The 102951-nt window shown below is 36.2% G+C and overlaps 3 protein-coding genes across 3 annotated transcripts; 1 reads left to right on the top strand and 2 right to left on the bottom strand.

Moving 5' to 3' along the window:
• Nucleotides 1–5738: 5738 nt before the first annotated feature.
• LOC123550869 (nuclear pore complex protein Nup205-like) lies at nucleotides 5739–69131 on the top strand. Its single transcript, XM_045339324.2, has 39 exons — nucleotides 5739–5778; nucleotides 16562–16704; nucleotides 17040–17211; nucleotides 17485–17703; nucleotides 18250–18335; nucleotides 20927–21152; nucleotides 21595–21759; nucleotides 22487–22599; nucleotides 24926–24988; nucleotides 25433–25549; nucleotides 26559–26672; nucleotides 27067–27205; nucleotides 27879–28072; nucleotides 28525–28707; nucleotides 29700–29960; nucleotides 30241–30423; nucleotides 30736–30793; nucleotides 39477–39666; nucleotides 41079–41199; nucleotides 42318–42567; nucleotides 43552–43797; nucleotides 44095–44238; nucleotides 44930–45028; nucleotides 46089–46336; nucleotides 47241–47432; nucleotides 50685–50961; nucleotides 52153–52251; nucleotides 52704–52861; nucleotides 53517–53708; nucleotides 56184–56299; nucleotides 60012–60153; nucleotides 60717–60849; nucleotides 61561–61809; nucleotides 62694–62774; nucleotides 63279–63445; nucleotides 64103–64217; nucleotides 65356–65490; nucleotides 67653–67834; nucleotides 68262–69131. Exons 1-39 carry the CDS (start codon nucleotides 5748–5750, stop codon nucleotides 68349–68351), a joined length of 6093 nt encoding a protein of 2030 aa, XP_045195259.2. The 5' UTR covers nucleotides 5739–5747; the 3' UTR covers nucleotides 68352–69131.
• Nucleotides 69132–73290: 4159 nt separating this feature from the next.
• Nucleotides 73291–85388, bottom strand: LOC123553172 (uncharacterized). The gene is made up of 4 exons (XM_045342913.2): nucleotides 84910–85388; nucleotides 75229–75352; nucleotides 74189–74667; nucleotides 73291–73921 (listed from the first exon to the last, which is right to left on the bottom strand). Exons 1-4 carry the CDS (start codon nucleotides 85122–85124, stop codon nucleotides 73459–73461), a joined length of 1281 nt encoding a protein of 426 aa, XP_045198848.2. The 5' UTR covers nucleotides 85125–85388; the 3' UTR covers nucleotides 73291–73458.
• Nucleotides 85389–87328: 1940 nt separating this feature from the next.
• On the bottom strand, nucleotides 87329–91010 carry LOC123553170 (uncharacterized). The gene is made up of 3 exons (XM_045342912.2): nucleotides 90828–91010; nucleotides 88861–89557; nucleotides 87329–87808 (listed from the first exon to the last, which is right to left on the bottom strand). Exons 1-3 carry the CDS (start codon nucleotides 90955–90957, stop codon nucleotides 87451–87453), a joined length of 1185 nt encoding a protein of 394 aa, XP_045198847.2. The 5' UTR covers nucleotides 90958–91010; the 3' UTR covers nucleotides 87329–87450.
• Between the last annotated feature and the right edge of the window lie 11941 nt (nucleotides 91011–102951).

Here is a 102951-nt window from a genome sequence, read left to right as displayed (position 1 = left end):
ATTTTCATACAGTTTCTAGATTTTCACTTCGTCAGAGACCTATTTACCACAAGACATCTATACGTTTGCTTCAAGAACACAACAGAGGAGAAAAAACTTAAAACAACACACATCGAACACCTGATAGGCATTTCTCCCAGGTGTGGATCAGCCCTGAAAGGTTCTTACAGTTATAAACTCGTCTGATTTCATTTGGGAGACTGTTCCGCACTCGGACGGACAGTCTTATAACAGAAAGCTGCTTGTTCATACATATGTTATTTACACAGTTTTACTATACAGAATTCTCTCCCTAATTAAATGACTCTTGAGCGGTACACTTCTTTGAATTTTCCAAGCAAAGTCAACGTACTTTTCCATCCAAAGAACGGAAATTCCCTACAACGACAAACGACACAAAAAATGACGTACCGAGGTTCTCTTGAGCAATATCGGCAATGTCCGTTAGGTTACGGAACAGGAGGAGAATATCCGAAAAATAATGCATACATGTACTGTTGAATGTCGATGGTACCCAGCCTTAACGTAGGATGTAATGGATGATTTTTCGTAACACGGGGATCAGCGATGTAAAGGACAATCAACAAACAAAAGAAAAATATGGACGGCTATTATTTACAATTACAATAGTGTTCACACGTTCGTCGACACTACTTACGGGAAAAGTGATTTCTAAATTGAATCAGTTGTTTACGTTTTTGAGTCAAAATTTAAATGAGAAATCGAGCAACAATATTCATAATGAACACGTTGTTTATGTTCTTTATTTACTATTCAAACTATTACTAACTCAATTCAAGTGTAAAACCATCGTTTAAATACCCATCAGCCCCTTTCTAAAACTGTTTATTCTTCAAAATTATTGCAGTTCATCTGTGTCTGATATCATTTGCATTATGCGTATGAAGAAGACAAAAAACATGTGAAATTGATACTGACTAATGAATATAATATGTAAATGAGTTTTTTTGTTATTTGGCTATAATATCTTTATATATTTTTTTCAAAGGCATAAATCAATATACAAAAGTACCTTGGCGATCAAGTCCCTCTCTATAACAACTCCATCTCTACAACAAACAATATGCTTGTCTCCGTAAAATGTTGCTCAAGAGAGGGAACACTGTATCTGAAAGAGAATGTTAAGTTTTTAGACAATGCACTGTCATGTACTTATGGTATTGAAACTTTATTTAAACATTCCAAAAAATATTTGCTTTACTTCTTCTTTTACTTTCTACTAAGATGGACTCATCCTGTGAAGTTTCCACTTTTTCTATTTTATTCAACAAGACACTTTTATATTTCAAGTATATTGAATCATACAGTTATTTTGGCAATTAATTTGCTTAGTTTCCATATTTAAACTGTTTTACACAAAACCATCTTACCTAAAAAGTAAAAGGGGAGGGGATGCCAAAGAAAGGGAGCGAAAATGCAAGAGGAAAGGATGGGGGGGGGGCGAATAGGGGGAGTAAGGAGAAAGAGGAAACAAGTTGAAAATAGGGGCACCGCCTTGGAACGGTCAGTAACCTATATAAAGGAAACGGGTGGTTTAAGCGCGTTTAGGGGGATGCCAACCTCTCACTTACCCTATTTTCAACAAGTTACACAACACAATTTAAATAAAAACATTCTCCACAGAGAAAGGCTCTAACATTAGCGAAAAAATACCAGATCATAATAAGTAAAACATAAAATTATGGTAAATGTAAGGTATAATTACACCAATGTACTCAACAACTTGTCTGAAGTCAGAGCACCAATGGCTTAGCTTTTAAGGGCACGACTAAGAAAGCTGCAAGACAAAATTCCACTTCCTCCGTCCGTTTTATGTAGGATTTAGGAGAAAAGCATCAAGGGGTCAGTTACCAAACATGCACTGTGCTTCACGATTTTCGTATCGTGTCCTCTCTTGATAAACTTTTAAACATATTTTACAAATATCTGATTAAAATAAGGACTATGTTTAATTTTCCAATGTAGGATTTAGGAGAAAAGCATCAAGGAGTCTTACACTTTATTAGTCATCGCAACATCAAATAGGAAAGCATAGCGATTAACTGTAGAGGGGTCAATTACCAAACATGCACTGTGCTTCACGATTTTCGTATCGTGTCCTCTCTTGATAAACTTTTAAACATATTTTACAAATATCTGATTAAAATAAGGACTATGTTTAATTTTCCAGATTTTATAAACTACACCTTCATAGTATTCCAGGTGTGCAAGACCAAGTTTTAAAAGTGTTTTAAGGTTAGTATTATATTTCTTTAACAGTTCGGACGATCTGGTAAAACTGAAAGCTTTCCGTACCTTATGAAAACGGTAACCCTGTTGTAATAATTTTTTGGTGATATGAAGATTTCAATCATTAAAATCCTCTAACTTTGAGCAAGCTCTTGCAAAACGAATAAGTTGTGAAATATAGACACCGTATGATGTTGCTCGAGGGACATCTCCGTCAAGGTGGGGGAAGTTGACAATTTCAAAATTAAAATCGTCTCTTTTATCATATATTTTCGTTTCTAGATTTTTTTTCACAATTCTTAAATTTAAGTCCAAAATGTAGCTTCTAAATCTGAAGTATTAGCCTTATTAAGCTGTAACTCTTTTGGGTAAATGTGTTTCACCATTTCCGAAAAAAAAAATAGGATGTCCATATTTAAAATATCATCAAGATACCTCGAGGTTCCATTAAAAGCTTCAATAATTTCAAATTGTGTCTCAGTAGACCTAATTAGTATGAAATCTCGTTCATAAAAGTATAAGAATAAATCAGCAATGAGGGGGCGCAGTTAGTTTTGGGAATGCTCTACAAATATCTATTTCCATATGCATTTTCTTTCATGAACATCCGGGATAAACTTTAAATGAACAAATCAAGCACGTTTTAAACTGTGCTAAATGCCTTATGTGCATGACTGTTTTATTTTTCTATAGGTTTTATGCAGAAACTGCTAAAGAAGGTTTTGGTTCACGAAATAGTTGTATTACCTAACGGAATTTAAGATACTTTTTCATTCCTTCTACTCTGAAACTTAAAATTTATTTGTGTAGGAATATGCATCACTAACCATTACGCCTGTTTTCAGACGCGGCTGAGTTGGACATAATGTCAAACTGAAATGAAATGGAAGTGATCATTACGTTACGAGTTGGACCATTGTGCCACAAACTAGGAAAAGAGTGACAGATTCTTACGTCTGCGTGCTGTGGGTTTCGTTTTGCGGAGGCTTTATTTTTGGAACATGGCATTCCCTGTTTGATATATGTCCTTGTTTTTTTTCAGTTTTACCTCCTATAAGGCGTAAAAAAATTGTTTGTTTCCGGTATCCCAATCTACCCTAAATTTTTGGCCCGACCCTAAATTTTTTTATGGCCATGGAGAATATTTTTTTTCAACTTTTTAACAAAAAGTTGCAAAACTGCACTTTTTTGCTTAAACATGGCCAATGATGTTAGAAATCAACTTACTGATGCTCTAAAGGCATAATCCCCTTGTTTGTATTCATTTTTTGACACAAAAATAATTTCCGAAAAGTCTCCCTTAAAGGCCTAGATTTTGGCAGTTGGCCAAGGGATTTTTGTCTTCACTGGCACAGTTGGGGGCTAATGACCATCACAGTATGGCTCCAATAAACAAGGGCCATTGTTTATTGGAGAGTCAGTCTGCCTGACAAGTGTATCTATTAGTGAGAAGGGGAAACAAAGTAATTCTATAATAATTGATAACTTTTAAAGTTATTAAAAAAAAAATTGACATTTCTATGTAAAGAAAAATATTTGTTGATCAAACACAATAATAAAATAATCAGAAACTTGTTTTCACAATAATGAGATAATCAGAAACTTAAAGAAACATGCATGTTTTTATTTTTTCAAATTTTGTCTGGAGAATTGTGATATTTCTGAAAAATTTGACTTTCACTCATCTGAAGCTTGCAGAATACTGTAAATAACATTTGTCTAAATTGAAAACAGAATGTGAATTTCAAAGTTACAAAGCAAAGCATGAAAAAGGTCCCTTTCTGTAACCATACTGAAAATGAAAATTGAATATAGATGGAACACAATAACTTTATATTCAAATAATGTTGATAACATGAATACATGAAAATTAATTTCCAAATCGAAAAATATTGTTTGTCAGCACCAAGAACTTTTCACTATACTTGTGTTTTATTATCATTATTATTTTCAATATTATTACTGTTATCTTTTATCATCCTATATGTAATATAATAATAATAATGATGATAACAATATCCTAATGATAATATAATAATAATAATAATGTTAATAATAATAATAATTATTATTATGATTACTTTATTATTATTATTATTATTATCATTATTATAACATTAAAGTAATAGTTATTATCATCTACATAATATCAAAATAATAATAATTATTATTATCATTCCATATTTACTGAAGAAAAAATGATTTCTTCCAACTCCACTGCACACATCTTCATGGTCTAGTTGGGGGTCCCTGCTGTGCTAATTGCCCTCTAATCAGTTGCTATTACATAATCGCTGATATGCAGCTGATAAGATGGGAGTTGTATATTGGATTTGGGGGGGGGGGGGGGGGGTACACTTATATAGTAGTGAATCTAGGCCTTTAATTAAAAAAATCCCCAAAAAAATAAAAAAAATAATTATCTGACCTACCTACCCTAATTTTTTGGAGCATGTTACCGGAAACAAAGAATTTTTATTTTGGCCTTACAGATTTTTTAAATACAGGGTGGCTATTAAGTCAGCGAGCTATATACCAATACCACCTTTCATGTCTTTCGTATTACGCGGGTCTACAAGGGTTGAACCCCCTACCTCCTATCTGTCCTCAAAGTGGACACTCAACCAATGAGCTACTGGTGTGGTAGCATAATATCAACATTCTCGCATACCAGAGGTCTACCATTGTTCCCTAGTTGAACACTTAGACGAACCTCTGGTGGATTAGAATTTAGGGATAACGCATGTTTTTTCGTGTTATAACATTTGCAGAATCCCGATGGATTGGTTGGTACCCGAGTCCGTTAGGGCGAGGGTACCAACATATCCCGACGGATTCTGCAGATGTTATAACACAAAATCAACATGTGCTAATGCTATTCTAGTTTAAAACGAGTAAAAACTGATAAATGAATACATTGTCACTCAACGTCATTAAATTTCCACGAAATGCGCGGGAAAGTCTGTGTTGTTTTTTTACGTTGACGTCATTTCATTTTGAATTATCTGTTTTGGGGCCGAATGGCGTTTACGCTTTGCCACTGAATGGGCATATATAAAAAGGTGTTATAACAGCACGCGAGTGCGAGAATCTCCTTGTTAACACATGTTTTCTCTCCTGTTAAAACACCCCCGAAAAGTGACATTAACAACAGTTTTATGCTAGAATGAATATCAATAAAGTATCGACATACATTGTACAGTTTGATATTCTTCTTCTAATTACTACATTATGCTATGGTGTTTTACATTATACATATATGTGTGACAGCGGGCAACATATTCCTAGATATGTTAAGAAGATGCTTCTTATGGAAATGTAAAAATATAACATTGACACCAGCGTAATCAGATCACCTGGCTTAATTGTTAGACTCTTCCACGCGTTACTACATATTAACGACTCTGCATGTATTGCTAGACAGATCAGTTTGCTTAATTGTTCGATTAAGTATGAACAAGTGAAATACAAATTATAAAAATCAGGCACAGTCTAAAATGGCGGCCTCCGGAGTGGCGGTGAATGCCGGTATTTTTGATTTTTAAAAAACCTTGCTTTATCAAACTTTTACATTTAAATTTTTGATAAAATATATATATCTAATAATCAAAACCATTGTCCATATCAGCTGACTGTCTGTTACTAACTAAATTACCTGCAAGGATTTTTACAGGTGTTCAACAGAAAAAAATCTTTCAAAACGAAAGGAAAGAAACAATTTTTCCCGCATATCGTATCATTGATATAATTTAAATATACTTTAGGGAAAAATAATAATATGAAAAAGGCAAAGTCTTTGAGCGAGCGTATCTTAAACGACAAAGAAACTATTCACTGCTCAAAATAATTCGCGAGAACCTATGGCTATTCACTTGAAAAGAAAAAAAAATTAGTGTCATCTGACATACCTGTAACAGCGAATATCATACGTTGCAAAATTTATGGAAAGCCGGTGTCACGGTGACGTCATTACCTATTTGCCGCGTTCATGTGGCTTTATGCTTATTAATGACATTTTTTCCCATTTTCTGGCCAAATTATGCTTGATCTTTTACCATATCGACATTAAGGATAAATCCTGTTTTCCGGTATTTCTGTAAATAGGGTCAGGGGGGCTGGCAAGATTAACCGATATAAAGACCGTGTACAATATTAGCAATTATTTTTGCCAGAAGATAAGGATTTAGGAAAGTTCTTACTTTCTAACAATGGAAATACTATTCTACGACCTCGGCAACATCTTTTTTGCAAAAATAATCTGTTAACCTTGAAAAATGCAAATACTTCCACACCTTCGGTATCGAGCCACGGAAGCGGCAGTGTAGAATAAAAGATAAAATTTCAAAAATAAAGTAAACTTTGAGGATATTTTTTGCTACATCTTAATTACAATGTTTAATGATAATCTGCAATACTTTTTTATTCATTTTCTTTGTTTAAAACTTGAAAAAAGGATAATCTAAACACTACCGCGATGTAGCGTAATGGCTGATACCCCCCTCACCGTAAAACCGAGAACGGGCGTTTATTGGTGGTTAATAGGGGTGGGCGATATACCGCGGTAGACCGGTTATTGCGATGTTTTTTTTCGACGATACAATATTGCAATGATTTTCGAATACCGGTTATTTTATAACATTAAGTAACACTAACGTAAACCAAGAAGATTCACAAAAAAAATCCTTTTCTAGCAGCCAGCACGATTCAACTTTGTTTTCATTTTTCTCCTTTCATTTCCGGTGCAGGTAGCAGACTGGTTTACAGCTATTTTACGGACCCAATTCCACAAAATAAAACCAATAAGAAAATTTAGATAAATATAATTTCGTATTTGTCAGCGACTCATTAGTAATTTTTCTATCAACTAGAATTTATTATTCATACAACAGCTATACCACTTTCCTCGTTTATAATCACTGAATTGAGCAACCTGTGTAATATGATTGTATCCGTAAACCGAATGTAGTGCCGCACAATAATTCAAATAATATTTTGACGCAGTCTACTTTCGCTTTTGAATATTCGGTAATACTCCCCATAATCTAGTCAAAACTTTTTATTTTTTTGTTTACTGGTATTTTTATTTATTGAGAAGGTCGAGCAAACACTCGTGTTGTTGATACTAGTCATTTCACTCATTTTAATTGAATAAATTTGAAAAAAAAACAGTATGATTCGTCATGCTTTTGTTCATTAAATAACTGGTACAATATATCGCAGTATATTGCAATATCCACGTACAATATTGCAATATATCGCAATACCAATTTTCGTGGCAATACCCACCCCTGGTGGTTAATACCGGAAAATGGGATTTTATCCATAATGTCAATATCGAAAATGTAAACACCTTTGAGACCACCCCTCATGTAAATTTTCATTTTGGAAATCATACCTGACAGACCCGTAATATTCTTAACATATATACACAGAATTGTTGAGAAGGGTTAGAAAATACTTTCTGTAAACCTTGTTCGGTAACATGTATTTTGTCATACAACACATGTTCTTCGATTGTCCACTTTGTATTTTGTAGAAAATATCAAACTTCTTTATCAAACAAAATTTGTTTCTGTTGTGTGTAACATATTTACCTATGTACTCCGGGAAATGAGAACTGATCAACTAATATATTTTTGAAATATTGCAGTTTTGGGTCATTTTGACAGTTCTACTTTCACTTTCATTTTGCAACTTTAGTAATTTTTTAGCTCACATGTCACAAAGTGACAAGGTGAGCTTTTGTGATCGCGCAGCATCCGTCCGTGCGTGCGCGCGTCCCTAAACTTTTGCTTGTGACCACTCTAGAGGTCACATTTTTCATGGGATCTTTATGGAAGTTGGTCTGAATGTTCATCTTGATGATATCTAGGTCAAGTTCGAAACTGGGTCACGTGCGGTCCAAGACTAGGTCAGTAGGTCTAAAAATAGAAAAACCTTGTGACCTCTCTAGAGGCCATACTTTTCAATAGATCTTCATGAAAGTTAGTCAGAATGTTCACCTTGATGATATCTAGGTCAAGTTCGAAACTGGGTCACGTGCCATCAAAAACTAGGTCCGTAGGTCAAATAATAAAAAAACCTTGTGACCTCTCTAGAGGCCATATTTTTCATGGGATCTGTATGAAAGTTGGTCTGAATATTCATCTTGATGATATCTAGGTCAAGTTCGAAACTGGGTCAACTGCGATCAAAAACTAGGTCAGTAGGTCTAAAAATAGAAAAACCTTGTGACCTCTCTAGAGGCCATACTTTGGAATGGATCTTCATGAAAATTGGTCAGAATGTTCACCTTGATGATATCTAGGTCAAGTTTGAAACTGGGTCACGTGCCCTCAAAAACTAGGTCAGCAGGTCAAATAATAAGAAAACCTTGTGACCTCTCTAGAGGCGATATTTTTCATGTGATCTGTATGAAAGTTGGTCTGAATGTTCATCTTGATGATGTCTAGGTCAAGTTCGAAACTGGGTCAACTGCGGTCAAAAACTAGGTCAGTAGGTCTAAAAATAGAAAAACATTTTGACCTCTCTAGAGGCCATATTTTTAAATGGATCTTCATGAAAATTGGTCTGAATGTTCACCTTGATGATATCTAGTTAAAGTTCGAAACTGGGTCACTTGCAGTCAAAAACTAGGTCAGTAGGTATAAAAATAGAAAAACCTTGTGACCTCTCGAAAGGCCATATTTTTCATGAGATCTTCATGAAAATTGGTGAGAATGTTCACTTTGATGATATCTAGGTTAGTTCAAAACTGGGTCACGTGCCTTCAGAAGCTAGGTCATAGGTCAAATAATAGAAAAACCTTGTGACCTCTCTAGAGGCCATATTTTTCATGGAATCTGTATGAAAGTTGGTCTGAATGTTCGTCTTGATGATATCTAAGTCAAATTCGAAACTGGGTCAACTGCGGTCAAAAACTAGGTCAGTAGGTCTAAAAGTAGGAAAACCTTGTCACCTCTCTAGAGGCCATACTTATGAATGGATCTTCATGAAAATTGGTCAGAATGTTCACCTTGATGATATCTAGGTCAAGTTCAAAACTGGGTCACATGAGTTCAAAAACTAGGTCACTATGTCAAATAATAGAAAAAACGACGGCATACTCAGTTCAAAACTGGGTCATGTGGGGACAGGTGAGCGATTCAGGACCATCATGGGCCTCTTGTTTAAAATGCACATTGTTTGTAACACTTTAAGTCCTGGAGTACCTGGAGAAATATGTTAGACACACAATAATCATAAAAGTAATGACAAAATACTTTTGAAAAAGAAGCTTGATATCTTCTACAAAATAGAACATGAACAGTCAAAGTACATATGATATCGGACAAAAGGTGCTGTTCAATAAAATATAACCTGTCTTGAAAGTTTCTTCTACTTATTATGAATAGTTTGGTATATTTTATTTGATAAACCAAGGTATATGTGGCATAAAAAAACTAAAACAAAAAATCACCTTATGGGTGTGGTTTCAAAAGAGTTGACAAGAACCTTAAAAGAAAATAATATTTTTTTCTACCAACTGGAAATCTTTCTTGCATTATTTTTAAATGTGATGGATAATATTCAGCAATCAAATGAAGTTCTGTATTCACTGCAAATAAAGCATTGCCTGTGAGCACCTGTCCGCTAGGGTGCGCTTTTTGTAAAATAAAAGCAAAATTGAAATTATTTCAATAACATAACTTCTTAAAAATAAAGACACCTAAATGAATATAGAGATTGTAACTCAAATATGAAATTAAAAAAAAGCAATTTTTCCTGACTTCCATGGAAGTAGAAAAAAATGGTGACCCCTGACGTCGACGAAGGTTTTTCAGCTACATCACTTTGCCTCATTCGGCACACTTTGTTATAATCACCTACACATTGCTGTAAGGTGAGATACTCGCTATGCTTGCTATAAAATTAGGCTCTGCCTATCAAATGGGAAAAGCTGTTCTGAACTTCATACGGATTCTTTCTTCTTTCTGCATAAATTTTCATTTTGATATTTAAAATGTTTGGTTTAAATGAACGAGAGCTAATCATTCTTCAGTGTGTCAAGAGACGGACGATGGAGAATAGTGTTAATGAGTTAAAGATAATAGTGATATTCGGGTGCTCAGAATCTAGTCCCAAAATGCACCAGAGGTATTTACATACATACTAATATTTAAAACTGTCCAGTATACCCCCTTTGGTACATACCGACACTCGGCGTTATTCACATCAACAATCATGCGTTTGCTGTAAAATTGTTTCTCTTATACAAATTTCTGAATCTGGGAATGCAAAGTTTCTTTTCAGTTCATGTGTTACAGATAGGTGTTTTTTTTTTAAAGAAATACACATTAATCCTGCGTAACATCATCTCAACCGCATGGCATCAGCGCATTGGGATGATGTTGGTGCAACATCAACTCGGACATGACACTATTCATGCTTCATAGCAAACTTAGAATTTTCTTTTAAAACTTATCATTTTGAAGAGAAAATGGACATCATAATTGATAGGAAACCAATATGAAATTAGCCTGTTAGGTGCTGTTTGAACGACAGAGTTCTCTTGATAAATCAACATCATTGCCCTATAAAAAAATCTAAAGTTGTGTTATTGTAAATTTATGGAAATACATGGTATTACAGATTCTTTTTATGAAGTTTAATGTTCTGTTAAGTTATTAACACTATTGTTTGCATTAATGATAATCCATAATTCGTGAATGTAATATCAGTTTGTTATGATTCTTAGACTACATTAAAATTAAAACTCAGTTTGGCAAAATTTATATTCTAAATAAAAAGAAGTACGTCTACTACAGCACAAAGATTAGGAGAATTAATTAAAAATAAAATATTTCCGTTATATGGTTAATCATATTAATTATGTCATATGATAATAGAAACCAGTTAGATAGAAAATTTTCTCTTTTCGGATGAATGTTTGAAAATAGATATTTCATGTTCTTCTAAATTAATAAACTTTTGTAGTACAGATACTGGAACTTACATAATCATGTTATCCTAAACACAGACTATTGCAATTCTTTTAAATGTCATTATTGTCAAATGACACTCTTTAAGAACAATTTTTGTCCCACTAATTAGCTGTGGTAAACCTCTTGTATGGGAGAATGACAAACAACCATTTACATGTAAAAATCTTATTTCAAATTCATTCTAAGAAGTTCTTGACAAGAATTTTATCCAGAACACAAACACTGTTGGTCAAAATTCAAGAAATCCAATTTAGTTAGCAAACTCCTAACAGTCTAGGGCCTTTTGAATGTGATTAAAGGTAATTTCTTAGCTTTCAGTTTGGGCCTCTCAAGTTAATAGTCAACATTTTTTTCCAAGTGTAACTTTAGTTCTATAAATTAATCGATTTTTAGCTCGACTTTTCGAAGAAAAAGTAGAGCTATTGTACTCGCCCCCGCGTCAGCGTTTGCGTCGTCGTTGCTTAAAGTTTTTGATAAAGTCAAATATCTCTGTTACTATCAAAGCTATTGACTTGAAACTTAAAGTAGTTATTTACTATCAAAGTCTACACCAGGAGAAACAATTCCCATAACTCTGATTTGAATTTTGACAGAATTATGTCCCTTTTTAACTTAGAATTTTTGGTTAAAGTTTTTGATTAAGTCAAATGTCTCTGTTACTATCAAAGCTTTTTACTTGAAACTTAAAATAGTTATTTACTATCAAAGTCTACATCAGGAGAAACAATCCCCATAACTCTGATTTGAATTTTGACAGAATTATGTCCCTTTATAACTTAGAATGTTTGGTTAAAGTTTTTGATAAAGTCAAATATCTCTGTTACTATCAAAGCTATTGACTTGAAACTTAAAATAGTTATTTACTATCAAAGACTACACCAGGAGAAACAATCCCCATAACTCTGATTTGAATTTTGACAGAATTATGTCCCATGTTAACTTAGAATTTTTTGTTAAAATTTTTGATAAAGTCAGATATCTCTGTTACTATCAAAGCTTTTGATTTGAAACTTAAAATACTTATTTACCATCAAAGTCTACACTAGGAGAAACAATCCCCATAACTCTGATTTGAATTTTGACAGAATTATGCCCCTTTTTAACTTAGATTTTTTTTTGTTAAAATTTTTGATAAAGTCAGATATCTCTGTTACTATTAAGGCTTTTGACTTGAAACTCAAAATAGTTATTTACTATCAAAGTCTACACCAGGAGACACAATTCCTATAACTCTGATTTGAATTTTGACAGAGTTATGTCCCTTTTTAACTTGGAATTTTTTTTACTGGCAAAGCTCTAATTCAGGGTCAAGCACTGAGAAAAGTCGAGCGCGCTGTCTTACGGACAGCTCTTGTTTAAGAAAGTAGTTGCTATGTACGTGAAAAGACTGTGGAAGGGAAGGGAAGGGAGAAAAGCAACATAATTATGCTTTTCCTTGTCTTTGAATTTGAACCCCAAAACTTTTGTTCAAAAATGGTTAACTATACACATTAATGATTTCTGCTCAAGTATTTGCAAGATTTGTGATAAATATAAATAAACAGAGCCAAAATCAAAACAAAAAATGAAATGGAAACGAAAAAAAAATCCTCCAGCGGGGTTCGAACTCCCGACCTCAAGCACGTGAAGCGTGTACGCTAACCATTGGACCACAGGGAACTGTGTCTAGAAATGGTGATAAATGGCATATAAATAATTTCGTTACGGCAGCTTATCTGGATTCGTTTTACATGGATATTTTTGTAATTACTGATTTTTCTACATTAAAGAAAAATAAAATGGCGAGGTTTTGTCATTCAAACAGTACTACATTGCAATATTATTCAATATTGGAAACAGTAAGCACTGGACGCTTGAATCAACAATGAAAAAACCCGGATGACACTGATTCCATTAATACTGTGACTTTTCAACTCGTTAGAATACAATAGAATAAGAATAATTTGTTTTCTTTTCCACATATCTATAACAGTAATGCGGCACTGGTAGGTCTGCTTATGATTGTTCATTAGCAACTTTATTTTATCGAATGTCGTCCTGAAAATTATTCACTGCGGACACCGCGGCAGCAGTTCCTGGAATTATGGGTAGAAACAACAACAACAAAAACCGGTGAAGGTATAGAACATATTCCCAAGTCGAACGGTACATAGGTTTACTTTGACATATATACACGTACACGTTATCGGTTTTCCCGTAGGATACGCCGCCTGTTAGGAATGTTGTATTTTGGTGAGAAAATCATCTACCCAGTGTAGGACTCGAACCTACAACCTCCTGCTTGCAAGTCAGGTGCTCTACCAACTGAGCTAACCATGCTCCTGGTTGACCAGAAACCTCGAATCACTCTCAAGAATGCTTGGGCCTAGGATCATGAAAGTTGATAGGGAGGTTGGTCATGACCAGCAGATGACCTTATTGATTTTGAGGTCAGTAGGCCAAAAGTCAAGGGCACAGTGATCCGGAACAGTGAAACCATTTCCAGACTACCATATAACTTGAGAACGCTTGGGCCTAAGATCACAAAACTTATTAGTGATGTGGATCATGACTAGCAGATGGCCACTATTGATTTTGAGGTCAGTAGGTCAAAGGTCAATGTCACAATGACCAGGAACAGTTCAGCTGTGTCCGGACAATAACTTGAGAATGCTTGGGCCTAGGATCACGAAACTTAATAGGGAGGTTCATCATAAACAGCAGATAACTCCTATTGATTTTGAGGTCAAAGGTCAAGGTCACTTTGACCAACAACAGTAGAACCTTTGTGCACATTGACCAAATATTTTCTGTCATTTCATGTTCTACAAGCTCTTGTTTGTTTTATCGCTTGCACATAGGCTGTGTAGATGCAGTATACATTAATCAAACACTCACTGGTAGAGGTGCGCGGTATTACCGGTATACCGGTAACCGTGTTATCATCTTCCCGTGGTACGATACCGCGGTACCATCGGGGAATACCGGTATTTTATCAACATCCCTACTTCTGTTTAGTTTTAATTTACATTGTCTATGTAGCCTTCCGTAACAGCAATTGACACCATGCATGATTTTCCAATTTATATCTCTGGAATTCCCATGCTACTATTATTAGTTTCCAAAAATAACCACCCAGTGGTGCAACATTGAACATGTATGACCGACCGCGTGATCCCCAATCAAAACCTTCGAAAACCTCCAGATTATTCCATATAGATGAATGACGTCATGGGCGCACTTGCTTTTACTTTGAGTCTGGTAAATTCAGCGAGTCCCGGCTTCTTGTTTAAATGATGATAGTTTAAAATATCCCAGTATGTATTTGCACGTATTAAAAAAGAAATAAATAGTATGGAAAATGTTGAGTCTAAATTTATTATTTTTTGCTTGAAAACGATCTGATGAAGCTCTCATAAATGTTACTGGTTTATCAAACGGGTGCACAAATCGAACTTCAAACAAGCGCGACCTATATACATGTGACCCAGTGCTTCCCTAGAGACAATATGGCGTCTTCCGACGAATACACGCTAGTAAAAGTACTAAGGGTCATTAATCTAACTAGTCATTAGTCAAGTTAATATTCCAGATTATTTTTTTCTTTAATGTTAGTCAAGTAACTAGTCTTTGTTGTTGCTCATAATAAATAAAGTATTTCTGCGAGTTTTTCAATATTTTTATGACCACTACCATAGCTGTAAATCTTACGATAAATATGGTGGTATACCGTGGTATATACCGCGGTAATTAGGAAAAAACCGTGGTATACCGTGGTATTTTTTTCAAGGCGGTACCCAGCCCTACTCACTGGAACTGCTACAGTTCATGAAATAATTTCTACAAATGAATTTCAGTTGAATTAGCATAATGAAACCCAGAGACTCTGTATAGAACATTTAAATTGTGATAGAAGAAGGCAAAAATCTGAAGGCAAAGTGTAAAGATTGTAATTCTGAAGTTAGTGCTAGGTTGGTTGTAGGACATTTGCCCCCAAATAAAAAAATGGACTACTGGACATTTGCACCCCCCCCCCCCCAAGTTGAAATGGTTTTAGGACATTTGTGCCCCCCCCCCCCCCCCCCCCCCCACACCCCTCCCCCAAGTTGAAATGGTTGTAGGACATTTGCGCCCTCTTTACCACTACTTGTTGGAGTTTAAGATCTTCTTCAGAAGCTTCACTACTAAGACGAGGTATATGCCAGTCGACGAATTCCGCATTTTTGCTTTTAAAATGCAGTAATCATATTTTGGGGGAACATCCAACGGTTTTATTGATATTTTATTGTTTCTGGAATTATGGTTTATTTTTTACTTTGGAATATTGCAACTACATTGTGTACTAAAATCTCTTACAGTTTTTCTCCAACTGAAATGAAAAACAAAACCTGGTAATTATCAACAACATGAAGCAGACAGTCATGCACATTTTGTCTAGAGACTTACGAGTTCAGTGTCAATTTTTTTTTTAATTAATACCCCTCTTGTACGATACCTCATGTTTTTATTTCGATGTAAATGAGATGTGAAATCAAAATCTGTAGTCCTGTTTGGTGCCATAAAACCTATACTGTGTTGGTGCGCCGTAAAACCCAGATCAAATCAAATTTTTTGGATTTAATAAAACCATTCTATCAAGCATGTTCATAGGGCATGTGTCATACAATGTTGATGGTAATATCTGGTTATAGTCACCTTTCCTTTTCTATAGAAGGAACAAAAATAATAAAGGGAGATGAAAATATTAAAGTGGAATTATGCGCATTTTTCAAGTAAAAATTCAGCTGAAATAGATGTGTATGGAAAAAGGGTGGAGGAAATTATAGCTTTTAACCCAATATACCAAACTCTTCCTGTTACCAGTAAGAAATAATAAGTTTCCAATTATGACCTTTCTTATTTTGACTGGAGCAGTCTTTTTAAGAAAAGTCAAATTGTATGCAGGAGTTGCTTCCCTTCAACTTTAGAAATCTCTACCTGTAGGTAAGGGAGATCATTGGGTAGAAGATTGGAGAAAAAAATCTGTTATTTTATTAATCTGATTTCTTTATTTCTAAAGCATCAACTTCAGATACTTATGCTACATTATCATTAATTTAACACATTTAAATGCACAGCAACTGAAACTTGCTTTTATAAAACATTCACCAAAAACACACTATGTGCAGTAAGGTGCGCATAATGCTACTTTAAGTAACACTGTAGAATGTTATAAATATATAAAATTGATAAGACACTCTTACCTTGTTAGGAGTAACACACTTCATTCCATAGGGGATACTATTACTGGATATTGCTGTAGTGACATCATTCTTGTTATTTTTAAACATGTATTTAATATATTGCAGCGGCAAGAGTATGGAGTCCTTTCAAAGATCTTCAGAATGTTGTGGAAGCTGCAATCCACAAAAGACAGACAGATGCCATACACGACCTCGAAGTTATGTTGAAGAGGCACAAAAATGATTTCCTCACCTTACTCAAAAACATTGTAAGTTTTAAAAAGTAAATGGTGTGGCATTTAATTTTACATCGTATTTGCCTTTGCAGGAGTTTTTCTGAGAGTTTGTAACTTTGAACAAAACACAAGATATAGGTGTCTTTCTGATATTTTCAGTATCTACTGTGGTGAGAGCATGTCATGTACATTGTAAGAAAATGCATGTAGTTGGAAGATGTCAAAATGTTTTTTCTTCCTTCTGGCAGATGATTTATTACGTATGAACACTTTCAGATAACTGTCTGCTATAAAGTCATTTTCTACATTTAATTATTTAGCATTGACAGATTTCATTACAATTAATAGATGACGTTTTCTTTTTTCAGCCTAAGAATGCAACCCATCGTGAAGCAGTGAAAAAGTCAAACACAGTCGGCTTGCCTATTCATGGAGAACAGAGAACACAGACGTTTCCTGACTCCTTTATTGAAGAAGCCATAATCATAAGTGACCTCTTTGATTTGAACGAGTTTGCTGCACTGGAACTTTTAATTGCAGGTGACTGAATAATACAATAACTGAATTTTGCAACTTTTACTCTTTCTGACCATATTTAACAATTTTGTAAATTTGTATTATCAGTATAATTTTGTGTGAAATGAAATTAAATGATTGATGGCACTTTACAATACAATCTTTAGCTGATGTTTGGCAAAGTTTTGAGTCTAGTTCTAATTTTCAATATTTTCCCTATAGCAGAATCAGATAACTTGTACTTTATTATTATTAGTCTAATATCTGACTTATTCATCAAATATGTTCTTTTTCCAGGAGAAGATAACAGGCCAGACTTTCCAGGTTTGACACGAGGACTTGTAGCTGTTCTACTCTACTATGATGGCCGTAGAAGCCTGGTAAATGCACTTAGGACCCTGCTTTTGGCACTTTCTGGACGAACATGGACCCTTGGCCTGTCCCCTGATCTTACATACCTGACCAACAGTTATGTACAAAAATTGGTAGAAGAGAATCTTACAAACAAAATTCTTGGTAAGAATGTAAACATGCTCATTTCATGAGTGTATTGTTATTGCTTCTCAACAAAATGATACAGAGTATGTATTCATTCTAAGCAGATGAATTTTTCTGAACCACAGCTAAGATTATCTATGTGGCTGGCAGTAAGCTTTTTTCATTGAGATATCGAGGGTCAAAATATAGTATAAGGAAAACAGTTGGGGACCATACAAATTTTTCAGGCAAAGCCAGATGCTCAGACCAGTTTCATTGTAGTAGTATATATACAGTATATACAAGGCTCACCAAATAGATGAAAGAAATTGTTGAATAGGACTGCATTTGATCACCAATCAAGCTTTTCCTGCATTTTTGGATCAGAGACACAATCTGATTGCTAGTCACCATGATGATTTCTGGCATAACATTTAACTTTCAAATACACACAATTTGATTTACATGCTTTTAAACTGTCAAATTTATTGGTTAAATTAGGGTTACAATTTGCACAACTTCATGTGCACAGTTGTAAAGAAATTAAAATGATTTGAATTTTACACTGATTCTATTGATTTTCAGATGTGCTGAAGACTATGAACGTTACAACTGAACTGGACAAACTGCAGAATAACAGAGCAATTGGACCTCCCAAACATAAAAAACAGGTACAGGATATAGTGTTTTATTGAATATTGGTGCATGTGTCTATACATGCACTTGTGATAACTTTTGAAAAAATGGATGGATTGAGGTCATGCATTTATTGCTCTGTTTTATAATCAATAGATGCCGGTTGAGGATGAATATTTATCTCACCTGGGCACCAAGTTTTTAAGGTGAGCTATTGTGATCACCCTGTGTCTGTCATCTGTCTTTTTTTCGTCAGCAATTTGAGTGTTAACACTGTAGAGGTCACAATTTTGGCCAAGCCTTAATGAAACTTGGTCAGAATGCTACCCTAAAAAAATCTCGCTCTAGAAAAACTAGGTCACTGAGTCATTTGAAAGGAAAACCTTTTTAACACTCTAGAGGCCACTTTTTAGTTCGACTATTCGAAGAATAGGGGAGCTATCCTACTCGCCCCGGCATGAGCTTGAGCGTTAGCGTGAGCGTCACACAAATGTTAAAGTTTGCGTACCACCCCAAATATTTTCAAAGTCCATTGAGATATTGCTTTCATAATTTGCATACTTGTTTACCATCATGACCCCCGTCTGTAAAAAGGAGGAGGCAACTCTATCAAGCATTTTGACTGAATTATGGCCCCTTTTCGACTTAGAAGAAATGTTAAAGTTTGCGTACCACCCCAAATATTTTCAAAGTCCATTGAGATATTGCTTTCATATTTTGCATACTTGTTTACCATCATGACCACTGTCTGTAAAAAGGAGGAGGCAACTCTATCAAGCATTTTGACTGAATTATGGCCCCTTTTAGACTTAGAATAAATGTTAAAGTTTGCGTACCACCCCAAATATTTTCAAAGTCCATTGAGATATTGCTTTCATATTTTGCATACTTGTTTACCATCATGACCCTAGTCTGTAAAAAGGAGGAGGCAACTCTATCAAGCATTTTGACTGAATTATGGCCCCTTTTAGACTTAGAATAAATGTTAAAGTTTGCGTACCACCCCAAATATTTTCAAAGTCTATTGAGATATTGCTTTCATATTTTGCATACTTGTTTACCATCATGACCCTAGTCTGTAAAAAGGAGGAGGCAACTCTATCAAGCATTTGGACTGAATTATGGCCCCTTTTCGACTTAGAATAAATGTTAAAGTTTGCGTACCACCCCGAATATTTTCAAAGTCCATTGAGATATTGCTTTCATATTTTGCATACTTGTTTACCATCATGACCCTAGTCTGTAAAAAGGAGGAGGCAACTCTATCAAGCATTTTGACTGAATTATGGCCTCTTTTCGACTTGAATATGCTTATTGTAATGTTAAAGTTTTACTCATTGCTTATATTATACTATCATGCACTGAGAATAGTCGAGCGCGCTGTCCACTAACAGCTCTTGTTCTATTTCATCTTCATTTAAATTTGTCAGAATGTTTGTCGCTGGGTCAGTTGAGGCCTTAAACTAGGCCACTAGGTCAAATCGTAGAAAGACTTGTGTTAATACTCCAGAGTTGATTATCAAAGATAGTTGTCTGAATGCTTGTCTCCATTACATATTGGGTAAGTTGAAAATTGGATTACTTGAAGTTAAAAACTAGGTCACAGGGTCAAGTTGCAAGAATTTTTTTTAACATTTTAGAAGCTATATATTCTGTTTAATCTTCAGAAAACTTTGTTAGAAAGAATATCTATAAAATCTAGTTCAAATTGAAAACTGGTTTACTCTGTCACTAGGTCAAATCAGAGATTGTTAACACTCTAGAGGACACATTTTCCATTTGATTTTCATACAAAATTGTCACTTTGTCTCTATGAAATCTAGGTCAAGTTTAAAACTTGGTAACTGGAAGTCTAGATCACTAGGTGAAATAATAGGAAAACCTTAAAAGCACTACAGAGGCCATATTTTCTACTTGATCACCATAAATCTTCATCAGAATGTTTGTCTCTATGAAACTTAGGTCAAGCTTAAAACTAGATTTCTTAAGGTCTTAAACTAGGTCCCTAGGTCAAATCACAGAAAAGTTTAGTTGGTTTAAATATATTTTATTAATCTATATACAGCTACATGAGAAAATATTGTACACAACAAAAATGAAAGGATTAAGCTGAAAGCAAATTAATGATTATTGAAGTTTTTTCCAAATCTTCTAGTTAACACTGTAGAGACCACCTTTTCCACTTGAGCTTTATAAAGTTTTATAAAATCTGTGTCAAGTCGAAAAGAAATGTTCCAGAGGGTCTAGGTTAAATAGAAAAACCTTGTTAACAGTTTAAAGGCTACATTTTCTACTTGCTTTTCATGATACTTGGTCAGAATGTTTGCTTGTTTACACTTGATTACAGATGAATAGATTGAATATAAAAATGAATGTTTCGAAATAATAGCCGTGCCATGAGAAAACCAACATAGTGGGTGTGCGACCAGCATGGATCCAGACCAGCCTGTGCATCCACAGAGTCTGGTCAGGATCCATGCTGTTTGCTTTTAAAGCCTACTGCAATTTGAGAAACCATTAGCGAACAGCATGGATCCTGACCAGACTGTGTGGATGGTCTGGATGCATGCTGGTCGCAAACCCACTATGTTGATTTTCTCATGGCACGGCTCATATATATTTACAGATACAGGACATGTATGAGGAGATTCAGGTTACATGTGCCGAGTGTTTGTTCTGCCTTGCCTGCCAGAAGCCCCTCAGTAGAAACGACACGCTGCAGCTGATCTCTTACCTCAAGAACGACAACTCTTTACAAGCAGATGGTTCTCTTACCCCAGTAACACTATGTGTACTGATGGCGTTGTTGTACTGTTTTGATGTGTCTGTACTTGAGAGGGAGGATGCAGAAGGTCTGTAGTTGTGAGAAATAATTTATAAATTCTTTCTCAAGGAGATCTTCAGATTACATATTAACCTTGAGTCTGCTGGCGGCAAGTTATTCTGCCTTTGCGACCAGTGTAGACCAAGATGAGCCTGCACATCCTTGCACTGTTCACTATTCAGTCAGTAAATTTTCATTGAAAACCCAATAGAATAATTATAATAGTAAGTGGTATTGCCCAGATTGAATGATGGACCAATTTAAGAAATTTTGCAGGATAAAGGTTAAATGGTCTGTGTTCCGTCTTGAGTATACTGTCAGTGCCTTGTCACATAATGACTACACTGTTATATGCTTAGCAGGTCATCTTTAGTGGAAAATGTTAGCTCATTGTTTTCATGCTTTTCTGTATAAGACCACTTACATTCATTTATATACATGTGTTGTATTTTAGTATGTTGCTCTTTCAGAAATCACTGGTTCTATGCCTGTGTTTAGTGATCCTAACTACATCAGTGATGTACACAAGGAATTGAAGGATGGGGCAGAATGGCAGACACCAGAACTTAGAGCGGTTGTACGGTTTGCCTGGGGTGTCATGTTGAGGCAGTTGTCACAGTATCCACTAGCTGCTGGTAGGTTCACTCGCATGATGATAGTTGGTAACTCGGTTATATACATGAACAATTCAGATATTGGTCAACGTACATACAAGAACTTTAAAAGAAAGGTTTCTTATTCAACCTTCAGCCTGCTGGCGGCAAGTGATTCTGTCTTTGTGACCAGTGCAGACCAAGATCATCCTGCACATCTGTGCAATCTGATCATGGTCTGCACTGGTCGCCATTCAGTCAGTAAATTTTTAGTTAACACCACTTTGAATAATAAGTGGTACTGCCCAAATGTAATGATGGACTAGTCCATTGTAATAATTTAGCAGGGTAAAGGTTAACAAGTGAAGTAGACGAAAGTCTGCACCTGAGGTGAATGGAATAATTGCCATGACAGGTGACCTTCCAAACATACAGTGTAGACCTATTCAGCTAGAAACAGTACCAGTTTAAATTATTACTAAACACTGAACAATGTTAGGGATATTAGCCAGGACTGGGATTCAGACCTAGATTGCTAGCAGTGTAGTCCAACTTAGTAACCTCTGTGCTCCTATGAATAGATATTTCTATGTTTTAGATAATATTGCTTTAATATTTACTCTAAATATGTTAGTTGCTTGTACCAGTAATTAAAGCTAACGTACAGGGTCGCTCAAAAGCTCTACAGAGCTTTGTTTATGTTTCATAAAGCAATGGTAAATAAAATTTACCTTTACCTTTTACTTTTACCTTTATGAATGTATGTTAGGTGCTGGGGAGTACTATGAGGAAGACGAGATGTTTATGGATCTAGCTATTGAAGGTCAGGTGTTCAGTTTCCTGCACAAATCTGTGGTCTCTGTGGAAAAACTACACAAAGAGGTTAGTATGATCCATATTGCACTACATATAATTATATACATGCCTCTCTGATAAATGATAAGGTTACTTTATAGTATCTGCTTGAGCTTTTATGTCTGTGTTTATGTCCTGGTTGCTTTTCTCCATGGACAGAATAAATGAATTAGAACATGAATGTAAATTATAATTAGTGATGTGTTTGCCATTAGGTAGTCATGAGCAGACTAATTCAACATATACATATATGTATTAAAGGTTACTTTAGGTACCTACATCTTGTTGGGTCCACCTTGTCTGAATTGCAGTTGGTCAAGGTAACTGGCCAATTGCTATTGTTATTATGTCTCCCGCCCCACAGTGGTGTGGGAGACATGATTTACTCCTGTCTGTGTGTGTCTGTCACAAATCTAAGTCGAACATTTCTCATCCGATCTTCACCAAACTTGAACAAAATGTGTTTGACCATAAGTCCTCGACCAAGTTCGATAACTAGCCAAATTGGCCTAGGCACTTCTGAATTATGGCCTTTGAATTACTGAAAATTGGCTTTTTAGCTCACATGTCACAAAGTGACAAGGTGAGCTTTTGTGATCGCGCAGCATCCGTCGTGCGTCTGTCCGTCCGTGCATAAACTTTTGCTTGTGACCACTCTAGAGGTCACATTTTTCATGGGATCTTTATGAAAGTTGGTCAGAATGTTCATCTTGATGATATCTAGGTCAAATTCGAAACTGAGTCAACTGCAGTCAAAAACTAGGTCAGTAGGTCTAAAAATAGGAAAACTTTGTGACCTCAATAGAGGCCATACTTTACAATGGATCTTCATGAAAGTTAGTCAGAATGTTCACCTTGATGATATCTAGGTCAAGTTCGAAACCGGGTCACGTGCCTTCAAAAACTAGGTCAGTAGGTCAAATAATAAAAAAACCTTGTGACCACCCTAGAGGCCATATTTTTCATGGGATTTGTATGAAAGTTGGTCTGAATGTTCATCTTGATGATATCTAGGTCGAGTTCAAAACTGGGTCAACTTCGGTCAAAAACTAGGTCAGTAGGTCTAAAAATAGAAAAACCTTGTGACCTCTCTAGAGGCCATACTTTTCAACGGATCTTCATGAAAGCAAGTCAGAATGTTCACCTTGATGATATCTAGGTCAAGTTCAAAACTTGGTCACGTCTTTTCAATAACTAGGTCAGTAGGTCAAATAATAAAAAAAACCTTGTGACCTCTCTAGAGGCCATATTTTTCATTGGATCTGTATGAAAGTTGGTCTGAATGTTCATCTTGATGATATCTAGGTCAAGTTCGAAACTGGGTCAACTGCATCAAAAACTAGGTCAGTATGTCTAAAAATCTTGTGACCTCTCTAGAGGCCATACTTTTGAATGGTTCTTCATGAAAATTGGTCAGAATGTTCAACTTGATGATATCTAGGTCAAGTTCGAAACTGGGTCACATGCCATCAATAACTAGGTCAGTAGGTCAAATAATAAAAAACCTTGTGACCTCTCTAGAGGCCATATTTTTCAATGGATCTTCATGAAAATTGTTTAGAATTTTTATCTTGATGATATCTAGGTCAGGTTCAACACTGGGTCACATGAGCTCAAAAATTAGGTCACAATGTCAAATAATAGAAAAAATGACGTCATACTAGGTTTAAAACTGGGTCATTTGTGGACAGGTGAGCGATTCAGGACCATCATGGTCCTCTTGTTTACACTTGTCCGCATGCTAAATGGAACAGTTTTTATCCGATCTTTACCAAACTTGAACCAATTGTTTTTGACCATAACTCCTCGGCCAGGTTCATTAACTAGCCAAATCGTCCCAGGCACTTCAGAATTATGGCCCTTGAATTACCCAAAATCAGCCTTTTTACTCTTCAAAGGTATATTTGTAGTGAGTTAACAGTGTATAAAGACTGACTAGGTAGATGATTAGGCAGTTTTGGGAGACATGCGCTTTTCTCAAAAGCAGCTCTGGTTTTGAATGTTTGTGAAAGATTGGTTGTTATACCAAGCCTGTAGCTGGAAAAGCAATGTGCGAAGTATCAGATAAGATCTTTCTTCACCAGTTGCAGTCTTACCTTGTAATAACTTTTCGGCATAACAGAAATTAAAAAGCATGGCATTTTATAATGAAAAATCCAAACTGCCTGTGGTTAGATTCGAACCTGTGTCTCTAGGGTGATAGTCCAGTGCTCTTACCACTGAGCCGGAGAGTCGACTCCCTGACGGAGTTGTCAGAGATTGCCTTTAAACGTATAGGCTATGCGTAAGTGACCGTAATCACCTAAAGAAATAAACAGTATTTGTATTGTTTATAATACACATGTTATTTCAGGAGTTCCATGTGAGAAGACTTCATGGACTGTTGACAGACTTCATCTATTACATGCCTTTAAAGGTAATTTAACTTTTATAGGAACTCTTACATGGCAGATTTGATATAGTATATTGGGTCTCATTTCATTCATCCTGTACCAGTGTTACCTTAGTGTGATCTGACAATTATCATGAACTTGCTATGAGATAAATTGATTTCGCAGGCATGAAACTCCTTTTGCAAAATTTTGTGGGGATACAAATTTGTCGATTTTTGCTTTTGAAGATAAAACAAAAGTGCATTTTATTTATTCATACAGATTTAATTTTGTTGATTGACACAACAATGAAATCCTCCAAAGTTAGTCTCCTGCCTGTTTCAATACTTCACATTATTGGTCAGAAACTGATTTGCCCTTTTATAAACACATATCATTAGGGATAGTAACTTTCCTTTTATCACTGGTAATTATCTGCTGCATAGCTGTTCATGTCGAAAACAAATAATTATATTACAAAATTTTAGGTAAAAGAGATTCGTAACCGTGGTGACGAGACTGCTCGTATCATGATGGCTCATCTACAAGAAGGTCAGGACCCGCCAGCCAGTCTGAGGAGAGACTTTGAACATCTCTTGTATCTGGTAAAGTTCTACTGCATTTACAGTAAAGCAGAAAGTTGAACATAATAATCATGGTTGCAAATAATTCTTATCCGTATAAAACAGATACCGTAATATAGCTTAGCTCAATAGAGAGAGTGCAGGTGTATGGTCTCATGTTAATGAGTACGATTCCTTGGTGAGGCATATGTTCCCCATGACAACTTGATAAAAAGACATTGTGTCTCATGTCATTTTGTCCTTCACCTCAGATTCATGTGAACAAGTTAGCAGTTACTTGTGGAGAACAGATTACAACTGGTTCAGAATCAGGCTCACAGGTTAACTTTACTTCCCATAATAACAGTACTGAAATATTGTTGAAAAACAGTGCTAAACTCAAATCAGACAGTAATTGAGCAAAATTTGTAATCTTACTGTACATGATACTTATTCTCCTTATATATAGTATTCATTTACAGGGTGGTTTTGTCAGTTTATCCAGGCGAATCGATGATGGAGAACTATTCCACAAATTTGCGTATTGGATGCCCTAGAGTAGTAATATTCTCTGTGTAAATTTGATCAGAAGCATAAATTAAGTTACTGGGTGTTCTTCTGTAGCCCTTGTTACTGTTACAGAGATACTATAGGTAAAAAATGAATTAAGATTGTAGGCTTGACAGGCTGCTGTTCCCTAACTGGAATACTGTTACTATGTAATAAATTAAATGCCAGTACAAACTTAACAGGATATTGTTCCATAAATTATTTATAGTCTACCTCTTAGCTTAATGGGTAAAGAAAAGGAGTATGCATTGAGAAGTAGGAAGTTTGATTCCTGGGCAAGACTATTGTTTTCCGAAAGCTTTTTATGGAAGAGATGATTTATATTCCACTGCTGATTAATTGGGAACGTGTCAGTTACTTGCAGAAAACTGGTCAGTTCAGGTACAGAATCAGTGAGCACTAGTTAGGTTAAATAATGGCTGTTATATTACTGAAATAATGCTGTATAAGGGGATTAACTAAAATCAAAAAAACTTTTCAGATATATGAGTTGTATGAAAAAGACCCCCTCAACCTTGACCTTTCACTAGACTACTGGTGTCCTGAACCTACGAGCCAGCAGGAATCCTTCCATCATAGACCACCTCAAAGACAGGTAGTGTTTTTCACTTTTTTCATCACATTGAGGGGACATGTCAATATGGCTGTTTTACATCTTTCCTCTGTTCACCAGTCTAATTGTACAGTTTTATTGATGAACATGTTAAACTCCCTACACTGTAACTGAATATCACTGAAATGTACTCTTTATGAAATTTACACTCTAAATATGGAAAAGTAAAACATTATGTAAATTATTGAAGTTAACAAGAACAAATATAAGAGCCCTAACTATGCTTTAGAAAGGATATTTTGATTAACTGATGAAAACTATGAATAGATGTTGATTGCATTCATTTACCAGTAAACTTCAGAAATCAGAAAAAGTAATGTACTTAAGTCTTTAAAAATTATGCACAGTTCTTCAAGGTGTAGCTTTATAATTTCAGGTGGCATTATATAAGTTTGTACGAATGGCTGGGGATTTGCTGCCAGCATCACTGTATGTACCCTACATCAAAATGCTGATTGGGCTTGCTTCCACCACACAGTGTGCTCAACACTGCTACTACTTAATCAAAAATAATGGTATGTAGCTTCATTCAAATCTAGCTACAATCAATTTTCTGTAGATATATCTAAATATCTAACATTTCATATGTGTAAGTTATTTTGTGATGAATTTCTGTTTTATTTCCTTTTGCCTTTATTTCAACATTTGTGGGTGCTACCCTGGTTGACTGGTGTAAAATAGTTTGGAATAAGTGTTCATATAAGTAATGAATAACCTTTTCTGATTTTAAGCTGTTTATATTTCTTTGTATCACTTTATGAGTTAGGCCATCCACTTTGTGAGTTATTGTTGGTTTTACCTAAGTTTACACTTATATCAGAAATAATACTAGGCTTGGTATGTGGGATTTTTGTCCTTAACCTTTAGCCTGCTGGCGGCCAGTGTAGACCAAGATCAGCCTGCACATCCATGCAGTCTGATCATGGTCTGCACTCTTCGCTATTCTGTCAGTAAATTTTCAAGTAACATCCCTTCAAATGATAAATGGTACTGCCCAAATTGAATGATGGACCAGTCCATTATAGAAATTTAGCAGGGTAAGGGTTAAAGCATGGCCTGAAGACCAGTCTAAAAGCTCTAAAACCTGACTGGTCTGTCCTAAACAAATAGATCAGTTGCAGAGTCCCATTTTGAGACTATTCTCTGTAAAGTTATGTTTGTAACCTTATAGAACATATTTAATTACAGGTAGCACATCAAGTACAGTATCCTGGGATCACATCTTCACCTCACTGAATCAATACTACAACAGTCTGCGGCGTGAGTCGCCACACTCCAGTGATCCCTCTACCTCATACAGGCTGCACAGCCGAGTGATCACACCACAGGAACTAGAAGGCTTGGTAATGGTTTTACAGCTTGTCAGAAGAGTTTGTGAACAGGTAAGATTTGTAGGACTGGAAATGTTCTTACGGACTTAACCAGTCAGTGTTGCCTTGAAATGGAGGCATATGCTTGAGCTAGTTAAAATCCTTGACTGTCACAGTACAGAGCTTTTAGAACTACAATTGGGTAATCTCCAGCTACACTAAAATCCAGTGGTCATCTTATTCACTGTTTTCTTGAAACCAATCTTTAAAGAAAGATGTCACCAATTGAAAATAATGTATAAAATGAATCATTCAGAAAAAAGTATTGTTTCAAGGTCTACAAATGGACTTTTTATTGATAGTACATATTTGAATTTGAAGTTCTGTTCATCCAACAATTACATAATGATATACAAATGTATGTAACTGTGATAATAAAAAAATGTTAGTTTTTATGACATTGATTATGTACTGGAAAGAAATGTTAGACAGTAGTTGGTATGACCTTTCTTGTATGTTTCTAGAGTGAGAACTGTCGTATAGCAATCTACGAGAATCAGCAATGGTCAGTGGTCATGTTACTGTTTGGACTGGTCAGCTGTAGTGTACCACCACAGATGAAGGCAGAGCTATTAAAGGTGCTAGCATCTCTGGCTAGAACACCTGAGTATGCGGCTACCTTGTGGCAGACACTGGAGGGTTCACAGGTATATCATTGACTTACTTTGTATAAAGAATAATGATTCATTGTTAGAATACATGTTTGATTTTATCAGCAGTTTCTGTTCCCATAAAATGACTCTTCATACATGTAGTTCCGTATTTTGTGTACCCGTTTAGCTCAATAGTGAGAGCACAGTCATAGTGGGGTCATGAATTTGATCCCCTGGTGAGTCGTATGTTCTCCGTGACAATTTGATAAAAGACATTGTGTCCTCCAACCTCTGATTCATGTGGGGAAGTTGGCATTACTAGAGGAGAACAGGTTTGTATTGGTACAGAATCCAGAAACACTGGTTAGGTTGTCTGCCCACCATTACATAACTGAAATACTGTTGAAAAAATGGCTTTGAAACCAAAACAAACAAATTTTGTATAGAGAGGATATTACATTAGTGTCTTTTCATATTGAATTTATTGAAAGAACTGAGTATAATAATGAAATGTGAGGTTAATAGGTTCAGTGAGGAGACAAATGTAATTTTTTCAATTTTTTTTGTAAGCTTTTCCTGCTGAAACAATGTTTTCCTTTGCCTTGTGGCATCAAATTGTGATAAATACAGTGTTTGAGTTATTTAGGTCCTGGTTAATAACTTCTACTTTGCCAACTCCAACAGAATTCCAATCCCTACAGAATAGCAAGGATGTAGCTTTGGTGCAACATTAGACCATTAAATATACATGTGTGTACAATAAAACCAGCCAATGGTGTGATGCAATGTTGCTATTTAAGTCAGGTGGAAATTAAAACAAAATGTCCATTTGGGAAATTAGCTGACTTGTTGTGTTAGGCATACACTGGTTAATACAGATGGCTGTTAAGGCAGATTTAACTGAATGTAAAATGGTTAACGTTTTAGTAATTAAAATTGTGATTCGGACAAATTATAAAAGTGAAAGTGAAATTTAGGAAATGCTTTCAGCATTTTTCTGTTGTCAGAAGAAACTTTGAACTGAACATGAAGGATGATGTTTTCAGGTCCTTGTAACAGTGCAGCAAGGAAGTGGCAAACAGTCTGGTGGTATACAAGTTGAACTTGATGAAGTGGAGTCCAGAAATGAGGAATATCCTATAACCTGTGCCTTCCTTGAGTTTCTAGCAATGTTAACAGACACACCCATACCTGCAGCACTTGGGGCAGGCTCACGAGCACCAGGGTTTGATCCCTACCTACTGTATGTTAGAGATGATGTTTTTCTGAAGTTTGGTGCCAGAGCTTACAAAAATCCAGGAGAAAAGGTAAGTTGTTCTTTGGACTTTGTTTCCATGGCTACATAGAAGGTTTTGTAAAGGGAAAACCCACATACCTCTCAGTTTATTTCAAACAGTAGTTGAAATCTACGTAGAACAGCTAACCTTTAAAGAAATACATGGATCTTATTGAGACTTGAACTGACTGCAGCAAAAAGAATGTTTCAAGTCTGGAACATAAACCAACATTCTGAATAAAACCCCATTTTTTGGTAACAATATAGATCTTGGATTTGTTACAAAATGTTGTATTTTTTGTTTATTACAGTGGGAAGTAGCAGCCTTGTCACTGGGTATTCTCCGTAAGTTATTACAGGACTACGAGATCCAGGGGGAACATTTTACCGACCAAGTGGTGGAAACTGGCACAGGTCAAACAATCGTAGCCAATAAACCTGCAGGATTCACTCTCATGGTGAACATGCTTAGAGATAGTCGACTTTATCAAATGGTAAGTTTGCAATTTACTGATGGGCTCTTCATAATTTACCAAAAATATTATGAAAGATAAAAAGGACTTAATATTATGCATAATGAAATCAATAGTATATATAAAAGATATTTCGTCACCTCTATGATTATTACATTATGTCTGTTTGCTATTAACCCTTAGCCTGCTGGCGGCAAGTGGTTTTGCCTTTGCGACCAGTGCAGACCAAGATCAGCCTGCACATCCATGCATGCTGATCATGGTCTGCACTGTTCGCTATTCAGTTGTTTTTGCTGATATTTTTTACTATTTTATCTGTACCATATACTTTAGATTTTACGGATCCTGAATGATGCCATGAACCACTTTGAATCTTACACAACAACTCCAGGTAACTTTTTTCTCAGTGTATTTTCTTTTTATTTTCGTTCTTTTCTTTTAATGACATCCACATTTCATGATATTCATTTTTTAAAAAAGTCTTGAAGGCCTGCCTATAATGTTAATGTAGTAATAGCATTTGTACGATATCTAGGCCGTTTCTATTTATAGCTGGCACTCTTATCAGCAGTCTGTGACGTCAGGCGATTCGGACAAACATTTCGGAATCGCACTGAGTAAACTGTAATGTACATGTAAACAAAGCTCAAGATTAAATATTTCTGGAGATAAATTAATGGATAAATCATGGTAACAACTAAACACTGTTGTTATGGAGATTGTAAAAGTGACTCGAGGACTTTGAATAATGATGGAATTTTTTTCATTGGTTTTGGAAATGGATTTCCAAAGCCCAAAACAGATCGTGAAAAGTGCATGCGTTGGGTGCAAAACTGTGGACGGAAATATTTTACCATCGCCAATGTTAACAAGGATACTTATATATGTTCATTGCATTTCGTCGGCGAGAAAGGTCCGACGGAAGAAAATCCAGACCCGATCAAATGTGGAACAGAGGTAAAACCGTGTTTCATTTACAGACTATTACTGAGTATTGAGTCAGTATTATGTAAATGACCGTCTGCCGAACATATGAAAACGCGTTGATTTTAATAATGAAATAATACAATCTTATTTGATAATGTACTTAGAATGTGTATGCACCAATACTGAATCGAATACACAGTAATGAAACAATGAAATAATAATAATCAATAGGATGCCACTAAAAGTTTGAGAAGGTGGGTGGGTGGGGTGTTGTAGACTACCTTGTTAAAAATCAAGTTTTGAAATTCTTACTAGTATAACCAATCAAGACAAGACTCCTAGCCGTAGACCAGGGCGTACGCGGCATATTTCACCCCAGATTCTGTTGTGCATGATTTTAACTGAACTCCACTTTTATATGTACAGGTTACCAGAAAGAGAAAAAGACCTGCTGAACGCCTGCCATACAAGACACCAAAACAGCAGCGTACAGAAAGAAATGAAGCAGCCCAAGCAATGATGATGTTACCAATGACTGATACTATCAGTCCTGTCGTGAGTGAAAATGCACATGAGGGCTTTGAGACTGTTGCAAATAATGCTCCAAAAACGTTGTTCACAAGTACAGGAGTTAATTGTAAACCAGATGTACAGGAAAAGGAAAGTCAGACAGAAAAAACTGTGTCATCAGATATTGTACGGTTAAAAATACAGAACAGAATTTTAGAAAACAATCTCAAAGTCTCATCTCAAGATCAGTTCCAGATTCAGAAGCCAAAGAAACAAAATACAGTTGAAGAAAAGGCAAGAGTCACTGAGGCCTTCAGTGTGGACACCTATATGAACGATGACAAAGCGTTTAAGTTTTACACTGGTTTGACATGCATTCAGTTTTTGTGCCTGTGGGACTTCTTGGGAGACTGTACACAGAAAATAAATTTTTGGAATTCCAGTGTAAGCAATCCAGACAAGACTCCTAGCCGTAGACCAGGGCGTAAGCGGCTTATTTCACCACAGAATCAGTTGTTTATGTTTCTCATGCGAGTTCGGCTTGGATTGTTACACCAAGATTTGGCGTACAGGTTCGAAACAAACGAGACAAGTTTCCACAATAATAATAACCTGGGTTCAATTACTTTATAAACAGTTTTAGATGTTAAAGGAATTTATGTTTGCTTCCAGAAGGAAAGTCCGAAAACATTTGCCAAGATGTTTTAAGAAATATAAAAATATACGCTGTATAATAGATTGTACTGAAGTTCATGTGCAATCCCCAGGAAATTTTGAAGCCCAGGGAAATCAGTACTCTTCTTATAAGGGATACACTTCATATAAGTTTCTTGTTGCAGTTGCACCAAATGGCGCTATACTTTATGTAAGCGATGCGTTTGAAGGCAGTATAAGTGACAAGGAGATTGTAAAACAATCAGATTTTTTAGAATTTCTTGAACCAGGTGATGTTATAATGGCAGATCGTGGGTTTCTGATAGACGATATGTTAAATGAACGTCAAGTTAAGTTGATTAGACCACCATTTCTTGGTTCTAGGCATCAGTTTACGCCGCAGGAGGAAGCTTTGACAAAAGACATTGCTAAACATAGAATTCATGTCGAGCGTTCAATTGAAAGAATTAAAAAGTTTAAAATTCTTCAGCGAGTTATACCACAGGCTTTGCAGCCAGTTTTCTCACAACTAGTTTTTGTTATAGCTTGCTTAGTAAATTTTCAAGACCCACTAGTTAAATGAACAATTAGGCGTAAAAAAATTGTTTGTTTCTGGCATCACGACCTACCCTAAATTTTTGGCTCTACCCTAAATGTTTTTATATGGCCTTGGAGAATATTTTTTCCAACTTATTAACAAAAAGTTGCAAAACTTCACTTTTTATGCTTTAAACATGGTCAGTGATGTTAGAAACCAACTTACTTATTATATAAATGCTCTAAAGGCATAACCCCCTTACTTGTAAAAATTACTTTTTGGACATAAAAATAATTTCTGAAAAGTCTCTTAATAAAAAAAAATTCCCCCCAAAAGATTTCCAACCTACCTATCCTAATTTTTTTGAGCATGTTACCGGAAACAAAGAATTTTTTTAGGCCTTATGATCTGCAGTTTCAACTTTTGTCCCATAAAAACACAGGCAATTCGTTTGAAAAGAGAAAAGTCAATGATCACTCTTAAATTTGTATTTACTTTTCATGTATTTACATATGTTACAATAATGATTTCAGTTAATACTACAATACTAATAAAATCATGTGTAAAGTTAACAATAATAAATATTTGTTTTCACTATATTCATACATTGCTTATAATGTATAACAGATACTGGTTAAACCAGTGTATACAGATTCTGCACTAGTACTGACTTGTTCCCCACAAGTACTTAACAACTTCCACTCTAAAATAAAAATATGTGCATATACACCAAAGGATGGTAACAAGTTTTCCAGGCCCCATTTAATCAGTGTAAATGGATTCTGGACCAGTAGTGACTTGTTCTCCACAAGTGCTTAACAAGTTTCACTCTAAAATAAACATATATGCACATATACCGAAGAATGATAACAAGTTTTCAAAACCACACTTAACCAGTGTACACAGATTCTGCACCAGTACTGACTTGTTCTCCACAAGTACTTAACAACTTCAACTCTTAAAATAAACATATGTGCTTAACAACTTCCACTCTAAAATAAAATAAACATATATGCATATATACCGAAGGATGATAACAAGTGTTCCGAGCCGCACTTAACCAGTGTACATAGATTCTGCACCAGTACTGACTTGTTCTCCAGAAGTACTTAACAACTTCCACTCAAATAAAATATGTGCGTATACACCGAAGGATGATAACAAGTTTTCCAAACTGCACTAAACCAGTGTATACAGATTCTGTACCAGTACTGACTTGTTCTCCACAAGTACTTAACAACTTACACTCTAAAATAAAAATATGTGCATATACACCAAAGGACGGTAACAAGTTTTCCGGGCCCCACTTAATCAGTGTACACGGATTCTGCACCAGTACTGACTTGTTCTCCACAACTACTTAACAACTTCCACTCTTAAAATAAACATATGTGCTAAACAACTTCCACTGTAAAATAAAATAAACATATATGCATATATACCGAAGGATGATATCAAGTGTTCCGAGCCGCACTTAACCAGTGTACATAGATTCTGCACCAGTACTGACTTGTTCTCCACAAGTACTTAACAACTTCCACTCTAAAATAAAAATATGTGCATATACACCAAAGGACGGTAACAAGTTTTCCGGGCCCCACTTAATCAGTGTGCACGGATTCTGCACCAGTACTGACTTGTTCTCCACAAGTACTTAACAACTTCCACTCTTAAAATAAACATATGTGCTTAACAACTTCCACTGTAAAATAAAATAAACATATATGCATATATACCGAAGGATGATAACAAGTGTTCCGAGCCGCACTTAACCAGTGTACATAGATTCTGCACCAGTACTGACTTGTTCTCCACAAGTACTTAACAACTTCCTCACTTGAACAGAACATTCATTGTCAAGTTTATATAATTTTTAAGCTGCTAAGCTCACGTGGTGTCCTCATTTCGAATAATTCCGGACAAATGTAAGAGTGGTGAAAATTTATTAACTTTTCCTTTATTTCAACCCAGAAAGTTTCATCAAACCTAATCCTTTGAATAAAAGTCTCCTTGCTTGACCAAACAACAAAATCACAATACTTTAAGCCTGTTACCCCCATTTGCATCTGAACTTGATAGAAGTACGCATGTTTCTTTTTCAATGTTATTTCCCCGTTACAATCTTCTAAACAGAATGTTTTCACCTGTGCTGGCTTAAGCACAGTCTTGAAGTCAGAAATTTTATGATTTTCCAAAATTTTGGGGCATTTAACTTCTAAAATTCCATATTTGCACTGGGCTTCATCCAGATCTAGAATTAATCCATCTGGACTACATGCAAGTTCAGGATTTGTACCATTTACCCAAAGACCTGTGTTTATTGTTTTCAGACGTTCACTGTTTTTTAAGTCTTTGTAACATTTAATAGCCTCTGTCTCATTCTTGACACCATAGCTAAGAGCTGCTGATGTCACTTTTTCTGTACTCCAGAGTTTTCTGTACAGGAAGTTCCCTATGGCAATCCCTGACTGGAGGTGAACTACAGTGTGGCAAGTTGACGCAGTTAGCCTAACTCTTCTTTCGGTAAACCAACGATCGCTCCTTTGATCCTCAACCAAAAGAGTTGGATAACTGTTTTGCGAAGGCACTTTGAGATGTTCTAGAAATATTTCTCTCCACTCTTTGATTACATTTATCTGATCACTAGTCACTTCATAATCCTCATAACTGAATTCTAGAATAGAATTCCACATTGATGAACTAATTCTTCTATTTTGCAAGTTCCACAAAAAATTGTCCTTGACATTATCTTTGTCTTTGTTTACTGTTGATGGCCCCCTTGGATCAAAGTCAATTACAGAATTAATTTTACGTTTTTTTGAGCTATATGATAATTCTTGTACACGTTTTGGATTTTTTCTGTTTTGACGACCTCTATTCCATGTACAGGGTAATGAAGTGCAGCTGGTAAGGTCTTTACCCGATAATGACAAGAAATTTTCCAACGCATACAACAGTCCAGTCACATGACTACAACGTCCCATAGCGGATGCAATGCAAGTGCAAGATGCATCTTTAACAAAGCCAGAATGTACACTTAATGTCACTGTCACATCATATTCCACATTTGTCCGCATGGAAGCCATTACCTTGCTCTTTAAAAAATAGTGCTCAGATTTGACACAGTCCTGCATTTTCTTCACATGTCCGCTCTCAAAAAACTTTAACCCCTTTTGCATTGGCTTTGCAGTGTGAAGATCTTCAATATCATCATCACTTTCATCACTTACATCTTTGGCATTCACAAACTGAACTGATTCCACAATGTGGTGGTGAATGTGGCCCTTATTGAAAAGTTTTGGCATTTTCTCCTGACAAGATGGGAACTTTCCCCATCCACAGTATGGTAGCAGAGGAACACGAGAAGGCACTCCTGCAAGTTGTAGCTTACTTTCCTTTTTCAGTTCATACCATTTCCCACAATCTACCCCGACATCAATTTCCTTGTCTTTGCCAGCACTGATACAACTATGAACTCTGCAAATAGAAACAAAAATAGAAATAATTTTTCAAAAAAATACCTGGTAAAAATTTATGAGGCAAACTACCTAACGCTTGTCAAAAATCTCTGATTAATTTAATGTAGGCAGTGGCTAGGTAGTTGGCTCTATATATTCATCGTATATGAACATGTAAGTCAAGTTCAGGGTTCTCGGAAATGCCATATTTGGTCGAGGTAGCCGGCTTAATATATATACATACCATAATGAACATATAAGTTGAGTAAGTGTGTCAAAGTAGCCCATCCATACATACTAGTTAACAGGTACAATGAATATATGGATGGCACTTGTTTGAAATTAACTGAATAAATGATCTAGCATTTACCACAAATGACTACGCATTATTGCAGTTTCAAACAAATCTACAGTACTGTACCCTACTGCAGTACTGTAAATATGTTACTTTCGGTTCAGTTCGCACTACTGTTTCGGTAATATAATATTCCAGACAAATACACATGCATATACACGAGAGTTACGCTTTTTCATGTAATTTTTTAGTTAACGACCATTAATTTACACTTGCCTGTTCCTTACAATGAACAAGTTCACATTGCATCCACAATACACATCACATTAACAATGTACAGTCTACTAACAGATGTAGTACACGGCATAGAGTTAACACAAAGAAGTTGACTTACCGCTTCAAGATTTCACTCCTATTTCCAGTTTTACGTAGTCCTCGGCATTCCAGCCACCTACTTAATTGTGTATTTGAATGTTTTTCAATAGACTCATAAACAAACTTTGCCCCAGGCACTTCGTTTTCATTTAATTCTATGTATTGAAAAGGTTCACTCGCTGCCATTGTTGATAATTCTGAGATAATGTTTGTCCGAAATCTTGACCACGTGACCTTTTGTACTATAATTAGAATGACCGCATCGCTTTGTGACGTATGCATACCTGGATATCGTACAAGTGCTATTACAACTAACAATGGCCAACATGTTGACTATACTAGAATATCAGTAGTCTCGTGCTGTTTACTGAGAAAAATACAAGTTAAAGTTTCCTAGATTAGCTGATTGTATGTTGTGTTCCATGACAATTAGTTAAATGATGTGCCTTTGTGTAAATTGCATAATTGCAGTACAGTCATTATGTCTGCCACCACACAGTGGTGTTGGAGACATATTGATTTACTCTTGTCTGTGTGTCACAAATCTTGTCCGCACTCAAAGTCGAACATTTCTCATCCAATCTTCACCAGACTTGAACAAAATGTGTTTGTCAATAAGTCCTTGGCCAAATTCGATAACTAGCCAAATCGGCCCAGGCACTTCGGAATTATGGCCCTTGAATTACTGGTAGGACGCTTACTCCGACATACCAATAGGCCACTTACTCCAACACGCTTGCTCCAACACCATGGTTCACACAGGCCATGAAAAGTCCTTGAATTTGATGCCTACTCCTTGAAAACTACTTGAATTTGGTAACAATCAGAAACTACTTGAAAACTACTTGAATTTAGGAAAAAACGTACAAAAGATGGCAAATAGTCCTTAAATTCGTCGGGCGCGAAGTGAAAACAGACAAACATTATAAACGGACCAAAATAAACTAAAAAACGACAAAAAAAAACAACCGTTACCGCCATTAGGGCCTGCCACGGAGTCGGCGATAGTACGGTATGGTACTGTACTTTACGGGTTTTATGCTCTTTTAAGTAATTGTCACACTGTGTAATTTATCCGCGATGTGTTGATGGTCATTTTTCCAGGAAGAAAAACATGAGTTCTAAAAAGTACAATTGTGTCTTTTCGCAAAAGTGGCTTACTGATGACAATTATAAACATTGGCTACGGGAATTCAAAGGCGAAAAACGAAATGCCTTTGTGTTTTTTGTGACAAGATAATCAACATCGCTGCTATGGGGAGAAAGTGCATTAAAATCACATTCCAGAAGCAAAAAAACATAAAAATAGCTCTGCCATGAGAAGTTGACTGAAACAATTGATGCTTTTTTCGCTCCTAAGCATGTAAGAGAGTCAACACAGGATATAAATAATAACGACTTGACAATACCGCCCCCGCCACCACCTACTGTGAAAACTGGGCCAAAATCGTTTAATTTTGTCCTAAATTGGATTTAAATTGGTTATTTTATGTCTCGGCAACAGTGACATTGCGCCCATTTTAGTCCTTGAAAATGGAGGAAAACTACTTGAAAACTCCTTGAAAACTACTTGAATTTTTTTTGGGAAGGTCTGTATGAACCATGAACACTTATCCAATAGGCCGCTTACTCTAACACTTATTCCAAAACTATCAAAGGTATATTTTCTGTGAGTAAACAGTATATAAAAACAGACTTACTATTCAGATGATTAGGCAGTTGTGGGAGGCATGCGCTTTTCTCAAAAACAGCTCTAGTTTTAAGTCGGATCTTACATTAAAATCACTGGCTTTGGTTATGTTCAATCTATGAGCTAAGTGTATCATTGTAATATATAATGATTAAACACAAGAAATTTAATTGATTGAATTTTGTAAGCATGACGTATGTTTGCACAAGTTGTTACAACATGATAACGTAATTTATATGACTTCACCTACATGTATATTACATTGGGTTCTGGGTAACATAGATCCAATAAAATTAGGTCAAATTTAGGTTGTTTATTGATATTAAAATGAAAACATGTATAAAACATACATTAAAGAGATGAATATTTTGATATTGTCTGCCACTAAACAATAATTGGCAATGCCCATGAATGAACAATGATCTTGAGGCTTATTACTTTCAGGTGATTATTCACTCTTCAGGGGAATTGTTGCCTGGTGACAGCATCAAATTATTAAACACTGTTGTGTGTGTGTTTGATGTAGAAACTTCATTGAAGAATTTTCCATTTGTGATGTTTCATTAGAGAAAATTGGCAGTCTTGTTTTAAACATTACTGAGAAAATGGAATTTCTTTTCTTCACAGGTCAGAAGAATTTGGAGAAAGCAGCCTTGCTGTGTCTACAGATGATAGAAATCACCCTGGAGAAGGAGGAACTTTTTGTAGACATGGTGCGCGATACAGGGTCTCCCCTGCTAGTCACACCCATGGATAGGCTACTTCTCGGCATTAATCCAAGAACAGGCAAAGCTGATTATATTGTCACTGTTGCCAAGTATGTACTTTGTATTGAAAACAGCATGAGAAATTTTTTGTATTTTTATACATTTTTTCAGTAATACAAATTTAAAGCACAAAAATAGATTTACTGTTACATGTTGGTAAACCTTGATGAATTTGAATAAATTATGAGAGAATGTTTTTACAACTAGCATTAAAGGTAATTGACCTTCATCTTTACTGCTTGAGAACTATTTAGCATTTGCTAGAAAATTGGGGACCATTTTTTAGCTCATCTGATTTTTTGAAAAAAAAAATGAGTTATTGTCATCACTTGAGCGGTTGTCGGCGTCGGCGTCTGCGTCGGCGTTGCCTGGTTAAGTTTTATGTTTAGGTCAGCTTTTCTCCTAAACTATCAAAGCTATTGCTTTGAAACTTGGAATACTTGTTCACCATCATAAGCTGACCCTGTATAGCAAGAAACATAACTCCATCTTGCTTTTTGCAAGATTTATGGCCCCTTTTGTACTTAGAAAATATCAGATTTCTTGGTTAAGTTTTATGTTTAGGTCAACTTTTCTCCTAAACTATCAAAGCTATTGCTTTGAAACTTGGAAAACTTGTTCACCATCATAAGCAGACCCTGTACGTCAAGAAACATAACTCCATCTTGCTTTTTGCAAGATTTATTGCCCCTTTTTGACTTAGAAAATCAGTTTTCTTGGTTAAGTTTTATGTTTAGGTCAGCTTTTATCCTAAACTATCAAAGCTATTGCTTTAAAACTTGCAACACTTGTTCACCATCATAAGTTGACCCTGTATAGCAAGAAACATAACTCCGTCCTGCTTTTTGCAAGATTTATGGCCCCTTTTGGACTTAGAAAATATCAGATTTCTTGGTTAAGTTTTATGTTTAGGTCAACTTTTTCTCTTAAACTATCAAAGCTATTGCTTTGAAACTTGCAACACTTGTTGACCATCATAAGCTGACCCTGTACAGCAAGCAACATAACTCCATCCTGCTTTGTGCAACAATTATTGCCCCTTTTGGACTTAGAAAATCATTTTCTTGGTTGAGTATTATGTTTAAGTCAACTTTTCTCATGGTCCTTTAAAACTATCAAAGCTATTGCTTTAAAACTTGCAACAGTTTTTCACCATCATAAGTGGACACTGTACATCAAGAAACATAACTCTATCCTGCTTTTTGCAAGAATGATGGCCCTTTTTAGACTTAGAAAATCATGGGTAGGACAATATTTCTATTACACAAAAAAAATCAGATGAGCGTCAGCACCCGCAAGGCGGTGCTCTTGTTTTGTAAGACGGTTACACTGTCCATAATTGTATATGCATGAAACAAAGAAAATAAAGACATATGTACATGTATTTGTCATCAGTAAGGAGTAGGTATTGATAGCAAACATCTTGACAGTATATAGTTTACTGTTAAGCACATATTTTCAGGTACATGATGTTTAACAGCACAATGCCAGAACATACCCTAGCTGCTATGAGAATACTCTATATGGTTGGTAAATCTAGCACCATACAGTCCGATCTAGTCACACTCTTCACTGAAAACAAGGTAATTGTCGTTAATAGTTGTGGACTAATTATGTCTCCCACCACACAGTGGTGTGGGAGACATTGATTTACTCCAGTCTGTGTGTGTGTGTGTGTGTCTGTCTGTCTGTCACAAAGCTTGTCCGCACTCTAAGTCGAACATTTCTCATCTGATCTTCACCAAACTTGAACAAAATGTGTTTGACCATGAGACCTCGGCCAAGTTCGATAACTAGCCAAATCCGCCCAGGCACTTTTGAATTATGGCCCTTGAATTACTGATTGGATCCATTCATCACAGCCATCGAGAGAAACTAGACATTTTTCAATGGGGTCCATTCATCACACCCATCGAAAGAAACTAGACATTTTTCAATGGGGTCCATTCATCAAAGCCATCGAAAGAAACTAGACATTTTTCAATGTTGCAAACAACTAGAGAATGCTTGGTCTTACAATGGTCAAACTTCCAAGGATTTTGCCTGTGGTTAGTAGTTGACACCTATTGTTTTCAAAGGCCAAGTTCACAATGGCATTGAGACCAGAAGTGGGTTCCTCTTAGTAACTGATAAATAGTTTTGGCCTACAGTCATCACCCTTCATAGGACGATTGCCAGTGGTCAATATGTCATCCAGTAGCATGACATTGAGACTTATTAAATGATTTCACAGAATATTCTAGCATAAAACTGCTGTTATTGTCACTTTTTGGGGGTGTTTTAACAGGAGAGAAAACGTGTGTTAACAGACATTTTTCAATGTTGCAAACAACTAGAGAACCCTAACGGGCTCGGGTACCAACCAATCCCTTGGGCTTCTGCAGATGTTATAACATGAAAAACATGCATTATCTCTACATAATTAAAGTTGAGAATTGATGTTATTTGTAAAAATCCCTATGAATGCTAAAATGGAGTATATTGATTTGTTGGAAATACCACTGATTTAGATGTTAGACATGATCTGTGAACAAGGTAAATCCTAGCTTTTGTATATAGTTAAAGGAAATCCCAAATGTCTTTGTGTTTTTGTTTTTTTTTGTCAAAATGAAAAGAAGTTACTATTGTATCTACTTCTGCACTGACTGGACATATTTTGATTTCCATGGTAATGTAGAACTGTTCCAAAATTTTGAATTAGGAATCCAGCGAGCAGTTGTTGCATGGGTTTGTTGAATGTCTCGACACTGACGACCCAGAGGATGATACCCAGGAAGAACAGGTAGATGAGGATACAGAGGTGTCCAGTAGTAAAGTCCGCAACTCAACGAGACAGTATCTACTTAAACTGATGATCAACTCCCTGGAACAACCGGCACCAAATCTTGCTCACTTCCTTCTTGGTTTTGAGCTGAGAAAACCTGTCAGCAAGACCAACTTACAAGATCAGGGTAAGCAATCTTCCCAGTTGAGATTTCATCGTTTTATACTTCAATATTATTAAATGAATTAGTAAATAGGTTTAGTAGCCAAAGAAAAACTTTCAGACTATACCAGAGTGGATCTATGTTTATTGTCCAGATCATTTTTCAGTATTTACCTTTCTACAAGAAAAAAAAACTGAAAAAAAAGAAAGAAAAACTAGACTTTGTATCTTGCCTGACAAAAACCAACCTGTTTAATAACAAAATGTTCAGGTTCAAACTATTGTGTTACAAAACATCAAGAATCAATTCAGTAAAAGGTTAGAATTATGATTAAAAAAAACTACAATTATTGAGCTTTTCAGCATGGCCTTTTGTGACATCTTTCAAATGTTTTCTTTTAAACTTTGTAATTAATATGTTAAGTTCAACTATGGTATTCAACTCACCCAGTTTGCGTCAAAGTCGCACATTTCTTGAAATATTAGTGCAAGATCATATCTCAGTAACCACTGCATGTATTGGATTGAAATAAAGGTTTCCCAGTCATCAAACCAACTGATTAAACTAAGCTAGATAAGTTTGTTTTGGTTTAATTTTAAAGTAAATTATTGCCCTTTTTCTACTGAGAAAATTAATTGCAATTATAACTATCAAGCCATATCTCAATAACAACTATATGTATTGGATTGAAACTTCACAAAATATCTTCAGTCATCTTGTTGGCATATAACCAAGGTACATAACTCTTGGTTGAATTTAGTGTGAACTGGAACATTTTTTCATCTTAAAAATTTGGTGTACGTTTTGCCTGTCAATTACTATCAAGTTATACCTCAGTAATAACTAAATGTCATGGACTGAAACATTGCACAAAGCATTTTTCATTTCAGTTAAAGCATGTTTGATACTGATAAAATAAGATTCAAAGGAAAAATGTCCATGAAAGTACCAATACTGAATAGATATATTGTATTGAAAGAAGTACTGAGTATTTAGTTATGTTAACAGGTGTTCTCACATCACCGAAGACATGCCTTCATTCTGTTCTGACCATATTAACACGAGGTATTGGTGCCGGTACTGGGCCTCAGTGCCTTATAGAAACTCCAAAACTGGCTGAGCTGGGATACAGGCTGATCTACATGCTGGCGGCCAACAAAGATGCGTCTCTACCGACATTACGGTATCTCAGGACGTCCCATGATTTCCTGTATAGACAGTTACAACATCTTCCATATGAACATAAAAATTACAGTAAGAATTCTTATAGAGCAATTTCATCTTATAGGAAAATATTGTGTAAGTAAAGGGATATTAAAATGGTTTCCAAGTCAAGATTTTTAGTAGTGTATAGATTGTCTACCCTGGCATATCTGCAAGACTTTCATACCATATTCAAACTCACAACCTGTCCACTTGTATTCTGTACCCTTTCATATTACTATGCTTTACTTTTGTTATTTTACAAGATCTGTTGTAGTAAAACATCAATTTTAGTAATCTTTGAACCATCTTTGTATTCAAGATTGTTCATTACCTGTGTATTTGTAGAGCATTCGGTTATGAACCACCAGTCGTGGCTTTTAAAGACAGTAGCAGTAGAGTTGAGGGTCACTTCTATAAATAGACAGCGCTCACATACACAGAGATTGATGAAACTTATCCTTGATGACTATGATGAAGATCAGACTTCAGGTACATTGTATTTTTGTTTGAAAACAAGGAATATTTTGTGAATGTTAATTTTATCATCATGCAGTCTTATAGAGGTCTTACCTTAAATCAGAGAAAGTATGTTTGAAAATTTTCTAGTTAGCAGAGTGAATGATGTCTTTCATAGAAAGTGTTAGTGGGCCTCTTTGCTTGAGTAGGTGACTAAATGCTTGGAGAGGCCTCCACGGCTGACTGGTTAAGGTTGCTTACTTCTAATCACTTGCCCCTCACTGATGTGGGTGTGAGTCTCACTAGGGACTTTGAATTCTGCAAGTAATGAAGCTATCCAGCTGGCTTACAGAAGGTAGGTGGTTCTACCCACGTGCCTGCCCGTGATGAATTAATGCACAGAGGGGCCCCATGGGTCTTCCTCCACTATCAAAGCTGGAAGGACAGCATATGACCAATAATTGTGCCTGTGCAACGTAACACCTCCCCCCCCCCCAAAAAAAAAAAAAACAACAAAAACTATATGCTTTGAATGTAAATTCTATCTTTTTTGCCTAGTTTGAAATTCCTTTAGAACATTGGTATGGCAATAAAAGTAAACTCTTCATGACTTTAATTTACAATCAAGTAATAAATTTTGGTTTAAGATACATAGTTTCCATCTGTTTCCCCACTAGGAAAAAATGACATTGATGAGAAATCTTGAGTTTGTTTCTCTTTCCAGTGTTACAGCCAGTAGGTCAAGGCCCAGACGAGTCTGAATACTTCTCAGCATCAAGGTTGGGAGATCTAACAGCTTCACAATACACCAGGACAGTCAAAGGTACTCATTGTAAAAGTGGTTTTTGTCAGTCCTTTCTGAACTGTAGTAAAAGATTGCTTATGAACAGAGACCACTTGGTTCTGATTAGCAGTGTAGATTACCTGTGAAGACTACCAACTAATGAAGAGCTACTTTGCTGCCCAAAATTTGGATTTTATATAGAGGTTTGAGTGCAGTTCTTTTGGAAAATGTGCTTCTTCTACACTGTTATGCAACAACAAAATTTATTGTGTTCACAGGTACATACCACGCATGTTTAGACTTCAAGATTACTGTTAGATCCACCTTTTCTGTAAACGGGTTTTCCCCTGATTTCTCTTTAACAATGCCATTGGTATTAAACATCGTTTTAAAGAACTATAATGATGGTAACAGGATCCTTTTTAGTTTTCAAATATCTAGGTAAGTTTTGAATTTACCAACAAAAAACTGTTTTGGTGGGGTATTTTCTACTATAAATTTCAGCCAGTTTTGACACCATATTTCAAAATAAAACAGTTTTGACTTCATGAATAACTGGATTGTTGTATTTTTATATTACTTTGGCAGTTTCAAGATATCTTAGCAAAAAAGCAGTATTTTTCATGCAAAGAAATACTGGATTGAAGTTGTTTTCGAAGTTATGATTTTGCCCGAGTTTGATGCTAGGAAAATGCATTTTTGACCATAAGATTTGCATTAGCCTGAAAGTTTGAAAAAAATTCAAAAAGGTTGTATTGCCATCGTTGAAGATGTTCAGAATGACATATAGTTACTGCTTGATCTCACAGAATACAGCAGAAATTCACAAAAACCTTGTTGCAGGTGAATCAAACAATAAAACTGTGTTTTCAGTTTGGCAGTACATTTTCCCTTCATGTATATGGTCTTGGCCCTGTGTGTTCTGAAGGATCATAGTGAATTACTTAAAGCAAACATGTTACTAGAAATGCAGCTGGATGAACTCACTGGCAATGTTACTTTGCCATCTTGTAACTAGCTGTTAACACTAATACAGACTGATGACTAATGTAGTGTTAAGAATATTAAATAGCTCTGTTACGTTATTATTTGATGCCAGGTCGACAGTATAGACGAAGGATAATGAGTTTACTGGACACGGTTCAGTTCAGTCAGCAGTATCCAGACCAAATACACCTGGAGTTCTTTGACTACCGTCTGATACAGCAGGTTATAACGAGCGTAGAAAGGAAGGATGAGGGAGGTGTCACATTCTACGATGTTAAATCATTATACCGTATTCTAATGAATGAACTCAACAATTTACAGGGGACCACAATGGCAGGGCAAAGGCAGATGATTATTGAGGTATATCTTTATTTTTGTGTGACGTTCAGTGTACTGGATAAAGCATGGTTCTTCTAGGCCAAAATGTGAAAATTTATTCTTTGATAAGTGACTTCAGAGTGGTTTGGGGGGCCTCTGGGTCGAGTTACTAAGGCCGGTGACTTAGAATCACTTGCCCCTCACCAATGTGAGGAAGCCATCCAGCTACCTTATGGAAGGTGGGTGGTTCCACCTATGTGTCCGCCTGTGATGAAATAATGTTCAGAGGGACAACTGGGATTTCCTCTTCCATCAAAGCTGGAATATTGCCATATGATCTATAATTGTGTCGTCATGAAGTTTAGCCCAACAAAAAGAAAACAAATCAAAGTGGTTATTTTCAGGTGCTCACCCATGCCTATAATATTGCCTGGATGCCCATTTTTGGCTTTTCTCCTCCATCAAAAAGCTGAAAGGTCACCATATGACTTAAATGGTATTGGTGTTACTTAAAATCCCAACATAAACATTTTAAAATTATAGTGTGATAGAAACAAAAAAGTGAGATGACAAATTTTACCTCTGACCATCTTTATCTCTCTTGTCTACACATCATTGAGGTAAGATTTGTTCCCTTCAGTAACAATAGTGATCTTTTATAACTATTCAGTTTATTCCTGTAAATTTAATGTAATTATTTCTAATACTTAGAGAATAACTAGTACTATCATTTGTCCTTCACCTCTAATTCATGTGGAGAAGTTGGCAGTTTATTGTGGAGAACAGGTTTGTACTGGTACAGAATCCAGGAACTCTGGTTAGGTTAACTGCCCTCTGTTACATAACTTAAATACTGTTGAAAAACGGTGTTCAACCCAAAACAAACAAACAAGCAAACTTTTGTTTATGAGATGCATTGTTTACCGTTCATGTGTTTTCCCACCAGGAAATTGAAGGTATTCTGCGGATGGTGATAGAACGTAACAAGGTATGTCAGAGTCTACATTCAAAGCATCAGGCGTTTGACTCGTGGCGACAGGTGACTGAGATTATACTGACAGCATGTCCCGAGGATCTGCTGCAGGGAGAGACTAGACAAACTGTACTGTTTGAACTATTGCAAGATCTACTCATGAAGGTAAACCCGATCAAATATTTTATGGTTTGAGTCAAAGTGAATTTGATTGGTTAACACGTGCTTGCACATGAGAGACTTTTTCAGTGTAAATTGCACATATCACCAATCAGATTTTGGTTTTGTTATGCCCCCCTTCGGAGAAGGAGGGGTATATTGTTTTGCAGATGTCGGTCGGTCAGAATGTAGACCAATCCGTTTCCGGACAATAACTCAAGAACTCTTAGGCCTAGGATCATGAAAGTTGATAGGGAGGTTGGTCATCACCAGCAGATGACCCCTATTGATTCAAGTCTGTATGTCAAAGGTCAAGGTCACAGTGACCCTGAATAGTAGAACGGTTTCCGGATGATAACTCAAGAACCCTTGGGCCTAGGATCATGAAAGTTGATAGGGAGGTTGGTAATGACCAGCAGATGACCCCTATTGATTTTGAGGTCAGTATGAAAAAGGTCAAGGTCACAGTGACCAGGAACAGTAAAATGGTTTCCGGGCAATAACTGAAGAACGCTTGGGCCTAGTATCAGGAAAATTGATAGTTAGGTTGGCCATGACCAGCAGATGACCCCTATTGATTTTGAGGTTATTAGGTAAAAGGTCAAGGTCACATTGGCCAGGAACAGTTAAATGGTTTCTGATCTTCTTGTCCAAAACCATAGGGCCTAGGGCTTTGATATTTGGTATGTAGCACAATCTAGTGGTCCTCTACCAAGATTGTTCAGATTATTTCCCTGGGGTCAAATATGGCCCCACCCCGGGGGTCACATGGTTTATATAGACTTATATAGGAAAAAAACTTTGAAAAACCTCTTGTCCAAAAACCACAGGGCCTAGGGCTTTGATGTTTTGTATATGAAATCATCTAGTGGTCCTCTACTAAGATTTTTCAAATTATTTCCCTAGGGTCAAATATGGCTCTGCCCTGGGGGTCACATGGTTTACATAGACTTATATAGGGAAAAACTTTGAAAATCTTCTTGTTGAAACCACAAAGACTATGGCTTTGATATTTTGTAATGTAGCATCATCTAGTGGTTCTCTACCAAGTTTGTTCAAATTATTCTTCTAGGGTCAAATATGGCCCCGCCCCAGGGGTCACATGGTTCATATAGACTTATATATGGAAAAACTTAGAATCTTCATGTCCATAACTTACATCATTCAAATTTGGACCACATGTATAGTTTTGAGTGGCAAGATGAACCTTTACATGAGTTGACCTTGATCGTGACCCACTTACACATTTCTGTAGCTACAGCCTTCAAATTTGGACCACATGGATAGGTTTGTGTACCGAAAAAAACTTTGACCTTGTTATTGACCTAGCGACCTACTTTCACATTTCTGAAGATACAGGCTTCAAATTTGGACCCCTTGCATAGTTTTGTGTTCGGAAATAAAATTTGACTTTGATTTTGACCTAGTGACCTACTTCCACATTTCTCAAGCTACAGCCTTCAAATTTGAACCACATGCATAGTTTTGTGTACTGAAATGAACTTTGATCTTGAGATTGACCAAGTGACCTACTTCCACATTTCTGAAGCTACATGCTTCAAATTTGGACCCCATGCATATTTGTACCCCCCGACAACAAAGTTGTAAGGGGGGGTATACTGGTTTCAGGTTGTCTGTCTGTCTGTCCGTCTGGTCGTCTGTCCGTAGACGCAATCTTGTGCGCACCATCTCTCCTTATCCCCTTGACAGAATTTAATGAAACTTCACACAAGTGATCAGTACCAACAGTAGTTGTGCATGGGGCATGTTAGGTTCTTTCAGCGACAATAATTGCAGATTTATGGGACTTTGTTTTTTTGTTACTATACTATATACATAGACACAATCTTGTGCGCACCATCTCTCCTCATCCCCTTGACACAATTTAATGAAACTTCACACAAGTGATCAGTACCAACAGTAGTTGTGCATGGGGCATGTTAGATTCTTTTAGAAAAAAAATCTGCAGAGTTATGGGACTTTGTTTTTTTGTTACTATACTATATACATAGACACAATCTTGTGCGCACCATTTCTCCTCATCCCCTTGACACAATTTAATGAAACTTCACACAAGTGATCAGTACCAACAGCAGTTGTGCATGGGGCATGTTAGGTTCTTTTAGAAAAAAAATTGGCAGAGTTATGGGACTTTGTTTTTTTGTTACTATTCTATATACATAGACACAATCTTGTGCGCACCATCTCTCCTCATCCCCTTGACACAATTTAATGAAACTTCACACAAGTGATCAGTAACAACAGTAGTTGTGCATGGGGCATGTTAGGTTCTTTCAGCGACAAAAATTGCAGATTTATGGGACTTTGTTTCTTGTTAACATACTATGTACATACAGTCTGCATATGCATTCTTGTGCGTGCCTAAGCTACCAAACCCTTTCACACAATTTAATGAAACTTCACATAAGTTATCAGTACCAACCCTAGTTGTGCATGGTGCATGTTACATTCTTTTAGATAAATATTCTGCATAGTTATGGGACTTTGTTTTTTGTTACTATACTTATACATACAGTCTATATACATACAGTCCACATAATTATGCAGTCTTGTGTGTGTCAGATTGCAATGTACTGTGTCAGTGCATGCGGGGGGTACATTCATCACCTTTAGTGATAGCTCTAGTTATTTTTGTGTTCTGAATTAAAATTTGACATTGATTTTTACCTATTATCTACTTTCACATTTCTAAAGTTTGACCTTGAAATTGATCTTGTGACCTACTTTCACATTTCTCAAGCCACAGCTTTCAAATTTGGACCACATACACATTGTTTTGTACCAAAATGAAATTTGACATTGATTTTGACCTTGAGCTAGTCTTGAAATTTGGAACATTCAAAAATGGCTCAGTGGATCGTGCCAAGATCACTCTGTAGTCTCTTGTTAGGTCAATAGGTTAAAGGTCAAGGTCAGATTAAACCAGAATGGTAGAACTTTGGTTTACAGTGAGCATATAATTTCTGTTCCTTGTGCAATTACTGAATGCATCAAGTGGGGCATTTCGTGTTCGACGAGCTCTTGTTATTATTAAGAACTAGATGTCTTAATGTAGAATAAGAACTAGATATTCCAAAGTGAAATAAAACAGTGAAGTTTGTGTTCTGTTATCTTGTTAAAATATAACATGTTGATTATTTGTTCTTTCAAGTAATAGTTTACAAATAATGAAAGATTAAGTCTCTGTCCTGATGTTTTATGCGATTTTTTGGTCAAAATTTGTAAATTTGCTTCTAGGTTGCTGATGAAAATGCTTTACCAGAGTTAACTGCCCCTGTTGCTGGGGTTATCCTGACATTGATGGCCAACCTACGTCAGTGTTTTGTCTCAGAGGACCAGGACCCCTCTGAGAAAGAGCGGCGTGACTCCCAGTACATCACCCTGCTTGACAGGTCACAGACGGCTGCTAAGTCTGTATCCTGGGGTCAAGGGTCGGGGTCAGGTTCTAGAACCCTGTTTGCCACATCTCTTCAGATGGTATTGAAGGGCATGATAGAACACATTCTTAGATCTAGTGGGTATTAGTGTATCTTTTTGTCTATTTGCTTGTTCATAAAGCTTCTGCATAATTTTTATGGCACTGTTTCCATGATCTAAAAAGTTCCATGATCTAAAAAGCAAAGATACAATAATTTGTAAAATTTACAGATGTAGGTTTGAAAACTGAAAGGTAATAATCTGGAATTGTTTTTAATTCCTTCTGTGAGAAAAATGCTGCAGTGCTTAATTGCAGAGCTGTTACTTTTACTTAAAAAATGTTTTTGTAAAATACCCCTACCACTTTGCACTTAGTAAATCCTTTTAGAAATATTTTGATAGTTTGTCCAGTGGAATTTACCAGTTTAGATTGTTTAGCCATCCTGAGCTGATACATTAAAATTGTTTTAATGTGTTGGCATAAAGTTTTAATAGAAGGTTTTGCCAAAATGGCCATTTGATTGGGACATAAATTTATAGTTTTTGAAGATGAAATAAAAAGAAACTTGTTTGTTTGATGGGGTTTGAATAACCTAGACAGAGAGAGACATAGATTGAAACAGGATTGACATTTGTTGTCACTTTTAAAGCTTTACTCCTCCATATATAAAATGCTTACTTTAATAAGTAATTACAGTAGAAAGAAATTTTGAAGTGATTATTTGCATTTTGATAACTATTTATCTCTAGTGACACTGTTTGAGTCAATAAAATATGCAGAAAATTCAACAGCATTAGTCACATTGTTGAAATATATGAAAAGACACATTACAAATCTATTTGAAGTTCCATAAGGCTTTAAATTTTAAGTTAAAAACAGATGAAATAGCTTTCCAAATAACTGTTACACATAATTACATGGTTAGACAAAACATTTAATACTGCATATGAACTTTGACAGAACCATAAAGGGAGGTAATCAAAATGATTGGACTAAATAAAAATTTCTATTATGTTAATCAGTATTCAAACCTTGGTCAAATATTAGAGAAAACAATAATTGAAAATAGGATTTACCAAGAAATATATATATTTTACATTGATAATGAAAGATGTGGCAGCCACATTATAAGAAAAGGCATGATGAGCCTTTTAAGAAATGTTGGCTTATCTTTTTTGTTATCTAATATCAATTGCTGTTTTGATTTTTTGAAACTTTTATGCTAATCTTGAGGCATCTGCCTTTAATGTCTTTATATATGTAAGTGCTATATTTTGCTTACACCAGGTGGAGGTCAGCAAAGGGTGCGAGCCAAGTTGTATGGAGCCCTGTTGTATTACTTACAGATAGCTAACAAACCCAAGGTATCACAGACACATTTACTAGGTAATAAAATAGTTTTCAAGTTGTTTTTAATTGTATAATTATATAGGCTAGATTGTATTTTATTGACTTCTAAATTCTGTTAAAATGCTCTAAATTTCTTTTACTGATTCTTGAATGAAAATTAGAAGTTTACATTATGCCTTTTTTGGTGTGGTCCAGTCTTACTCATCCATAAAGTGACAATTTTCCGTTTATCTATATATTGTTTGCTTTTACTTCAAATCCTCAATTCCCAAATAGCAGTAGAACATGCTTGGCTAAAAAGCAGGTGAAAATTAACTTTTCCGTAATAAATGATAAATAATGGTAATTCAGCTGAACAAATTCATAGTTGTATTGTTTGTGTTAAAGTTATTACAGAAGGACTGCAAAGAAGTGTTTTACTGAACTTTAAAAGAGTTTGCCCATTTAGTTCTTAGATATGTGACATGAGAGAAAATTTATGATTGCAGATGAAGCTGCAGGAAGTGTGGAATCACGACTACTAGCTGCCAGTGACTCGGAGTACGATCAGTTACGTAAAGAAAATATCTCTTCTATTTTGTCTTATGGTGATACATTCATGGACTTGCTGTGTAGAGATGCTTGTGATGGTTTGGATGTGGGGAGGGTGAGTACTCTATAATGTTTAATTAGTCAGTGTTTATGAATTAAAGAAATCCTTCAGGGTTATTACAGATAACAAGATGTATTTTCAAAAGGGAAAGATTGAGATCTTGTAGATACCTTAAAATGGTACATATTTACTACCTCCAAACAATGAGAAATTATAATCTCATGGGAATAATGGACGTATTTGCAGAAGTTATATTAGAATGTGCTTGTGTCTTGTTAATGTCATGTATGTACCTCCTAAATGTTCACATGTCAAGAAAGGTGTACCACACCAATTTCACAAAATTGCACGTATTTTTCATTCAATACACATACATTCCTTGAAAATTCTCCATTATGTTCAATACAAAATATTGACCATGTGACTCACAAAACTGTTTATTTCATGTTTTCTGTGAAGTACTACAATATATCAGTGAAGTGAATTTGATATTTTCACAGAGAACAATATCAGACGTATTTTCTAATGTATAGAACTACATTTGAATGCAGATGAATGAAAATCATGAATAAAGGGGGATTTGTTGTCGTAAGTATACTTCAGTTAAGGTACACAACACTGTACAAATATAAAAATGTACTCTGTGCATACAGCACTTTAAAGATAATTTACATACTAGTGTACTTTATTTTGGTAATAATGTTTTCAGATGTTGGCATTGTCAGTTCTGGACTGTATTCTGATGATGGACAAGTTTAACCAGTGGCTTACATTTATATCATCGAAAGGATATCTTCAGCATTTGGTGGACAGTCTCTCGGCTGATGATGATAAATTAATGTCAGTACTGGCTGGCAGTGTGGACAACCTGAAAGTGCTATATTTATATGAATCTAAACTGGTAAGTTCTTCAATTTAAACTTGAAAATGTCACTTACAACAAAAAGCTGTATGGTCCTGAAAGGGGCAATATAAGTTGCTTTTTTTGAAAGTGAAAAGTAAGGCTCAACTGAATTAATAGGTAACTTTTTTGTAACAGTACTGGAAAGTCACTAAACTGAACATATAATCTGACTCCTAGTTATTTTTTTGCTGGAAAATTCTTCAAAAATCACCTTTAAGTGTTAGATTTTTAGCTCGACTATTCGAAGAATAGTCTAGCTATTCTACTCACTCTGGCGTCGGCGTCACACCTTGGTTAAGTTTTTGCATGCAAGTACATACAGCCATCAATTAAAGGCATATAGCTTTGAAACTTATTTTTTCTTTTTCTAGGTCAATTACCAACCTCTCTGGGTCAAGTCCCATAACTCTGACATGTATTTTGAGCAAATTATGCCCCCTTTTGGACTTAGAAAATTTTGGTTGAAGTTTTACATGCAAGTTACTATCTCCAAAACTAATGCAGATATTGATTTGAAACTTCACATGTGTCTTCGGGGTTATAAAACTAGTTGATAGCAGCAAGTCCCATAACTCTGACCTTCATTTTGGCCAAATTATGCCCCCTTTTGGACTTAGCAAATTCTGGTTAAAGTTTTGCGTGCAAGTACATACAGCTATTTTAAGAAGGCATATAGATTTGAAACTTATTTTTTATGCCCCCGAAGGGAGGCATATAGTTTTTGAACCGTCTGGCAGTCTGTCAATCTGTCAGTCCGTCAGTCTGTCAGTCTGTCCGCAATTTTCGTGTCCGGTCCATATCTTTGTCATCGATGGATGGATTTTCAAATAACTTGGCATGAATGTGTACCACAGTAAGACGACGTGTCGCGCGCAAGACCCAGGTCCGTAGCTCAAAGGTCAAGGTCACACTTAGACGTTAAAGGATAGTGCATTGATGGGCGTGTCCGGTCCATATCTTTGTCATCGATGGATATATTTTCAAATAACTTGGCATGAATGTGTACCACAGTAAGACGACGTGTCACGCGCAAGACCCAGGTCCGTAGCTCAAAGGTCAAGGTCACACTTAGACATTAAAGGATAGTGCATTGATGGGCGTGTCCGGCCCATATCTTTGTCATCGATGGATGGATTTTCAAATAACTTGGCATGAATGTGTACCACAGTAAGACGACATGTCGTGCGCAAGACCCAGGTTCGTAGCTCAAAGGTCAAGGTCACACTTAGACGTTAAAGGATAGTGCATTGATGGGCATGTCCGGTCCATATCTTTGTCATCGATGGATGGATTTTCAAATAACTTGGCATGAATGTGTACCACAGTAAGACGACGTGTCACACGTAAGACCCAGGTCTGTAGCTCAAAGGTCAAGGTCACACTTAGACGTTAAAGGTCATTTTTCATGCTCCGTAGGTCAAAGGTCCTTAACTCTAACATCGGCCATAACTATTCTTTCAAAGTGCCATCGGGGGCATGTGTCATCCTATGGAGACAGCTCTTGTTCTTTTTCTAGATCAATTACCAACCTCACTGGGTCAAGTCCCATAACTCTGGCATGTATTTTGGGCAAATTATGCCCCCTTTTGGACTTAGAAAATTTTGGTTAAAGTTTTACATGCGAGTGTCTATCTCCAAAACTAATGCAGATATTGAATTGAAACTTCACATGTGCCTTCGGGGTTATAAAACTAGTTGATAGCAGCAAGTCCCATAACTGATATGCATTTTGGTCAAATTATGCCCCCTTTTGAACTTAAAACTCTTTTGATATTTAACCTTTTTGGGTAATATTTTCCTGCTTCTAGGACAGTATTTCGAATAGTCGAGCTTGGCTGTCTTATGGACAGCTCTTGTTAATTTCTTTCTAAAATTAGTTCTAAAAAAACACCAGCACACCAGGGATAAAGAGAGATTTTTCCCATGAAAAAGACATTTTATCAGACAAAGTCTTTCAATATAAGCTGTAATATCATAAAAATTGATGGCAACCGATCCAACTGAAAACATAAAAATAGAATTATTATTAGTTAAATGATGAAAATACAGGAAATTCATGAAGGATAATTGCAAATTTTCATATAATATCTGAACCTGGCATGTCGGATCAAGATCAAGTCGGCAGTATTTTGGAAATCAAATGTGCATATGCTGTGGCAAAAGGAAGAAATGATGTATTAGTCTGTATTATGTCTTACAACAAAAGGTGAATACTGGTGTTTCTGTGATATTCAGAAGGATTTTCATTGTTCACTATTTGACCTTAATCAGACATTGAACCTTAGCCCCACCCAATTTCTTTTCTTGTTTAGAAACTGTTTACTTTCTGTATATACATGTATATCTATAGAAGTGCTTCAACATGAAAGTCACACTACTATTTACTTATCTAATGCTTAAACAAACTTAATTATAACAAGTCTAGATAAATTGTAAGATGCTAGTTTAAATTTTGATTGTTAATGATTTCAGAGTTTACTGACTCGTGCTGCAGAAACTGCAGTTGGTGCTTCAACATTGCTGCGCTGTGGAGTAATGGAGCAACTTGCTGCATGCTCATTCTTTGATATGAGGCCAGACATTGACAGGTATTTACTGTAATATTTTTAGCGCACATGTCACAAAGTGACAAGGTGAGCTTTCGTGATCATGCAGCATCCGTGCGTGCGTCCGTAAACTTTTGCTTGTGACCACTTTAGAGGTCACATTTTTCATCGGATCTTTATGAAAGTTGGTCAGAATGTTCATCTTGATGATATCTAGGTCAAGTTCGAAACTGGGTCACGTGCGGTCCAAAACTAGGTCAGTAGGTCTAAAAATAGAAAAACCTTGTGACCTCTCTAGAGGCCATATTTTTCAATGGATCTTCATGAAAGTTAGTCAGAATGTTCACCGTTATGATATCTAGGTCAAGTTCGAAACTGGGTCACATGCGGACAAAAACTTCTCAGTAGATCAAATAATAAAAAAACCTTGTGACCTCTCTAGAGGCGATATTTTCATGTGATCTGTATGAAAGTTGGTCTGAATGTTCATCTTGATGATATCTAGGTCAAGTTCAAAACTGAGTGAACTGCAATCAAAAACTAGGTCAGTAGGTCTAAAAATAGAAAAACCTTGTGACCCCTCTAGAGGCCATACTTTTGAATTGATCTTCATGAAAATTGGTCACATTGTTCACCTTGATGATATCTAGGTCAAGTTCGAAACTGGGTCACATGCCTTCAAAAACTAGGTCAGTAGGTCAAATAATAAAAAAAAACTTGTGACCTCTCTAGAGGCCATATTTTTCATGGGATCTGTATGAAAATTGGTCTGAATGTTCATCTTGATTGATATCTAGGTCAAATTCGAAACTGGGTCAATTGCGGTCAAAAATTAGGTCAGTAGGTCTAAAAATAGAAAAACCTTTTGACCTTTCTAGAGGCCATATTTTTCAATGGATCTTTATGAAAATTGGTCAGAATGTTCACCTTGATAATATCTAGATAAAGTTCGAAACTGGGTCATGGGCGGTCAAAAACTAGGTCAGTAAATATGAAAATAGAAAAACCTTGTGACCTCTCTTAGAGGCCATATTTTTCATGAGATCTTCATGAAAATTTGTGCGAATGTTCACCTTGATGATATCTAGGTAAAGTTTAAAACTGGGTCACGTGCCTTCAAAAACTAGGTCATTAGGTCAAATAACAGAAAAAACCTTGTGACCTCTCTAGAGGCCATATTTTTCAATGGATCTTCATGAAAATTGGTCAGAATTTTTATCTTGATGATATCTAGGTCAAGTTCAAAACTGGGTCACATGAGCTCAAAAACTAGGTCACTATGTCAAATAATAGAAAAAACGACGTCATACTCAGTTCAAAACTGGGTCATGTGGGGACAGGTGAGCGATTCAGGACCATTATGGTCCTCTTGTTAAATGACCATTTGAATGATACTCCTATACAATTTTATCTATTTCACCAACAAAGATGTTTAAACATTTACTTTTTTTAGCCCACCATCATCAGATGGTGGGCAATTCAAATCACTCTTGGTCTGTCGTCCATCCTTCAGTCCATCCGTTTGTTAACAATTTCTCGTTATCGCATCTCCTCAGAAACTACTGGGGGGATTTTAACCAAACTTTGTCAGAATGATGTATTGGTTCCCTAGTTGTGTCCCCCTGAAAATCAGACTGGTTCAACAATTTTTGACTGAGTTATGGCCCTTTGTTTATTTTTATAATTACATAAATTTATATAGGGAAAAACTTTGAAACACTTCTTGTCCAAAACCACAGGGCCTAGGCCTTTGATATTTTGTATGTGATATCATCTAGTGGTCCTCTAGTAAGATTGTTCAAATTATTCCCTTAGGGTCAAATATGACCCTGCCCTGGGGGTCACATGGTTTACATAGACTTATATAGGAAAAAACTTTGAAAATCTTCTTGTCCAAACCATAAAGCCTAGGGCTTTGATATTTGTAATGTAGCATCATTTAGTGGTTCTCTACCAACTTTGTTCAAATTATCCCCCTAGAGTCAAATATGGCCCCGCCCCGGGGATAACATAGTTCATATAGACTTACATAGGGAAATACTTCAAAAATCTTGTCCATAACCTACAACATTCAAATTTGGACCACATGTATAGTTTTGAGTGGCAAGATGAACATTGACATGAGTTGACCTTGATCTTGACCTGGTGACCTACTTTCACATTTCTGTAGCTACAGCCTTCAAATTTTGACCACATGCATAGGTATGTGTACTGAAACAAACTTTGACCTTGACATTGGCCTAGTGACCTACTTTCACATTTTTTAAAGTACAGGCTTCAGATTTGGACCACATTCATAGTTTTGTGTTCCGAAATGAAATATGACCTTGATTTTGACCTAGTGACCTACTTTTACATTTCTCAAGCTACAGCCTTCAAATTTGGACCACATGCATAGTATTGTGTACCAAAATGAACTTTGACCTTGAGATTGACCTAGTGACCTACTTTCACATTTCTGAAGCTACATGCTTCAAATTTGGACCACTTGCATAGTTTTGTGTTCTGAATTGAAATTTGACCTTGATTTTGACCTAGTGACCTTTCATATTTCTCAAGCTACAGCCTTCAAATTTGAAGCACATGCGTAGTTTTGTAAACCAAAATGAACATTGACATTGAAATTGATCTAGTGACCTACTTTCACATTTCTCAAGCTACAGCTTTCAAATTTGGACCACATGCATGGACCACATGCACAGTTTTGTGTTCTGAAATGAACTTTGACCTTGAGCTAGTCTTGAAATTTGGAACATTCAAAAATGGCTCAATGGTGGGCGCCAAGACCATTCTGTGATGTCTTGTTTCTGATAAATTAACTAAAATAAACTACTGATGCGAGAGGCATATAGTGATTGTCCTGTCTGTCCGTTCATTCGTCCGTCCGTACAAGGTTAACCAAATGGGACCGTTTTGTCTAGCATCAATACTAGCATCATAATGAATTGATACTAATGCAGATGTAACCTGTGACCATTCTTCATCTTCTGACATCACCTGACCTCAGTTTGACCTTGACCTTGAACTTGACCTCATTTTGGACTTAGGTTGCTTTATATCGACAAGGATGCCACTGGGGGCATCAAGCATTTATTGAACGCAGCTTCGTTATATTTTGAAAGGCAGCATATAGTAATTACAGTGTATGTTAGTTAGTTAGTTCATCGGTCTGAAGGAAGGTGCCCACTCATGCCTGAAGTGATGCCAGGAAGTGTACCTGTGGTCTTCCTCTGCCATCAAAAGCTGGAAAGTCCCTATATAACCTATGTGGTACTAAACCCAGCAGAGAAAAAAACAAATCTGTTCGAAACACAGTCTCTCATCTGTAGGTACTCAATGAATTCCACTGATATTCTACACAAGTGTTAAGCATGATTAGGTTTGCCACATGCAGAGTCTTAACCTGGGGGAATATTGCTCTAATCTTCTTGGGGACTAGAAACTTACTTAGGACACCTTGTTGGCTTTTAAGAAACACTTTTGCTGCTAATCAAGAGGTTCTGAGTTTAGTCTCGGGTAAAATGCAAATACACATGGTAATAATTTACCAAAGTTTTGGTCTTGTGTGTTCAAATCTCTGGTTATCAGTGTACAAAATAACTATATATAAAGAAAGTAGAATTATTATGTTATCAGACCTACATGTATTAATCTTTCTTAGATTTCTGTGTGAAAAATTACTTTTTAAAATATAGACAGTCATATCATTACTATTGCCTGTTGTATACTAAGTTTTGTATCTGTCTTACATTAGGGGTCAGACAGTATATGGAAGTAATGATGCATTTCTACCAGATCCAGTCTCGAGATACCGACATCTACTGTTTACATCATTACGCTTTTGTCTAGCTCTCCTTACTTCTCTTGGGGTAGAAAATAGAGAAGCAGGTATTCAGGTAAAAATGAAATTTTCTTATGTAAACAGAACATCTTTAAGTTTAATTGAAACTTATTTATAGCACATTACATAAAGAGAAAGTCCTCACAATTTATTGTTTTCTAATCTTGGTGACTGCTTTCTTGACACTGTCGAGACTTTGCATTGTAGAGATTGCAGTAAAAAAAAATTCACCTGTATAATTCAAACTAGAATCTGAGGATTTCATTCCTTCATCTGCTGCTACAGTATAACCTCTCAGTTATACCTATAGAGCAAACACCTGTCAAGAAAGGCACATCTTTCCCCATTGATAAAATATTTTAAATTGACTTCTCCAGAGCAGCAACCTCAGTACAACAAACTCATTTTAGCTTTCCCAGCAGAGTTTGCCCTAAAGAGACTGCAATGTATATAAGTCAGATAGTAATTTTAGGCTGTTAATAGTAGAAAGGACTGCAGATATAATAAGTTTTTTTTTATAAAATCTGTTTTGAATGTTGTTCTTTTATCACAATTTACTTGGCATGTGAAATAAGCTGGTGGATTAGACATTCCATTTTGTATGATTTTACTCTACAGGTGATGCAGTTTGTAGTTGCCCATGGTGATATATTTCATTCTATCCTGCTAGACAGACAACAGGCACTCAATCTGTATGCTCTACAAGAACTCGCTTTAACAACAGCTGTTATATCAAGGGCAAATTGCCAAGGTCAGTTAGTAGTAAGGCCTGAGATAAAAAGTGGTTTGTTAAGGGTAACTTGCCACTAAGACTTAGAGTATTTTAAAAGGATTGAAGATTTCAAGAAAATTTGCATAAGCTGGGTATATAGTAACAAAATTAATTGAAAACATATAGTAAAATTATGAAAAACCAAATGTTTTGACAAGAGTAAAAGAGTTAAGGTTATCTGTTATTTACTAAGGCTATGGATCTTAACCACACAGTCATTCATTTATTGTATTTGAAAATTTTAAAAAGAAAAGGAAAGATTAGAGCAGCTAAGGTGCCAAATGTGTTGGTTCAGTAGCTTACTTGGGGTGTAAAATTCTTTCATGTGTTAAAGCCATCCAGCAGGTTTTGGGAAAGTTAGTGGTTCTACCTAAATGCCCACCCATGCCTGAGATGCAGCCTGGTTTGGCACCTGACCTCCATCATCTAAAGCTGGAAGACACCATATGGCATGTAATTATGTCAGTGTCATGTTGAACCAAACAAAAAAACAGAGATCCTACAGGTGCAAACAGTGCTTCGCCTTTCTTAATAGGAAGTGAACTTTAAATTCGCTAAAAAAGGCTTTCAACTTTTCTTGTAGTTTAACCAGAGTCAGTGGGAATTTAGCAAAATCAAGGAATGAAAATGAAAACCAGTAATGGTTTTTATAAGGTTTTAACTGAACACTGTTCTTCCCTATTTTAATAGAGGAAGACCAATATGCAGAGGTTGATTCTGCCGAGATCGAGTTCAGAGGTCATAGGGTGCGTATCCAGCGTCACATGGTTGCCTTGCTGCCAAAGTACTGTGTCTCAGAGAAGCTTAACAAGCAGTTGAAAAACCTGGATATTCAACAAGAAGACGAAAAACGAGATTTAAAAGCCGAGGTGATGCAAGCCTACCTGGAGGTCGCCACTAATGTTACATCATATTGTAGAGCTCTTGTTTCTAATTCAGGTAATTTAAACAGTTGCATTTACATGTTATATCTTACGACTTTTTAGCCGTAACTAATCAAAGAGCATTGCATTGTGTGACGAAAAATCCCAACTGCCAGTGGCGGGATTCTTTTTGGTGTAACAAATTAAAGAGCATGGCATTTTATGATGAATAATCCTAACTGCCTGTGGCAGGATTGGAACCCAGGTCGCTTGCTTGCTAGTTCAATGCTCTAACCACTGAGCCCAAATAGTCTACTCCCTGATGCAGTTGTCAGAGATTGACTTTAAACGTACATGCTATATGTAAGCTACCATACATTATATCAATGTATTAAAAAGGGGAACTTTTAAAGATGTTGTCTACATTTCTTTCATGAAACTTATTGTAGTGTTTCAAAATTCATCATGTACAGTTGCTAACAAAATGGTTTTCAGTACTGAAAAAAAAATTTACCAGAGCTGGAAATATATTTTTTGGTTAAAAAAGACAAGATGAAAGTTATGTGTCCAGCCATTTGTGTGAAAAATACTCAATCCACATTTCTTTGGGAAGGTTGGGAAGTGATTGCAAAAAGATATTTAATGATTGTACATTATTCCACTATCATGAAATAACTTGAATAATGTTTTAAAATGAATCCAGATTGCAAATATTGATTAAAAAAATGACAAAAAATTAGGAATTGGCCTAGACATTTGGTTGTGTTTTGTTTGAAGTCAGCATATGCAGGAAATAGGAAAGACTGAACAAAAAGGAATGACACTGTGATATTCTGTCATAAGTATAAATATGATACCTAAGTTTAAAGTATTCAGATAAGTTACTAGATCATTTTATTTCTAATTTAAAAAAAAAAAACAGTTGTTTTGGATCTTGATCTGTAAATGTCTATATTTCAGGACCCAATGTACAGTATTGCCGTGTTCTGTTTTGGCCTAATCTTGAAGAAGCAATGGCAAGAGATATACATGCTAGTGGTGGTAAGTTAAAGTTTACCATAAAACTCCAGAGTATTTAAGTTACCACCGATGATTTGTATACTGTTGAGTTCATAAATCTCTGTACAGAATATACAAATGATTTGGAACTTAAATTTGATTTGGGCCCATGTTTAATCCAACTGCTCTTGCTTTGGGCTTACCCTCAATTCACAACAGCATCCTCTTCATGATTCTGCCAGAAAAAAAAAAGGCTGAATAAGTTGAAAATTGTAAAAACCCTGTTAAGATTAAATAGATTTGCTAGTTAAGAGGGGGAAGGCAGTATATAGCTATGAGCATAAGTTTAAAATATTACGCTGTTGGGAGGTAAAAAGATATGAAGATATTGAAAGAAAAAGAACAACTATAGAAGTCTTGTTGAACCTGTTTAAAGTTGATGTATGGTTTACCCTAAACTTCTCTTGTAAACATGATAAACATGGTATGAAAATCAGAAAATTTTCACAGTCACTGATAGCTCTGTAAGATATGAATGTGTTTCAGATTTTGCATTATCAACATTAAGTCCTGCACAAGTACCAAACCTTGGTATAGTGGTGTATCAACTGAAGCAGTGTACAAATCACTTTATGAGGGTATATGAGAACAGGAAACAGCACCTTAGTAAACTAGAAGGTCTCTCCGACCTTAGTGTAGAAGATTTAAAACAGGTAAGTTCCAGTCTTATAAAGTATATGTCATATAGCATTTGATAGTCACCGTAGATTGAAACCTGTCTGTAAAGACACCTTTTGGAAATGAGAAGAGTTGTTTTGTTGACAGGTGGTACCTTAACACAGGTAGATTAAAACTATTTATTGTTAAACTGCAAAAGAAAATGGTGACCTTTATAAACCAGTTTCACAGTAGTGGCCTTTACTTGGAGATATTCTTTAACACAGGTTTGACTGTACATGAAATGTTCAAGAAACACATTCTGTCAATTAAGCTAAATTAAAATCTGTTTGTATTGCATTTATTCTGTAATCTGAATTTGGAAATCGCTACCTAAACTTTGCCGCATATAGCATAATGAAAATTACTTATATGTTGATTATGATACTTAGTGATGGAATAAACTTAAGTTCTTTTGTATTTAAACAATTTAAAAATAAACTTAACCCAGCTCATTTGCATATATTTTATGCTTGGCTCAATAATTAGTGTACAAAACCATTTTTCAGGCAGTGACAATATAAGCGCACTAGATATCTGTATGATACACATAAAATCATATGCCTTGAAATTTAATTCTAGTATTTAGACCAACAGTTACTATAATATTAGAATTGTATATCTTGAAATTATATTCCTCTATATACCAACAGTTTTCCACAATAACTGGGGAAGAGAAGATGTCGTCGCAGGTACGGCAGGTTATAGCGAAGAAAAGGTTGTCTCAACTGATTGCATACAACTACAAGGAACTCCAGGCTTACTCGTGTATCCTTTTTGAAACATCAGTCACATTAAAGAATAAGGCATTCCTGACTGGTTATACAGTAAAATAGTGTTTGCTCTAGCATCATTTCCTTGGACACCCAGGCTCAGTAAAGCAGTTTATGTGTTCCCTCCGCTGATTTCTGTATATTTTCTATATTTGGATCACTTGAAAACCCTTGATAACTTAAGCATTAAGCTCATTGCTTTGCAGCCTTGAGTGATTTGTACTGATTTATGATTGGTTTATTGTGAGACATTCCAAACCCGACTAGTTCTAGCTGATACCATTTTATGCTTGCATGATTTTGAGGAAAGCTTGAAGTTCATGAGTCTGCCTGGAAAACATTGCATTGCTGACATAAATCAGGCATTTTTGATCCCAGCATGGTTTGAACCTGTGAAATGGTGGTTGAACTTAAAAGAGAAAGATATTTAGAATTCTTTTCATATTTTTCCTGTCTTTCGTTACAGAACGATAATTTAAGACATAAATTAATTATTTGATAGTGGGTATGTAATAAAAAGGTTATCAACTTTGTATGTGGATATATGCACTTGTTCTTTCAAGGATAATATTGCGCTCCTAAAGTCGCGCCTTGAAAGAACGAGTGCATATATCCACATACAAAGTTGATAACCTTTTTATTACATACCCACTATCAAATAATTAATTTATGTCTTAAATTATCGTTCTGTAACGAAAGACAGGAAAAATACGAAAAGAATTTCTCTGAATATGTAATAAATCAAACCGACACGCATTAATATTTTCCGCGAAAATGACGTCTGTTGTCGCAACATGCGCGTGGACGCCATAGACGTCACGCGATTCTTTCCATTACAACGTTAAGAAAACATTCCACATCCGATATGAAAACGTTCCACGTCAATATGGAAAAATATTGCACGATCGCGGTCCATTGAAACTCAATGGAAAATAATTTTAGGTATGTAATAAGGGATAATATTGAAGCAACTTTTGCTGTAAATTTAAAAGCCTATCATATGGCAACATAGATGTATCCTAAAACTAAATAGATTTCAATCACAATCACCTTCTGATAATCTGGAACACTTCAAGAAACTGAGAATTCTTATAGAAAAATATGATTTTGTCTAATGCCTTAACACAACTAAGATATAATTGAGAACAGTTTGTTCCTGTTGTGGCGCCACCTAGAGTACTACCTGTTACACTGTGTCCCTGCTGATAAAGGACAGTCTCAGTACCAATCACAAGCCCGGAAACAGCTACAAATGAGAAGACTACAAGGGTATATAGATAGATTGCAACCTACTACTGTTTTCTCTGGTGATAAAAGAATGTCTATATCAAACAAAAACCAAAAGTTTCTCCAAAATTAATTTCAGTAGGACCTGAAAGATCATGATTTCCTGCTTGAAATTTCCCTTGGAATTGTACTTTTTCAGTGTTCTGATACACTTTATCTTTATCTCTCTTATTACTTAATACTTTTGACACAGACCCGAGCTTTTGTCCAATATCTTCATCCACATTGGAGTCATTAAACACACCAGTGACAGCTCCAGCTTCTTCAGATGTGCCCAGTTTTACTATCCAGCATCGAAATAGTTGAGCACACTCTCTACTATGATAGCTCTTGTTTAATCCACCGCCACAAGTGGTGGGGGTTATAGGAATGGTCACCGTTCGTCCTTCCTTCCGTCTGTCAATCCATCCGTAACATTCGTGTCCGCTCTGTATCTCCTTAACCCCTTGAAGGATTTTCATGAAACTTGGGTCAGATGATCACCTCATCAAGACGATGTGCAGAACCTATGAGTCAACCATGTCAGCTCAAGGTCAAAGGTTTGAGCTTCCATTTCGTGTCTGCTCTGTATCTCCTAAACCCATGGAGGATAATCATTAAACCTTTGGTCAAATGATCACCTCTTCAAGACGATGTGCAGAACCCATGAGTCATCCATGTTGGTGCAAGGTCAAGGTCACAACTCTAGGTCAAATGTTTGAGCCTTCAATTTTGTGTCTGCTCTATTTCCTAAACCCCTTACAGGAATTTCATGAATTTTGGGTCAAATGATCACCTGTTCAAGACAATGTGCAGAACTTATGAGTTAGCCATGTCGGCTTAAGGTCAAGGTCACAACTCTGGGTCAAATGTTTGAACCTTCCATTTTGTGTCCGTTCTGTATCTCCTAAACCCCTTGAAGGAATTTTATGAAACTTGGGTCAAATAATCACTTCATCAGGACGATGTGCAGAACTCATGAGTCAGCCATGTCGTCTCAAGGTCAAGATCACAACTCTGGGTCAAATGTTTGATCCTTCCATTTTTTGTCTGCTCTGTATCTCCTAAACCCCTGGAAGGAATTTCAAGAAACTTGGGTGAAATGATCACCTTATCAAGACGATGTGCAGAACTTATGAGTTAGCCATGTCGGCTTAAGGTCAAGGTCACAACTCTGGGTCAAATGTTTTAGCCTTCTATATTGTGTCCGTTCTGTGTCTGCTAAACCCCTTGAAGGATTTTCATAAAGTTGGGTCAATGGAACACCTCATAATCGATGTGCAGAACTCATGAGTCAGCCTTGTTGGCTCAAGGTCAAGGTCACAACTCGGGGTCAAAGGTTCGAGCCTTCAATTTTATGTCTGCTCTGTATCTTCTAAACCCCTTGAAGGATTTTAATATGACTTGGCTGTAATATTCCCCTTATCAAGACAATGTGCTGAATTCAAAATTCACCTCTGCCAGCTTAAGGTCAAGGTCCCAACTCGAATATTTAATGGTTCCATCCAATACCGTCAACCCGTCCACTATCCATAACAGTGGCGGGGGATATAGCTGTTTTTCAGACTGCCTTGTTCCAATTTTTTCTGATTTTTAAAAAAACATGGCCACCAGAGGGTGTAGTCAAATTACGTTATATGTATACATAAAGAAAATTTTAAAAATCTTTTTGTCAGAAACTGCTTGCTAAGATTGATCAGAGCTAAATATAAAAAAAAATCCCAAACGACATCTTAAAGGGTTGGTCTGATTTTGAAATAATTTCACAGAAATGACCATCTACCAAAATTGTTCATATTATTCTGATTGGCGATCAACATGGCCGCAAGAGCTAAAATTAGAAAAATCTTTGAACGCCATCTTCTCCAAAACTACTTGTCCGATTTTAAAATAATTTCATACAAATGTTCTTTTGGTGACCATCTACTAAATCTTGATTTGTCAAGCTATGGTGGTCTATTTTGCCTGTATCGCATTATTTAAAACTTTTAAAGGTTTCTCCTCTTAATCAGCAGGCCAGTTTTCAAACTAAGTAGGCTGAAATATTTCTTGTAACACCTATCTGTGCTGTGATACTCTAGTGCCCGATATAGGTCCATCACGGCTCTTTGGTTTTGTGTAAATAGATTTTACCAAATTTAATAAAGATTTTTTTCTATGCCAGATATTGTAGGTATTTCGCAATCGCCTATGGAAAGATCAGGATCTGGCGAGAACATTACAGCTGGCTTTGACCTTGGAGACTCCAGACAACATGTTAGACAACAGGATATTGACACTCTAAAACAGGCTGCCATCACTGTGCTGAGTGATTCCCTCTTCAAAAAAATACAAGAAATCAATGTGGTATGCATTTGTAAACATTGTTTATTTTGAATATTTCTTTATCACAATTTCATAGAAAAATTAGAAGCATGTAAGCTGTCCTTTGAAATTATGATAAGAGGAAAAATTTTGAAATCATTCGGGAAAATTTTTCAAAAAGGCAGTAAGGCTAATGGAAATCTTGGAATTGTCAAGCTGTTTAATAAAGTCTGTAATACATAAAATTCAGTTATTCATATAAAATAATTGATGCAGATTATATATTGAGAAAATGTACAATGAACATAATGGCTGTGTTCTGGATTCCTCAGAATGAGGTTGTTGTCCAGATATATGCATATATCTGCGGACAGGGGAGAAAGAATCTGGTATATAGCTTCTGATAGTCTGATTAGCCAAGAAAATACTGAAAAATTAAGAAATTCACAATTTCTTCTTGTGTTTACAGACATTTTGCAAGAGTAGAAGTCATTATGGTTTTGTAGAAGCCGTGATAAGAAGAATAAAACGTCTTCTACGTCTACACACTGGCAGCTGATAGTGGTCAAGATAGTATCAGAATTACTATCATTGAATGAAATGTAACAGACAGTTAAAATCACCATAATAGTGAACAAACCTATCAACGACATGCAGACAAGATTAAACTACTAATGTATAGTGAAACCCGTACCACATACCACTTGCTCTAAACACTGCTAGTTTTATTTCTGACTTAAACATTTGCAGATAAACCAGTGAATAAAGACAAATGCAAATATTGCTCCAGAATATATGTTTTCTTTATATGCAAGTTTAACTTTGATTAAAGTGATGATTTGTGTAGACATTTTCTATATTCTGCACCAAACAGTTCTTACAATTTGTGTAAAACGGATGACATACAATGTATTAACTTTTTCAAAATCTGAAAACTGCTGTAAGAACTTCAATAAGAATGCTGAATACATGCAAAATGTTTGTTTTCAGTTTCAGTTTATGCTTATTGACTGTCGCATAAAATGTGCAGACCTTTAGGCCTGGATTAAAGAATTTTGAAGAAAAACTATTTTTCATTTCTTATAAATTTAAAGTTTTGTGTAAAAGTTATGAAAATGTTCAACATATTTGATATCAGACTGCACCTTTTATCTGTAAATTGTTTGATGCAGACAGCCAAACCAGAATGACGGCTTCTGTCAATATCAAAGGTCATTGAGGAGAACTGTATGAAATACTGTGGCTAAATGATAAAGCTATGTTTTCATTTTAATATGAAAGTTGTATATAAATTGTATAAGAAATGAATTTTTGAAATAAAAAATGATAAAAGGGAAAAGCCATTTCCAGAGAGTTTCTTGCCTGGGGCATGAGCTATGGGATAGCATTAAATGTCATGCATTCCTTGTTCTGTCACGTATCTAATGTAGGTTTCCAGAGCTCCGCCTTACAGGTGCCCGGGAACGCCCATTAGAGACCAATGAGTTGAGCTAAGTCCCACTACCTTCAGTGTAGTGGTCGGGTCATAAATATTGAATGGTCTTAACCAGCCTCCCTTGATATTGTTAAAACTTTGCACATTTATTTATCACAACAGTACCAGTCCTACTGTAAGGAGTGAAAACATAGAATACTAATTTTTAATGAAAACTTGGTTGATAGATTAGTGAACTGTTGGCGTCACACTCTTGTTCACTCCATAACTTTACTTTGTATCAAAATGTTCAAATGAAACTTTGCCTATAGGTTAAAGTAGTCTGTAGTTGCTATTGTATACAGAGTCAACTTGAAGGTCACTGATAATACCGAAAATGGAATAACAGCTCAAGATAATGTGAATCAAATGAGACCTTGCTGAGAGCAAGCTTTTGTCAGTACCAAGACTGGGATTGCATATGGTGTCACTGTTCCTTAAAACAAAAACTGCTTGGTAACTAGTTTGGATTAATTTATTAAAGTGAAATTTGACCCTTGCTGAGTATAAAATAAGATCCAATTAGGCCCAATGAGTTCAAGGTCGGTTACTAATACAGAAAAAACCCCATCCAGTTTAGTAAAATTAAGGCCGACATTGAATCTGGGGACAGTAGGGACGCGAGCACTGCTTTTAAATAGACTGGCATCAGTCGTTAAGAGTCCATGAAAATAAATATTTCTGCAGTAAATCCTCCCAAATGGCACTTTTTGAAAAAAACAAACGATATCTCTGACTAGACTAGCCTAGCCCAGAGAGAAAAGGGTTTTCTTAGAAATTGTCAGTGTCATTGTGAAGAAAGAAATAAACTTTATTACAGATTACTTGATCTTGACAGACTGTAAGCCTACGTCAGTTTAATTTGATACACAATATGAAACTTGCATGGGGTCATGGTCAAAGTCGCTGTTGTTAAAAATTAAGACATTCTCGATAACATGTTTGGACAAAGTGAATTAGATTAAACCACCAAAGCTAAAACGATTCGTGGGCTCAAAGTAGATGATCAGAAAAAACTATTATAGACACAATGAATTTCTTCAAAATTTAGTTGATCATGTATTTTTCATGGGCGTAGGAGCATTTTCATTTGGAATGTTGTGCAGAAAATATTTTGATATCCTGCATTACAGTTTTATTACAGAAAGCAATGTCTGTTTTTAGCTGACCTGAGCACGAAGTGCTCAAAGGTGAGCTTTTGTGATCACCCTGTGTCCGTCGTCGTCCGTCGTCAACAGTTTGACTGTTAACACTCTAGAGGTCACATTTTTGGCCCAATCTTAATGAAACTTGGTCAGAATGTTACACTCGATAAAATCTTGGACGAGTTCGATATTGGGTCATCTGGGGTTAAAAACTAGGTCACCAGGTCAAATCAAAGGAAAAGTTTGTTAACACTAGAGGTCACATTTTTGGCCCAATCTTAATGAAACTTAGTCAGATTGTTACCCGTAATAAAATCTTGGACGAGTTCGATATTGGGTCATCTGGGGTCAAAAACTAGGTCACCAGGTCAAATCAAAGAAAAAGCTTGTTAAAACTCTAGAGGTCACAATTTTGGCCCAATCTTAATGAAACTTGGTCAGTGTTATCCTCAATAAAGTCTTGGACGAGTTTGATATTGGGTCATCTGGGGTCAAAAACTAGGTCACCAGTTCAAATCAAAGGAAAAGCTTGTTAACACTGTAGAGACCGCATTTATGACTACCGGTATATATTCATGAAACTTGGTCAGAATGTTAATATTGATGATCTTAAGGTCCAGTTTGAATCTGGGTCTTGTAGGATCAAAAACTAGGTCACCAGGTCAAATCAAAGGAAAAGCTAGTTAACACTGTAGAGGCCACATTTATGACTGTATCTTCATGAAACTTAGTCAGAATGTTAAACTTGATGATCTTTAGGTCAAGTTCAAATCTGGGTCATGTTGGTTCAAAAACTAGGTCACGGGGTCAAATCAAAGGAAAAGCTAGTTAACACTTTAGAGGCCACATTTATGACCATATCTTAATGAAACTTGGTCAAAATGTTAATCTTGATGATTTTTAGCTTAATAGGTCAGGTGAGCGATACAGGGCCTTCATGGCCCTCTTGTGTTTTAGTTTTTAGCTCTACCACTCAAAGAATATGTAGAGCTATTAGACTCGACCATGCGTCGGCGTCGGCGTCCCGATTTGGTTAAGTTTTTGTATATAAGCTGGTGTCTCAGCAATCTGACTAAAGTACTTGATCTTCTAAACGAAGATCTGAGAACGACCCATTCACATTCGTCTTCTGTATATTTTGGGTTTCCAAGATTGCTATTTTTATTTTCGCAAATCTATTTTTGTTTGAACCAATCAGACAACTTGTTCGAATGTCAAAGAGTAAGAAAAATTTGCAGTTAATCCAGAGCTCGAACCCGGGACCTGTCGCTTACAGAGCAAGTGCGCTACCGATTGAGCTAACCGGCTATCTGACATCTTACGACATAAAAATTGTTGATATCAAATACCAAGGCTTTTTAAAGCTTGCAGAATGTTGTAAGTTAACTTTTGATTGGCTAGCGGAAGGGTTGTCAGAACGAGGCCATCAATAGCTCGTTGTCAGATCCTACGCGTAGCGCAATAGGAGATGTACTTTAGTCAGATTGGTGTCTCAGTAACCACCTATGGGAATGAATTGAAACTCACTGTGATAAACTGACTTACATTGCACAGGTTTCATAACTCTATTTTGCTTTTTACCAAATTATGGCCCTTTTTCGACATAGAAATTTTTGGTTAAGGTTTTATATGTAAGCTGGTATCTCAGTACCCACTTAAGGGAATGGAATGAAACTTCACACACTTGTTTACTGTGATGATCTGCCATGTATTGTACAGGTTCCATAACTCTACATTGCATTTTTACAAAATGATGCCCCTTTTTGGACTTAGCAGTTTTTGGTTAAGTTTTTGTATGTAAGCTGGTATCTCAGTACCCACTAACGGGAATGAATTGAAACTTCACACAATTGTCCATTGTCATGAGCTGATATGCATTGTACAGGTTCCATAACCCTGTGTTTCAATTTTGCAAAAGTATGCCCCGTTTCGGACTTTAAAATTCGTTCAATTGACAAGGCTGTCGAATAGTCGAGCTTTGCTGTCCTGCGACAGCTCTTGTTTTTTATGCCGTTTTTTACCCAAAAGAAAAGTTCATTCTTAACTTGAAAGCTTCTCTCCTACGCCTTTGAACTACGTATGTGTGTCTTCTAAGTAGGAAATTGGACTCTAATTGACTATCATATCAAAATTATTTCTGACCGCCCCACCTCCTCCTCGCAACTCCATCCCACCCCTTGAAAAAAAAAACATTTCCATTGTTGACACGTAATTTTGTCATGACATGTCACAAGAAAGGAATATTGGAGCTCAATATCGTAGTGAGGTCAGATCTCGTCAGAGCTGTACTGTAACGGAGATTTTTTTTTTCAATTGGCGGAAATAAGATACTAAATTCCCTAACAAAGCAAGACCCAGGTCCGTATCTCATAGGCCATACACTATGGATATGAATCTCTGGGCCGTAAACATTCACATGCATGTAGCATTTTAGTTCACGTAGGACTCCGGGCCCTATCTCGAAGGTCAAATTGTCACAAGAAGGGCTCATCATATCGGATTTCTTTCCAGCTATAACTTAATTTTAAGAATTTTTTTTTGTTTTAATTTGCAGAAATATTTGCCTCAATAATACAACCCTGGACACTTTACAAAGGTCACATTTAGGGCTGGGAATCAAAAGACCTACCAGAGCATGTTTGGACTGTAACTTTGACATGCATAGAGCAATCTGTGTTTAACGTGGTTGCAGAAGTGTTTGACTGGGAGTCAGTGGGGTCTCATTGAATAACAGACTCGATATTTTTGCTCGTTTGGCACCAAACGTTTAGTTTGAAGATTATGTCATTCTTCTACACGCTCCACGTAGGCTAGATAATTTATGACCTCCCATTGAAAGTAGGAGCTGATTCTTGGATTATTTTAGCAATGTTATCAAATATCGTTTATTTTTATGTACACATACGTTTCACGGCCCTAACAAAGCAACAGTGAAGAACTTTGGCCGCAGTTGTATGAGCAGTTTAGCAAGTTTCACGTCAAATGTATATACGTATAGTCAATGATATGATTGTTTACACTCTAAATATGGTGGTTCTGTCGAAACCCTACATGCTCATCTCACTCACTGTTCTTCGTTTTTTCCTTTCTATGGTACTCTGTCTCTTTCCTACAAAAAACTTTAGAGCGCTATGCAGCAGAAGATTCAGCGATTCCGGTTCTCGCTCATACGCATGCATTATGGGAACCATAGCTATGGCATACATAAATAATGAACTATGCGGGATATGTCTGATAATTCCATATTCCTTTGCCCAGAGGTATACTGCGTACAATGTGTGTGGAATCAGAAAGAGAGAAAGCTCTCTGCGCCTGTTCTCCCGTTCAAACAGAACGCCGAGCCCAGCAACGAAACCAGCCATTGCAGGTATCCATGGAGACAATGGCGGTTCTCGGAACTGGAAGTTGCGCAGGAGACATATTCCGTATTTTGCTAACATCACCATGGTAGCGAGAAACGCAGTAGAAAAGACTATATTTTTCAGTAAGGAAGTAAGACTTCGCTTTGGCCTGCAAGTAAATAAAAAAGAATATCATAATCGTATGACAGTGATGCCTGATTCACGTTGTAAATTCGATGGTAACGGGGGAGGAGAATTTTCGTACTTAGGCTAAAGATTAATTAAGACGAATTAAAAACCGTTTCTTTTGATGAAAATAGATATCAAAATGTTATTAATTTTAAATAGATAACTTGTTTATATACAAATTAGGCAACGCTTGCAGACAGACAGGTTTATGCATCTTGCCATTTATTTAGAGGTAGAATATACATACCTTTTAAGAAACTGCTTGTATCTAAAGAAAATTATCGGTGCCATGTGAATTGGTAGATACAGTTTCGCAAATGGTGGCAAACTCTGTAGAAAGTCTTTGAATGCATGGTAGGTACAACTTTGCTCATGAAGGCCAGCTTCTGCGCACGTCAGGAACTTAGTTCCTGGTTCCCGGAATAGAACATTGAGTTTTTTATCGGTATAGTCACGTGACCATTTTAAAACTGAACGGTAGTACCCAGTGAACAGATACTGCGGCTTCAGAGCTGTGCAATAGACTAGAAATGATGTACATGAACAGAATAGAGCAGTCTCACTATATGGAACAGCGGGTATAAGTCCACGCTTCACTAGCGTCGTTACCATGGCACCAACAGCACGTGCGATGGCGAAGAGGCAATAAATGCGTCTCCTCGTGCGATCTTCCACAACCATTGATAGACCTGCAACTCCTCCAGCAATGGCACTGTTGAAGTCGTCCTAAAATATGAGATGCATACATGAATATTAGTCTTTGAACAGTACTGCTTCAATTATATGAGTTTTGAAAGTAAATCAAGCTTAGATCGTTTGCTGGGGTATAGTTGCCTTTAGTAAAAAAGCCAATGTCAAGATCCAAGAGATCTAACTTCAGTACATAATACTTAAACATTTTGATATGATATGGCATACCAAACTACAATTACTGCAATAAAGTAACGCATCACTGTTCAGCTTTATCAAACAACACACACCGCACTGACAAATATATCTTCCAAGAGTGACGACAATTTTAGGAAAAAAATAAATCTATATTAAACTATTTTGCGATATCTTTTTAAAATATTATGAAATGGATTTTCACTTCATATTCGCATTTCAGTTGCGACATTTAAACACATGATTATTAGATCGCCGTTATCAAAATTCACCCGTTTTCTTGTGTTCCCTAAAATTGTCCGATTTGGTGTAATTATTTTGTATTTGCACGTCTATTGATTGAACAAACTATCTCTGAACCAACGTTCTCAATAAATACAAAAAGACAACGCATTACATTACCCTGCGTCCTCGGTAGTGCTCGAGAAGCTCCACGATGAGGTCATATATACTTGGAAAAAGTCCGAGGAATGCCGCAAACTTGAAACTGTCCTTTGCGAGAATTTCCGCTCGGATCTTTGGCAGACTGTAATAAATGGAAACAATACAAGTTACGCTTCTTTTAAAAAAGTAACCTAGGAGAGGTCCAGTGTTGCTCCTTTTAAAGTTATAACAGAGACATAGATAACAATTGTTATCTATGAGACATAGATAACAATTGTTATCTATGTCTCTGGTTATATGATAGGCTGTGCTATAGACGGAAAACACTTTCCCTGTTGCAGGTCACTGTGACCTATTAGGGGGGCATAGTCACTGTGACCATGACCTAATGACCTCAAAATCAATAAGTCATCTTCGGGTTATGATCAACCTCCACCAATCCGAGGACTGTACGCCCAAGCATTTCCTAGTTACTGAATATCATTTAAAAATGTTGAAAAGCTACCACTGCAATAATTGTACACTGAACTTGGTCCGGGTGAAAGCTGCCAAATTAGCATCTTACCATTTTTGCGAGAACCTCCCCTGACAGGCTTGTTTGTCAACTACCCCGTTCGTTTGCTTTAGAAAAGCTTAGAAGAAAATCCCAACCGAACGGACGTCTACCGGAAGTGAAAAAAAAAATATCATTCTTTTTTTTAATGTATTTTTCAGAGATTTTTATTGTTAATGTGCAATTTGGAAAAGATTCTAAACATTTTATTTGTTCTAGACTAAGTTTATTACTCAGTTTGTAAGATTTATATGTCGAATTGCCGCCTGGTCCGACTATCGGAGCTCGGAAGAACTCTTCTTATTCCGGCAGATCTTCCGAACGGGGCAAACGAATCCGACAGTTAAACAATAAATTCATTTCATTGAACGAAATACATTTTAACGTGATTTAGTTCATATGCATATCTTTGAATACTGCGAACAAAGAATAGCAAATATATATCTATATATTTTTTTTTGTTAATATTTGAACCGTTTCCAACATTTGTAACAACAGTATTACACTATATTTCTTTATTTTAAACGAACAATTATTTTCGTTTTAAAGGATTTCAAAACTTACTTGTGCGCAAGCGCATTGGGCCATTTTAGACTGGCTCACCGTAATTTGCACTAGAAAGTGAAATCTAACGCCGTAAAATTAGTAGATTAGTCTAAATTCTCCTAGTTTTAAAGCCAGCACTATGGAGAGGTCTTCATAGACCTCTGCAATAATAGATACAAGTCAAATGGTTTATCGCGGCCAGAAATTTGTACAAACCGGACAGAAATTGCGAAATTGTCATTTGTGCAGGAAAGAAGCGTTTACCATAATGTCCAGTACTGGACAGGTGTAGTGACCATGCACGGACACAGCCAATTTTCTCAGAGGGGGTCCGATCCCCCCCCCCCCCCCCCCCCCACCGCCACCCTGGAAATTTTGAAATTTAGCACTTCATTTTTTGCATTCTGGGACAGTTTTATGGACTAACCTGTTAAATTTGGGAAAATGATAAAATCAAGCTTTCTTGAAGGTAAAATTCTTAGTTTCTTTTAGATAAATAATATGAATTATGTCGGGGTCGTATGTAGCAGCAGCCGCATATACTTTACATGTAGTCCTAATGTTGCCTTTTTCGAAAAACATTTTCTTTCCTTCTTGTCTTCTTTCCTTTTTTAAAGATTTTCCAGAGGAGGTCCGGACCCCCGGCCCCCCTCCCCCCCTTCTGGATCCGCGCATGGTGACATATCATGCTTTCTGTTTATGCAGGTAAACTTGTGTTTGGTTAAATTTCAACAGAGCACAATTGTCTGAACAGTGTACAAACTCATTACTGTTTTTTCAGGCAAGGGTGGAAAAAAGTGGTAGACAATGAAAGCAGTAACATTTTTATTAAAAAAAAATAAACAATGAGACAAACATTTCCAACATCTTTGGACGGTTCAAAAATCCCATGTAAACATACGATAAAGCCCGAAACGCGTGAAAATGTTCCGAATGTAAATCGGGTGAAGTAAGCGCTCTATGTAGAGAGTTAGATTATGCGTCTAGATTGATTAAACTGGGCGAGTCTACTTACTTATTACTTGAGGGTGAAAAAAAAACGTGTTTTTTAAATGTTGCTCTTAAACAAGGGTGGCGGTTGAACTACTAAAAGTACAACAACAGTTAATTCACAACAAATCGTACGGTATGTTTTATAATCAGTAGAAGCTAGTCGTATTTACGCTTATGAGACCTGTTTCACCCACAAGTAAAGAATTCACAGGCCCATCATGAAATATTTTCCCCAGCGCGCATATACTTGTCCTATTCAATATCGGCCGCGATCAATGACATTAGATCCTTCTTTATATAAATCTCACAAGAAGCGAATTTAAATAGTTCTAAATGTTCAGGTCATATTTTTATATGTAGAATTAGGTATTTATTCAAAACGTTTTTACTAAAAAAAAAACACAGCCAGTAAAATATGTGTGGTCATGTGCTTCATTGTGTTCAAGACAGATAAGTGTTCAAATGCTAGTTTTCACGAAAAGAAACTATGCCGGGCAAAATCAGTTTTGGTAATTTTTTTTTCTGCGTATAGAAAAGTTTCTACAAAGGTGATTGTAATGAAACTCAAACCTACAGTGGGCGCTTACAACTTACCTTAGTTGAATTGTTCTCCAATGAAATTGACTGACGATAGTATGTTGCGTCACTAATACTAGTAACATATCCTACATTTTAGGCCTACAATTTCTACATATTTTTGTGTGATATATCCTTTTTACCCTACTTTAATTCAGCTTGTTTCTCTTTACACGGTGTATACTCATATCGGATCCCTCTCTGTGGAAAATGAGAAAACGGATCCCGCTCTGTTCGCGCACAGGACACTCTGTGATAAACAATGAACTCCAACGTCAGTCAGCTCGGAAAATCAAATTTTTCGTCCTAAACACATTTTTGTGCATAAAAACATGTGACCCACGGAATGACGTAGCTATATACCATTGCTTTTTTATTGTTACATTTGTTTTATCAGTTCACACAAGTCCAAACGGAGATGTAATGTAGACGGAGGGTACTGGCTTGGATGAAGATCGTGCGATGTTTATGAAACTTAAATACGACTTTCTTAAATATAGCAAATATCTGGTACCTTAGCTGTGAAGTCGTTGATCCCATCTTACTTGTAAACACACTTTATGTGGATATTTTCTTAAAAACGCCCTACTTTCGATTTCGTTGATGCACGGGATCCCTCTCAGTCGGTGCAATTTTGCCTCACAGGATCCTTCTTGACTCTCTGCCCCCGGCCCGGGAACCCTCTTTGACAAAATTTTCTATCGGCACCGGCACCCTCAACTTCAGTGTTAGAATTTTGAGATGGTATTCTTATTGAAAACAAAATCTGTATCATGGATTTTTTTTTCTCTCCCTTAATATGCTTTTAAATTGAAAATAAATCAGCAATTTCACATAACATTCATATTTAAATTTTATTATCAAATTTACCGATACCTACGGAAGAGCATTAGTGCTAGGTGTATGTCATTTATTAACTTGAAATTTCTAATTACTAACTCGAAATTTCGAGTTATTAAGTTGAAATTTTGAGTTACTAAGTCGAAATTTCGAGTTACTTATCTCAAAATTTCGAGTTAATAAGTCGAAATTTCGAGTTACTATGTTGAGATTTAAATTTCGAGTTACTAACTACAATTGTTTACGTTGATGTATACGTCCTGGCCAAGATTATGTACCTGGTGTACCTGGTGTAGTCATTGGGTAGCTCTACAGGGTCATTTGGAAGCCTTTGCTCATAGAAAATAACTCTATTAAACAATTTTCTTTATTTATTGATTTTGTTGGGTGTAACGTCGCACCGACACTGGCGACTTCTCAGCTTCATGCTGGAGGAAGACCTCAGGTGCCTAACCGATGCTTAAATCTGGAAGGTTTCCGACCTAGTTTGAACCCATATGTCAATGAAATATAGACATACCTAAATGAAAGTGTAATTATGAGTCTAACCAAGACTGGGTACCTTGACAGACCTTGATTTTGAGGAGAAGTCATAGAAGGTGACCGGGAAGTATTCAAACTTAGAATATTTCACTATTTTGACCATGTCTGGAAGGTTTTCGACCTAGCTGCTAACACATGAATACATGTAAATGAGGGTATATATCCTGGATACAGTTTGAAATCTGGAGTAGCTTTAGATGCAATAGTAAGTCATACATCAATAATTGATGCATTGTAGTATATGTTCAAGTCCCTACATGTTCGGTACAATATATGGATGTGTATATAGATGATTCCACTTTGAAGAAAGTCAAAAGTCATCCATTACATTTTTGGCCTTGACGGACGGATGTTCAAATTTTGCTGATAAAAGGGCAAGATAGTAACTCAAAATTCGAAATTTCGAGTTAATGAAAAAAAAACGCACCTGATATTAATGCTCTTCCGTAGATATCTTAGTGATACACAAAAAACTTTTAAACGCGAATTTGTATAATTTGATTTGATACAAAGAGGGGCCAGTCATGCATAGCTAGTCTGAAAAGGTTCAGCGACACATCTGTACTTAACATAACAAACCCTCGTCCGCCCGGGCAGACAAGTCTGTACCAAAAACATCGGCACATACACTGACGCCTGACTTTCATATCGGATGCGTGGCGTAATTGAATGTGTGTCGTGGCATTAACCTTTTTTGTTTAGTTCAGTATTGTCAATCTTATTCAGACTATTGAAAAAAATTATAGTGCAGAACTTTACATTGCATTGTATGCGTATGTAAAAAAAAGGTTATCATCTTTGCATCGGTAAATATGCACTCGATCGTTCTTTAGCGGAAGAATATTGCGCTCCTAAAGTCGTACTATCTATTTCCGCTGCAAAACATGTGCATAGGTAATAAACTCTAACATTGAAGTTAAATTCAGAGGACACCTGTGCCGATAGAAAAATAATTGTGTCCGAGAGGGTTCCCGTGCCGTGTGTAGAGAGTCAAGAGGGATCCTGTGAGGCAAAATTGTGCCGACTGAGAGGGATCCGTGCATTAACGAAGTCGAAATCAGAGCGTTTTTAAGGAAATATGATGAAAATATCCACATATTGCGTATTTACAAATAAGATAGGATCAATGGCTTCACATCCAAGGTACTAGATATTTGCTATATTCAAGGAAAGTCGTATATAAGTTTCATAAACAGAAAACGATGTTTATCCAAGCCAGTACCTCCGGCTATATTCCATCTTCGTTTGGATTTGTGTCAACTGATAAAACAAATGTAACAATAAAAAAGCAATGGCATATAGCTACGCCATTCCGTGGGCCATATGTTTGTATGCGCAAAATTGTGTTTAGGACGAACAATTTGATTTTCCGAGCTGAGTGACGTTGGAGTTCATTGTTTAGCACAGAGAGTGTCCTGTGCGCGAACAGAGAGGTATCCGTTTTCTCATTTTCTACAGAGAGGGATCTGATATGGGTATAAACCGTGTTTACGGTCATTGTTACATGATATTCGCAGCTTGCCTGGTGCTAACGCATGTCTGCGCAGGAACAATAGGTGTGGGGTATCATATGACTTCACAGGAACAATGGGGTTGGTATCAAATGACTACACAGGAACAATGGAGGGTATGATATGACTGCACTGGAACAATGGAGGGTATCATATTTATGACTGCACAGGAACAATGGAGGGTATCATATGACTGTACAGGAACCATGGGATGGGTATCGTATGACTGCACAGGAAAAATAGGTGTAGGTATCACATGACTGCACAGGAACAATAGGATGGGTATCATATGACTGTACAGGAACAATGGGGTGGGTATCGTATGACTGCACAGGAACAATAAGATTCGTATCATATGACTGCATAGGAATAATGGAGGGTATCATATGACTGCACAGGAACAATGGGATTGGTATCATATGACTGCACAGGAACAATGGAGGGTATCATATGACTGCACTGGAACAATGGGATGGGTATCATTATGACATATGACTGCACAGGAACAATGGAGTGGGTATCATATGACTGCAAAGGAACACTTTGGTGGGTATCATATGACTGTACAGGAACAATGGGGTGGGTATCGCATGACTACACAGGAACAATAGGGTGGGTATCAAATGACTTCACAGGAACAATAGGGTGGGTATCATATGACTGTACAGGAACAATGGCGTGGGTATCGTATGAATGCACAGGAACAATAGGGTAGGTATCACATGACTGCACAGGAACAATAGGGTGGATATCATATGACTGCACAGGAACAATGGGGTGGGTATCACATGACTGCATAGGAACAATAGGATTGGTATCATATGACTGTACAGGAACAATGGAGGCTATCATATGACTGCGCACGAACAATGGGTGGGTATCATATGACTGCACACGAACAACGGAGCGGGTATCATATGACTGCGCACGAACAATGGGGTGGGTATCATATGACTGCACAGGAACAACGGAGTGGGTATCATATGACTGCACAGGAACAATGGAGGGTATCATATGACTGCAAAGGAACAATGGAGGATATCATATAACCGCACTGGAACAATGGGATTGGTATCATATGACTGCACAGGAACAATGGAGCGGGTATCATATGACTGCACAGGAACATGGGGTGGGTACCATATGACTGCACAGGAACAATGGAGTGGGTATCATATGAATGCACAGGAACAATACGGTGGGTATCATATGACAGCACAGGAACAATGGAGGGTATGACTGCACAGGAACAATGGAGTAGGTATCATATGACTGCACAGGAACAATGGGGTGGGTATCATATGACTGCACAGGAACAATGGAGGGTATCATATGACTGCACAGGAACAATGGAGGGTATCATATGACTGCACAGGAACAATGGTGGGTATCATATGACTGCACAGGAACAATGGGGTGGGTATCATATGACTGCACAGGAACAATGGGGTGGGTATCATATGACTGCACAGGAACAATGGGAGGGTATCATATGACTGCACAGGAACAATGGGGTGGGTATCATATGACTGCACAGGAACAATGGAGGATATCATATGACTGCACGGGAACAATAGGGTGGGTATCATATGACTGCACAGGGACAATAGGATGGGTATCATATGACTGCACAGGGACAATAGGGTGGGTATAGTATGAGTGCGCAGGAACAATGGAGGGTAGGTGAGTCATCGGGGGAATCCCTAACACGTCATCGACCCATCCCTAAGAGAGAACAATTTGAGCAGCAGCCGCACCCATCCAGTGAGTCACCCGCGCACGTCACAGCCCTACCTTCCTGTACAACAATGGAAAGTCCACTGTAATGACTCATGTCACACCTTTTTATGCATAGTGCCTTATGCATGACTCATCATGCACTCCTTCATGACATCACGCAAATTATCCATGATGCACCCACGTGGAGAACGTTTGTGAGTCATGTCCATTTCTGATTCGGAACAAAAGAGCACCGATCCCAGTTCGTCTTAAATTTTGGTCTTTCACTCAGGGAATCCACGGCACTCACTACAGATAAATCTATGTTAAAACTATATATTTTCTGAACGCGCTCGACAGACACTCATGTGCCTTATTACCCACCGTACATCCAATATGCAAATTTTTAAGCATATATAATCATAAAGCGTTACTTAATTTTTGAATTATTTACGATCATGATAGCATGTATTCAAATTAACGTCTCATTTAAATTCAAAAGGTTCACGGTCCATGAACATTTAAGTGCACGGTAAAATTGGTATCAAGAGGATAAAAAAGAATCGAAAATATTTCAGAAAACAAATCTGATACTTTTAGTACACAAAACTGATATCGGAGACGCGAAAATTCAACAAGTTATGTTTAAAGTTTATGGCTTTATTCATTCGTAATGACTTGTACATGTTGTAACAAATCAATAAGGTACTCGTATTTGCTCATAATTTCTAATGTTTTTTCGATTTTCTCTTACTGAAATAGAACGAAACACGTTGCGTTACTAGCGTGTAATTGCAACAATCCGAAAAAGCAGTCTCTATAGTTGTTTCAGGACAAAATACCAATGAGATTTTTATTACACGCGAGCACGGATCCGTCCACACGGAACTTCTTATCTATATTGTCTACTAGTGAATATCCGAATAAACGACAAAACACAATATGTGCAGGGAATATCAGACCGACCGACCAAACACTGCTCAATAAAGTCTCGAGGAGAGCTATCCAATGACGAGCCTAACGGAAGGTGAAATCACTCGTGCGTAAAAACCACTTTGGACTCCAAGGGTCGGTTCAAACCTAGCTAAGCGGGATATCGTTATAAAGGACTCGTCGACTAGGTTAAGAAAATATATACTTTTATGTGTCTACCTAGTACCGTTGTCAAGATATTTCAGTTTAAAGAGAAATCATTCATGCGTTACAGCCCTGTTTTTGCTCCTTCGTTATTGAACAGAACCTAGACATGTAGGGTATCGAACGAAAGGTCTCGACGAGCGCTAACGACTAGAGGAGTCGAATCGAGGGTAAAGTAACTCATGAGTTAAAACACTTCTTTATTCGTATACTTTAAGTAACGCTGTATGATTATCTAAGATTAAATATTTGAATTTAAAAATTCGCTGGTTGGATGTACGGTGGGTAATAATGAGTGTCTGTTGAGCGCGTTCAGAAAATATATACTTTTACGATAGGTTTATCTGAAGTGAGTGCCGTAGATCCCTGAGTGAATGACCCCAATTTAAGACGAACTGGGATTTGTTGTTCCGAATCAGGGATGGGCCATGACTCACCAACGCTCTCTACGTGGGTGCATCATGGGTAATTTGCGTGATGTCATGAAGGAGTGCCTGGTGAGTCATGTATAAGGCACTATGCATAAAAAAGGTGTGACATGAGTCATTCCAGCGGCCTTTCCATTGTTGGACAGGAAGGTAGGGATGTGACGTGCGCGGATGACTCACTGGATGGGTGCGGCTGCTGCTCCAATTGTTCTATCTTAGGGAGGGATGACGTGTTAGGGATTCCCCCGATGACTCATCTATCCTCCATTGTTCCTGTGCAGTCATATGTTACCCACCGTATTGTTCCTGTGTAGTCATATGATACCCACTCTATTGTTCCTTTGCAGTCATATGATACCCACCCTGTTGTTCCTGTGCAGTCATATGATACCCACCCTATTGCTCCTGTGCAGTCATATGATACCCACCCTATTGTTCCTTTGCAGTCATATGATACCCACCCCATTGTTCCTTTGCAGTCATATGATACCCACCCTATTGTTCCTTTGCAGTCATATGATACCCACCCTGTTGTTCCTGTGCAGTCATGCATTAGCACCAAGGCACCAGGCACGCTGCGAAACTCCTCGCACTATAGTACTGCTATTTCTTATTTACCTCGATGGCGCAATTCTTTGTTCTGGTCCAAAATTCGAAATTTACTTTATTAACTAACATCGAGTCACATTGAAAACATTCGGTCATATTCTTTCCCATATTTCGAACGGAAATGCGTACATAAAAAAGCCTTGTGTATTTCATATCAAACAGATTTACGCCCAAAATCAACCAAATTTGCCAAACCGAAATGTACCTAGTGTTTACAGTACCATGTGCCTAGAGTTTACAGTACCTTTCTCTGAATGGATTTCTCATCAAGGAAGTGACGATCTTGATTCCCGTGTAAACTCCTAACCCGCTGCCAAAACCTTTCAGGAACCGTACGGAAAACTTTCTGGCCCGCAGCACTACCAGCTGTGTCAGATCCACTTCATCTTCTTCATCAAAGTCATCGTCGTCGTCATTTTCTAGAACAAACTCCTCCTTGATTGGATGAAGTGAGGACATCTTTCTTCGTGGTTTGAAAACTATACCCTAACTTGTTAGTCCATTTCTAACTTAGAAGTAGATAATCGTAGATAAACGCACTTCTTGTTTATTTGTCTGTTTACATGTTCGAAATACAAAGCTTAAAGCTTTTGTATGAAGGTCCCTGTCACTGCTCTCTTGTTTTGTTCTTTTTTAAATAATTTATTGTCGCAGTACATTAGAATAGCTGTCTCTATATAATAAACTTAAATAAGATCAAAATCGAGGAGCATACATGTACCTAAACATGTGATATATTTGTATATACTGGTTATGACACAACAATCTGTAATCTGTTAAAATTGATAAAACTGTATTGATACCGCCAGTATCATTAAGGAGGTTGCTCATGTAACAAGTGATAACGGTAGACAACTCAATGTTTACAATGTATAGGTATGCATGTACTGATGTTATGTTATTATCCGGATTTCGGAAAGATTTGAAAGTTCGCAAGAGTATAACACCGCTCCTTTCCTTGTTATCTGAATAATCAATAGGAACGCCTTTGTTTTCTTTGAACAAGGTTTTAAAGGAAGTACTAATAAGCTTTTGGTTGAACTCGTTGTTTTGAAAAAAAAAATGTTTATAAGCGCCCTTGTCCACCCTTTTGAATGTGTTTCAATATAAGGGTTTTGTAAAAGAAAAACACCCAGGGTTTTTATTCAAAACTGCGTCTATTCAGTCGCTGAATAATTGTCGGTACGAATAACACCCGGTCTTAATTGTATTTAAAATAAACCGATGTTGCTACCTATATATTTATAACCAATTGAAAGCGTTTCTTTCTATCAATATGACGATAAAGTTGAATCCAGTATTGTATACTGTGTGATTTAAATTATTTCTTAATTAAGTATATCTAGCAACATCCAAAACCTACAGTCCAAAAAAAAAAAAAAAAAAAAAAAAAAAAAAAAAACAAAAGAAACTGTATTTTTTTGTTTTCGTAGGATACAAAAAACATCCATTCCTCGTAAAGGTCATCTGAAATTATCTCCCTTGTATATAGCGTTTTGCCCGCAGATGTAAAATTCGAAAAGAGATACTGCGATAACTCTATTATTTTGTAATGAACCAGAATAGTGTGCGCACTAAAATTTTTGATTAGAACATATCCTTTCTGATGATTATGGTTTCAGTTCAAAAGTTTTCGATTGTTTTAGTTCTATGGAGAAGACATTGGTTTAGAATGACATTAGTACCAGTATCAGACAATACAATCTGACAATACATTATCTGACAATGGTATTGTTCTCATGTGTTTTTTTGCACATAAAATATGAAACAATTAGGTGGACGGAAACTATTCCTTATCGTGTAGTATCTAAACTAAAACAACAACAACAACAACAACAAAAAAGTAAAAAAGTAATTTTTGCTGCAATACTATGCTAACTGTCGAAGTTATTTGAGGATAAGGTTGGAAATATTTGGTTTTGCAAATCAGCTCTGTCGATAGCGTCACAACTACTGACTGGTTCAGCCAACTTGGCCAATATAAGGATCTTCTTTTTTTGCAGAAAGATAGACGCAGTCTTGATTTTTTTTTTCGTCAATACTGTAATAACCTTTCTCATATTATTTGATCGCGAATACAGAATGACAAATGGTACAGAGCGCTATACAATACAACAAACTTGTAAAACATCATAGGCTGAAGACGACGTCGCTCCAGCAATTTTATTGGAATAATTGGATTTAGGGAGGACTGCTGATGGATTCAAAGTATCATTGGCCGGCGGATATAGTGAATGGGCATTCAATTTCCAGTTCATGTAGTGCTTTGTCCTGTAAAATTCACTATGTTTCTACGTTAGCAGTGATGTTCATAACATAGAAGACAAGTTTGATATTAAAGTTAGTCTAATCGTGTTTCTTTCTTTGAAAGTTATCATGACTATAATCAGGCCGATAATCACATCAGGGAATCATTGAGAAAAAAAAGAAACATGTCCTTCTGTTGACTTTTATGGTTCACATCATAATTTTAAACTGCGAAGAAAATTTTCAACATGTCTATTTCCACCAATTTTGGCATAATATTTATAGATGACATTGAAAAATGATAAAGTTATTGAAAGTAAGTGTATGATATTAATAAAAAGGCAAGAAGAATGATGATTTTCTCCATTATTGTAACAGTGTTGCAACAGTTTACACTATTCTGTACACTATTTTTTGTTAGGATGTTTTGTAAAATCATGTGCCAGTAAGTTTGTATCATTGTTCAGTTTCACGGTACCAATATTTTATAGAATTGTGATAGAAAATAATTCACCTAAAAGGTTTGAACGAGTCACCTTTATATCTTAAGTTTACAGTTAACGTACCCATCAATACTCTCGTCAAAGTTTTTCATGAATGGCGTTTGTTTCGGAGCCATTTCATCACTGTGAATATTTCTGTAAGAAGCGTCCCTGTATTTGGCTAGTCCAAGAGTTTCTTTTCTATCTCTGAACAATTGCAAAATCATTAGTCTTATTTTTAGGATTTCTTTGTTGTACCCTCCAAGTTCTGTGAGATGTTCAATGAGATCCATCTCTACATGAGCAACGTCAGATAAGCAAGTGATTGCATTGACTTTTTTGCGCCAGCAATCGGCATCTGCTTCCATTTCCGCTTGAGATTTTGGCTCGTCTTTGAGCTGACCCATGATAAACCTGAAATGAGAAATGTATTAGCTGTTTGACAGTCCAGAAGTTCTTCCAGATACTTTCAGAAAACCTTTATGATAATAGTTGCTCTGTGACCCTTATAAAAAATGAGATAGAAATTCCCATTGAACCTTTGAATCAAACTGAGCTTTGAAATGGCGCTTCAAACTTTGGGTAAAAATATTCACAAGAATTATCAACTAAAATTACAATATTTTAAAGATCCTATTGATGAAAGGAGTTGATGAAAATATGGGACGGGACAGAATTTCAAATTTCGTCTGTCTTTGTCAAAGGCACTACTCACAACATCTAAACCAACTGCGCACCACATTCGAATAATGTGATGTCTGGATTTTAATTTTATGCTAATATACCGCCACATATTTTTGCAACAATATCAGAGTAAAAACATATTTCATAAAAACAATTGTATATATTGCCGCATAAAGTGCCCATGAGGCAACAATGTTTCGTTTTACATTATTCATGAATAACTGCAACAGTACGGGAAAATTCAAATCAAAATGCCATACACCTTGGTCCGAGTTTTCTAGCAGGAGTAGGCCAAGAAAGCCAAGTGCCCTTACGGTTTTTACTTTTGCTTGCATTGTTTCTTCAACGTCAACCAATATTTTGATATCACTTGTAAATAATGTTTCGGCTTCTTTTGGGAAAGGTTATGAAAAGCCAACAAGCGTAAAATTTATGTTGTCGTTTAAACACGGAGAACACATTTGTAAACGGAAAACTTTAAGTAGTTGCGTCTCACTTGTCACACTGGATATTAAGTGTCGGACTGCTTTTTATCATGGCACCAGTCTCCCTGCGCCAGTATTAACAAAGCCGACTAAATACCGTCTCTGTGGTATAATTCAACGACACGGCATACATTACCCTCAATATAGTTTGCACTTCTGAATATATAGCTATACTAGACACATACATTGCAGTTCTGGCGTAGATCAAATATAGCAAGTGTTTACGGCGGCTGAACTACATACTGTAATAAATCAAAATACTAGTATTTATATTTCTGTTCTTTAAATCATACTTACTTGACCGTCCAGTTGGCAATAACTTCGATTTTGTGAAATGTTACTAGTGGCTCCTGTACCCCTACGTAGAACAGTCTGTTATTTCCCGCTTGGAAATACAGTGCAGCTTTATAAAGCCCTTCTGGGTAAAGATGCGTTTCTTCACATATCCGAAACCTTCCTTCAAGAAACGGAAAATAATTTTTATAGCCTGTTGTAAGTATGACTGCATCAATATCTGCACACGACTGGTCTATGAAATAAGCTCTTTGGGAGTCGAACCGTTCCATCATTGGGCGCTCTTCTATACCATCTGGCAGTTTACACGTATAGCTCTTTGGAATATTCTTGTACGATAACAAAACTCGTTCTCCTCCATACTTAAGCAACTGAAGGGCTATATCTTCCCCAGAAAACCCAGCACCGATGAGCAAAACTTTTTGACCGGCAAATTCTCGTGCATCACGAAAATCATGTGAATGAAGTATGCGGCCCTGGAAATTCTCAATGCCGTTCACTTCCGGTATATTAGGCGTACTGAATATTCCGCTGGCAACAATAACATGAGAAAATATCTCTTCTCTCGTATCACCTGTATTTAGATTGTTTACTGTAACAGTAAATTCATTTTTGTCATCACAGAACTTCACGAATCGTACAGCTGTGTTGAACTCAATATATTGTTTTAGATCTGTGTTTGAGCCTTTTGTCCAGCGACCTTCAAAATAAGCATGCATGTATCAAATAACTACAATTACACTTAAATGGTATTGAGAATCAACAATTTAGTACCCATCCGCTTAGCTCTATTGGGAGAGCGCAGATATCGCAATAAAGAGAAGCAGATCTGGCAGATCTACGGATCTCGGGGACGTGAGCTCGATCTCCGGGCGAGGCGTATGTTCTCCGTGAAGATTTCCTCTACCTCTGATTCGCGTGGGGAAGTTGGCAGTTACTTGCGTAGAACAGGTTAATACTGGTACAGATTCCAGGAGCATTGAATTAATCCGGCCTTGATATTTTAGCAACAACTATTGTTTCTTAATTCACACTCCATAGCACCGGCTTTAGCGGACCTCTGTTACACAAAAACATTGAATAAACATCAGAAACAAGTGTAATCCTGTCGATACCACAACACAAGGTATATGTTTGGTATATTGTGTTTTGTACAAAGCTATATTAGTTAATGTTTATAATGTTGCAACAAATTCATGTTGAGAGTTAATTCGGATGTATGTAATAAAAAATTAAGGCAATTAAAGACGTTATCAATTGTATTTTCCTGAAAGCCTATGTGTGACAGACTTTCGGGTGTATTTTCGTAAAAGTCGCAGATAAAGGTGCAAAAAGACATTGCATGCAGCATATCGACGGTGTCGACCTAAAACCCCGTAAATGAAATTTGGCGTGAAAGGAAGAAACCGTATCTGCACAATTTCCCGCTCATTTCTGTGAAGTCACTCTCTGTGGCCAATACCATTCAATACACCCATGTCTAACTGGCGAAAACCCCTTATTTGTTTCACTTACGGGATTTTTCTCTCTTACCGAATGGTGCATTTATGGATTTTGTTTTGACTTGTCTTTTGCTATTGTAGGTTTTAAACAACTTGAAAAGCCACTGTATTGTAATCAGTCACAATATTTTATACCACAAACAAACGAATGAACAGGAACCAAAATATTTAAGGTTTCCAGAAGACGATTAGCATACAATTAAGTTAGCATACAATTAAGTAAGATAAAAAATCCCGCTGCATTTAATTAACATAAGCTCTATAACCAAAGTTAATTATGTGAAACTCTATTGGACATAAAACACGTTTAAATAACCAGTCTGCAAAGGCCTTGTCCTTGCTTATACAGGCTAAATACGTTTTTATCGTCCCCTGAAAGATGCTATTTAGCAGTTACATGATTTTTGAAGCGACACCGTCGATTTGTGATCATTCGCATTAGAAAACTATAACATATATCAACAATACCTTCCAGATAGTCTCTGATGACGGGGCGTGGCGGGAATGAAGGTGTGGATTTCCCAAAATGCTTTTCGAAAGTATAATCCGGATATTCCATAGTCTCTTTAAAGATGTTGCTCCACATATTTTTGTACATGCTGCTATGACACGGTTCTCCATGCTCATCCACGCCTGCATTGGAACAAAAATTTTGAAAAAAAAAATGATTTTAAAAAATCTAGAAAAAACTTTTGTTTGCAGTTATACAATGTTTGAAGTGCAGAAACAAGTACTTCACTACATGCTCACATTTTTCAGACATACAAATACAATACTCTTTTTGCAGTGTTTCTATAATGTAGAGATACTAAGATTTCTTCACAATATATCTGCTGATCTTCAAGAAAAAATGTTTGTTCGAAGAAACAGACATTTTATAGCATGATGAAATAGACTCGAGAAGATATTTTAACCACTTTTTGCAAGCAAACACATGTTAAGTATTATGTGGCTTTGATTAGACTTAAACGTCATCAGGGATGGGCTCTCGTTTAGCTCCTATGTTCGGGTTTTGTTACTTTAATTACTGGTTTGTTGATAAATCACTGTCTCTAGCTGTGTGTACACCTGTGTATTACATTGCAAATTTTACATCAATTAGCAATTAATCAAATAGGTTACTGATACAGACGCTTGTACTTATTACTTATTGTTTTTAATGTCATTGTTTGGTAGTTGTTTCTAATTATTCTCCAGTGCTCCACTATTTAATTACGGGAAGCACTTCTCATATCACATTTGACTATACCATAGCAAAAATCCTGTAATTGAATGACGATAAATTGTAAAAAAAGACTGATCCCGAGTGAGATATTCATATTATAGCTTACAAAAACACAACATTGATGTTAATATTAACTTTATGATCAGCTGAGAAAGTTCACTAACCGGCCTTCGTATACAGATTATCAAGCAGAGCAGACGACGTAATTCAAATGATTTATCACTAAATTGATCGACTTTAAAGTGAGGAAAAATAAAAATATCTTATTATAAATCAAACTAGCTCTAAATGTAAGACATTTGTTCATAAATATATAGATGATATTTGTTGTTTCAGCGCAAGAATGAAATATCTTTCACGAGTGAACACCAAATGCAATATGTTCACGAGAGGCATAGCTACGAGGGAAAATGTAAGATATAGTGCTCATAAGTGAAACATACTTTGATCGTACATGTAAAACAAACAAAATGTTCTTTTTATTTCATGTTTTGACCAAATTTACCCATTTTATAGTTCCTTACCGGAGAAAAAATGTTTGATATTTTTCACTGTGAAAATACCAGATAATTCCACTTTATTGTTTCGATAATTCGCTCAAAAAATGTAATAATCTAGTATATTATTTATTAATAACAACTTTTCGTATTTCAAATTTGGTAATATTTTACATTACTTCTCAACACGAAACTATTTTTAAAGGTGCAGTATGTTCTAAGTCTGTTACCGCCTCTACTAATTCTAGCTTCCTTTGACAGCATATCTTTAAACATGACTTCCTCTGTAATGTTATGATTGGATATAGGTGCAGTTAAATCAGAGTAATGCTTTAACCTATATTGGTCTAGATATTTTCGAACAAACAAGAACCATTTCTTATGGTTCACTGCTTCAGAGTGCTACGCCCTTATTTATTCGTTACGAGTTGGCGGTAGAAAATCGGGGCCCAGTAGCTATTCAAGGTCTTCCGCTGGTATCAATCCCATATCACTAAAGACTCCAAGGTTTTGAGTGTATCGTCCCACTCCAAGGAAGAAACCCATAGCTCTGTTCTGGACTACCGTGATACTGGAGAAGGTTGTATGTCTCAAAGTGCTGTCCAATAGCTAATGAAAGGCCAAATTACTGAATCATAAAGTTTGGCACTTGCATTTCGACGAACTCAATTAGTTTAACTTTAGCAGTAAGTAAGCCAAACAACACCGCTAGCACCCTGAGCCACTATCTCAGCTGTGACATTGAAGGTTAAATGTTCACTGATAAAAAAATAAACTAAGACACTTATAACAGTCAGGATTCTCTGTAACATAGGCTTAATAGTATGCTATTTTTTTTTATTAAAACGGGTATCTCATAGTTACCGTCACAGCTCGAACAATTTACGTCCTTTTGTTGTTACTGTTTATTACAATGCAATAATTCAAACATTCTGTCCGATTCTCACTGGAATACATGTAAATTAATACAGAAATTCAAATGTTACAACAAGAAACATATGCATGGAGTTAGAAAATATGTGAGATAAATAAAGACAAGCTTGTAACTCGCCTGTTTTCCATGAGAAATTCCATAGCCCTCCCCAAGTGGCCTGCTTGTCATAGCAGACGACTTTCGGCATTTGTTCCAATTTTGAGAAGTGAAACAGTGTCGACATTCCTGAAGGTCCTGCGCCTATGATGCATATTCTGCGATTCATTTTGCCGTTCGTTGTCTTATCCAGTTAACATAGTTTGAGCAACAATGTAACACAATATGGCTACCACGAATAGTTGACAGATTTCAATATAATAAAAAGCCTACCATACTAAACAATTATTTTTTATCAATGGGGTCATCAGTTAATGCTTCACTACGTGATACACTGGATAACTATAACCCGCTTGATATACTTACAATAATTTACATTATAACGTGGCTTGTGTCAGAAAATGAAATGCACATGTTTTTTTTAGAATTTGATTTTTTTACCGTTTTAAGGAACACTATAGATGTGTGTTGATATATATGAACAACTGCGGATGTCCGATAGATTAAAAAGAAATAACAGTAATTCAACTTGTAATTGTGTTTTGTCATACAAATAGGGCTATAATTATGTTATATATATATAAACTTACAGGTAATAATACAGTAAACGATAGAGGTGTTTTCCTGAGAGCTAGTAATTACTTCGTCTTAAGGCACATCAGATCTGTATAATAATAACGCTATTTCATTTGTTCTACCTAACTGTTTATTAGAAAACAATTAACAGATAAGTCACAAATTTAATCATCCGCATAAGGAGAATGTACGAAGCGCAGAAAATTAGACGTAAGTAGAAATGACGCCACGACGGTCATCAACGCTACCTTTGGGGTCACGTGGTTCATTCATTTTTGCTCTAGTAGAATTTCGTTTAAGCCGGTGCTTGGGGCGTAAGTGTTGTTGAACATTTCATTACCTATCAAGAACAGACTTAATCAAACCGAGTCTGCTATTACTTTCTATGCTTCCAAAAATGTTTCATTATATATCACGTAACGTTACTCAAAAACTTTTCCTTTTGCAAGATAATGGTGTTATTGTCCTTTTTATGATTTGCTTTCGAGTTAGAATCAAATCTATTTGTGCTTTTATTTTTTTTTTTGAAAATGGCTTATGGTCATAAAATAGTAAAATGTAATTGTCTAAACACATGCAAATTATTTTTTTTCTCTGTTATGAACTCTATGATCAGTGCTATTTTAGATACTTCGTGATTTTAAAAACCTTCCAAAATGTGTAGGACTATATATTTTTTAAATACATAAATTAATAGAAACCTTTGAAAAGGACTTCGGACACTATCATATGCTTCTAGCCTACATTTTAAATGCAAATTTCTCATTAAGCATTTAAACAATACCCAAATCGTTTCGAGTCAATGATAAATCAATGTATTAGTTAATTTATTACAGCAGAAACTGATTTGTATCTGTTCCTATCAAGATGTTTTTCTTATTTTATCTAGGCCAGGGTGTATTTTCTTGAAAAAATAAAATGTTTAATTTCCGTAAAAATATAATGTCATCACTTTACGGAAGTTTTAAATATATGAATTCCAGTCGAAAAAAGTGATAAAATCTGTCTATTTAAGGAAAAAATAACATTTTAAGATTAAAATCCTATAAATAAATAAAAAAGAGAACGATACTTTTGCAAACAACCTGTACTTGATTTATCGGTACACTGTTCTAATGTAAAGTTATTGATGCATTACATGTGTGAATAGGTATATATGTGTAAGTGACCGGTCAGTTTTATTACAGTGGTTCAGGTAGTTATTTAAGTACATGCACATGTCTGTATAGCTCTGTTATAAGTGATGGCAGATATTTGTGTGCTGTATAACATTAATAATAAGAAAAGGCAGTAATCTTATCAAGGCCGTTAAGGGTGGGTTCTTGCTTGGGATAAGTACCAGTGTCACAGATAATATTTGAGCCGCGCCATGAGAAAACCAATATAGTGCAATTGCGATCAGCATGGATCCAGACCAGCCTGCGCATCTGCGCAGTCTAGTCAGGATCCATGCTGTTCACTAACGGTTTGCCTAATTCCAATAGGCTTTGAAAGCGAACAGCATGGATCCTCACCAGACTGCGCAGATGTTCAGGCTGGTCTGGATCCATGCTGGTCGCAAAGCCACAATGTTGTTTTTCTCATGGCACGGCTCATTTCGCTTAAACATGTTATAAAAATGTATCCGAAATGACAGTTCTTTCTGAGGCTTGCCTAAGGAAGCTGGATCGGAAAAAGTTAAATCGGGATAAGTCTGATAACAACCCATCTATAGATAATGTTGTCTATTCAGGGCTGAAGTTGTGGGCAAAACATATTCGAAATGTGTCATCTGTAGGGCTAAAGTAGAAGCAGGTCTCTGCATAAAAATTCCACCTGAAACTCGGCTGGACCGTTTAGTTCGTTTTTGCGTCTAGCCGTATTTGTATATCCCATCTGCATGGAAAGCGACTTGACACATCACTTTCGTGGCATCACACTGTGTGTGAAACCGTCACCGATATGACCTGCCAAGAAGCTAATGTTCTTGACCTATGCATGACAGGCATATCAATGCCAAGCGTTATTTCTGTTGGATAGACTATAGTCAGGATCAGATTAACTGCTGTGCACATATTGCCTCTTTTTTGTTGTGTTTAGGCCTAGTCCGCCGCAAAGAACAATCTTCAATTCAGTTTTCACAGCAGGAAGAACATGAAGTAATGAATGCGTGTGACATTTAGTATGTGTCTAAAAGAAATAAATATAAATGCACAGAAGAAGATGAAGAAATAAAGAAATAAAAAATATATAAAAAATACAAAAAAAATAATAATAAAAACAAAATGGAAAACAAATTACATCTTCATCGCTAGTGGCGTGCGTGTTGTGAGGAGGGCATGCAGAAGATTACCTGGTGTGTGTTATACTTTAACGTCTACCCAGGTCATTATGATATCTAGCATTCCATCTTTCATGTACATTCGTATATTTCAGTTTATACATGAAATACCTTAACCGGTCACACAGGTATACGCGTGACATATAGCTGACCCGATCAAATGGGCATTGGTCAAACATATATTTAGAAAGAAGCTAACAATAACTATGTCCTCATGTCTAGACAGTCAAAGGTCACATAGTTGTTATAAAACCCATAGACCACGGTACTGTGGCGCGCACTGTTAGATAGATACTTGTAGAGTACACACATTATTTTCCAGCCACCAATTCTGCGTCAGGGTGTGCTGTATTGAAAGACTTTTGGGACTATTTTACTATTAACTGTTTTATCTAGTTTGTCTTGTATATACGTTAATACAAAGAGAGGCTCGCGTGTGATTATTTCTGCACATTTTAGTTAACAATTAATACATTATATAAAACTGACAGTGTGTTTGTTTATTTTCCATCTCTTCTCGTTTCACATACATATGAGCTCTTGATTACCCACCAAAGACACAACGCGAAGGAACAATATTCTATACGATCACGTAACACCAGCCGTAGGGTAACATGTGTTGCTAGTATTTTACCGCAAACATTTGCCGATCTGTTGCAACAAACAACCAGGATAAGCCAATGAAAATTTAACCCAACGAATAATAATGAATTCACAGTATTTGCTTCTCTCACTACTATACATGTATAACATGCCTATATGTGCCCTTTCAAACATTTGTATAGTATTTGAGTTACAAACAGATGTAAAGATATGTGACTATCAAATTATTAAAAATGAATATAAAAAGTATTGGTTACTTTACATTTGGGAACACCCTGTAGTTATATTTTTTGTTTAAAAGTATTGCTCCACCCCTTGCATCAACACAATAGTCACAGATAATGTGTATAATTAATATCTACATATGCTGGCCAAATATGGTTTTGATGCACAGGGGGGAACAATGTTGTTTAAAGCAAAATAGCTTTTATATGTATATAACAGGGTACGTAATTCTATTTACAGCAAAAATTATCATTTTATGAAACAAAAATTGAAAAATTTGACTTTAAGAAATAATCTCAAATATGTATTTTGATGGTATATATAATTAAATACTTATTTCTCAGTGGTTTATTTTTCACTCTTGGAGTAGGCAAATTCATATAGAAAGTGTCCAAAGTCCTTTAGCGAATTTCACAAAGCATTATACTTCACCTTAAGTAACGTATACATGTCATCTTGGCCAGATTATGACTATTGTATAAGTAAGTGATTCTTTTTTATTGTAGTGACTTGTGTTATACTATATAAACGTATAATACATTCAAATATATAAACACAAGAAAACACCCAGCCCCATGGGCTTATAAGTCACTGTTAAATACAACATTTATCTAAACACAAATTAAATTGAATTTAACATGATAATGTTTGAACAAGTTTAATAATGAACAAGTTATATAAAAATGCGTAAGCTATTTCCTGGTACCTTTAAATGTATAAGTAGCAAATGTCAGTGTAATAACAATGAAAACTTGCAGAAAATTGATGGGATGGAAAATTGTTTTTATGATGGATGTACAGGGAAAAAATGGTACTCAAGACATAAAACTAATTTGTTAAATTTAAATTATATTATTTTTTTCAAGTATTTCGAATTGCTTTTCTCTAAAGGTAAATTATTGTAGCCTTAAGGCTTAACGACATTCCTGAACAGTTTTTTTAAAGGCTAAAATTGGCAGGTACAAAGATGCGTTTTAATGTTTTACCAATTACATATTACAAGATTTATTTAATTAGATCTACCAAGTTATAAAAGCGGTTTTCCAACCGTAAATTTTCTGAATTCGTCTCAAGGGCTGAGTACAAAAAAAAGTATAGGAATTTTACTTGGTTGGTTGGATTTAATTAGATTTATTTAACCATGAAAGCAAAGAAAATTACTCCCCTACGAATATTAATCATTTACCAGGACCTACATTGAACAGCACTTTTTCTATGATTACATTTCACTAGTACAGAAATCCTCAAACAAATGACAACTTCAAGCCTGGGTTTCTGTTAAGAAAAATCCTTTTGCAATAGTAAAGTAGAAAAATTATGACAATCTTGAACCTAAGTTGACTGATTACACTTATTGCATGGAAGTTTACTCGACCAAGTCACGAAACTGGTAAATTACATGTCGTATTGATTTGCAATCCAATGATCCATGTTGTTTTCTGAAATAAGCATGCATACTCCATAAATATATGTAAATAAGATGTTGCATAGCTGTTGCGTTTTTGAAAGAAATTACTTTTTATCTAGATGGTTAAAACATCCACTGTATGCCGATTTGCCAATTCTGATATTTGAGCTGAACTATTATTTGCGACTGACACTGTGTTCAATTTCGCCACTAAATTATGCGATTTATGTCCATGTACTAATCCCATGGTGGGTGGTGGTCTGTGACTCGCTAATCTACCTAATTATAGACATGAAGGTAGTAATTCGTCGGATATGCCTTCGTGGTCCACTCGAATGTAGTCCATATCAAATATATAGTGCAATTTTCCCGCCTAGTAAATGCCATTTTCATCTATTGATGCTTGATTGTAAAGAGGAATGTCTGTGGATGATTTGAAGCCACGTTATATGCTTCAATAGCTGTAACAAGTTATTTCAGAATCCCTTCATGCATAAAGACGTTATGGCCCGGACACGAAAAATGAACCGACCCTTTTTTTGACGTTTGACCTCAAAGTGTGGCATTGACCTTGCAGCTAGGAAACTGTGTCTGGTGCGCGACACATCATCTCATGGTCGTGAACATTTATACCAAGTTATTTCAGAATCCCTTAATGCATAAGGAAGTTATGATATGGACACGAAAAATTATTATTAATAATTATCCTTTATTAACTTTGACCGCATGGTGACTCCTATATACCCTCCTACTTCAAACTTCGTTTGCGGGTTATACTAATTAAGAAATACTACAGGAGCAAGGGAAAAGTATAGTATCTCCAGCCTGTAGGGGTTTGAGCTGATTTACATTAGTTGAAGGTTGTTTGTTTAAAACATTTATTTGATTTCCCTGATCCCCGAAATTATCTAGCTCATAATTGAAGTCATTTACGAATCATTGGTACATGAATCATTTAGGCAAGGTAGCCAGCGAAAAAAATTATATACGACATTTGGTCTCGCCAGTTATACGTTTTTAACATAGGACATTCTATATCGTTTGTCAGTTAGTCTAAAACATAGTCACCTTAGCGACTGGACCCATTTCATTGTTCAGAAGGCACTTCCTTGGGTCATATAACTCGTATCATGACACTTTTAGATGATCGCAATACATGTTTTTACAAGCCACGTGGTTTGCAAAGCTACTCTGTGCAAAGGCAATGGAAAAAGAAGCTTAAAACTTAAAAGGTATAATCGTTTTTATCTGTTGTTTGTCATGCTTAACGTCTGCATCCTCATTTTGGCATGTTTTATCTATTCACAAATTGCGCATGTTGCACGTTTTTAGAAATTATCATTTATATTATATCTTTCTCACACAATAAAGCATTTTTTCTAGTCAATTTAAACAAATCTTATTTTGGCAAACGCTGATTAAAACTGGCGTATACTGTTTTTGTATATCCGAATGTGGATATGATTTATAGATTAAATTGCAACGATTAATAAAGTCCTCTATATAAACGTTAAGACTGTTATATATTTATCGCAACCATTTTCTTACTTAATACCGCGGATGACTTGATCATTCTTGCCCCCCCCCCCCCCCCCCCACCCCTCCCCCATGCCATGCGTGCTTGATTTACCAATGTTATACTGCATGCCAACTGAGCATTAAATAGCAAAGCCTTTTTCGTGCAAATACCAGTATATTCTCCAACATGCTCACCCTGAGTAAACCAAGGTTTGATGGGAATAGTGTTATGAAGATATAAGCGTGGAAAAACTATGAAATTATAAAACGACATGGAACCTCCGTAGCTGAGTGGTTAAGATCACTAAATTATCAGATACCATAAATAGCCAAACAAAATTATGTGGTAAAATGTCGCAATTTTATTATTGTAAATATATACGAAAATATAATGAAAAATTGATGCGAAAATATGAAAGACATTGCTACAGCGGAGATTCGCTGAAGCAAATAGCAACCCGAAAATACAGAAAACTATGATAATAAGCACAGAATACACTAGACCTACTAGGAAATTGAAGGTTCCTGTTATCTCACTAAAGAGAAAACGAGGCGAAGATGCTCTAAAACATCCCTAAGAAATGAGATGTTAACCGGTTAAATGTATAAATGTAATGCATTTAAGATTTCATATACTAAAAAGATTCGAGAAATGCCACACCGAAATGCACGTTATGTGCATTGAGGGCCATTCAACATTTTCGGCTGTGAACATTTAGAACTCGTTATACAATCAAACAGCAAATTATTGTAAATCAGTTAAATTACACTTCTCTTTATAAGTCGTAGAACAAAAATTGTTTACCTCGGACGACGACGACGGACATAGGGCGATCCAACTAGCTCAACTTGTTCGGTTTGTCTCCGATGCACAGCTTGTAATATCGAAGAACATTTCAGTAAAGTGCAATGACGGTAGGTCGAATACTTTTGTGTGAACAATTTTTCAGCTGGACTATCTCAATATAATATTAGATGATGATAGTATGTGCGGTATGAAAAAAAAACGACATGCTTATACCGATTATTATGCCACCACTGTGTTTTGGGGATGTAGAGTTGGCTTCGTTTGTTCGTCTGTCTGTCCTTCAGAGAAAATTTGTGTTATATATTTCGCCAAAAGAATTGAATGCCCGTCATTAAAATTGTACAAGAATGTAATTCGACATAAGGAATTGCGTTTTCGGGCATTTAGCACAACGTGATTAAAGTAATCTATTGTTGTACCCCATCGCCCTTCGCCAATTGATCAGAGTTTCACTGTTTGCACTCTAGAAGCTACAATTTTAACAAACTAGTAATGAAACTTAAAATGTTTGTGACAAGAAAATTTCGGCATATTTTGAACGTGGGTCATCTTGGCTCAGACATTAGGTGACTTTGTCAAAAAACCTTTATAACACTCTAGATTCTATGTTTGTGCATCCAATTTATTTATAGGGATGGGGTGCATTTAGAGTTGCCTTGTACGTCCGTCCGTCTGTCTGTCCATTCGTCTGAACCATTCGTCTGAACACGATTGTTCTTCAACATGTGAAGTTGTGCACCTGGTGTTTTAGTTGGGATGTCAGACAATCAGATCAGAGTTATGGCCCTTGATTTAGTCAGAAATATGCATAAAGATGTCTAAATGTTTTTGTCCCAAACGGTTTTGACCTAGGATTACGAAACATTACTGGAATATTATTCAGCATTTCATTTAGCCAAACCAGAGTTATAGCCCTTGACTTAGTCAAAATATGCATAAAAGGGCGTAAAAGTTTATGTCGCACGTATCTTAAAACTTATTTGACTTAGAGTCATGAAATACAATAGGAATATTACTCAGCATATGAAGTTGTGCATTTTAATTTATATTTGGGATTTCGGTCGGTCAAATCACATTTATGGCTCTTGACTTAGTCAAAAATATGCATTAAGAGAATAAAATTTTGTGTCCCATGTATCTCAAAATGTACTTGACCTAGAGTCATAAAACATTTGAGGATTGTTATACAGCATTGAAGTTATGCACCTGATATTCACTTTGGGATTTCAGTCAGCAACACCAGAGTTATGGTCCCTGACGGAGTGGAAAATACACAGAAACTGCTTAAAAGTTTGTGTTGCATATATCTTAAAAATATTTCACCTGGAGTCGCGAAACCATGTACAGTGACAAGAAGTGGGGACACCTGTGTCCTATGGACACATATCTAGTTTCGACCGGATCTGTATTTAACCTGGTCAGAATGTTTGTCTTTATAAAACCTACTTCAAGTTTGAAACTATATTATCTAGGGTAAAAAATAGTGTCACCAGGTGGAGTTAAAGGAAAACATTGTTAACACAATAAAATCTATCATTTATAATGATCTTTATGGACTGGTTTGAATGTTTGACTTTATATCAACTAGATCTAATCTGAAACTGGATTATATGGATGACTGCATCTGACTAGAATTATATGAATCAAGGAAACAGAAAAAATATCACATTTTATTGTTGATTTAAGTTTCTTGTGTGTTCAGCATATATAGATTTGTTTGTTTGTTTGTTTTGGGTTTAACGCCGTTTTTCAACAGTATTTCAGTCATGTAACGGCGGGCAGTTAACCTAACCAGTGTTCCTGGATTCTGTACCAGTACAAACCTGTTCTCCGCAAGTAACTGCCAACTTCCCCACATGAATCAGAGGTGGAGGACTAATGATTTCAGACACAATGTCGTTTATCAAATAGTCACGGAGAACATACGCCCCGCCCGAGGATCGAACTCACGACCCCGCGGTCCGTAGACCGACGCTCTACCTATTGAGCTAAGCGAGCGGGTTCAGCATATATAGAGGCACTTACTGTAGCTGATACCATGCTTTTCACGTTAATCTGGTCCAGAATTTCAAACTATATATTCAAACCATCGTTTTTCCGCCGAGTTAAAAACTGGGTCACGAGGTTGTATCATTGTTAACACACTGGAGGAAATATTTTCTACTGTATCTTATAACTGGGCCAGAATGTTTGCTTTTTTTCAAATGTAGGCTAACCCTGAATCTGGGTCAAACATTTGGTCACGAAACCAAATAATTTAAAAGCCTTGTTAACACCTTAGAAATAAATAAATTACATGAGCTGTATAAAACATAGTCATAATATCTGTCTTAATCAAATTCAGGTAACGTTTATAACTTGGTCATCTGGCATTAAAAGGTA

This window comes from Mercenaria mercenaria, chromosome 4 (assembly GCF_021730395.1).
Source record: "Mercenaria mercenaria strain notata chromosome 4, MADL_Memer_1, whole genome shotgun sequence".
In the NCBI taxonomy this organism is placed as follows: Eukaryota; Metazoa; Mollusca; class Bivalvia; order Venerida; family Veneridae; genus Mercenaria; species Mercenaria mercenaria.
Note: the sequence above shows the minus strand (reverse complement) of the source record. Positions and strands in the feature narration are given on the sequence as shown.

Excerpts from the sequence above, each read along its gene's own strand:
- LOC123550869 (XM_045339324.2), top strand. The coding sequence starts at position 5,748 with ATGGCGGCCTCCGGAGTGGCGGTGAATGCCG. Across the intron at positions 18,336-20,926 it reads CTCCCAAACATAAAAAACAG|ATACAGGACATGTATGAGGA; the intron begins GTACAGGATATA and ends ATATATTTACAG. Across the intron at positions 52,862-53,516 it reads ATGGTTTGGATGTGGGGAGG|ATGTTGGCATTGTCAGTTCT; the intron begins GTGAGTACTCTA and ends TAATGTTTTCAG.
- LOC123553172 (XM_045342913.2), bottom strand. The coding sequence starts at position 85,124 with ATGTCCTCACTTCATCCAATCAAGGAGGAGTTTGTTCTAGAAAATGAC. Across the intron at positions 75,353-84,909 it reads AGAAATCCATTCAGAGAAAG|TCTGCCAAAGATCCGAGCGG; the intron begins GTACTGTAAACT and ends CATTTATTACAG. Across the intron at positions 73,922-74,188 it reads TACAAGCAGTTTCTTAAAAG|GCCAAAGCGAAGTCTTACTT; the intron begins GTATGTATATTC and ends ATTTACTTGCAG.
- LOC123553170 (XM_045342912.2), bottom strand. The coding sequence starts at position 90,957 with ATGTACAAAAATATGTGGAGCAACATCTTTAAAGAGACTATGGAATAT. Across the intron at positions 89,558-90,827 it reads CATCAGAGACTATCTGGAAG|GTCGCTGGACAAAAGGCTCA; the intron begins GTATTGTTGATA and ends CTTATTTTGAAG. Across the intron at positions 87,809-88,860 it reads ATTGCCAACTGGACGGTCAA|GTTTATCATGGGTCAGCTCA; the intron begins GTAAGTATGATT and ends TTCTCATTTCAG.